This window comes from Ascidiella aspersa, chromosome 4 (assembly GCF_963924565.1).
Source record: "Ascidiella aspersa chromosome 4, kaAscAspe10.2, whole genome shotgun sequence".
NCBI classification, from domain to species: Eukaryota; Metazoa; Chordata; class Ascidiacea; order Phlebobranchia; family Ascidiidae; genus Ascidiella; species Ascidiella aspersa.
Genome location: NC_139450.1, coordinates 2,559,277 through 2,703,455, shown reverse-complemented (window position 1 = coordinate 2,703,455; position 144,179 = coordinate 2,559,277). Strand labels below are relative to the sequence as shown.

General features: G+C 35.7%; 8 protein-coding genes, 1 non-coding gene and 1 pseudogene across 9 annotated transcripts in view; 6 read left to right on the top strand and 4 right to left on the bottom strand.

The window, feature by feature from the left end:
• Nucleotides 1-19,185, top strand: part of LOC146146641 (sodium/myo-inositol cotransporter-like) — a 23,117-nt gene extending 3,932 nt beyond the window's left edge. Inside the window, exons 4-16 of the mRNA XM_083386932.1 lie at nucleotides 130-234; nucleotides 1,161-1,266; nucleotides 1,903-1,983; nucleotides 3,760-3,914; nucleotides 5,423-5,506; nucleotides 8,727-8,862; nucleotides 9,349-9,456; nucleotides 10,168-10,318; nucleotides 12,385-12,553; nucleotides 15,637-15,852; nucleotides 16,656-16,747; nucleotides 17,339-17,418; nucleotides 18,787-19,185. Of these exons, the coding sequence (XP_083243058.1) occupies nucleotides 130-234; nucleotides 1,161-1,266; nucleotides 1,903-1,983; nucleotides 3,760-3,914; nucleotides 5,423-5,506; nucleotides 8,727-8,862; nucleotides 9,349-9,456; nucleotides 10,168-10,318; nucleotides 12,385-12,553; nucleotides 15,637-15,852; nucleotides 16,656-16,747; nucleotides 17,339-17,418; nucleotides 18,787-18,989 (1,686 nt within the window). The 3' untranslated portion in view covers nucleotides 18,990-19,185. The remainder of the gene's footprint in view (nucleotides 1-129; nucleotides 235-1,160; nucleotides 1,267-1,902; nucleotides 1,984-3,759; nucleotides 3,915-5,422; nucleotides 5,507-8,726; nucleotides 8,863-9,348; nucleotides 9,457-10,167; nucleotides 10,319-12,384; nucleotides 12,554-15,636; nucleotides 15,853-16,655; nucleotides 16,748-17,338; nucleotides 17,419-18,786) is intronic.
• Nucleotides 19,186-24,482: 5,297 nt separating this feature from the next.
• On the top strand, nucleotides 24,483-53,465 carry LOC146146640 (forkhead box protein J3-like). The gene is made up of 14 exons (XM_083386890.1): nucleotides 24,483-24,656; nucleotides 25,604-25,720; nucleotides 26,291-26,414; nucleotides 27,042-27,116; nucleotides 28,487-28,564; nucleotides 32,607-32,681; nucleotides 33,339-33,422; nucleotides 34,194-34,311; nucleotides 36,555-36,675; nucleotides 39,250-39,470; nucleotides 39,940-40,041; nucleotides 46,279-46,455; nucleotides 48,913-48,976; nucleotides 50,973-53,465. The coding sequence occupies exons 1-14, from the start codon at nucleotides 24,577-24,579 to the stop codon at nucleotides 51,058-51,060; spliced, it is 1,524 nt and encodes a 507-aa protein (XP_083243016.1). The 5' UTR covers nucleotides 24,483-24,576; the 3' UTR covers nucleotides 51,061-53,465.
• Nucleotides 53,466-81,028: 27,563 nt separating this feature from the next.
• On the top strand, nucleotides 81,029-81,102 carry Trnat-ggu (transfer RNA threonine (anticodon GGU)). The gene has a single exon. It is a non-coding gene; the product is annotated as a tRNA-Thr (tRNA).
• A 2,454-nt stretch (nucleotides 81,103-83,556) lies between these two features.
• LOC146146638 (peptidyl-prolyl cis-trans isomerase E-like) lies at nucleotides 83,557-91,656 on the top strand. Its single transcript, XM_083387771.1, has 10 exons — nucleotides 83,557-83,634; nucleotides 85,144-85,269; nucleotides 85,576-85,619; nucleotides 86,032-86,119; nucleotides 86,890-87,011; nucleotides 88,330-88,414; nucleotides 89,054-89,142; nucleotides 89,502-89,598; nucleotides 89,898-90,040; nucleotides 91,494-91,656. The coding sequence occupies exons 1-10, from the start codon at nucleotides 83,607-83,609 to the stop codon at nucleotides 91,560-91,562; spliced, it is 891 nt and encodes a 296-aa protein (XP_083243897.1). The 5' UTR covers nucleotides 83,557-83,606; the 3' UTR covers nucleotides 91,563-91,656.
• An 807-nt stretch (nucleotides 91,657-92,463) lies between these two features.
• Nucleotides 92,464-100,606, bottom strand: LOC146146637 (NSFL1 cofactor p47-like). Its single transcript, XM_083387770.1, has 8 exons — nucleotides 100,446-100,606; nucleotides 99,809-99,995; nucleotides 99,425-99,515; nucleotides 98,847-99,008; nucleotides 97,642-97,751; nucleotides 96,640-96,777; nucleotides 96,029-96,187; nucleotides 92,464-92,766 (listed from the first exon to the last, which is right to left on the bottom strand). The coding sequence occupies exons 1-8, from the start codon at nucleotides 100,603-100,605 to the stop codon at nucleotides 92,604-92,606; spliced, it is 1,170 nt and encodes a 389-aa protein (XP_083243896.1). The 5' UTR covers nucleotide 100,606; the 3' UTR covers nucleotides 92,464-92,603.
• A 17-nt stretch (nucleotides 100,607-100,623) lies between these two features.
• LOC146146636 (ras-related protein Rab-34-like) lies at nucleotides 100,624-102,362 on the bottom strand. Its single transcript, XM_083387772.1, has one exon. It carries the CDS (start codon nucleotides 102,283-102,285, stop codon nucleotides 101,485-101,487), a length of 801 nt encoding a protein of 266 aa, XP_083243898.1. The 5' UTR covers nucleotides 102,286-102,362; the 3' UTR covers nucleotides 100,624-101,484.
• Nucleotides 102,363-104,159: 1,797 nt separating this feature from the next.
• On the bottom strand, nucleotides 104,160-104,960 carry LOC146146635 (ras-related protein Rab-34 pseudogene; annotated as a pseudogene).
• A 4,022-nt stretch (nucleotides 104,961-108,982) lies between these two features.
• LOC146146634 (serine/threonine-protein kinase haspin-like) lies at nucleotides 108,983-116,941 on the top strand. The gene is made up of 9 exons (XM_083386931.1): nucleotides 108,983-109,099; nucleotides 109,532-109,665; nucleotides 110,124-110,640; nucleotides 110,959-111,159; nucleotides 111,749-111,876; nucleotides 112,387-112,570; nucleotides 113,649-113,865; nucleotides 114,917-115,101; nucleotides 116,710-116,941. Exons 1-9 carry the CDS (start codon nucleotides 108,983-108,985, stop codon nucleotides 116,836-116,838), a joined length of 1,812 nt encoding a protein of 603 aa, XP_083243057.1. The 3' UTR covers nucleotides 116,839-116,941.
• A 3,762-nt stretch (nucleotides 116,942-120,703) lies between these two features.
• LOC146146633 (dymeclin-like) lies at nucleotides 120,704-124,301 on the top strand. Its single transcript, XM_083388680.1, has one exon. The coding sequence runs from the start codon at nucleotides 120,740-120,742 to the stop codon at nucleotides 122,750-122,752; it is 2,013 nt and encodes a 670-aa protein (XP_083244806.1). The 5' UTR covers nucleotides 120,704-120,739; the 3' UTR covers nucleotides 122,753-124,301.
• Nucleotides 124,302-126,416: 2,115 nt separating this feature from the next.
• LOC146146632 (sorting nexin-33-like) lies at nucleotides 126,417-143,826 on the bottom strand. The gene is made up of 18 exons (XM_083387153.1): nucleotides 143,759-143,826; nucleotides 143,318-143,404; nucleotides 143,083-143,157; nucleotides 142,225-142,278; nucleotides 140,089-140,139; nucleotides 139,208-139,306; nucleotides 138,927-139,030; nucleotides 138,055-138,142; nucleotides 137,090-137,215; nucleotides 136,156-136,273; nucleotides 133,061-133,194; nucleotides 131,310-131,413; nucleotides 130,743-130,846; nucleotides 129,856-129,933; nucleotides 129,352-129,518; nucleotides 128,240-128,354; nucleotides 127,524-127,615; nucleotides 126,417-127,019 (listed from the first exon to the last, which is right to left on the bottom strand). The coding sequence occupies exons 1-18, from the start codon at nucleotides 143,765-143,767 to the stop codon at nucleotides 126,963-126,965; spliced, it is 1,662 nt and encodes a 553-aa protein (XP_083243279.1). The 5' UTR covers nucleotides 143,768-143,826; the 3' UTR covers nucleotides 126,417-126,962.
• Nucleotides 143,827-144,179: the final 353 nt, after the last annotated feature.

Genomic DNA, 144,179 nt, shown 5'->3' with positions numbered 1-144,179 from the left:
TTAAAAATGAAAGTTAATTTTTAACACCCACAACATAGTAGGCTTTAATGCTGCACCCAGTGCTAGCTGCATAACTGTTTAAATTCAAGTCTTTTTTATGTTGTTTAACCTTACATTTAATTGGTACAGATATGCACGATGCCGGAATACTTGGGTCGAAGATTTGGCGGCAAGCGTCTTCGAGTTTATCTCGCCACCTTAACCCTTATCGTGTACTGCCTCACAAAAATATCCGTAAGTTTTGTTGCAAGAGCATTTTAGCTTATAATGTTTGTGAGTAGTAAATTTGCTTTAAACGCATGAAAATATTGACATAGTTGATCGGTGCACCAAGCATGACAAACATGCAGCTAAATCATAATAAAGTTGTTATTACCTTAATCACGGGTTTTACTGGTACTTTTGTGAATTGTCTAGTTTTTTCTATATTTTTTTATTAATTTTTGGAAATTGTTTTTTGTGTGCAAATAAAATTCTTTTTTTACCTGATAAATTTATTAGTATTACTCGTATTCCTTTCTAAAATTCAAACTGTTGGCCAAAATATACTTTAAAGTTTTTGTTCACATTTTGGAATTAAATTATGTTTGCAGTACCATGTAGGTTATAATTATGTGTGTCCAAATTAACTGCTTGTTCATTTAGTCATTAACTTTAGTAATTAGTAGTATTTTCCTTGTTGGAGTTACTAATTTCACAAAATATATTTTATTTTGTTCATTTAGAACTGTGGCACCTGTGTTTTGTGTGCAGTACACCCGTGTTGGTGACTACTGACTTTGTGCACAGCTAAGTTTGTAGCCTACCGTGCTGTTTGGAAAAGGTGTGCAGTGACTAAAAACATTATTTTGAGCTAAAAATGCTCAAATATTATTATCTTTTGACATGTCTGTTTGAAATCGTTGTTTAGAAGAAAACTGTAGTAATTAATAAATTATTTATTATAATATTTTAATACAAAGAATAAATCAAAACAAATTAGTTTAATTACTATTTGCCTTTTGTGTCGTAAGGCCAACAAAACGCATCCAAAATCGTCGCTAGAACAAAGGTCATAGAACCACTGGCCGTACACAACAACAGTTTAAAGTCTGCGGCCTTTGGTCTTTTGAACGCTTTGCACCAACAGAGTGTTCTTTCAACTTTCCTTTGTCTCACAGGTTAACCTCTACTCTGGAGCACTTTTTATCAAGGAGGCTATTGGTTGGGACCTTTATCCTTCAGTAACTCTCCTTGTATGTCTAACCGGGATACTCACAGTTACAGGTACTATGTTGTTGTGTACATTTTATAGCGTTCTATGTTAAAACAAAATATTGCTCAATTTAGTTCACTGTATCCTCTGGTATTGGTCTGACAGCTTGACTTAACATGCATGCATTGCTAAGTAAGGCGTAGTTGTTTTATTGAGCGCCACATTCACCGTTTTTTAACGAAAAACTTGGGAATGAATACTGGCGTTTATTAAAAACATTTGAGTGTGTTAAATTGCAACAAAGGTTATTCATAGTGCCACCTCACTAATAACCCTTTTTAGAATTAGACAAATACGGCCATTTAGAAACAATTATTTTATGGCATAAAACCTGTTTCTATTTGCCTCTATATATACTATATATATAACTAATTAACGAATTAAAAACACATCATACAAGGCCGGTGATATGATTTTATTTAGGCATGCAACCAACAAAAAAAAACATTTTATTTTAGTAAATTCTCAAGGCGAAATGTTTTTTTTTTAAATGTTACTCTATTAACAAGAAAATCAGTTTTTTTACCGTTTAATTAAAAGTGTGAACGTGATTGCTCCGCTAAGTCAAGCGCTAATAAAACATGCGACTCTTTGCGCAGTAAAATAAAAACTGACCCTACTTAACCCCTCTGTGCAAATTTACACAGGAGGACTGACTGTTGTGATGTACACCGATTCGCTGCAAGCCGTGCTCATGGTGTGCGGAGCTCTTTATCTTACTATACAAGGTAAAGTCTTTTATTTAATGCTTAAGGTTCTGGCTGGACGTAGAATAAATGTTTAAGTCTGTATCCCAGGGTGGTACAGTCAACACATACTGCTGCTGCTGCTGCAGCATGCTAAAAACACAAACCAAATTTAATTTTTGGCCTTTTATGCATGGATTGTAGTTAGCCGTCAAATAAATATTAAAGCTCTTCAAGGTGCATGGTATTGTCAACAGTCAACACATACTGCTGTTGCTCTGCATTAAAAACACAACAGATTTTAATTTTTGGCCTTTATTTTACACTTGAGGTTGTAGTTGGACCTAGAATAAATAATAAAGCCTGTATCTCACTGTGCATGTTAAAGTCATTACATACTGCTGATCTTACTTCTACTTTCGAAACACAAGCCAATTTTAATTTTTGGCCATAATGGCAGGAGGTTGTAGTTGGACAAAAAATAAATATCAAATCTTGTATCTCAAGGTGAGAGGTAAAATCAATACATACTGCTGGTACCAACTTTAATTTAAAAACACCAAGCGATTTTATTTTTTGGCTGTAATGGCTGATTGATAGCTGTGGTTGGACCTAAAATAAATATAGACCCATACAAGCAGGTAGAAATTGTAAACGTTTTGAAAATTTTATCGTCATCTTGATTTATTTTCTGTGTCTTGGTTTTTATTTTCAACATTATATTTCTAAATTTTTAATTTGCAAACGAATTTTAGAAATTGTGCAATGTTTTTTAAAGTCCATATCAATAACCCAACAAAGCTGCCCTTTCTACAAAATAAATAAAACATCTATATTACTTGAAAAGTATTAAAAAAAAACATTATCGTTTTAAGTGAGTGCCAAAACTCATATAATTATAGTAATTAAAAATATAGCTAATGAATGGAAAATTACTCTCAGTGCATTTGGTTGAGGATTATCCTGTTTTATGTTTACACTTTGGCCCAAATTATGATCAATGCTTCCTCTATCGTTCATTGTGCATATGCCGACCTGGCACGATTGCATGTAATTAGTAATTGGCTTTTAACCAGTATATATACAATGTACATGACTAACATAATTGCCATAGGGGGGTTTAATGGGTCATGTTGTCCCTTAAAAAATAAGCTAAAAGTATAAATAGTTTAAACAACAACATTGCCAGAATAAATAATACTCTTTTGAACAGATATTTTAGTGAAAGAAATTTAATTAAATTTGTTGTTTGTTTTCAACAAAAAAAAAACAATTTAAGTTGAGCCTAGATTAAAAAAAAACGTTTAAACATAGAGTACCTTTATTGTTTAGGTATGTTGTATTTGGTAGGCCTTATACAATCCCTGTTTTACTTACTATTTTTAATCACGAAAGTAATTTATTGTAAATAAAACTATTTTAGACTCATTTCTATATAAAAAATTAAATTATCAGCGTATCTTGTTATTAGGTAGGCTTTATACAATCTCTATGTTCAACGTAAAATTTCAATCATGAAAGTAATTTATTGTAAATAAAAACTATTTTACATAGCATTTATAAGCAACGTATTTTGTTATTTGGCAGCCTTTATCTCTATGTTTAACTTTAAAATATAATTTATTGCAAATACAGCTCCAAAAATCGTTCGCATACATTTCTTCCCTACAATTTATAAGCAAAGTTTTTTTTAATTTGGCAGGCTTTATCTCTATGTTTAGCTTTTCAAATTTATTGTAAATTTAGTTCTAAAAAAAGCTTTCTAAAACATTTCTACCGTTTAATTTATAAGCAACGTTTTTTTTTTTAATTTTGTAGGCTTTATTCGCGTTGGTGGGTATTACGAGATGAAAGAAAAGTACATGGCTTCAGCACCTAACCTCACCTACATAGAGCTCAAGTACAACATCAGCATTAATGCCTCGGATCAGTGCATTCCATCTCCCAGACCAGACTCTTTCAAGATGCTTAAGGTTAGCTAAGCCCATGAGCTTACGCAATTTTACAGCAATGCGTATGACTTAATAGGGGCCAAACCACGAACCTATTTAAACCCCGTAGCTCTCTTGGGCGTCTCATTAATCAGTTGAAAATAGCGATATAATTGTTAATATAGCAGTGAAACCATGGCTTGTGAACCCCCTAAAGTTTAAACACTTGGCACATTATTATATTAAATGTGTTTAAACATTTCTTTTTATGGTAAACGGCGAAATAAAAAAAAAACGTTGATCTACCGGTTATTTACTGCTAACAACCTAGACTTAGGGCGAAATAAGGGAAATTGCTGTTTTCCCTTTGTGTTTGTAAATTAGTAATTTACTACTGTAAAAAATATAGTTAATTAATAGTATGAAATTATTACTCCACCTTTTGTTCGAAGAAAAAAAAAGTCAAGCGGCAACGAAACTCGAATGTTTTTTCTATGCCCCATTTATTTGCGCTCAAGAGATGAGTGAGGCAGTCGCAGCTCAACAACAATAACCGATTTTTAAAAGAGCGCAAAATTAAAAAGTCGGTGATAAAGAGCGGCATTTTTCAAAGACCAATAAAAAAAAAGATTTTGCAGAAAAAGATTGATGGCGTTGATTGCAACAAAGGATATGTTATCCTAATACCAAAAGAAAGACATTTTTTCATCCCGCTTAAGAACTGCAGCCGCAGTCAATACAGTTGGATTAACTGTAACCGATTTTTGGAAGCGCGTGTAACATTCATAGTCGATTTAGCAAAAAAAGCCTTAATTCAAAAACGAGGTTTTGCAAAAAACATTTTTTATTATTGATTGCAACAATCTGTATATAACTGTATTAGAAAAGCAATCATCTCAGGTATTTATCCCCTTTAATTGTTTTTCGTAAAAATTATTACTTTAAGTTTGTTTTATTAGAATATTACAAAAAATTACCAAGCAAGCTCTAACAAAACTCTACTATAGTTTTTAATAATCCCATCTTATTTGCGCTTAAGAGCCAATTAAGGCATTCGCAGTTAATACAATTGTATTCAATGTTAACAAAACGATTTCTGAAAGCGCCAACTTATAGTGTTGATTAAGCGAAAAAGTCGGGAATGATTAACGACGTTTTGTAAACACCAAAAAAAACAGTTTTGCCTATAAAAATAGTGATTACGTTGATTGCAACATGATTTTTTTCTTGTTTAATTAATAGTATGAAAACTATTGCTAACCGTTTTCTTATATGAGGAAAAATAACCACTTAAGCGCTAACGAAATTCAACTAGTTTTTGATAAACTTAACTTATTCTCGCTTTAAGAGCCAATTAAGGCAGTCGCATTTAATACAATTGTATTCAATGTTAACAAAAAACGATTTCTGAAAGCGCCAACATTTGTGTTGATTAAGCGAAAAAGTCGGGAATGATTAACGAGGTTTACATTGCCTCTTCCGCCGCTGCACTTTCCCTTTATCCAACGCATTACACATTGTACATCCACTTGTTGTTTGTGTTTTAACAGGGAATAAGCGATGACGAGATGCCGTGGCTTGGTTTCCTACTGGGACAAACCCCATCCTCTATTTGGTACTGGTGCACAGATCAGGTAAGGGACTACAGAACTTATGCAAGGTATCTACTACCGTTACTTTACGGCGGGGGTAGCCAACACGTCGATCGCGTCGTATATTTGTTACGTCATTATACAGTAGCTGTCGCACACAAGTGGAACATTAAAATGACCGATTGTTTGTCTGGACAAGACTGATAAAGCGTTCTTTGAAGAAACGAATTAACCTCCATCGCTGGCTTGGATGCAATTAACGCTCGAAATGTTCAAGTGTTCTTGTGACTTTTTTTACCGAACCATTCGTTCAGTCGATCGAGCATAAGTTGGCCACACCTGCTTTGCGGTTACCGGTGTGCTAGTATTGTCGCTTCGGACGGTGACTTAAACCAGGAAAAACGAACAAAAAACGATAATATCACTTACGAAACTGGATACGCCACTGATTTCAAGTTTAAGAACCAAAATCTGTGTAATGCGAGGGAGGCTACAGGTGTACTTAATATGGGGCTATAAATAACCTGTAAACCAGGGCTTCCAAAACTAGTGTCTATTGTTGTAAACAAGTTATTTTGTAACTACTCAAACCCAGCCCAAGTATTCAGTTGCCCAAGTCAAGTCATTAGTAAAGAAAGTCATCTTTAAGTCAAATCACTAATAGAAAAATAAAACAGTTTAAAGTGGTTCGGGAAGCTTTTGAAATCCTCATTACGATAACAAGTTCTTACAAGAGTATTTTTTTTGTTTAGTTTAACCTATGTTAACTATTAGTGACGCAATACCTCATTGTGTTTCTTGTAGCGTCAGCTTACAGGCATGATAAATAATTATAAAGCTTTTAAATATCCCGTCAATCACTTGCGCCCAACCTCTAAACCATACACTCTCAGGAATTCCAATTACCCTTTTGAAGGACCGATTATGATGCACAAGGTTGACTAGCTTGTACACCAGGCCTGCACAACTCAAACTGTTGAAACAAGAAATGTTTCGCAGGTCGCATACTGACGTTAATGTAACCATTGTAACGCGCAAGCCCCCTAAATTACTTAATTTGCTATTCAGCCAATTGTAAAAAATACCTAATTTTTATACAGTAAATCGCCATTGTTTATTTACAATATAAAACAATCTCTGCAATCACAAATAGCAATTACTTTTAACACTATAACATTATATTGTAGTGGAGGCTAGCATTCACATAACTATAAAGTTTGGTGTGAAGAAACAAAAAGCAAAAGTCAGCTCACTGACAGACATTTAGATGCAGTAATGCGCACTGCTAACTACACGTTTTATTTTTGTAAAGAATTATATTACTAAACTTTGGCACGGGAAGAAGTTATAGCAGTGGTTCTCAACCTGTGGTACGAAGTCATTTTTGGTGGTACGCAGTATGTTTTAAGTAAAATAACAGTTTTACCAGAAGGGTAAATGTTTTTTCTACTGTAATAAACTATACATTAATCGCAATAATTGTATAGTTAGATATTTTATGCTTCAGTAATGATAGGAATTATTATCTTTCCAGGACATAGCAAAACAACAAAGAATCACAAAACTTGACTATCGGTATCTTGCAAGTTAAAAAACGGAAACTTTTTCAAGATTAGTTGTCCGAATTTGTTTCGAAATTTCCGGACTAACTAATTAGATAATCCGCCCCTGTTAATAATCCTATTTATACATTTTGAGTAAAGCTGAGTTTTTCGATAATTTGTTGGTACGCAAAAAGATCATAAAACCTCGAGGTGGTACGCGGTAAAAAAAAGGTTGAGAACCACTGAGTTATAGGATAAAAAATGGCACGCCGGCATGTTTGAGTTGGACACCCCTGGTCTAGGGTTATCTCACTATTATAGTGATGTCCGATACTTGGCATTTTATTCAGATACCGATACCCGATAATTTGGGCAAATGTAGCGCGACCTGACACCAAATGACGTCATTAAAACCCCTATACTATAAGATATGTTTGTTAAAGAAAAAACGTTGTGATTGTTTCGGGCCGTCTGTTGTGCAACTATATCCTGTTTGTATTAGCTTTACCAAGAACGTGTTATGACTAGACCAGTGGTTCTTAAACTTTTTGAGACATGCCCTCATTTTACAATTTTAACAAAACACGCGCCCCACCCTGCTTAAAAAAAACATAATGTAAAACAGCTATTTATTTCCAGGTAAGTTGCATTAATGAGAAGGATGTAACTGTTTTTTGGATACCAAATGTTTAATATGAGTATTAGTAGCAAGAAAACATCACTTCGTCTTAATGCAGGGGTCGGCAACCTTTTTCTAGTCGCGGGCCAAAACTAAACCCAGAAAGGTCTCTGCGGGCCGCACAAAATGATAACTAAGAACTGTGTTATAGAACAGCTTTGAATTAGGCGGACCTAGGATATTTTTTGCACTTAAAAGCGTGTTTATTTACATTTAAAGAGTCAGTAAAGTGTTGACGCAAAGCGCGAAAAAAAGCCTTTTTTTGGTTTAAAATTCGACCTCACATTTCGTCTTCCATACTATTATGAAACGTGTAATAAAACTCTTTTGAGGAATTGCGATAACACTTAAATTTAATGTAGCTCAGTATTTATTAACCGTTATAAGTGAAGGCGAACCTGGCGAGCGAAGCGAGCGCGATTTTTTTTTGGTATGCTGCTATATTTTGTAAATTTCTTGCAAGTTTTTATCACATTGTCGAAAATAAAAAATGTAAAAAAAATATGTAGCATATTTTTGAATAGGCTTTCCATTTTTTCGCGGCGTGACAGCCTTCCATTGCACATGAAAACGTAAACAAACCGGACGTAGAATGATCATTCGCGCGAGGCGCTAAAATTTTTCGCAAAATCGTGTAGTCAAAAAGTATGTGAAATGGACTCGTGTCTACTTTGTCAAAGGGGCGGCAGGCCGGATGAATTACATCGGCGGGCCGGATCCGTCACGCGGGCCGTAGGTTGCCGACCCCTGTCGTAATGCTTAGTCATAATTCGTACAGAGTTTGCCAATTTCTCGCGCCCACCATTTGAACCTCACACGCCCCCCAGTTTAAGAGCCACTGGGCTAGACTGTCTGTATTGTTTCCCTACTGTTAACTACCTGAGCGAACTGAGCGCGCCTAGATTTTTATGGAGTGATATCTCCTAAAGTTGTTGTCTTACAGAGTTGAAATTTTTACATAGTCCTTGTGTTGAGCAAAAGCTTTTCAGCAAACACACTAGAAGCAAACAATATTAAAAAATCACCCTCCTAACTACAGGTGATTGTACAACGGGCCCTGGCCGCCAAGAGCTTGAGCCACGCACAAGGCGGAACTCTTCTGGCTGGTTTCATTAAAATCCTGCCCATCTACATTATGGTTATGCCCGGCATGATTTCCCGGGTGCTCTATACAGGTTAGTTTTAACTTTTTAAGTTCAAATTTAAGCTGAAATTGTCACAGTGGCATATCGGACAAAATAAATATGTAATGTGGAAAAACATAAGCATTTTAACACTTTTGTGTAACTGTGAGCTAGCTGTAGAAGATATCGTTTTGACGAGATAGTATCTTAGTAAAAGCCCCTGGTCCTGGTCTAATAAGTTTAGTAAAATTGATTTGAAACTATTTGATTTTTTAATACACTGAAAGCCATCGCAGACTCACCGAATCTGTCGATCAATTATGCAAGCAAGATAGGCTAGAAAAATAAGACCTGTAGTGAGGTTTGAACTCACGGTCTTTTTTAGTTTTAATACAAGGGTTTCTACATTTTTCTGCTTAGGTATTGTTGCTTTCTAGGCCTTATTGTGTGTTCCCCCTAAAACAGACTAAATTCATTTACGGTCAATGGCATCTTCATTAAAGCCCCTCTAACCCCTGTTTATATATTTCTTTGCAGATGAGATGATGTGTGTACCTGGCGAGCATTGCATGGCGATGTGTGGAAGCAGTGCTGGTTGCACCAACCTCGCATACCCTAAGCTCGTGCTCGGAATAATGCCTTCAGGTGAACAACTCTTAAAAAATAATCTTCTAAGCAACGATTGCCCATGTACAATTTAAACCAGGGCTGTTGAGTCGGTTAAAAACAACCCAAGTCCGACTCCGGCCAAATATGCGATTTCTTGGGTCGCCACTCCGGCTCTGTGACTCTACAGCCTGTATTTCAACCATTTACGTAACTAAATACGGTGGCTATTTAGAAACCCACTCCAACTATTTCTGTACTTCTGGCACAACATTTTAATGGCAAATGTCAAATCCGGCCCGATTTTGCGACACATTTTAAACCCCAAAGCTAATTTCCTTATATTCAACGTAGCCATGAGTTCTTCCTTTTTCATTGCTTTTTTCTACCACTGACCCGCTAACATTTATTTTAGTTCATTGCGAGATTTTTAAAGATGACGTCATAATGCAAGTAGATTGTTTCCGGTCCGAAGTGTGAATCTGAAATATACGAATATATTTAATATGAAGTCACCAAAGCGTTTTTTTTTTCAATTATACTATTTTTTCTTGTAATAATTCGTTTAATTTTTTTAATTTTGCACCGAGATTCAATTAGGCCTTTACGAAACCCCTAAAATTAGGCTACATGCCCTTAAAGGGGTCCACGAGCGCCGGTTTAAAAACCGCTGAACTACGCAAAAACAGTTCTTTTGACACAAAATGGCGTCCGTATCGTCTGTCCAACGAGTCGTACAATTTGTCGCAGGTGCGCGAGGCTTAATGATGGCGGTAATGATCGCTGCTTTGATGAGTGACCTCGATTCGATTTTCAACAGCGCTTCCACCATCTTCACCCTCGATCTGTGGAAAAGGTTTAGGAAGGCCGCTTCAAATACTGAGCTCATGATAGTCGGCAGGTGGGTGTCAGTGTTGTAAATAGAGATCGACCGATACCCATTTTTTGAACCGATAACCGATTTTTACAATTTTTCAACCGATAACCGATACCGATTTTTATATATACTTGGAAAATGTTCAAAATTAATTGAAAAAAACCCTAAAAATGTTTTAGTTTATACACCTTTCTTAATTATTAAACAATTTTTTGCATATTAACTTGGTGTGATGCCAAATTTTTTTGGATAAAAATATTGCGAAGTTGTTTGTTGTACAGGAAATATTTTAGTACTAAAATATCGGCAAAAGTATCGGCCTACATCTACCGATACCGATATATCGGTAGAAGCCAAATATCGGCCGATATTATCGGTAAACCGATATATCGGTCTATCTCTAGTTGTAAATAGGTCTCATATCAGCCATGTCATTCGTGAAATGACTAAAGTCCAAGTACAGTCTTCCCCAAAAAAAAATAGCAAGTCGATTCCCGGTCAAAGTCATCTCCCCAGTCGATATTCGATTAAAATAGGTAAACTAGTCGGTTTACGAGGAATAACTCGATTACAAAAAAACAAAAACATATTTAACAAGCTAATCGTTCCACGTGCAAAACTTTTGTATAATAGCTCAATTTTACAATGGAATGTTAAATGAAAACACTTATTTTGACCCAAATCATTTGACTCTATGACTTAATTCAGGCCGTCTCAGGCACTGAGCTCCTGATAGTTGGCAGGTGGGTGTTTGTGCTGTCATGTCAACTAGGCTTTACCGTTGCCATAGGCAACCGCAACGCTTCACACGACCACGTACTTTGCAATATTATTGTTTCTTAATACCTGATTGCAGTGGTTCTTAAACTTTTTTACAAGGACCCTTTAAAATCGGTTTTGTGCGCGTTGGCCAGGGCTGTCGTGAAATTTTTAGATGTGACATTGTAAGTTGACGTCATTAAAAAAGTAGACTTAGGAAATCTGCTGTTTTCAGTCCAACAAAACTGAAATTCTAAAGACATACAAGAAAGAGTCTAAATACTTTTTTCTACTAAGTTCGTTTATTTTAAAAGTTTATTCTATTTTTTAAACTGTACACTAAGATTACATTAAGGTCTTCATTGACCCCATTAATCTGGTTTACAAACCCCAAGGAGTCCATGGACCCTAGTTTAAGTAACCCTGCCTTTGTATATTTCTACCACTTGCAAGTTGTGTCGCTATATTTTCAAGTATTTCAAGAATTGGCCTACTTCATTTTTCCTTTTGTGCGTTAACATTTTCAGGTTAAACTTTTCCAAAAAGTTGTATTTTTTGGCTTTTTTTAAGAAAACTTCTGCCCTAATAGAGCGGTTTATAATTTCTAGGAAAATCCCAAAACTATTTCAGCACGATTTGAGTCTTCTATATATTTTAAATTTACCGCCTCCTAGTGAGCGTATTTTAACAACTGCTCTTTTTGCCCAGAAAGTCGTTTTACGAAAAAATATTACTTTTCGCTTTTACATTTAAGCAACATTGCAACATTTCAAGTAAAACTATTGCGCCCAAATTTTTACCTCCACCTAGTGATCGGTAGAATAAACTTTAACCCTCGAAATTGAACGTCACGAAATGACGTAATTTCTTACGTATCTATTAGATTTATGGCCATCCAAACTAATATTCTTTCGCTTTTTTAAAAGCACTTTTCCACTACCTAGTGTTACGAAGGTCTTTAACCCTCGAAATATGACGTAACGAAATTAGGTAATTTGTAAGGTTTTTATATCCATTCAAACTAAAATTAATTTTGCTTTTTTAATAGCAACATTTTTTTTTAATTTTAACATTTTTTAACTTAAAATGTTTTAAGTTAAAATCTTGTCCCTAAAGTTTTACCGCCAAACGACAAGAACAAGTAAAGCATGGAGTGTTGTATAAAGAGCTACTAAGCACAGAGAGCCAGCTTACTGGATTGTCCATTAAATCTGTAGTGGTAAATGTGGAAGGAGAAATGGTAGGGAAAGAAGAAACGAACCCAGTGACGTCGACTTATCGTTGTATGAAGGCAAATAATCTCAAACTATAACCAGTTCTTCTTTTTTCAGAATCTTCATCGTGATCCTGATCGGCATCAGCATCGCCTGGGTCCCGATCATCCTCCAGTTCCAGGGAGGTCAGCTCTTCTTTTACATCCAGGAAGTCACCAACTACATCTCACCTCCCATCGCTGCAATCTTCCTCACAGGAATCCTATGGCCCGGATGCACCGAAAAGGTTAGGGGGGAATATGCCCCTGGGGCCAAACCCCATCGCTTAGATCAGTGGTCGGCAAACTGTTGGCCGCGGTCCAAATGTGGGCCGCTCAGAGCCATTTTTAGTGGGACGCGAGTTACTTTTGAATAGCTTAGTGTTATAATGTAGTTGTGGGCCGCGTGATAGCTGTACATTCATTGCACTTTAGTTTGTTAGTGTGGTCTAGAATTTTAATTGGCTCAGCTTGGAAAGGCCCACGTGCCAAATGTGGTCCTGAGAACCTGTCAAACTATATTTTTGGTCAACTTTAACTATATGTAATTGAATCATTTTTCGCGCTGCGCGCGTATATTCTAAGTTTTATAGCATGCTTTACATTATGGTGTGGCACTGTTTAGGCATTAAAGCGCCGTGTATTATTTCACCTTAAAATCAAATATCCTGAAATCCGTTTCGTAGTGGTTTTACGCAGTGGGCCTTCAATAGCTCTGAAAAGAGTACTTTGGGCCGCGACAAAAAAAGTTTGCCGACCACTGGCCTAGATCCAATATAGCCAAATATAGAACCGACCGGCCCTCTTTTTAGCAGGTTTAAAGGCCAATATTTATCCACACTAAACTTCAAAAAATAAACAAAAAATGTGGGGTGATTTTTTTAGAAAAATATTTAAAAAAATGTTTAAACTTTTTAGCTTGTATTGGAATAGCTTGGGAACCTATGTATTGTTTTCAATTGATTAACATTTTTGCCCATGTCTTTATAAATACTTACTGGCAAGTTAAAGTTGTATTATTCGACGCCTGATATTAAAGTTCATATTTTTGAATGGTACTTGGATTCTCCAAAAAGGTTGAGTAAATCGACATCATCCTAGTAAATCAAGATGCACTTAAAAAGTTTGGAGAGAAATTCCCCTGGGGTCGTATCCCCTCGCTTAGAAATTACAGTTTATATTTTTGTGAAAGGTCTAAACTAGGATTGTCTAAAAGGCATCATCTTGACAAAGACATTTCGATACGCGCTCTTGTATCATCGTCAGATGATGTCATTTTTTACCTGATGATAATAACTGCGTATCGAAAAGTTTTTTTTTATATTATGCCGATTTACTCAATCTATTTGGCTTTGCCATTTGTTTTCAAGGAACATAATATAGGGTATATTTTTGAAAGGTCCTAGGATTTCCCAAATAGGTTGTCGACATCATCTTTATAAATAAAGATGCTTTGAAAAGGTTTGGAGGGGAATCTCCCTGGAGTTAAACCCTCTCGCTTAGATTGTAACGTTCAATTTTTTTGGAAGTTCTAATCTAGGATCATCTAAATTTCTAAAGGTCAAGTAAATCGACATCATCTTAATAAAGACGATTAGATGCGCACTTGTATCATCAACAGAAAATGTGACTGAAATCGATCCAAACCCTCACATATAAATCTATTGGGCATTACAAACACTGCTATATGCATTTTTTAAATCATGCTTCCCATGTATTTAATCTCTTCTTGACCCGGCCCTCCAGGTCATTCATGTTTCTAATGCGCCCCTGTCTTATACAAAGCCCACTAAAACTATAGGCTTGCTTTATCAGTTCGGCAACATTGCTATTTGCAGTTTTTTTTGGAAAAAATAATCCACGAGGTCCCTTTCAGAAAATAATGGCCCACCCCTGCTTTATACGACTCCTACTAAAAAGTGGCGTGCGATACACTGCTTTTAACAGACTTCTTTAAAAAAAAATTACACTTTACTAGTGTTTTTCAAGTCCCATTTTTACCCAGCCTCTAGGACAGTGGTTTTCAACCTGGGGGTCGCGACCCCCGGGTGGGTCGTTTGCCTTTTCTCTGGGGGTCGCGACCCCCGGGTGGGTCGTTTGCCTTTTCTCTGGGGGTCGCGAGGACGACAATAAGATAGCAATCACTATAACGAGAATGCTAGTTATCCTTAGACTCAATAAATACCGAAATTACAAGCTAAATAATTGTTTACTGTATTGCAAAAAGATAAACCCTTGTGACAAAGAACTAATTATTACATTACAAAAACGATTATTAGCGAGAAATATTTTCTATGATGTCACAAATAAAATATGGTATTTTACGAGCTGTGCCGTGTATTGTACCCTCAAAACCCGTGGTTCTTACTTTTTATATAAGCATCTGAACCAAATTTAAACAGTCGATTTTAACCGAGCCGCAAAGAGATCAAGCAGTTTAAAAAAAATAAATATGAATTAATATAACAAACAACATCAAAGAAGGCAATGCGCCTTTTATCTTTCTTTAATGTGGGAATGTTTCTCTCCTATTTACTCAGAAACGCCTTATTTTCTTGCTGAAAAAAGCAAGTTCTTTTTTAAAGTTGTTTTGACAGCAGGGGCGTATCTAGTATTTTTGTTTATCGGGCACGAAAATTTTCAGGGATTGCGACATAAAGCTACGTCATTAAACAATTAAATTTAAAGTACCTGATGTTGTCGAGCGAACTCGTGCGCAAATATGCTTCTGCTAAGCTAAATCATTTTTAATATTTGATTAGTTGATTATTATAGGAGCCGCATGTGGCTCTCCGAGCGGCGGTTGAGAACCACTGCTCCAGACAGTCTGGTCATAAACCTGGTTATTTATTGTGATACCTGATCATAGGCTTATTGTATTGCGGTATCTTGTACACCCCAGTAGACTCCTTTAAAGTGGTGCACCCTTTAAAATCCTGCTACACCCGGTTTAAAAGCACTGGCCTACGATAGCTAGCCTATGCTGAGGAAATTTTAAAAGCGACTGTTAAGAGCAAGGCAACATTTGCTAGACATAAAAATAAAATTTGATTGTTTTATTGCTATTTTACATGAAAGAAGAACATTTTAATATCTTATTTCATACTAAATCATGTCTACCTAGGGTTAACACATAGTATTTTTTGCTCGGTTTTCAACGAAATTTTTGGAGGGAGTCGTTAGCTATCTTGGGTTGTCAAAATGGGTCGCGGTATGAAAAAGGTTGAAAACCACTGCTCTAGGACATTCCCTTCTTCTAATGCCCCCTGCCAAAAATAATGGCCCACCCCTGCTTTATACAACTTCCACTGACCTGCCACACTCATTCTAGGGCGCGTTTTACGGTGGTTTGTTCGGCAGCAGTCTCGGCTTGGCTCGTCTCATCACCATCTTCCTCTACACTCCACCTGTGTGCGGTGAAGTGGACACCAGACCAAAGTTCCTGTCCGACTTCCACTACATGTACTACTCTGCAATGCTATTCTTCGTCACCATTATAGTGGCCGTGATCGTCAGTCTCTTCACAAAGCAAGCCTTCGGTAGCCAGGTTGGTCATTTTTGGGGCTTTTTTGCTGTTTGAAACGGTAGAGATTAGGGAGGTTAGTTTTTTTTGTGTTTGATTCCGAAACCGATGTTTAATATTTTTGTGAAGTTTCATATTTTTGGGCTAAAGAGGTGATCCAATGATTACCTTTACCCATAAATCAATTAAATAATACCCATTTGTACAGATTTTTAATTTTTTTACATATAACCGTACAATTTTATACAGTTTTATTCTGGCAGTCTCGTATTGTTATTTCTATAAATGGATCTGACTTTTGACTTAGCCCACTCTTTGTGCGTTGTTTTGATAAAAACCATAAATAAAATCTGACACTGTCTGCAAACAGTAACCCAACCTCGGAATTGAAAGTGAAGTTTTACTGCAAGGGCTGCGGAGTCGGTTAAAAATAACCCGAGTCCGACTCCAGATAATTGTATTTCCGACCCTACAGCTTGTATTTCACCCGTTTACGTAACTAAAACAAGGTGGATATACCGCAATCCTCTTACAGTCTCATATAACTCATCCACCCACACTACGTTGTTGGAAAATATTCCACCTATGTTATCTCAACGTTGCAATTTACAGTTTGCGGCCTCATTAGTTACGAATGTGGCACTTCATATGCTCACGTCGGACCCGGCACTCTGGTAGTCTTACTTAGTCTTATCTTACTCGAGACCCGAGTGGCGAGTTCGACTCCAGCAAAACAAATCGACTCCTCGATTCCCGTGTCAGACTCTGCTCTAATTTCCGCATGATCATTTAAAATAATTTAGAGCTAATTGACTTGTTTCCTGCAGATTTCTCGCCTTACTTTCTGGACCCGAAACGACGACCCACCAAAACTAATCGGATCCGAACTCTTGGTGATGTCTTCTGAGTCAAAGAAGAGGTGAGAAATTAAAATAAAAATCCGGCAAGGTTTAAGCTGAAGTAAAGGCCGAAGGCTCGTGTTCTGATAATACGGAGCTTTTTTTGAGATTTTAGGACGAATTGTCTTTACATAGTGCCACCTGATTCCCTAATTTTTAATTGTTTCTATTACTGTTAATGACAGTTAAAATGGAAATGGAGTTCATTCAGGAAATCCGAAAAGCTAGTGGCTAAATATTTAACAAATCGAAAGTAATTTGACGTTATAAGAATATCAAAGCCCATGCAGAAGTAGAAAGCATTTTGAACGTTTCGAATAACTCTTACGATAATAGCTGGAGGTTGTAGTTACACGTAGTGAGAATATCAAAGCCCATACAGAAGTAGGAGACATTTTGAACGTATATTGATTTTCAACATAGTGAGAAGTGAATCAGTGCCTTCTCACTATGTTGAAAATAAATAAAGAGTTATTCGAAACGTTCAAAATGCTACCTACTTCTGTATGGGCTTTGATATTCTTATTACGTCTTACTAACACCTCCAACCATTATGCTCCGAAAGTAATTTGAAAATGCTAGTTAAATGATAGTTTTGAATTGCTTTATAGCAGAATCGATGACGAGGAAACACAGACGGACGATTACGATTCCAAGACCAAAATAAAAGGTTCGCCCCAGCACACTGAACGTAAGTGAAGTGATTTGGTTGTTTTCTTTGTAGATATCCGTATTCGTCTAATTGAGTGGTTCCCAACCATTTTAGGCTTGCGGCACCCTACAGAAAATATAAATAGTTTGCCGCACCTATACTAGTATTTTCGAGTGGTTTAATTTAATGTAATGTCGCAATAAACGATTTGAAACAGCACACGACAACTGTAAAAGAAGCTTACTAATATAGACCTAAAGTTTAAATCAAAGATAATTTGTAATACCTTTCGAGATTCTTAAACTGTAAAAAAATATATTTGGCCACTAACGGAAAACTAGGGTATTGTGACGTTGTTACTTATGTTTCATTAACTTAAAGCCACAATTTACCTAGTCCTATGTCCCAGGATTAAGAATTACAATTAGCAGATGAGCTGTTTTGTGATTAATATTATGCCTGGTAGCAACAGTATACCGAAAGCCATCGCAGACTCACCGAATCTGTCGGTCAATGAAGCAAGCAAGGCCAGGCTAGAAAACAACTAGCCTGCGGTGAGGTTCGAACTCACGACCTTGGTCATACATGGGCCGTCGCTCTACCAACTGAGCTACACAGGGTCAGAGAGGAGCGAGTCTAGAAACAAGCATACGCCAATGCTTGCTACATTGTGTTAGTAGTAGTACAAACAGCTTCATATTGAAGAGGAACTCCAGTACCATATCATTATACAATGAAACATGCACACACATATGTGTTTAACCACTGTAATCTAGCACTTCTGGATCTGATTTTTGACCAACAATTACGACTCACGTATGTCAATGCTTGCTACATTTAGTAATTACAAGCAACTTCACATTTAGCTTAAGAAAGGGTAGATCATATTTGTTGAACACATATGTGTGCGTGTGTGTATTTCACTCTACAACTGAGCTACACGGGCTCAAAGAGGTGCGAGTCGAGAAACAAGCATACGCCAATGCTTGCTAGATTCTGTTTCATATTGTAGGGGATCTACAGCACCTTATCATTATTCAATGAAAGATATACACACACATGTCTTTACAACAACTGTGATCAAGCCCTTCTGAAGCTGTTTTTGACTAACAATTACAACTTACGTACGCCAATGCTTGCTACATATAGTTAATACAAGCAACTTTACATTTAGCTTCAGAAGGGCTAGATCACATTTGTTGAACACATGTGTATATGTAGTTTTCATTACATGATATGATATTGTAGATCCCCTTTAATATTAGTTGCTTGTACTAGTAAGTAAACCGTAATCGTTGGTCACAGTTAGCTTCAGAAGGAGTCAATTACAGTTGTTCAACACAAATGTGTTTGTATCTTTCATCGAAGGGTAGCAACAGCTTATATATTATGCATCTTGTGTCCTAGGATCTCGTCCGACCCGCTGGGCTTGCAACGTCTTCCGATTCATCTGCGGGATCAAGAAAGAGGGGGGCGATGATGACGTCACTGACCAGGGGGTGGTCTTCCCCTCTCTCGAGCAAGGAAGAAGAGCGAAGATGTTCCTCAGCGGAGGACTCATCTTCATCTTGGCATCCGGAATCTTCCTCTATATATTCTGGTCTGTTTAGCCGAGCGGTTCAAGTTCCTGTTTAACGACAGCCGCGTGTTGTTTTTTAATCCCGAGCCACACAGCACTTTGCACTACTGCACTGGCCCGGATGAACTGCCCCACGTCGCTGCCCTGTCGACCCGGATTCGTCGAAAGCTAATTATGATTTTATCTTTAAACGCAGGCCGGCATTCGTTTGATGCTTAACATTGCTGATAGTTTCCTAATTGTTTCGTGTTCCCAAAACCGCCCTAATTAATCATGCAAACGTTTTTTTGTTTAATTTCTTTGTAACAAAACAGGTATATGACTAATTCACATAATGCTTTATCAGTAAACTTTTGTGTCGCGTTTCAGGATTTTTTTTGTTGTAATATACACATTTATCTGTGGTCGTATGGTAAGTAAAAATGGACACTTCTAAAAACTTAAGGTATTGTTTTCTACAAGTCACCAGCTCAAGAGTCTTTAAAAAAAACCTTCAGGAATAGTTGTCTGTCTTGCTTGACGACCACATCGGTCTGCGATGTATTTTTTGTGTTCCGATTCTCGTACAACATCGATAGTATGCCTTATAGTTGAACTGTAGTTGAATGAATCGCGTTTCGTACCAATCTATGTTCAATTCGTCCGCGCAGTCAAAATATTTTCACCTTCAGCAGTGTTCTTGTTGCTTTCTGGCCACGCTATAGGCCTTTAACTTAAGGGTTCCCAACCTTTTTTACACCGTCGCCCCCTTGGAAAATTTTGAGAAATAAATGGCCCCCCTATTTTTTTTCAACCTTTTAAAAAAAATTACGAAACGTTTTTTTATTTAAAGAACTGGTTTATACAGTACCCGGTAGTTAGAATATAAAAATAATAAAATACAACACAGATAACTTCATCATACTTCCTTTAGCAGCGGTAGCCATTGCGTAAATTTTAAAATATTAATATTAATAAATCTAAAAGTAAAACATGAAAGTAAATTTAAGATGAATAAGTAGCTTGTTGCTGTACTAGTATCTTTATTAAAATTTAATTTATTTATTTTGTTACAGTGAAGTAGACTTAGAGATGATAAATTAAAAAAATAGTATTTTTAGAATTGTTTCATGGCCCTCTTGAAAAAGGCTCATCGCCCCAGGTTGGGAACCCCTGCTTTTACTGGTCGAAATTTTTGTTTCGGACGTTTTTGGGCGCCCATGTACCCCCTTAATTTGTAACGCCCTATTGCCGAAAAAACGCGATGTGACGTGTTTTGTGTGTAGTTTTGTATCGTTGATGTACGATAATATCGGATCGGTCGTTACCCGATGTTAGGTTGTAACCTGCACTCGTCCGATACTTCGGCATTGGCCCCGAAACTAATTTGTTCACTTCAGCAATGATCCAGCAGATCGATTTTCACCTTTAAAGCAGTGTTCTCGACCTTTTCACGCGGCGACCAAAATTTTAAAGCGTGAGTAAAACAGCGAAACTTTTTTCTGATTTTTTTGATTAAATTTTTTAAGGGGCGGCAAAACTTATAAATTAATGAAAAAAAGTTCGAACTTTAGTATGAGTCATGTCTTCCTTTCGCTTTTTTGTCAACAATTTTGTCAAAATCTCAGAACCAATCTCAACGAATCCAACCATGTAAACTACAGAATACAGCAGTCGGTGGCAACAAAATCAAACGTTGATCCTATTTTGTATCGCGGCCCATAGGTTGAGGAACACTGCCTTAAAGCTACATTTCTTAGATATGTTGTAAATTACGAATCGAAATTGCCGAAGCTTTTGACGCCCAAGTATTTTAATCAAATAACTTAAAAAAAATTATTCGGATCGGACAGGGCATTACTTTTTACTCTTAATATCGGGTATCGGCATCGCAACAAATGCAAAATGTCGGACATACCCTTTGCTTTTAACGCCAAAGTATTTTTAGTCAAATAACTTAAAAAATAATCGAATCGGAAGGCTGTAATTTTTACCCTTAATATGTTTAAATGGCTGCCCATCACCCTTAAGGGTGAAAAAAATTCCTCGAAATTTAAGCTTCATCTTGCCCACAAATGCCGAATCGCAATTTTCACAACAAGACTTAACTCTTCGTGCTTTTTCCCCTTTTCTACGCTACTATACAGTTGATCTGCTCTAAGCACCGAAGCACAACGCGCCTTTTTACCTATCGTTATCTATGTAATCGGACATTTGCGATTTTTAGTAGCTCGCTTTTACTTGTATAGTATATTTGTGTGCGGCGCAGTGGCAAAACTAAGCAGGAACAATACGGAATGCCGTTTTGGTAAATTGCTGCCGGAACGGCGTTTCGTTATACGGATTTAACAGGTCTCAGTATCGTTTCCAGTACATGTTCCTTTTTCACCACCCCGCCATCTTCTTGAATGTGTATAAACCAAGTACATCGAAAGCCATCGCAGACTAACCGGGGCTAGTTTTTAGCCTGCCTTGCTTGCATCTTTGATGGACATATTCAGTTAGTCTGCGGTGACTTTTGGTATACTATTATACGTAAGCCGTAATCGTTGGTCAAAAAGCACCTTTTAAAGGGCTAAATTACAGTTGTTAGTAAACACATTGTGTGCGTATCTTTCATTGTATAAACTAAGATTACGTCTTAAAGTAACTTGTTTTAGACTTCTCGTTATGACTTTACTTTGTGACGTCATGTCTAAAAATTTTCATCCTTTCTGAAATAAATTTATTCCACTCTCCCCCTGTACAAGCGTATACCACCATTACATATGCGAAAACCCGGTCTACTGAACTATTAAAGTTTCTTTTGAAGTTCACCTGCTTTTTTCGTTTTTTTTTTTTTGGCCAAATATCTTCGATCTTCGATTAACAAACTTGTTCCTAAAATTGGAAGTTTGGACCAAAGTCGATTTCCTGTTTTCGGCCAGCGATTGTACGTCTGCTGCATTAATTATACGTCGAAGTGAGTTATTTGTAGTTGTGTGCTGATATTATGCCGCCAAACGCAAATTAAAGTCGTCACCCAACACTACTGGTCGGTTTGTTTTTTTACTTCTGCACTCTCAGTCAATCAGTGTGTTCATTAGTGTTGTTCAAAAAAAACACTTTTTTGTCAAATTTCAGTGGGGACTCCCTGGAATTGTTAGGTTGCGTCTAAAAACCCCACAAAACAAATCTGACCGCGTTTGGTTCAGTATTGACCGTGCTACGTCAATTTGAAAATTCAGATTTAGGCTAAAAATTTTGAAAAAAATAAATCATCCTCCCCCTAAAAAAATTTTTTTTCTACTTTTTTTGCATTGCTTGCAATTGAATAGCTATAAATAAAGCTGTTTTACAGTAAAAAAGTGAGTAATCATGGTACGAATGTCACGTGGCGATATCGAAGCTGATGAGGTTAATCCGAAACTATACCCAATAAAAGACTATTACCCAGGCAATATTTTATCGGTTTTAAGAAATCGTTATCCAAAAATATAGCGAAGTATATAACAATAAATCTACGTTTCATTTACACTACTCTATTCCTTCCCAAGCCATTATTCCTGTAATATTAGGTATAGTGACACAAATGAAACTAAATTCTTCAATAAATCTAGCTTTTTTAACTTCGTCTGTGGCCCACCTAAAAAGTTTCCATGTCCCACCAGTGACTAGTGAGCCATGGCCCACTGGTTGAGGACTGCGGTCTAACCTCAGACAACCTAAGTTTATAGTTTGATGTCGTGCCAAAATATAAACTCAAATCTTAGCTTTAATACATTGAAGTTGATGGCGCTTGGTCAGATCAACAAGCGTGCTTCACCAGCACGTAAAAAAATGTAAAAGAACGTCTGCGTTTGTTGCTTCACTGCACTATAGACAAGTGTTGGTGTTGGCGATTAATAGTTCTCTTTATCGTCATGTCCATCGTAAGTTTATAACATTTTGGGATCACTATCTTGTGATAGCGCCGCATAGTATTGTTGAAAATGCCGCCAGATACGATTTCCCAGTCCAGACCAAGCACTTGCCTAGAAAGCCGCTAATTGAGTGATGGATTGGTTTGAGTTGAGGTGCAATAAGAGTTAGCTGCCTAACTTTCTACGTGGCTGGTAAGCGAGGCGAAACGCTAAAGCAAGAGGGAGGCACGTAATCAACAGGTTTGTGTTTTATATACGAAACTCGAAAGCTCTAGTACCAAAGCCGTTATAAAAGAAATACTTGACTGCCAGCTGTTGATAAAGAAATATGCTGGCCTTGGTAATAGTTTTAAAGTTTTTCTAAATATAAATTATATATTTGTATATACATATATAACTACCATGATATGAACCACTGATCTTCATTAATTTTAATAATTATCTTATATATTTTTTAAATCCATGTGTAACATTCCCCGTTTAAAACAAATAAAATATCTATTGCCATTCGGCCACCAGTGGCGATAAAGAGGGGCGTGTTGACGACAACCCAAGCCGGGGTTAAAGGTTAAATATTTCTTGACGTTGGAAAAATACAAGACGTTCGGCAATTCAAGGAACACAGGGTCACTAAGCGTGGCTAAACTAGGAAACTACGTAATATACCTGTAACTGGCGTATATAGGGCTGCTAATCGAGTTGATAGGATCACTTGTATCGGATTATTTGGTATGAATTGCCTAAATTGACTGTTTTATCGCTAAAGTTGTGTTGCACGTGTTTATTAAAACTTTATAAATCTACGTGTTTTTACTGCACATGCAAACGACGCGATTGCATTTAGATGCCGTTTTCGTTATTTTTTCTGCATTGTATTTGCGTTTAAACTGTAAGAAAAAAAACCGTTTTTAGCATATAGCACAATATGTAAAATATCATCAGTTTGTTAATACTTAGTTAGTGATTGGAAAGCATTGTTTGTAGTTATTTTCTTGAAAATTAAACTTTCTGAGTACTAATTAATTGCGTATTTTTGGGCAAATAATAAATGTAATGTGACAAAAATACTTTCTAGTTAGATCAGTTATTTTTAAAAGCTTCTGGTACCACATTAATTACTGTTAAAAATAAATACTTGCTACCTTATACTATTTAGACTTTTAAATAACTTATGACTTGTTCTGTTATTTGTGTAAATTATTTTCATCAGATTTTTCTTTTACTTTCTTGGTATAGCCTTTTTTTCATTTTGAATCTGGAAATCAGAAGAGACTGTGTACTTAAAAATATTTCATTGTATTGAATGAATCAATTGATAATTCTCCTGCATATCTGTAGTGCTATACATGTAAAAACAATTTTGGCGCTGGTCTAGAAAACTATCACTTTTTTTACAGTAACAAAACGAGTTGCCAAAATGGAAATAAATAGGAGAAAATAAATATCAAATAATAATGCTTGACCCACCTTAACCCAAACTCGTATTCTAACCCAAATAATATAAGCAATATTAACCCCCGGACGAAAATGTGGTAGGCTTGTAGACAAGTGCCGCATTTTGTTTAAAAAAGTGTGTCATTGCAATAGCTCCTCTAATTTCCTTGTGGGTAAATTTATTTTTATTTTTAACAGATACACACAGTTGATAAAACTTGTACGATAGCTATTGTAACCTAACTTTGGTGGCAAGTTGAAACCACATGTGCCCAGTCGTGGAAAGTGCTGCAACCGTCACACATGACTGCTTCGGCTGTGCTTAATATGACAAGCAATGTTCACGATGATCTCGGCAACAGTCTCACCAATCTGGGATGGCTGTGAGTTAAAACCTTGCTTTAAAATACATTGGAATTTCCTTTAAAATACAGTTAAATTTGGCTTAATATTAAATTTCAAAGCCAAAAAGGTTGAGTAAGTTGACATCATCTTGATGAGGAAGTTTTAATATGAGCTTGTGTCATCTTCAGTTATCAAGATGATGTCAATTTACTTGACCTTTTTGGCTTTGAAATTTATCATCAAATTTAACTGTATCGATCTATCTAATTATTAAGCTACTTTACAGATCAGTGCATTGTGTACACAGTTAATTTTACTACTGTGTTAAATGTAATTCTACTTTTTCATTAATAGTACCAAAATCTTTAAAAATGCAACCAAATATAAACACTAGATTGATGAAACAGTAAAGATTATAATGCTTTTTTATTTTAATTAATATATATTTTTATTTGGTTATTTTAACGTGTCTAAACTGCTTTACAAACCCACAGTCCCAACTTTGGAAACTCATTTGGAATTTTTTTCAAGTAGTAATTTAACAATTTTTTTTTATCGCCAATTACTTTTGTTTAAACACGCTAAATGTTACAATCTAAATTAAAAGTAAACCTGACAAATGTTGGTTAGTAGCAATGTCATGTTTTTAAAGTGATGTCATTACTTTTCTGACCATTTGAATAATTTATAAGATAACTGTAACCTACTGTTAGTGAACCTTTTGTGGTGACATAATTATGCCCGATTACTTTCCTTTGAATGAAATGAAATCCTACCTATTAAAATTTATTGCTATTCCACTAAATGATATTGGTGGCCTAACAAACTGTTATTTTTTTTTAAACTGAAAAAAATTATGTTAAAAATTAATTCATATGCCACCTAAAATCAATGCTACAACAAATTAATTTACATTTTTTTTTAACTTTGCATTAAAAAAATAATAATTTTGTTTAGTTAATACTCCGGTTAATTTCTTCTTTAGAACCGGGGTGAATGCAGCAAAGTCTGAAAAGGAAAACAAAGGAGAGGGTAAAAATGGGACTGGCGGGGAAACAGACAATGGGGATGGTCAGGGAAAAGATGGAAAACCACCGTATAGGTAAGTAATTCACCTGACATAATTTCACTCTCGCAGTCGCCTTTCAAATTTTAAATGCCTTTGATTGTCTTGTTGAGTTATTTACGCATTGAAAATTCTTTGAAATGACCCTTTGTTTTTCAGAAAAAAGTTAAATAGTTTTAGAGTTGATTTTAAGTGTAGAAATTTTTTTTTGAACAAATTATCATTGTATTGGCTATGGTCTCTATCATGTTGTGTTTTTAAATTAATTATATATAGTTTTTATTTTAATTTATGCCACAGCAAACCTGTTATAAAAAACATATAACTCTAACGTTTTTAGGATATTACTGTTAACTAGTTGGTTTAATGATTTTACCTAAAGCTCATGGAATTTCAATTTGCCAAGTAAGGTTGATGCCGGAAACATGTTGATTAAGTTTTCTATGGTACAACATTTATTATTGAAAATAGTAAGTAGAATCCCAGAACAACCATCTGTGCTATAAACTTATTTCCTTTTTTTATGGATACAAAATACTATTGCTGTTGTTGGATGGTTTTAGGTAGGTTTTCTTATATGAGTGCAACACATAACTTTTTTTCTAGTTATGCCAATTTGATCACACACGCAATCAACTCATCCGATAAAAAGAAAATGACGCTGAGTGAAATTTACAAGTGGATTTGCGACAACTACCCTTACTACAACGAGGCTGGGACAGGCTGGAAAGTTAGTTTACAGCAATTTAATCAATATTTTTTAAAATTATTGGTATTATTTTAGTCTTGTGTTTGTTACATGTTTAGAAACCTAGTAAAATTGTATTTGTACTCATTAAGTGCACTTAAGTCACTGTTTTCAAATGACTTGACTTAAGTTAAGTCTTTTGACCAAAATGACCTGACTTTTTCGAAGAATAAATTGACTTGAAATTAAGCCTTTTTGCTAAACAACTTTGGTCAAAACTAAGTGTTTTTATTGAATATTTTTTAATAAAATTTATTTTTTACCATAATTTTGGCAGATAAAACAATTTGCTTTCCATATGTTGCGTTTTTATGAAAGTTTTACAAATTTTATAGTTTGACATTTTATTTTTATGTCAATTACTTGAAGTTGACTTGCTCTAATATTAATAACTTGACTGGTACTTGATTTGTTATTTTTGCAAAAGATTTAACATTGACTTGTATGTGTTTCTTATGTGTCAACTTGCATGTTTAGTTCAACCTAGTAAAATGTTCCTTTTTCCTTAAATTTAAAAACACATTTATATTTGTACTGTTAATTGCCTCCTGTTTTTTGAACAAGATTTAAGCCTGAAACTTCTATTCAAATAATGTTTTTCTGTTTTAGAATTCCATTCGACACAATCTCTCCCTGAACAAATGTTTTATGAAAGTTCCCCGTTCAAAAGACGACCCTGGAAAGGTAAGAGACACTAACGCATAAATTTCTACAGTGGAGGTTGTGGCTTGGAAAAGTCAAATGACCTTTATATAAACTGAATAAATTGGAACTGCCTGGTGGATACTTCAACGGGTTAGCCACTCATCAAACCTTAAAAAAAATAATAAATTTTTTACTTAATCATGCTTTGATTTTTTTAAATGACAAAGTTAAAAAAATTATATATAATTTGGGAAAAATTATATATAATTTATATTTAAATATTATGCAATTTTTTGTTTTTATATTCGCATTGTAAATTGTAATGTTGTTGGATTATAATTTTTTTTCTTTGAAAAACTATAGTGTGAAGGAATTTGTTTTATCTTTCTAAGGTTTAACTTTCTGTGAACCCTGGGTATGCCTTACAGCGTTGTCTGGTGTTTGTTGCGCGACTTTGTGACTTTAGGCCCTAAGCCCTTTGTCTGCGGCATTTGTGATGTCACAATACCTTACCACTTCCCTTGTTGTGTTTATGTAGGCGTCGGATTATTTTGTCATAGAGGCACAGAGGTGTCAATAGTGTTGTATAACTCATATAAAATTGTCATATCGCTCTCATATATGTTTTTAACTTTGTTACAATTTTTTACAAACCCTTGTATTTTAACACAAGCTAAAACCTTACTGGTTCCCAATGGAAATTTTACAGCTTACCCTCACCAAATAATCTTTATAAATATATGAGTTCGTTAAATTCTGACACTGGTGGTATTTTTCTCAGCAGATAGTTTTATTTTAACTACCTTAAGTTCATGTACATTTAAATTTTTTTAAATATGCAACCAGAATCGATCGCATAAACCAGTGCTTCTTAAATATTTTTAGTTTTGTTCACCCCTAGCATCTATCTCCAGATTTCATTCACCCTTGTCCATGACATGGTGAAACTATCTCGTCTATATATAACAGCACAAAATGACTTAGGTTGTTTCGCAAACTTTCATCCATTTCTGACGGTTCACCCTTGTTCACCCCTTTGGTTGGTTCACCCCTGCAAAAATTTTATTCACCGTGGCGTGTACCATTTCACATTTTTTTCTTTAATTTTTTGCTGTGTTTTGTTATTTACCCTGCAAAGCTTTGTTCTGGACATTCTGTTGTTAAAATTACGACCTAAGGTACCTAAACGGTATTACATGTCCTAAAAGAGAGCATAAACACTAAAATTTTATGCTTTTTACTAAGGTTCTTGCCCTTTACTTTTAATATTTTCATTTTTTTAAAGTTTTTCATTATTTACCGGTTTGTTCTAGACATTTTTGTTGTTAAAATTGCGACTTAAGGTACCTAAACAGTATTAGAAGCTCGTAAATACACCACAAACACTACAATTTTATGTTGTTCACCAGGGTTCGTACTGGGCTATTGATTCAAGCCCCTCTGACGAACCCCGGGCGAAACGGTCAAGAATACCCGGAACTGTTGAGGTAAGGGGGACAAATATATCTAACAGTTTTATTTTTTATTGTGTATGTTTTGCTGCGAAGAATCTTAGTTTCCACAATGATTTTGCACCTAGAAATCTACAACTCACCTCTTGTAATTCGTTATTGTGATGTAATAAAAAACTTTTATGTGCTTAGATGCTGACAATATTACATTGCTAAACTAACATTTAGCTAAATGAAACCATTTGGTATCAAACATTTCAATGTTTTCCTTTTTAAACAAAATAAAATAGAGCCTTGTAAAAAAAATTTTTTGATTTTGAAAATAGCCAAGTTGGAATGAAACTTGTTGAGCCTGCTGATTTTAAAAATTATTTGGTCTTTTTAATATCTGTCTTTCTGGTTGACTTATTTTGTTCCATTGTGTGTCCTGATTCTATGAAATGACACCTTTTAAGCCTAGACTTGCCGACTAAATATGCCTGGACATGTCATCTGATTGGGGTTTATGCATCAGACACAATATCTTGAAAAATGTGTTGGACATAGTTTGCTTTAATCATTTGATTCTCATCTGTTTGGCCAATATATAATTTTAAAAAGCGTTACATGGGAATTTTGTTCCTTTGCTAAAGCAAATTATGAATTGCAGAAAAGTATCACAAAAGTAAGCCGTTGTGTTTACAAATATGTTAAACACTTAATATGTAAAAAACTACTACATCGTGTGACTTGTTATAGGAAAGTGTTAAACTGCTGAGAGACTGCCACGTATAGAAACCTCCCCTCCCTCGATAACAATAGTCAGCGCAATGAATAGTACCTGTTTGTTTTTGGTCTTATCTCCGCCTTCTTGTGTGAAAGCAAATTGAGTGGACAGTGTTTGTTCCACAAACAGGTTTTTTTATTGCTTCTTGAGAACAGTTTAAAGGTAACTCCTCGATTAAATGCCCATTTTGTTGGTTTTCGTTTCGCATTTACATATATCATTGCCTTTTAAAGTCTGCCACTGTCGTATTTGTGAAATTGCAATTACAAGTGGCTTTACTTTCTCCCAGAATTGATTTAAAGTGGTAAACACGTTGATTGGTTTGTAAACATTTGTAGCTATTTATAAATTTTCTTTCAGATGATTTATATTTTGTTTATATCACAAAATTTGTCATTACTGATTTGTTAAATGTTTGTCCAAATCTTCATAAATTACACATTGAATTCATCTCAATTTTTTTAAAAAGCAATTAAATTAACATTTAAACTCATATAAGACTTTCCTGAAACAAAATCCAGCCTACTTGAAGTAATTAGGCGCTGTTCAAATGAACTCAATTGCTAACTTGAAGTGTTATTTTAGCTGGTCTTGTGTCACAATCTATTGTTTCATAAGCCTGTGGTTTTACAGTTGTATTTTTTTTTAATTTAATAAAATGTTTAATTGTAATAGTCTATGTTTACTAAACTGAACTCCAAATGGGTTTCAAGGTAAAATTTTCTTTTATGTCAAAGTTTTGAGTAAACTTTATTGTTAACAAAAAGTATATCGTTTTATTTTTTTAGTCAGTAAGATATATTTTTTTTGCCTGTAATGATATCACAAACATTAAATATTTAAGTGTGTAGCACAGACGATAATTAGTTACACAAATTCTTGACAAAAACTGTGTAAAACCTTAGTGTCAAACAACATTGTAAGAATAGACCATATATAAGTAAGTAACAACACTTTTATGGGCTTTGATATTCATTTAATCAGTGGTTGACATAATTAATTTTTTTTCAATTTAAAAATTTTCGTTTCACATAACATTTTGCCCCATTGTAAAAAAATGGTCAATGTTCATAAAAAAATATTTCCCACGCTGCAAAATTATGACGTAGTTTGTTAGAAATTTATTTGTTGTGGTAACAATATTCTAAAGCATGTGTACATGGAAGCCTACACTTTGGCGTGAAGGGCTTTATTGTCTGCTTTTTTTTCGAATTGAACCAGTTGATATTGATATTTGTGGAGAAAGGCTTCACCTATAGTGGAACCTATTGTGATGTTTTTTAATTGATTACAAAAAACAGTCTTGCGTTTCTTTTTTGTGAAGGCATGAATCCAGGGTCATTTCTTTCTAGGAATTTAACCGTGGATGTGATTTATAATGTAAGGCAGAGAAAGTACATTGAAACTTTGTCAGATGCACATCCAAACTAAATTTTAAAAAAAAAATTTACGGCAATTTATTAAAGCTACTACTTCAGTTTTTGTTGCATAATTATTATGATTAATTGCATTTTCTTTATTGAACGGTAAAATTAAGTTAATGAAGTTTGACATAAAAACCTATTTTATATTGTGGCCCCCTTTTTTAATCTTCATGAAGGACCCCTATAGATTTTAAATAATTAAATAAAAAAATAATTATGTGGTAAAATTTTTACTATACTGTTCCAAAATTTAAGCACTCATACCAAACTGTCAAATAAGTAATTGTATTATATTTTACCACAAAATGAATTTAATAGATGTAATCATGGAGCCTCAATTTATAAACACTGCTTCAGAGCAGGCAGTAGACTGTTGACATATTTCAAATTCTGTGCGCACCAATCGTTCTGTAAATTGCAATCCAACATGTTCCATGAGCGACGGTTTCATTACAGCATAAAGTGAAAATATCCGCATATTTACATTGAGGAGTGTTACATATGTCCGGCACATGTATGTTGATCTGCTGTGTTTGCTTGGTTTAAAACCAATGGTTGTTGTTGTCCTTACATGGCTTTGCTCAGTCGATGTAGCGGTTTGCTGTTTTCTAACGACATGTTGTCCTTACTCGTGAAAAACATCTGTAGGTAGGCCAGGAATTGCCAAACTCATGTTGGAACTACATTGAAGACCTTGTTTGTTGGTTTTGGTTAGTTCCCGCATACAACTTTTGCCAAACAGACGCAGCAGTTATCATGTCGTCATCTTCATTGATAAACCATTTGAGATAAATTCCAATCGTGGCTGCAGCATTCTTTTCATTCTTACGCTGGAATTTGTTGAATGCATTGCCAGCTTACTACATTGCTAAGCTATTTTAGACTTGCTTGTAATGTTGAACAGTTTATAGTCAAGCATCTTAACCATGCCATACATGATTTCTAAAAATGTAGCACATACAATGAGCTATTTAAAACATTTTTGCTTTTAACCTCTTTGAACCCTACAAGTTTGTTGAACAATGCAAATGTGATTGTTGCATGAAATCATTTATAATGAACTTTGCAAATTTATTGTAATACTTTAGTAAAGTTTTGGTGAAATTTATTGATTGGTAAAAAACACAGGGTTGTCAGAGATTTGAGCTATGTTTTCCAAGTGGTAATAAAAAAAAAAAAATTATTTTGTTGTTGAAATAGAGTTAAATAGATATATTTGCTGCAAAGCCTTTATAATAAAAAAAATCATATGTTTTGTGTGATCATTTAGTAATTTGAATTCATAACGGTTACAAACGAACATGCAAGCTGTTGTTTTAAATAGGCAAACTTTTTGACGTATACGCAATAATGCACTCCAGTCAGTAGCAGCGGTTGGGTTTGTTTGGTTTGCCGCGAACAAACGTGAATAGTTAAGCCAACACAGGAGCACTGTCATCCACTCTTATCAGCAGACTTGGACACCTTTCTCATTGCAGTGATAAGTCTCTTTGAGGTTGTGTTGCAACGATAAAGTAGTTCAACAGTACTTGACATTTTGAAAATCGTGTCCCAATTTTTTGCAACCTTTAGAGAGCCTGGCCTGACAGTATAAACATCACTGAGCAGAGTCATTTGTTTAACAAAAGCAAACATGTGTATATTTTAACTACAAAGTTCATTATCAGAAAAAAATTGTCTTAAAAATATTCATTTATTTCACATGTTTCACAGACAAGAGTTTTTTAGTTTCAAATTAGCACCAATTTACTTAAAGCACCAAACAATAAAATATGATGTTGGTATTTATCAACTCAATTGTACATTGTTAAAATATTTTTTGCTTTGTATTTATCAAAACACAAGACAATGCTGACTACAATTTGCTTTAACCTGATTATTTTCCCAGATGCAACTGCATGGTGGAAGAGGGTCACTTGAAAACATTTCGCATTTAAATGTCTACGACAACGGTGGCTTCATGGTAAGCAAATCACAGATTTAACATGTTAATATCTCTACGATTGCAGCATTTTTTGAAGCAATCTTATTCAGGCCTAATCTCAATGTAAAAAAAACTTCAATGCAAACTAACTATGTGAACTTCAGGGTTGACCAAACGAAATAAACTTTTTAGGTTAGCAAGACAAGATTATGTCTATGATTGCTTTGCAGCAGTTTTTAAAGCAATGTTATTTAGCACCAATCTCAATATAAAAAAAATATTTAATATAAACAATAAAACTAAATATGTGGGCTTTAGGGTCGACCAAATCAAAAAAAACTTTAAGGTTAGCAAGTGATTTTTTTTTAGGAAACCTTGATCTATTTAAGTGCGTATATATTTGGTTTAGAATACACAGTAATAAAATAATTGTGTTTAACACTTAAAGACAAAGCAGTAGTATGTTTTTGTTAATCATGTATTATCTTAAACAGTTCTAGAGTCGAGCTTTGTATTATTAAATAACCATTTAACATTTAAACCGTGAATATGAAAATACTTAACAATAAGCAATGTGTTTTTAACGTTACAAGATTCTGTACTTTGTTCAAGAATAAACTTTACTTTGGTGCTGTATTTTATCTAAAACACTTATCGGGAGAAAAGTTTTTCACGGTTTATATATTTGACCTTCAGGCTTCCCCGCAAGGTCACAGTCCGATGCATCCGTCGGCTCCATGTTACGCTTCAACGCCACTCAACAGGTCTACAATATCGCAGGCATGTGATTCTGGTTTAACGCACGCTTAGCATTGTAAACATCAAAATGACTTGTGTTTGACAGGCAGTCTGTTCATGGTACTTTCAGCTATGTTATTTTTTACTTATGTTTGGGTATAAATTTTGGTGTGCTACTGCATATGTGGCGTACTACACTGTGTACAGTTTAATATTCTACCGTTTTTGGTATAAGTTGTAAAGCTGAACACGCTTAGCATTGTAAACATCAAACTTACGTGTGTTTGACAGGCGGGCTGTGCTTGGTACTTCAGCTTCTATGTTATTTTTTAACTTTCGTGTGGGTTTGAAATTCTGGTTCCCTACTTCACGTGTAGCGTGCAGCACTTCATATGTACTCATTTTTGGTTCAACTTTTAAATCTGAAAATCCCGCTGACCTAACCTCTAATGCAGTGGTTTTTTAACTGTTTTTAATCCGCACTTCTCAAAAATATTTGGTGATGATGACGTCATACAATGACCTCATGAAACCTGTTTCGGCCAACAATTGTGAAAATGAAAAAAATACATTTAGGAAGGCGCCAAAGCGTTTTTTGTTCAATTAAACTTTTTTTTTAATTCGTTTTAGTTTTAAAATTACTTACTAAGATTTCAATAAGCCTTAATGAACCCTCTAAAACTGGTTCTTCTACTCCTAAGGGGTTTACGGACCCTAGTTTAAGAACCCCTGCTCTAATGTGATGTGCGTATTAAAGGTTTGCAACCACAGTTAAAGATCTCCTCAACCTCTAATGTAATGTACATTGTACAGGGTTCTGGAAGTTTCTCTGGCAGCAGCCGTGGACTGGAGAGCATGGAAGACCTTAAAGACCTTAGCTCCTCGTTCCAGAAGATTTATCGGACAGTCTTCCAACCCCACATTAACGAAAGTGAGTTTTGCGCCTTTTGACCCAACATTGAGTTCTAACGTTTCAGAAAAAAAAAACGATAAAGAATCTTAACGAGTGACAATTACTTGCGCCTGGCTTGCTATACTTTTTAACGAAACCTATGTATAGGTAACTTGGATAACTCCAAGTACACAACTAATTTTAATTCTAATCTAATTTCGGTTGGTTTGGCGGAATATTCGCCAGTGTTGTAAACCAGTCATTTTGAAACAAACGTTTTTAACATAACATTATCATATTTTAGCGATATAGTTTTTATTTTTTTTCTTGCTGTGTAAGCAGCTGTCCACTAGTTGTTTGTTTTTGATTAGTAAGCGCCGTAAATCTTAAGAACTTCACTGTTAGTGGAAATCCTGGGCACAACACGTGAATTAGTTACTTGCAACTAATTTTAGGTATGCTTTTTTAGCATAAAGCAGTGTTGTAATGACGTGGAATAAAAGTCATTAGAATTAAAGTCATTGTTTTTAAATGACCTGACCTGACTGTCTTAGGCTATTTTGGCAAATAACTGGACTTGGACTATTTAATTTATGTTTTAAAGCAAAACATTTTTTCGTAAAACTGTATTAATAACATTAATTTATAGACGTTAAAAGTCGATAGTACTTTATTCATTTTTGAGGTTGCTTTGCTTGGAATTGATTAAATTTATAAATTTAAGATAACTAATCGCGTTGACAGGGTCTTTACTTTTTATTTATTGAAAGTGACTTTGCTGGAATTTAAACTATATTGCAAATGTCTTGTTTAGGAGCATAATGGTTGGCGGTTGTAGTAAGACGTAATAAGAATATCAAAGCCCATACAGAAGTAGGTATTATTTTGAACGTTTCAAATAACTCTTTATTCATTTTCAACATCGATGTTGAAAATGAATAAAGAGTTATTCGAAACATCCAAAATGCTACCTACTTCTGTATGGGCTTTGATATTCTTATTACGTCTTGTTTAGGACTTAAGTCATTTCAAAACGACTGGTTTAAACACTGTATAGCCATCCTATAAAAACTTTCTCAATTTTATAGATAAAAGATAAAATTCAATCAAGTAATGTTTCAACTGTAACCTAAGAAAATATTAAATTGAAATCGGCATTAGTTCTTTAATATTTTACCTATTGCTGCATATAAAACCAGGGCTTTGACCCCGAAACGTGAAAATATTTATGTTGTTTGTCCAACTGCTCACACGGAGCCTACTTGAAATGTTTCTTGTCTCAGACAACAGATGGTAGCTTCTTGTTGCTTGTTTGCGCTCGCCTCTAAATAAATATGCCCGAAACATTTTAGATTTATGTTCACACAACGAAGGAAGTGTGCCTCGAATGGAAACGTCCCAAGTGAAATTGCAATTCTTTACTGCTTTATTTTTTATCATAAATTAATCGTTATTTGGATTTTATTTTCAATTAGATCATGATTTGAACATTTCCCAGTTATATAAAAAAAAAGGGTATCGGTCAAAAAAGTGATATCGATCGATCTCGAATCCAAATAGTAAGACTTTGAACTAAAACCACACATTTAGCTTTTCAGAATGTGGGCTTAAGTTAGGGATATTGCTAAAAACAAAAAAATGTGACAAAGCATCGGTGTTTTTTTTTTTGGGGGGGGGTCGGGGGTTAGGAGGGCCTGTGTAGCTCCGTTCCTTGTTCCTTTTTGCCTTTACTTGCCTAAACTCTTTTGCTTTAGTATAATAATTTATTTTCGTTCGGGTAGAATTGTATAAAACAATCTAAGGTTTAAAGCTTATATTCTAAACTTATGTCTCTGTACGATTTCAAATCGATTTTTTTATAGTTTAACTTTCATAATAAAGGTTTTTTTTATGAATGAAATCTAATTCCACCCAATTGTGGTTAATGTTTACCGAAGTATGTTTTGCAAAATCACTTGACTTGAACTTTGGTCATTGTGTTAAATATCTTGGGTTAAAATTAATTCATTATAGCGCAACCTAAGAAGTTGTTAACTCCAGTATTTCGCGTATGGTTGTTTCTTGACTCGCTCCCTTCTGAGCCTGCATAGCTCAGTTGGTAGAGCGACGGTCCCGGCTTGACCGGAAGTCGTGAGTTCGAACCTCACTGCAGGCAAGTTGTTTTTCTAGCCTGCCCTGCTTGCATCATAGATCAACAGATTTGCTGAGTCTGTGATGGCTTTCGGTGTACTCCAGTGTTTGTTGTTGTTTTTTGTTAACTCCACCGCCATTTTGCTTCGCAGGTTTGAACCACACGCCATCCAGTGGCCGAAGCATGATGGAAAACTCTCACGGCTCCTCTTGTGCCTTTTCAACATCATCGGTGGATCCAGCCTGCGTCGAATCCCCACAGAGCTTCTCAAAGTAAGCTTCTTGCTTGTTTTCCAACAAAACTTGAGACAAATAGCTCAGTTTTATACTATTTCGGAGCATAATGGTTGGAGGTTGTAGTAAGACGTAATAAGAATATCAAAGCCCATACAGAAGTAACTGTCATTTGGAACGTTTCGAATAACTTTTTATTCATTTTCAACATCAATAAAAATAATTCATGGATACCCGATACTTGACATTTATCCCGATAGCGATAACCGATATGTTAGACAAAAAGTATCGCGGCCCGATACCAAATTACGTTTATATTATGGCAAAAAGAGCAAAATTAACGAAATCGAAACGTTCCAAGGTAATTTTGTCCAGGTTCTTAGGCCCAATAAACATCTTGGCTACCAACAGAAGGTCACCTATATATTATTTTTTCATAAATTTACCTTAATTTTTTTAAACGCAGCTATGTATCGAAAATCACGGATGAAATTCCCATATTTGTTTATTATCGCATCGGCAACGATACTATACCCTTGTATCAAACGATCACCGATACTACCACTGGACATCGGGTATCGGCTCCGGTCCAATATTATCAGAATGTTCTCATTAAAATCTATTGAGTTCCAATATAAATTAGTTCCAATATCAAAAATTAAAGTCCAGTATCAATTAGGTATCACGCCCAAGACTTAAAAACACACAAACTTATAAACAAAAATGTTGTCGTTTTATCATTCACGCAGCAGGGTTATGTAACTTTGTGTGAATGTTTTGAGTATTTCATTTTCCGACGCTTAAACGCCGCCTTTGCTGTTTGCACATCCCGTGGCCCGTGTGTTGTTCTACTATTCGGTCAACAATGCCTTCTGTATGTCGTCACAAGGCCCACGTTTTCCGGTCATAAATCGTGTTGACTATCCAGCCTTGATTCACTCTCGGGTATTCCCCCGAATTGTATGGTGGTTGTACGGAAGTTTTTAAAGGGTCGCGAATTCGGGGATCGCAAAACAACGACGTTTCCAAAGCAACTTTCCGTGCTACATTAATTTTGACAAATTCCAGTGTTTTAAACAAGTCGTTTTTAAAATAACTCAAGTCCCAGTCAAATCTTTCAAGTCACCATTTAACCAGGTCAATTTCAAGTCAAGTCATTGAGGATAAAAATAAACGCTCAACTATTAAAAATTGGTAAACTTGCCCGATTTAAGCAAGAACCCAAATAACAAATACGCAATACATAGCAAGTAAATTGTTTGATGTGCAAATTGTGATCTATAAATCTATATAACCCAATTTTATAAAAAATAAATTGCTCGATGAAAAAGTTTCTCTATTAACCAAAGTCATTTGTTCAAGGCCTTGAGTCAAGTTATAAAAAAAAAAACAGTGACTTAAGTGTACCGAAGTCCAATCTTTGACTTCGACTTGAAGCATTACAACACATGTTCTAAGCTAAAGGCAAATAACTCACTGAAAATGTAAACCCACCACCGACATATTTTCAATTGTTTTGAAATTCTTGGTCAAATTTTTGTATTACATTTTTTAAGCATCAATAAAACACACAGTGTATGTAGAAGGCCTGATTGCTAGTAGAAAACTCGTTGTGCAAACGAAAGGTGGGCCAAACTTGGTTAAATTCAACGTTCAGTTATTGCTCGCTTATACAAACAAACGGAAAATTTGACAACTTAAGACAGTGCTTCTCAACCTATGCCTATGATGGGTCGTGACCCAAAATTGGGTCGCTGTTTGATTTGGTTGATTTCGCCGACAGCAGTATTTCAGATGTATATCCTAATTGAAATTGATTCAGAGAAAGATTTCTCAATTAAGAAAATTAAGGAAGCAATACAAATAATGTCTTATAATTCATTATTAAAATGGGAAGTTCTTTATGCTGATGCCTATTTTTTGTTCGCTTACAAGAAAACCATTAATATTTGGGTCGCCGCGAATAAAGGTTGAGAAGCACCGGCTTAAGATAACGGCACATTGAAGCAAGGATTTGATCTACATTATCAGATCAGATGATTCTTTAAAGTTTAAACTCTTCATTTGTTTCTATTAGCAAAGCTTAAACGGTAGAAAACGGTTGCAAAACATGTATTTCATTTTTATTTACTGAAATTATTGCCGCCTACTTTTAAATCACTTTTTTTAATTAAGCGCAAAGATTTCAGCGGGTTTATATCTTATTCCGATTTAGTGCTTATTCAGACTGTTAGACATTACTTCTAATTTTTATTTCTAATTAACTTCTAACTTAGTTTTATTCCGACGTTAATGTTATTTTAATTTCGGTCTTATTGATGGCGTCTGTTTTTTTGCAAGTTTTGTATGTAGGGCAGTTAATGTGAAAAAAACCTGGGGTTGGAATTTGGGTTAGGGTTACTCGAAAAGTTCTAAAAAAAGTTAGGGGTGGGGTTGGAGGTAAGATAAACGGTTGTTTAGATCTAATTGCGGCGGATTTGGGACTTATTCCGATTTAGAGCTTATTTCTAATATCAGACAATAGTTCTATTTTGATTTTTATCCGAACTTTTCGTAATTTCGGTCTTGAGTCTCTCACATATCTCCAAACCCCTTTTGTTTTTATTTCCATAGTTCGACGTCGTATAACAGCAACTACAGCTTTACCCACAACTCCCAGCACCCCGGTCACCCCCACCAGACGGGGATTCCCCCCCTGGCCCCACCCAACTACCTCCACTGCTCCGACCACTCTCCATTACGTCACAATAGACCTCCCCGCCCCATGGCGCCGCAAGTGTTGGGCCAGTCGGCCACCCTGAACCAAATCAACAAGGCGTCGGCAAGCGCTTCTGGTAATTTTTTTTTTCCTTAGCAAATTATGTTTTTCATTTGTCTGGTCGCCAGAAAAACTAGTTTAAAAATTACAAGCATAATGACGTCATCATATACGTCGCAGGGCTTTATCAAGTATCTAATTTAATTTAAAAAGTGGAAAAAAAACAGCAAACTAGTTTAAGGTGTGAGAAAACGATGTTTTTTTGGAACGCCAGACAATTTTCCTCCAAAACTATTGTTTAAAGTTTGTCAAATAAGGGGCCAATATATATTTTCAAATATTCGTAGGTAAAAAACTCTTTGTTTAATTAAAATACCTTATAGTTTTAGAATAATCATAATTACTGAGCATTTAAACTACCCGATACTCGTAACTCGTTCTATGTAAAAAAAATAGCGAAACTAAGACAGAGTTGCTGTGACGTAGCTTAATTTCGTTGCGCGACACACAATACTAGTATAATGACGTCACAATCTACGTGGCAGGGTTGAATTTCGACTGGAGCAGCGCCACTGAGTCGGTTCGACATGGATGTCAGATCGCACAAAGCCACAACTGGTCGGAAGTCGACTTCTCGCAGTTTCAAGGTCAGTTGGTGAAATAGTAATACCAATGTTGCTTAGCATTGTGTTAAAATTGACAACACAGCATGCATTTCACCAGTTAAAGGCAAAAAAATTGTATCGTCGGGATTATGTGTTCTGTTGGAGGGCAGGATTCAGTTGTTAAAAAACCTACTAACCTAATATTATTGTGTTGGTTGAGGGTCCATGCTTGTTGCTAAAATGTCAGTTGTTGATGTTCTGTCCATGTCATATAAAACGAGATCCACAAAGGTTAAAGATATAGACAACTTTTTATAAACGTTGTAAAAAATATCAAAGCCCTTATAAAAGTTGTTAGCATTTTGAACGTTTCGAATAATTCTTTAAATTTTATTGATTTTCAACACAATTGGTGAGCGTTACAAGTTTATTTAAACGAAGTAAAAATATCAAAGCCTATATAGAAGTATGCAGTAGGTAACATTTTGAATGTTCTTGATAAATCTTTATTCATTTTCAATACCAAAGATAATATTGAGATTGAAAATATGCGAAAAAAAGTAGCTGTGTTGTTAACTGCAATCGTCTTTTCGTTGAGCTTTTTATTTGAACTTTTTTTAAACGGCGAATGGATTTTTGATAGTTGCCGTAGAAACCTTGTAGAACAGTCGTATAGTAGCGCCCCAACGATTTCCTCGCTTTTAACAATATTTGACCCCTCAAGGTCGTACCAAGCGTGGCTTCCGATCGCAACCGAAACAAGTTGACCTTGGAGCCTCCGTTTGCCCTTGAGCGTGCCTCGTGTTTGCTTTTTGGTGCGAATCACAACACAGTGTCAAAGTCCGGTTTTCGGGTTAAATTTACTCGGAAGCGGGGTGCAAAACCGCTGCCAATTACACGTGAAAAAACGAGGGCGTCTTCACATTTAGTTAGAGCAGTGGTCACCAACCCATGGATCAATGTGAGGTCACATAAACTTTTAAAGGGTCTCCATGACCCACCGATTCCTGCAGTTTTACTTGTTTCTTTGCGTTCGTTTAAACCACGAGTTTACTAAAAAGTAAATAAATAAAAAAATAAAAAATCGTGTTTTATTGGTTAACTTAAAATGCGCGTGTTAACTTCTCATTTTGGTACACATGTGTAGCCACTGTTATTTAGTTCAAGCATTACTTCTTAGAAAACAAAAGTGTCGCATGTAAATGCTAATTTCATTTCATGAAAATTAGGGTGGTTTACTAAAAAGGTTGCGGACCACTGGGTTAGGGCTGTCTTTTTGTACCTATCGATTAGTTTTTCGCGTTCGAATGACTCATCACGTATTTTTGCCCTTTTTATGACCCTCGGTGTTTACAGTTGGTCTTGTGTACCAACTCCTGTTTCTTACTGTAAACGCCTGGCTTAAGAAATGACAATAAAACCATTCCAGAAAGGTAAGTTGGTCAAAAAAAAAAATGTAACCCTGATTTCGTGCCTTGGGTCGGATAGGTCGTCCAAAAACATTCACACATTTTTACGCACTGATTTTATGCCTTTGCTTTAGGGGCTCCTAAACTGGGGTCAATGGACCCCTTTGGGGTACGTGGACTAGTTTTAGGGGGTCCATGAACGCCTAATTAAAATATTAGTGTATATTTAAGAAGTAGCCCAATTAATTTATCAACAGTTTAAATACAGATAAAACAGTTTTGCACTGAATGTATTAAGATTCCATCTCACTTTCACACTTTTTTCACTTTCACACTTTTTTTTTCGACATCAGCAGATCTATAATTTATTTGTATTGTGAGGTAAATTCCTGACGTCATGTTTTATTTTTTTTTTCCTACCGTGGTCCACGCTAGCAACAATATAACTTTAGGGGTCCGCGGTAAAAAAAGTTAAAGAATCCCTGCTTTGGATAGATAAATCGTCCAACAACACTGAGATACATTTTAAACACTTATTTTGTGCCTGTGGCCCTTTTCCCAAAGCCAAAACCAGCGTGCTATTTTGGCTTTCCACAAAAACTAAAAAAGCATACTTCTATCGCGCTAACTTGGTCGCCACCGCAAAAAAAGGCTCGCCGCCAAATAGTTGAAGCTGCGTTAAGCCGCGCGCGTGACGTCATGACACGGTCTGTGGCGTCACAATGCGTGCAGCCGCTATTTGCGGAAGCCCAAAAGTCGAGTCTCCCCCAAGCGCGAAATGCGTGGGCGGTTGCGTTAATACGTCAAAGTATTTTTAGCCCCACGGCTTTGCTGCTTTCTATTGATCACTGAACCTGTTTGCAGAGACTGAATCAAACCTGTTTATAGGCTCAAGGTTACGCTACTAACGAATTATGTGCACGCTTTTAAGTTATAGGTATAGGGCAGAGGCGTAGCTAGGGGGGTGCGGTGGGGTACATATGTCCCCGGGCGCCAAGGTGCACGGGCGCCAAAATGAGGCTTTCAAAAGCCAAAACAAGGCTGATTCTTCTTTAAATACAATGTTGTATTAAAATTTGAATCGTTTTTCGTATAAAGTAAGGAAAATTATGTTATTGTAATAGAAAACGTGATCAAACACGGAGAAGGGGGAGTCAATTTTATAGTTTGCCCCCGGGCGCAAAATACACTGGCTACGCCTCTGGAATAGCGGTGTCTGCTTATATCGGATCAGGGCCGATACCCGATACCAAGTTGCAGTATCGGTACACGTCCGATAGTAGGGTGGTATCGGTGCCAATTTTACGAACAACAAAAAACAGTAGGTTAACAACTGGAGGTAACTGAACCTAACGCTAAAGAAAATTTGTGCCAAATAATGTTAAAACGTGTCTCCCGAGAACAAGTGACACCCGACTATTCTTAGGAACTCTACAGTCTATACGATTAATATTTTATCACAAATACCCATATTTTTGCCAATGCACACTTTAGTATCTTGGGCGTTTGTCTGTTGATAATTTTAAAGAAATCGAAATTTTATTTGAAGTTTATTTGAACTTTTTGTTCTATTTCTTTGCTTGAGCATAGTAATGACGTAATTTGGTATCGGATCGCGATAATTTCTGTCGAAATATCGGGTATCGGAAAATGTCAAGTATCGAACATACCTAGTAGTTATTTAAAATAGGTTCCTCTGGCATATATTTCTTCAACCAACGTTCCGGCTTACTATACGGCAAGCCTTCGTCAGGGACTGACACACAAAGCCAACAGGGCGCAAAATAAAATGACACAAAGAAAAAAAGAGATAAAAATGTGCGAGACACGTTCAAAATACAAAGCGATAAGACGAAGCACAACTCAGTGGTTATCTTTTAGCATGCATAGTAGTTACAGCAATTACCAATCACGCGCTTGTCTACTTTAACTCTCTATAAATATGGTGTTGCTACCAGGCATAGTATATTTAAAATAGGTTCCTCTGGCATATATTTCTTCAACCAACGTTTCGGCTTACTATCCGACAAGCCTTCATCAGGGACTAACAAGAAATATATGCCGGAGGAACCTATTTTAAATTTAACTCTCTAGTCTGATAATGCCTTCTCATTTTTTTCCGATGCCGATACCCGATATTTTTAAGCAAAAAGTCTCGCGATCCGATCAAACACTAAAATGACTTTATTATTATGCTTAAACAAAGAAATCGAACAAATTGAAACGTTATTTTTTTCAAACATTTATTTCCTAAAATTTCTTAACCCCAGTTTTTAACCTACCACTTTTTTTGATTTGAAAAATGTCAGCTATTATTTTGGTTCCAAACCAGCGATTGCTGTATTTTTGCAAAATCGTGACTAAATATTTTAGATTAATTTGTTATCAGATCACCGTTACCAACTAAGTATCGGACGAGGACCGATACCACCACTTGGCATCGGGTATCGTATTATTATCGGACATACCTAGTTGCTATCATGTATTTCAGAAGCGGGCAACGTGCGGCCCACGGCCCTTTTCCATGTTTTGTGCGGCCCTTCACCTTCTTCCAGCTATTTTTCCTTAAATAAGGCTAAAAGTGTTCACCATGTTGGGACTTTTGCTCTATCAGTTTCCTGTTTGAAGTGCAATGTAAACCATGGGCTACACCGCTACACAAATGCATTTGAACTCGAATGGAAAGCATCTATTACAAAAACAATCTCAATCATAAAGTTTTTTACTTGTGTCGCGTTGTTATGATGAAGAATTGTTTTGCAACAATTACACTTGTCTAGTGCGGTCAAGGTGTAACAGACTTTTGCCACGCATATTGACTGAGATGTTATGTAACAGCTGTTTTTGAATTAAAGCTGTTAATGGAATTATACTGAGCTGATCAGTACGATAAAGGCGTCACTGGAATTGTAGGAAAAGTTATTTCCGAATCCACACGTAGACAGCACTGACAAAACTGCCCTAGTTGCAGCCTAGCAGCTCATTAGTTTTTCTAGTAAAAACTGAAAATATGAATTAGTGTTTATGATGTGCGGCCCTCCTGTAAGCATTACATTTCCTAACTGGCCCTTGTGTTAAAAAGGTTGCCCACCCCTGATAAAACTAGAGAAAAGTTTCATTTTCGGGTTGCATACTTTTTCCTGGCTGAAAGTTTAGACGACATTGGAATGTCACATGACGGTGGTGTTTAGCGTCGCTCAAAATAACTCAGTGAGTCGGCAGATTTTGTTTCCACATCCCACGCTTGTTGCACATACGCCAGTTTTAAGTTTAATTTGGTGACCGCTTAGAAAATTTAAAACACCGGAATTATTTTATCTCTTAAAGTGTTAATTCTCAAAATTATTGGGTATTGGCATCGATCGGAACCGGAATAAAACGAAAGTATCAGACAACCCTAATAGGATGTAGAATACGTATTCAAGCTCGAACTCTATTGTGAACATTGTTTAAACGTTCAAAAAGTAAACGCTACTGTCGTTCAAATGGTTTGAGCCTGTAGTAAGATAAGCAATATAAACATTAAAGTCCATACAGAATTTGACGAAATTTAGTGTAATTTTTAACCATGTTAATAAATAACTATTTTAAAATCAGCTAGGAATACACACATAGCGTTTTCACATAATGTCACCGTTTCAATGAGCTTTTACATTTGTACGTCGTCTCACTACAAACAATATAATGTCGACAATGTATGTTGTTTTATTGTGCTGGTCGAACAATGCATTCTACTTCTGCATGTGCTTTGATATTTATTCTGCAACTTACTACAGCTTTTAATTATTGTGACGTCAACAATGCGTATTGTTTTATTGGAACGGCCACATAATGCAACCAACAGTGCAATGGACTTTGGTACTTATACCTTCAGTCCAGAGGTTCTTAAACTTTTTTTTTTACCACGTACCCCTATTTTTTAGCCTCGCTTGGTCAACGGTAGGCAAAAACAATTCAAAACTGACGTCACAATACAAATAGCCTCCACAAATGTGCTGATTTCAGTCCGAAAATGTGAAAGTAAAATGGAGTCTTAATGCATTCAGTGCAAAACCGAAATATACACTAATATTTCAATTGGGCTTTCATGGACCCCTAATACTAGTTCAAGGACCCCAAGTGTTTCATGGACCCTAGTTTAAAAACTCTTGTCCTATAGTCCTACTAAAAACGCACAGCCTTGTACTCTTAAGTGAAATTGTGCTAAAAAATATCGGTCAGAGCTGATGTATGATACTGTGTCGTATTATCGTTGTTGGTTTGATACTGGACCTATCGATACTGATTAGTTGCATATCTAGAAGTCTATCCGCAGAGATTTTGCTGAGAATTTTTAGTCAGATAATCTTAAGTTTACATCTGAACGTAACTTGTTTTATTTTTGATTTTATTTTATTTCCGTGTTACCTGGCTTCTTCATTTTTCATTTGACTTCAAACATTTGTTTTAGTCGAACCTCTATTGTAATAATTGATACTTGAGCCAGTATTTTCCTAAAAAAATGGTATCAGAGTACAACGATTCATATTCGGCCCCATACTTTAACACAAATATCGAAAATCCTGATCAAAAACGTGTACAACTAGTTAAGACTTTTGCCATAACCGGTTTTTAAATTAAAAAAAAAATTAAAAAACTACTTTAAAAACTTTAATTGTTTAGAATACTTTGAATGAATCACACTGTGTTGGATTTCATATTAAACCAACTTTATCTTTCTACTCGAAATATTGTTTGTTTGCAAATTTTTTTTTAAATTTAACTCTTCGTACTGTAGTTTAAAACCTCCAAAGCCAATTTCCAAAATTGGAGTAAAGTTGTCAAAATAAAATCGAAACGGCAGCGAAGTAACGTGGGGTGCTTTTTGCAGAACTGATGGAGAATATGCAGCAGGCCGAACAGCGCAATTGGGAGTTGGACCAGCAGTCGGTGGACAGCCTTTGTTGTAGCCTGAACACCTTCTTTAGGCAAACGGGCGTCATGTCGGCCAGCCAATCACATTCCATGCCGGCTGGCCACGCCCACAATCTCGGAGGAATCACCCAAGGTAAGAGACGCCTTTCGAAAAAAAAATTATACACTAAAATAAAATTATAAGTACATGAAATAAGCTATTGCTTCCAGGCATAAAGTATAACCGAGTGTTGCTCATCCAGCAGTTTTATCATAATCAATCGACGTTTCAACGTCCTATATATATTATAAGTAAATGTTTGGAACACTGGAAAAACTTAGCAAATAAATACATATTTTAAACACTTAAGGGTTTTAGGCATATAAATACATTTTTGGGACAAAAATTAATATAGAAATAAATATTTAAACCTTACAAAAGTTTGGCATATAAATAAATATTTACGACACTAGAAAAAGTCCCGAAAATGAATGAGCACTTAAGTCAATGTTTGAAATACTTTATTTGACTTAAAAAAGTCTTTTGGACAAATGAATCAGTTTAAAATTGTATATTTATCAAACATTTTTCAATAAAATTAGGTTTATTTATCCTAACACTTACACTAAAATCAAATATAATTGCTATATGTTTGTGTTTTTGTTATCTTTTAGTTGAGTTATTGCTCATAATTAGACGAGTTTACTAATTAGAATAGTTTACCTTTTTATTTTTGACAAGGACTTAACTGGGACTTGTTATTTATTTAAAAAGACGTGGCTTAGACTTAAGTTGTTTTACAAACGAGTTGACTTTAAGTCATTTCCAAATAACTTGTTTACAACACTGTCATAGTATCACAGAATCTCTAAAAACATAGTCACTAGCAACTAGCTGGGAGAATCGCACAAACTTTATTACCTTACGTAAGATATTTACTACAAGAGTTAAGAGCCTTAAAATCCGTAATTTTGCAGTGACGTCACTGATAAATTTACCCGGGTTTGCAGAAAACATCTTCATGACGTAAGCGTTCAACCTTTATTGCATCTGCAAACATTGAAATAAAAGCTCGCGTCAATGGCGGTCGTTCGGCCCGCTCAAGTCAAACATCACAATACCCATTGTCTTCTGTGTGCCACGCCGTGTGACGTCATAATGAACAAACAAACGCGCGTGACGCCCCTAGTGGCGACAATTTGTTGGTGCAAACGTACAAGGTAGCGTTTGTTTTGTCGGTGATATAATTTTTAGAGTCCATAATTACGGGATAAACCAGGGATTTTTATACGCTGTTCCTACAAAATTTCTAACCCTGATGATAACGAAGATATGTTGAAAAATAAAATGGTGAATACGACGTATAGATATATATATATGACTTTGGAACATAGTTACAGATGCAATAAATGTTACCAGAAGATATATTTTCTACGGTTTATATAGATATTATCTTTCTGTCTAATTTATTCTATTATTTCTCCTAATTTACTGATATTTCTTCGTGGAGTACATGCAGATATTAAATTTCTCTGACACATGCAACTAAACTCGTAATTTGTTCACCATCCCAATAAACTCGCAAATTATTTAATCGACACAAAACCGATCATGACTTATTAGCGATAAAAATAAAAATATTTGTTTTCAATCTTGATATCAGGTTTCCGGGGAAGCCCCCTATCAAAATTTATGAATGAAACTCCGTCCTCAAAATTACTGACGTCACTGTTTGCCCCGAAAAATGATCCACCGTTAAACTTGTGTTGGTTGGTTGCATCGAGCGTAAAACCCGCCGCGTCCCCCACGCTATAAATCTGATTATGACGTCACAGAGACTCGTTTGTGACGTGCGACGCCTCGCTGTGGTTTGCCAAATTGCAAACAGACAAGACGAGTTTGAACTTGTCTGTTCTGGTTTTGCAAAAAATAAAATTGCTTTCAACAACGCATTTACGTCTGTTATTGTATTCAGCAATGTTGCAAACGAGTCATTTTGGAATGATTTAAGCCCCAGTCAAGTAATTTGAAAAATAACTCAAGTTCAACTCAAGCCATTTTTGAAAAAATCAAGTCAAGCCATTTTTTGAAGAAACAAGCAAATTGTTTTATGTGCAAAATTATGATAAATAACCCAATTTTATAATAATTGCTTAATGAAAACACTTCATTTCAAACCACGTTATTTGTCTAAACGACTTAAGTGAAGTCATTTTGCTCCAAAGACTTAAGTTAAGTCAAGTCATTTAAAAACGGTAACTTAAGTGCACTTAACTCAACATTGAGTTTTACAACAGTTTCAATCACAACACTAGGTATACACAACACAATTCACAACACTAGGTATACACAACACTCAGGCAAACAATAATAACAGTCACTACATTAGTAGCAAGTAATTGAGACATTGTAATTCGGCGACAAAAAAAGACGTTGGCAAAATTCAAATAAAACCTAAAACGTTTTTTTTTAAATTAATTACTGTAATTGTTGTACTAGTCGGTTTCTGCTTTAACTCACTTTATTTAATTTATTTAATAAGAATAGGTCAACCAATGGTATGTTCTATATCTAAGAATTTAAAATCACGTGTTTTTGTGTGTATTGCAGGTGGTCATCCAGGCGTGACGCGGATGGACGCATCGAGGCAGAACAACCTCATGCCACCGCCACGGTAAGTGGACGTCATGAGTTCATAACCTCACAGTTTGACGTATTATCGCGCATTATCGGCTAGATCAGGGGTTCCTAACCTGGGGGGCGTGAAAAAATTTAAATTTAATAAAATTAGTAGTACTACAATGAGCTACTTCTCGTTCTTGAGTTTACTTTCTTTGTTTCACTTTTAGATTTATTAGTTTTTTATATTTTTAAGTCTGCGCAATGGCTACGACTGTAGATGAGTGTTATCTCTGTTGTATTTATATCATTTTTTCATTTTAACTACCGGTTACTGCATAAACCAGTTGGTTAATTAAAATGACTATTCCTAAAAAAAATTAAGGTTGAAAAAAAGGGGGGCTAATGACAAATTTTCGAAGGAGGACACAATGTAAAACAGTTTAGGAAACCCTGGGCTAGATAGACTAAAATATCACATCACATAAACTAATAATTCTGTTAAACTTATAAATGAAACAACTCTAAGTGCTAAAAGAAGGAAATTTAAGCCGCTTGGAGGTCAATTCTTGTTGATTGATAAAGCAGACAAATCCTCTTTAAAGACGAAGTATGGTAGTAGTACACCGAAAGCCTTTGCAGACTTACCAAATCTGTTGACCTATGATGCAAGCAGGGCAGGCTAGAAAAACAACTAGCCTGCAGTGAGGTTCGAACTAACGACCTCTTGTCAAGCCGGGACCGTCGCTTTACCAACTGAGCTATGCAGGCTCAGAGAGAATGCTTGCTCAATACGTTGGTACAAGCATTTCAATTGAAGGGGGTCCACAGTACCATATTATTTATTCAATGAAACGTGCACAAATATAATATGTGTGTTAACAACTGAGATCTATTGTAGTAGTTCAGTGTTTCTTAACCTTTTTTCGCGACAACCCAAAAACTAAACGTAGGTATAACAGCGGAGCTACTCAAACTTTTTATCTTTTTACTGACCTTTGTAAGCGAGAAACATTAGACATGTGTTGCGGATTGCAACATACATTAATGCTGCAATCACTTGAATCAGTGTGGTCCAACTGCAGGCCCGCGGGCCAAAGCTACCGTAGCTGAACAAAGGTGTACATTTCATAAAGTGAGTATATATGCCATAGGCCACCGGTTCTTAACCTGGCGATCTTTTGAAACAAGATAACGACCTCCAACACGCTTTACTATTTTCAAATTGTCTAAGTGATATTTAATTGAAAATTCCGAATTGTTTTTTGTTGGGGGGCGAAAGGCATTGGAAAATTACCAAAGGAGGTGCGGCTGAAAAAAGGTTAAGAACCACTGCCATAAGCTATGTATAATTTGCCAGCAATAAGCCTAAGAATCGCTATTTAAAAACATTGGCCCGCAAGATAAAAAAAAAAGTTTTTGGCCCGCGATGAAAAGAAGTTGGACCACGCTGACTTTAATCATAAATTTGCTATGCGCCTTTCATAATTAAACTTAGGGAATTATATCTCGTAAACCTATAATTAAAATCAGGTTTAACTTCTTTGTTTCTCGTGAGAATTGGTGACAGTGGTTTTGTACAGGTATTTGCGCCGGCATTTTGGCGTTTAACATGATTTTCCTATGTTTTGTGCAATGTTCTTAAGTATTCGAGAAATCTTGCTTACAACCAGTCTCAATAAATTTATTCATGTGAACTTTCTACAGCCAGTTTGCCATATCAAACTGCGACACAATTCTGGGTCGCGGCCCATGGGTGAAGAAACACTTAAAAACTAAAATATAAGCTGGAATTCCATTTAATTATTCACAAATATATTTCCATAAGACTGTAAATAGAAAATACGACCGGGATAATTAAAAAAATATATGACTGTGATAATTTTATTAGATTGAAACTAGAACTAGAGCACACAAGCAATTTAGAAAACAGATTAGCTGCATTTTGCTCTAATTCAATGAATTAGAAAACTAGAATTATTTAGTTGTTCAAGTCTGTATGGTAGCCCTATAGTTTAGCCATTTTTAACGCTATTTTCCCGGGGTTTTAGGTTCGATCCCCACCACGGCCAACATCCGCCGCCGCAGCAGCAGGACGATATAGAAGATGACACTTTCGACTGGGATTCTATTTGCTAGAGGTGCTACGAAATAAAGCCCCGCTCGCCAAGCAATAACCTATCGTCTGATTGATTAGTACTTCAAAGCAGTGGTGATGTACTGCATATACTCCACCAGTCTTGTAAACCGGCGATTTTAAGGTCACTTAAGTCCGAGTCAAGTCGTTTTAAGTAAACAATAGGTCAAGTCCCCAATTCAAGTCATCAGTTGCCAAAATAAGTCAAGTCCAAATCAAGTCCTTGTCATAAAAATAAAACGTTAAACTATTCAAATTAGTAAACTCGTCCGATTATGAGCAATACCTCAAGTAAAAATAACACAAACGCAATACATAGCAAGTAAGTCGATTTATGTGCAAAAGTTAAGCTAAATAACCCGACTTTGTAAAAAAATCCTTTATAAAAACCTCTCTTTTAACCGAAGTAGTTTGTCCAAAAGACTTGAGTTAAGTCAAGTCATTTTAAAATTCGATTTTAAGGCACTAAGTCAAATCATTAACTTAAGTCATGACAACACTGTGCACTAAACTGGATTTATGAATGGTCTGTTGCTTCATTACCGAAGGTCTCTTATTTCTTCTTTTTTGACAGGCTGAAGGGTAGGGTTACTCTAGTTAAGTGGTTCTCAACTTTTGTGACAAAAATATTCCTCCAAAAAAATACTAAATAGCGTGTTTTTGGTCACCGAAAGCCATCGCTCAAAAACCAGCTTCAGAAGGCTAGATCACAGTTGTTGACACACATATGTGTTTGCACCTTTCATTATGATACATAAGCCGCAATCGTTAGTTAAAAAGCAGCTCCGGAAGGGCCAGATCACAGTAGTTAAGTGTATATCTTTCATTGAAGCCTGGCACAAAATTCATAAACACTTTCCAATTTCACAAAACAGTCAGCCATCACCGCTTTGAAGTACTCGCGTAATCAGTCAATCTTAAAATGTTCGTCTTACATTTAATACCGCTTTGCTTTTGTGACGTCACCTTCGAATTCAGCTTTTTTCTGTGACGTCACATTTCCCTACCCCGTTTTCTTTTGTGACGTCAGCATCTTTTGCTTTGCGCATACCTTTTTGATTATTGCTTCGTTTCTGCATTTTAAGTAATTCGTTAACCCTGTTTTGAAACAATGTTGTAATTTCACCGTTGTACACTTTACGGTGAGATATGTTAATACTGACGTATGGCAAAACCTACGTGACCGTATTTCAACCAAAAAAGGTGCTTTTTTCTCGAGTTTACTGCCACTGAGTTTGGATTTGGAGGCTGAATGTATCCAGCCAATGACGCTACATTCCAATATCCGAAACTTTTAATACCAAGCTTAAGCATAAAATTGATAATACGAAGCTCATCTTGAGCCTATATTCCAGTTTACCGCATTTTAAAAGTGGTATTAGTGAAAACACATGATTACTAACCATGGCTAAATTACAGAGATTGCAAACGATATTATCGGTCATTTTACAAGCTAGGTGGTCGCACCCGCACTAAATAGTGGAAGACTTTAAATTGGAAACTTTTCTTTAAATTGGACCATTTTTACTTTCCGTATTTTTGTCGTTACTCCACTTCACGTATAGTGATACGCCATTCCGTGTTCCAAAGATACTTTTTTTGCTCTTTTGTTTCTTATTTCGCCCCTATTTTACACACATCGCTTGTTATTATATATACTATGTTAGTTATATATATATAAATGTATGTTAGTTGTTTTTACAAATCATTGAAAATATATTTTGAAATCACTATTAGCAATTTTTAGGTCTATATAATACGTTTGATAAAGATAATGTCAAAAATCGTTTCTTTTTACTTTTAATACTTTATCTTTGCACTGATCGTACATTTCCCGCTTAAAAAATATTTTATGACATCGGCATCGATTTGATTATTACGTCACACTTGCATCGTTCTTTGTTTTTTATTGCCAATCAATCCCGTAGTCACGTGACTGCCAAGTTTGTTGCAATTTGCCGATTTTACGCTTGATCAGCAGTCAAAAGCGATTGTGACGTCATCAGCTCCTATTGCGTCGCGTTGGTGTATGCTTTGTTACGTCACAGACTGATCGACAATCGTTGTTTCGCCTAATTTAGTTCCCGACCATTTTCTTTGCTTTTTGATGCTTTAGTCGCGAATTTTGCGAAAATCTTTGCCATCTTTTTAAAGCTTACCAGATTTCAATGATATGACGTCATTTTTTCTATAGGATGTGACGTCATTGTTTGATCTGTCGGTAGAATGATGTTACACGTTGACTACACTTTTTAAAGCGTAAAGGTGCTCGTCTGACGTCATAATGACGATGTGCACTTCGATTGTGACGTTTCCATTGTTCCATTGTGACGTTTGCATTGTTCCATTGTTGTTTGTTATTGTGTAAATAAACATGGGCTTCAATGAACTGCGCATTAAACAGATTCTGTCCGAAAAGACAATTTTTTATGTTTTTGTTGAATTGATAGTAAAAGAAACACCAGACCTCGGTAAACTTGCTTTTAAAGTTTTGTGGATAATTTCCACACTTTTTTTTTGTTGCTGTTATTTCGATTGAAGTTTTAAGGCGTTGAGTTGAAAAAAGAATAATTTTTTAACTGAACAGTGACATTTTTTTTTACCGGAGGCATAGAAATTTTTAAAGATGACGTCACAAAATTACGTCTTAAACAAGTAACTCTAAGAAACCTGAGATGATAGTTCGATGTCGGGCACAAATATGCAACGAAAATAGTAGTTGAAATACATTCAAGGGGATGTCTGGTAAAAAAGATACTTAAAAAAATAATTTTTAAATTGCTTCATCAGGTCAAAGTAGAAACGAAAATAACAACTGGTTATAATTTCTCATTAAAATTTTTGTGACTTAACTGATCTCACTTACACATAAACAAACGTGCAATAAGTAGTGAATAACTAACCACACATTATGTATATGTGACTGTGTGTTGCAGTAACTATACTATATAACACAACATCCTCTACTGTAATTTCACCTGGTTCAAGTTGTTTCCGTCATATGAAGGAAAATCGTAATTCCTTTCAAGTTTGAGAAAAATCCATTTGGCAAATAATTTATTCTAAAATCATGAAAAAGAATTTTGTTATATTCATTAAGAGATGCAAGCGAAAAACTCGCGGTTGTGGCCATCACGTCGCTGAACTTCAACTGTAAAATTTCAATACGTTTACCTCTTTTTAATATTGCGTGACAAATCATTAGGTCTAAGCTAGTTAGGCCATCTGGTTAATAAAGCAAGGTATTCCAATAATTAGTTTGTAAACTTGCCACTCCCTAGAATTTCAAAATGCGAGTAATAAATATTGTGGTGAAGTGCAATGTGCATTACTTGAAGGTTAAAATTATTTATACATTAATTATTCATTGATAAATTTATAAGAATGAAAACATAGTATGTACATATTAATATCAGAGTTACTGAAGTTAAATTATTATGTGTATGTATTCATAATGTCCCCCCCAACATGGAAAATTTTATGCAGGTGTCTCTGGGACAGGGGTCGGCAATCACAACCCGCCGGTGAAAATCATCCAGACCGCGACCTGTTATTCAAAGCTAGACACAGGGCCATGTCTCTTAACTATTAACTTGAAGCATGTGGATTGAATTATGAGTTCTCATTAATGTCTTGTCTCGATGAATCACCTACTTCTCCAATGGGAATTGCAGAGCCTGATTACAACTCCACACAGTTTTTGTTGGCTGGTGTTAAGCAAGCCAGCATGAAAGCCAGCAAGCAACAACCGTTCCGTTTATTCACTAGACATTACTGGGCATGACTAGACAAGATTGGTGTATATTCATATAACGCTCTTGCTTATACAAGTTGAGAATTTGCATGAAAAAAAGGCGATACGGAAATATAATATTATACAGCGCGGCCTACTTCTCAAAAGGTGCGGATGTTTGACCTGGCGATTACTCATATCGTTTGTTTACAGCAGTGGTTCTCAACCGGGGGTCCACAGACCCCTTGGGGTCCGCAAAATGTTTTCAGGGGGTCCGCAAAAACTTCTAAATATACCTTTATTGAATTAATTAACGCTGGGAAACATACTTAATCACAATATTGGTAAGTGATAAAATCACATTGTAACATGTTGTAAATCACATTGAGTATGACGTAACACTTCCATTGTGATGTAACACAACATTACAACAGTTCACATGTATTGGATTTTGGTTTATGCTATCCCAAAGATGACTAGCGTCTAGCATTGTCAAAAACACACAGCCATTTTAAGACTTGCTTCGGAGATACAGCAGCAGAAATCACATTAAAAAAACCTGTCATAAATTAATTTGGTGTTGTCTATTACTAAGGTGCACTATAGGCATATATACAGAGTAATTATAAAGAACTAAACGCAGATAATAAAAAAGGTTGAGAACCACTGGTTTACAGTATATGTCAAAAACAGCACATCTATCATGTGAACTGTGTGGTGGCTTGGTTCACAGGTGGAACCGTAATCTTTGGTAAGCGATGTCGCTAAAAGGTTTTTAGAGACATTTTTTTAGAGATTTTTTTTTGACAAGGGCATATCGGACGCCAAAAGGCTTGAAATCGCAACACATTTGAAAATACACAATTGATAAACATTTGAAATGACTTGAAACGTTACAAACTATACAATAGGAAAATTATGCAAAAATTTTTTGCGCTCCGTGCGAATCGTATTGGTTTTTCAGGTTAAATTTGCAGTTTGAGAGAGTCTACTCCAAGCAAAGGCGACTTGCGCATGGAAGCTATAACTAAGTGGAATTTTTCATATGGAACTCAAATAAAACTCCTTCAACTTTTAATCTATGATTTTTTTCGATGATGTGTTCCGTCTTTTGTGATAAACATCAGACATGAGTAAAAGGAAGATATGCATATTTTATTTTATGTGTGCCCAATGTGTGTTTTCTTGTCAATCAAAAGATTTGCCAATTTTAGCGGATATACGCATTTTTTGCGCTTTACGCGTCGCCAGCTATTTAAGTACAATTTGACCCAATTGCAATTGCATGAAACATTTAGGTTCACCTCTTAAGCAGATTAACTAAATTAAAATTCTTTAAAGTCATCGCTTTTCGTATGTACCATCTTGCTCCATATTGTTACCGAGTCTAAACCCGGCTATTCAGATGAAGCAGGCTGGCCGGTGTGACGTCAACCAACGCCTGCCTGTGAGTGTTATACAACTGTCAGCAGATTGCTGGAAGCGTTTGGTCAATTGTCCAAAATTTCCTGTTTCTCATTATTCGTGTTGAAGCATGTTGTTACGATATTTAATTACCGCCAGCTGGAATGCTGTATATAAGTGATTTCATTTTATACCAAAAATAGCAGTCCCACTGTTCACTTAGCTGGAGTCAGATCGCTACGTACCGTACACGGAGGTAATTTATTGTATGTATCGTAAGTACCTGTGTAAGTACTATTTGTCGTCGTTGCTTATTCGCTATAAACATTCTTTCATTGTGCTTAAAACCCACACATAACAACATTGTTACTGGAAATTTATAACGGCCCGTCGAGTAGTTACTGGGTTTGGTTTGGCCCGCGACTAGGAAATGGTTACCGAACCATGCTATAATAGGCTATTTCAAACAGTTTTACACACAGATACTTCAACAACAATTAGCTTAAAGTTTCGCCAAGAACTGATCATTTTTCTCTATTAAATTAATACGATTAATTAAGTAGAAAAATGCAACGCAAATAAAATATTAATAGAACCATTTGTGATACTACTGAACTTTTTCTAGGGATATAGCGCTAATGCGCCATGGTTGCCAGTTTGAATTTTTTAAAGCCAAATTTGAAAATTTAGGCTTTTTTTGAACCTCTTTGGATTTTACTTTTTCAAAAAAAAATCCAAATGAAATTTGGCTTTTTTAGGCTTTTTTCGTTTGATTCCAAAATGTCATGAGTGTTATGTTAAGAAGAGATCAAACTAACACAAAAAGAGAAAAAAATTCCAAAAAATATCACAAAAAGAGAAAAATTGCTAAGAAAAATTTGCGAAAACAAAAAAAAAGCCAAGAAAAAATTCCAAAAAGAGAAAAAAATTAAGGGTCGAATTCATAAACTCGGATCAGGATTGAGCCATGATCCTGGATCAATTGATCCGAGATTTACAATCCTGAGTTGGGTTTATTCCACAAACTCGGATCAACTGATCCTGGATCAATTTCGAGATTCGTGATGCATTTTCGCTACAGCGATGTTTTATAACTTAAATTTCACGGTCGGGTGGTTTCTAAAAGGAGTTGCCGAGGTTATATTGACAGCTAAAAGTCGTCTGTACTCGGCAATACAAAGATAAAGTAATTTAGTAGGCTTTTAAAATGAATTAAAACAAATAATTTTGGAAAAAATTGTTTAATCGGCCTAATTAAGCAAGGTGGGTATGTGAATACCATAGAAAACAAAAAGACAGACGCGGTCTCTAGCGTCCGTCAAAACGTGGCATGGTTTCGGTTTGAATTGTCAAAATTATATAATTGCATAACAACACGGTAAAAGCGAGATGCCAAGCATTTGTGGCAGCTGTGGAAGAACCTGAAGGCAAGTGGAGCCTCAACAATTCAACAAGCAGAAATGTTTCTGGGAAATATTTATTGGAGCTGTGTAATAAAACAACAAAACTACCGTAAATAATATATTTTTAATTCACAACAAAGAGTAATTATTGGTTGACAAAATAAATAACAGAAGACAACAACATAAATGGAAAAAAGAACAGCACGAGTGGGAAAGACAATGACACGAATAAAAAGACAAAGACATGAAATGAAAATATTACTGATTCGCCAATCTTTATCTCAATATTAGTTATAGCATTTTTGTCTTTTCTACTCTTGCTGTTTAAAAAAACGTTTTCTGAAAAAGAGTTTTGCACAATCTGCTGGCGATAGCGATCTCCAGCAATGTGCCCGCCCTCTCCTTCAACAACGACTGTCATTTCTTCCTTAATGGAAGGTGGACCTGGTGGTAATTTCTCTTGCATTTCATCTTTAAGCTTAGCCAGATTGTAAAGAAAGATCGTCGCAATTATAACTGGTAATGAGTTGGCCAGTTATAGACGCAAAATAATTCGAAGGCAACGAAACCTTTCTTTTCATCATATACTGTACTTTTACAATGACTCAGAACAGCGTTCAGTTATGGTATCCGGCTTTATAATATTATATTTTAATTAAAAAAATATTAGCGAAATCGTAATCATGCCCCACAGGATGTAAAGTAGATGTATAACGTGGTATTTATTATAAAATTTATAATTATTATTAGAAAAACTCAACAAAAATGACTTTTCTAAATGACTGAACCACCTATTTTCTCGGATCAAAATCATGGATCAAAATGACGCATTTTGATCTCGGATTAAGTTTGATCCGAGTTTGTGGAATGAAAACTGAAATAATGATCCCGAATCAAGGTAAACTTCCATGATCCGAGTTTATGAATTCCACCCTAAGAAAATTTGCCACAAAAGAGAAATTCAATGTACCAGCATGACCATTTATTGCATTTTTTATTTATTTAAGGAAAAACATAGGCTTGTAGTAGATTTGGCCTTTTTTGGCCTTTTTTTAGAGTAAGTTTGGCTTTTTTTTTATTTTTTCATCTGGCAACCCTGTAATGCGAATCTGAAAACTAAACGCTGTTAGTTTAACATTTCTATGGTGTTCGAGTTTGAAGATGGTGGAGTCGTTTTAACATTAACCGTTCTCGGTAAATTACAGCAACCGCCATTTTGTCGCGAGAAATTGTACATTTTTACCAGGCCAGGCACAATCAAAGTTCATGTCTGGTTCATTTGGCGCACATTATTTGGGTGCGGGTTTGGGACTTGACTTGTTATTTTTGGGATTTAAGATATTGCTTATTTTCATTAGGTTTAACAATTTTAATAGACTAACGTTTAATTCTGTCACAGGAACTTAACATACTCTAATTATGACTTGATTGGGACATAACATGTTATTTATTAAAAACGACTTGGTAGGTTATTTGAGAAATTACTTGACTTAGGCTGGATCACCACCAGACTTCAGACACGAGTCGACGACGCGACGAAATATGTCTGACTGTTGACTTGTAGCGTCGTGCCTGAAAGCGACTCTGTCCAATCCCCACCGACAAAGCGCCGAAACTTGAACTGGTCAAAGCTAGGCGATATAATTCAGTCGTGATCATGGCGGAGGCAAATTAAATCGAAACTTTGGAAGAAATATGGGCGCTGGTCTAGAATCCTACCACAATTATTACATCAACACGCAACATTTGGGTTAGGGTGCGGGTTAGTGTTTGGGTGAGGGTGGGTCAAGTATTATTATATTCATTATTTAATATTAATACTTGGCCAACCCTAACCCAAAACGCTAACACTAACCCAAATATTGTGCGTTGTGGTAGGATTCTAGACCAGCGCCCAAAAGGCTGACTCGCACCCTAACACAAATAATGTGCATTCTTGTAGGATTCTAGACCAGCGCCGAAATATGTATTTGAAAACGGGTAACACTAATTTACGGAATGATGAATGGTCGGAATAGTCGGAACGCTCACTAATTTACGGAATGGTCGGAATTGTCGGAATGGAATGAATAGGGCCAAAACTAATTTGATGAATGGTCGGAACGGAATGAACTGTCGGAATGAAATGAATGACGCTGTAGAAGCAGAATGAACTCTCGGAATGAAATGAACGAAGCTGTAGGAACAGAATGAACTGTCGGAATAGAATGAACTGTCGGAATGAAATGAACGAATCTGTAGGAACAGAATGAACTGTCGGAATAGAATGAACTGTCGGAATGGAATGAATGACTCTGTAGGAGCAGAATGAACTGTCGGAATTAAATGAACGAAGCTGTAGGAACAGAATAAACTGTCGGAATAGAATGAACTGTCGGAATGAAATGAACGAAACTGTAGGAACAGAATGAACTGTCGGAATAGAATGAACTGTCGGAATGAAATGAATGAAAGCTGTAGGAACAGAATGAACTGTCGGAATGAGATGAATGAAGCTGTTAGGGTTAGGGTTGGGGTTAGGGTTAGCTTCGTTCATCTTATTCTGACAGTTCATTCTGTTCATACAGCTTCGGTCATTTCATTCCGAAAGTTCATCCCTAACCCTAACCCTAACAGCTTCGTTAATTTCATTCCGAAAGTTTATTCTGTTCCTACAGCTTCGTTCATTTCATTCCGACAGTTCATTCTGCTCCTACAGCTTCGTTCATTTCATTCCGACAGTTCATTCTATTCTGACAGTTCATTCTGTTCCTATAGCTTCGTTCATTTCATTCCGACAGTTCATTCTGTTCCTACAGCTTCGTTCATTTCATTCCGACAGTTAATTCCGTTCCGACCATTCATCAAATTAGTTTCGGCCCTATTCATTCCATTCCGACCATTCCGTAAATTAGTGAGCGTTCCGACCATTCCGACCATTCATCATTCCGTAAATTAGTATTACCCTTTGAAAACGTATCCAGCAGTATATAAAACAACACAAGTAGTGGGTATACCCTATTTTTGAAAAAGGTATAAAGAGGTTTAAACCTTATAAAATAACATTCCAAATATAAAACCTATAAAAACCTGCAAAAAACTAATAGTTTCTATCAAAAAGCATCTTCAGACATGGTAAAAAGTAGTGCACGCGCTATCTCGCTAAAAACTGGTATACAGTGCTTTGTTGTATGTTTCAAGCTAAGTAAATCAAAACAAACAAAAAAGCAAGTTAAAATGTTGATTTTGTGAGGACTGCTGCGAAGCACAATAAGGGAATAAAATTTTCTCCCATTGGAACAAGATGCCTTCAGGAAAAGAATCATCAAAATCAAAAAAGGCAGACAACGTACAACATGATAGAAGAAAAGAAGGAAAAAAAAGGACATCAGGTTTGGTTTAAGAATGTGTGAGGACTTGTCTATAGCACCTTCTGCATTCCATAACTTTTACCGGCCAAAGAATAGCACTGAAATTTGATTGCAGAATGTCCTATGCCAAGTTGTTCTATATTTAGGCCATTGGTCTATTGCTATGTTTTGACTAGGGATTTGCGATAATATCAGATCTAGGTCAAAATGCGGTGCCAAGTGATTGTATAAGTACTCATCCAAAACTAGAATGGTATCGCCGCCAATCCTATATATACCAAATTAATTTGTGCGTTACTGCCGTGGTTTAGGATCCAATAAGAGTTTTCTAGTATGCTAAAAGGTAAATTTTTAAGAAAATAATTCATTAATAACCAAATAAAAATATAATGTTGAAAATAAATAATGACTAATGAGATATTCAGATTTTGCTTATTGTACTTAAGTAACCTGGTTGGGATTATGTGCAAAATTTAATTCAATATCAATCCTGCAGTAATGACATCATTTGGTAGCATATCAATATACCGGGTATCGGAATGAAACCCCGAGTGTCAGACATCCCTATTTTGGCACAAGTCATTTTATTTTGTTTCTCTACTTGTAAGATTCATGTTTTTTTAACAGGTGGCAAATCTGGTGCACCACCGACAAAAATTATAGTTGGTACGTCAGTTTTATTTCTATCTGGAGGAATCATTGCATTGGTTGTCTATCTTGGTAAGGTTGTACCTCTTTGTCATATTGTTCATGGGACACTTGTTTTAACCAAGGGCATTAACCAATGTGTAATAAATAGGGCAATTTTTTTTTGAAAAAATAATAAAAAAAAAAAAAATTTGAAATTGAAATTTACAAATTTTAAGCGTAAGATTTTTTTATAAATTTGACCTATTAGAAATACATTGATTCAAACAACATATTGTTGTTTGAAGTACTGTATTAGTGTCCTAGCGTGGGGTAACACTAATTTACGGAATGATGAATGGTCGGAATAGTCGGAACGCTCACTAATTTACGGAATGGTCGGAATTGTCGGAATGAATGAATAGGGCCAAAACTAATTTGATGAATGGTCGGAACGGAATGAACTGTCGGAATGGAATGAATGACGCTGTAGAAGCAGAATGAACTCTCGGAATGAAATGAACGAAGCTGTAGGAACAGAATGAACTGTCGGAATAGAATGAACTGTCGGAATGGAATGAATGACGCTGTAGGAGCAGAATGAACTGTCGGAATGAAATGAACGAAGCTGTAGGAACAGAATGAACTGTCGGAATAGAATGAACTGTCGGAATGGAATGAATGACGCTGTAGGAGCAGAATGAACTGTCGGAATGAAATGAATGAAAGCTGTAGGAACAGAATGAACTGTCGGAATGAGATGAACGAAGCTGTTAGGGTTAGGGTTGGGGTTAGGGTTAGGGTTAGCTTCGTTCATCTTATTCCGACAGTTCATTCTGTTCATACAGCTTCGTTCATTTCATTCCGAAAGTTCATTCCTAACCCTCACCCTAACCCTAACACTAACCCCAACCCTAACCCTAACAGCTTCGTTAATTTCATTCCGAAATTTTATTCTGTTCCTACAGCTTCGTTCATTTCATTCCGACAGTTCATTCTGCTCCTACAGCTTCGTTCATTTCATTCCGACAGTTCATTCTATTCCGACAGTTCATTCTGTTCCTATAGCTTCGTTCAATTCCGACAGTTCATTCTGTTCCTATAGCTTCGTTCATTTCATTCCGACAGTTCATTCTGTTCCTACAGCTTCGTTCATTTCATTCCGACAGTTCATTCCGTTCCGACCATTCATCAAATTAGTTTCGGCCCTATTCATTCCATTCCGATAATTCCGACCATTCCGTAAATTAGTGAGCGTTCCGACCATTCATCATTCCGTAAATTAGTATTACCCCTAGCGTGTTCAACCACACTTTTAGATGTTTCAAAACAAAACGACAATTTCGAAAATATGACTATATAGTTTTTTCATTTTGTAAGCGATTTATGTACATTTTTAATTAATTTCGACTTGAAATATTTTGACAGAATTTGACCAAACTTGCCAATTTTGACACATTTTTTTGAGGGGTCAATTTTGCCATCAAAATTCAGTTTTAAATTGCATCAAGCCACATTTTAACTGTTATATATCTTCTTTGGAGCTAATTATGGTATCTGCGATAAGGCAGAGTCAGCCACACAGGCTTGGGGATTTTGGTTCGCCAACTGCAAGACATTAATACAGTACTTCATCCAACCATGCAACCTTTAAATCTTTGTATTCCAAATAAGTCAAATTCCAGCCAAAAAAATATTTGCAGGTTTTTCAAGATTTCTCATTTTTAGCTCCAAAAATATTTGCCTTACAAGTTCCAATTTTTATGTGGTTTGTAAATGCGAATTGAAAAAGCGTTGTTTCAAGTCTGACTAAATAAAGTATTTAAGCTATAATGGCTGTGGGTTTATATCCACGTTTGACCATTCTTACTTTCAAATTTTTATGTTCAGTTAGTTCATCGAACAGTGTCACCCCAGAATGTTTGAGTTACTTGTCAATGGGAAATCAAAGCACGCCTGTCGATTATAATTTGTGTGCTAGTAAGTATAATTTGTCTGTCAATCAATTAGCATTGCGAAAGTAGAGATTGACCGATATCACTTTTTTAGACCGATACCCAATTTTTAACAAAATTTTGTTTATTTTTTCGTACCAAAGTAAAAGGTAGAAGCCAAATATCGGCCGATGTTATCGATAACCGATATATCGGTCTATCTCTTTTAGAAAGTATAAAAGTTTCAGTCAGAACATTTGACCCATGACCCCTGCTGTTCAGTGGATAAATGGATCACAAAACATCCTAGTTAAAAACAATCAAAATAAATACCAAAATGACGGGATTTTTAAGCTTAAGGCGAACAATTAAAAAGTAGCCAAATTAGGTTTATTTATAATATGTGCAAATAAAAACCACCCTCCAAGGAATTAAAACTTAAAATACTAGGATTCTTTATTATTGATGTGTTATTCTGGATTTGAAACTTTATTCTTCTGTAATCTGTAATACATTGAAAATTCTACTTTAAACACCCCTATTCCCAACCATACCACCCAGGTCTCCTGTTTAAGTTGTTTACTTTTTTCTTACAGTTTCTCAATGTGAATTTGATGTTGGCACATGTGATATTGCATGTCCTTTTGGATATCTTGTGCCCAACTCTGAAGCAATTTGCCCAATTAGCTGTGAATGTTCTGTAGAAGGACTCTATCATGGTGACATCAAATTTCGCACAGCCCAGTTACCTTGGTTGGCCGAGGTATGCATGTAGCAGTAGGCTAGGGATTTCCGGTGATATTGACTGAAGGCCAAGTGGTAGCCTTTGTTGGAGAAACATATATATATCTTTTGAGATCTTTTAGTAGTGTCTGGCCTGAATTGCTAGCTTTGCTAGAGTATTCTGCTGTTACTAATTAAAGTTGACATTTATCTTGCAAGGGTCAAGGTGATTTCTGTTATCACATATTCAGTGCAACAGTTTCAGACATGAGCATTTTAAATTTAAGGGTAATTTTTTTTTTAAATTACATATTAACAAATATAGGTAAAAAGTTCATGTCCAATTTTTGCTTAACAAGCCAAAAAAATATATGTTAGCCTATTTCAATTTGGCCAGTTTTGCTGATTTGGCCATGTGTCAGATCCATGGCAATTTTGCCCAAACTATTGGGTAACTGCATTAGATTGAAGTTAATTGGTCATCCTTATGACACGCTGTGACCTTGAAGAACTGAAGCTATCTTAATGATAGGGTACTCTAGATCTCCTTCAATATGAAGTTGCTTGTACTAACAGAATGTAGTACAGCATTGGCATATGGTTGGTTTTGGACTCTCTCTGAGCCTGTGTAGTTCAGTTGTAAAGCGACAATCCCGGTATGACCGGAGGTTGTGAGTTCGAACCTCATTGCAGGCTAGTTGGTTTTGGTAGTGGCTTACGTATCACTAGTACTCTGAAAGCCATTGCAGACTCACTGAATCTGTCAATCAATAATGCAAGCAAGACAGACTAAAAATACCTAGCATGCAGTGAGGTCCGGCCGTACCGGGACCGGCGCTCTACTAACTGAGCTACACAAGCTCAGAGAGGAGCGAGTCGAGAAATAACCATAGCACCGTTGCCTATTGCATCCTGTTCGTATAACTAGCCTGTGGTGGAGTTTGAACTCACGACCTCGGTCATACCCTGACCGTCGCTCTACCTACTAAGCTACACACACTCAGAGGGGAGCAATTCGAGAAACAACTCACTGAAAAGCAGATTTGATTGTCAACCCTTTTGCAGAAGTATGGTTTGGTAGAGGAACAAGCGGCAGATGATGAGGGAATATCACTCTTCTCAAGCACAGTAACAATGTCAAGGCATCACGGAAAATGGAAGATCGGTACAAACAGAAGGGTGACAATACCCTACTTTTTTGGAGACGATCTATGTAAGTTTAAGGAAATTTTTGGTAATTTGTTGCGAGGTTTTTTTTAACTACTGTGTATATGTGTGTCATGTTAAACATTCCCATAAACATCAGATCCAATTACTCCCATCTGAAGTGGTGATATCGTTATCATACGATGTTAGCTAATATCAGTGCCAATCCAAAGAAGCCAAATTGATTTGTACCTAGCAACGTTTTGTCATCCAATGCAGAGTTTGATAAAATAACGAATGTGAAAGCAAAAAAAGTTTAGTAAATTATCATTATCTTGATAAAGACGTATTGAACACCAAATCAATATTGAGTAATAGTAACACTTCACAAATGCTATCAGGAGATTAATTTTGCTTTTTTTTGAGTTATTAATGTTGTCCTTTGGTATGGATCTGTTTGTGCTACTTTCTTTCAGGATATTGGTATATGAGTAAATACCTAGTGTTATTAGACATGTAACAAGACAGTCGGGTAATGTAAGAAAATGTGTCATTTAACAATATGGTCAGGCTATTCTGCAGTTAGTTAAGTCACTTAAAAATGTGTCTTGTAACAGAATGGTCATGTCATTTATAAAAATAAGTCATGTCATGTAATAAGACAGTAATGTCATGTTTTTAACTTAGTTTAGTTATGGGTTACAATGTGTCATGTAACAAGATAGTCAGATCTTAAATTGAAAATAAAAAGCATAAATAATCTATTATATAAACAACTGACTATCTTACTGCATGATAATACAATGTTGTTTGTAGTATCATACTGCATGATAATACAATGTTGTTTGTTTGTAGGGTTGTGATTGATATTTTTGTTGTAGTTCTATATAAGTGGGACAGTTCTGTTGTTTGGACTGATTGCGCTACAAAAGCAAATAATTTTTTTTTTTTTTTCAGCACAAAGCATAAGAGATAAAATTCCGAAAGCTGCAAAGTATTTGTCTGAAAATTCTTGTATTGACTTGATCCCAAAAGGGGTCCACCACAGAACAAGGTGGCTTCGTATTGAAAGCGGAGTAGGCTGTTCGTGAGTAGAACAAGTTTGCCCTTTTGTTTTTTAATATTAACTTTAAGATTTAGGACTTTAACCTACACATGCATCTTAGATGTCCGAAATTTCCAAGCTAATAACGGTTGTAAAGGTGGAATAACAAAGGGTGAAATATTTTCCAGCCATTTAGTGTGGGTTGGCGATTTATAGGATACCCCTATGACGGAATGCTGAATATCCACCTTATTTTAGTTACAAAAATTAGTGAAATATATATAGGCTGTACAATTGGAGCCAGATTTGGACTCAACAAAAGCGTCAATCTACTTGGAGTTGAACTGTTTTTAACGGACTGAAAAGCCCTGCTTTTAACCATTCTGCTTTTGCAGGGCAGCAGCAGGCATTGTCATCACAGGAAGGCCAGCCTTTGACGCCGAGCAGAGAATTAGTCTGAAAAATGTGAACTGTGACAGTATGTCCATTGTTTATCACGAGATCTTTCATATTTTGGGCTTTGATCATGAGCATAATCATCCATTGCGCGACAACTACTTGAAAGTGAAGTTTGAAAATATTTTCGCACGTGAGTAATTAAATAATAGCAGTTATTTCTCAATTTTTTGTTATGTCGGATTTCACTTGTTGTAGAAGTGTAAAACTAATAGTCAGGATCCACTACTATCCACGATCCACTAACCCAAATTTATTTAAAATGGTTTTACTATTAAAACAAGTTTTTATCACTACTAATCTTCATTTTTAAGCTTTATTATATAACCTTAGTTGCTTAACCAATGTCAGTTAAGTTAACTGTTTCCAATGTGTTGAATCGACATATTGCCTAGGGTGGCTAATTCCATTTTTATAAATGTACAACTCAAAATTATCAGCATTTTTTATTTAGATTAAAATTAAAGCTTTTCTGTTTTTTAAATTAGATTGTTGGAATTAGAGTTAACAAATAAAAAAAACTAGAACTGAACCTAATGAGAGCAAACAAGCAATTAACAAATTAGAACACAAAAATCCATGCAGAAAATAGGAAATATCAAAGATAAAAAAGTGGATTAAAGCAAAAATGCATAAGGAAGGTTGGCAATGCAAACTATGTTTGACCAAAAATGAAACAATAAACAACCAATCGTTATGAGAGTAACTAAAAACACAATGCGTAACAAGATAGTCACAAGGTAGTAAAATACGTTTCAGGCATCAGACAGGCGAATCAATTTCATATCTAACATAGACTTGCAAAAAAATGCACAGCACATTTTGGTTAGTCAAGCAACGTTGATTTCCCCTGCACATGAAAAATATGGTATCCAATCAGATCGAATCGCGATACCTTTGCAAAAAATATTCAGCATCGGATTAAAAATCAAATATTGCACATCCCTAGGCAACAGTTCTCCTCTAAAAACTTAACCTGGGCTTTTAAAGCTATAAGGCTTCAGCCTAGTTGTGAGAGTAAGGGTATAAATCAAGCCACACCTCAGTTTTTGTCTAATTTTTTTACTTCCAGGTGCTCACTCACAGTTTTATAAAATAAAAGGAAAGACGGCCAGTTTGGGGACTCACTATGACAGCAATTCATTATTGCACTACCACTCCTTTGCTTGTGTTATTCCAAGTAAAAAAAACAACCCAGATAAGGGTGCAACCATGATAGTATTGAGAACAAGTAAGTTGATTGTTGTGTTAGCCAGTAAACACCGTTGATTACTGATGACTAGGGCGATTATTTTTTGACCTAACAATAGGAAATTAGGACCTGAAAAATTAAAATTTTGACAAAATTTTGACCTGTTAGAAATACATTGATTTAAATAACCTAGGCGTCGTTAATCACGCTTTTTTATGCAGTATATTGCTCTAATAAAAATATAACACGGTTAAAATGACTTTTAACATATATTAAAATTAAATTTTTTTTCTTCTATTTTTTAAGCTATTTATGTGCATTTTTATTCGATTTTGACTTAAAAAAATTTTGACCTAACATGTAAATTTAGACAAAATTTTGACTTTTTTTGACATTTTTTTTTCATTGACTTATTTTGCAAAAGAAATATCACACACGCAAAGTGAATGTTTGAATTGTGCGTCCTGAGTCAATCTTTAAAACTCTTTGAATGTCTTTAAATTTATTTACGCATTGAATATTCTTTCAACACCTGTCTTTAGTATTTAAGTTTATGTCCAGATTCAAGCTTTGATTTTTAAGTTAAAACATTTTCGGCATTTATACAGTTTTGTTTACAAGTTATATTAAACAAACAGTGAGCAATTAATTTTAGTTCTTAAAAACCCGATAATTTTTAACAACCTTTGCCTATTTTGAAAATTTGCCTATTTGAAAATTTTGTTTCAGACACCACCAAGATAATTTTGTATAAAATATTGGGTGTAGGAAAAATTAGTTTAGAATTAGAATTACCAAATTTAAAAAAAACGAATTTCAACCAGCATTACATATAGTCATTTACAATCAATTTAAATTGAATTGCAAACTATTCTAATAAGAATGTTAATGGTGAATGTGTTTGTGCTAAGTTTAAGCCTTTTAGCATAGCATATGCTTTTCAGATTGTAAAAATTAATACAAGTTATTCAAAACAAAGACTATTAATTCAAATTATTGGTTTCCACTAGGAGATTAAAAATACCTGTTTGACAAAGTAGCATTTTTAGTCAAAATTTTTTTGCTCTAATTTATTAAATTAGAAAACTGTTATTATGTTGTACACAAGTTAAGCAGTTCATGCTGTTTTTATTTCAGATCAACCTATACCTATTACAAATAGATTGCCTTCAGTGAACGACTTGAAAAACATAAACGCATATTACTGCCGTGAGTATATTCCTATTTTTAGTTTTCTCAAACTAGATTAGATTAAATCACAATTTCTTCATATAAGAATGTGAAGATTTTATATGTTTTAGCATAGCCTGTGTTGTTTAGATCCAAAAATAACCTAAAAGTAATTCTGACCAAAGAGTACTTAGTCAAAATCTTTATTTCAATTTAGAGATGAAAGTTCTGTTTGGGCAAACTAGCAACTGTAAGCATGTTTTAAGTTTTGGTATGTAGTCTTTACTACTGAAGTTTGCTGGTTTATCATTTTAATGGTTTAACACGTACAATTTGGATGCTACTTCTAGGCAGGGCTGCGGTGATATTTATTTGTACATTGCAGCCATAGTATGCTATCCCGCACCGCTATTCTAGTTTGGAAGGTAAAGTTATCAAAGAATAGTAGGTTTACAAAAAGTGGAGGTAACTAAACTTCCGTTCCGAGCTCCGAAGAAATTTTTGCCTAATAACCTGAAACCAAATTTTAGTTTTAAATTTAATATTTTTAAACAGTTTCAATTTCATATTTTGCTTGTTTAATCTTAGTAGTGAAGTCATTTGATATTGGATCGGAACGGGATAGTTTTTGTCCAAAATATTGGATAATAGTTATTAGAATAAAATGTCACAAAGCCCTAGCTTTGGCAATAACTTTTCATAGCTGTATGCACCGCTGCGGAGTCGGAATCAATACTTCAGTAAGATGACATAAAACTACCTGAGTGCCGAGTTCGACGAGCGAATGCACATTACCAAATTTCAAAACTAATAAGCCAGCAAACTAATTGTAAAAGTGTAATAACAAATGAATATTTTCCAACCATGTATTGTGGGTTGGTGAATTATATGACACCCCTATGAGTGGATTGCTAAAAATCCACATTATTTTAGTTACCTAAATTAGAGGAATGCAGGCTCATGAAATCACACATTTAGCCGGAGTCATACTAGGGGTACTTTAAACCGGCTCAGCAGTCCTGGTTTTATGCATATGATTTTTAGACCGAGTTTATTTAATAATTATTTTATTTACGATACTGGTTTTCGCAGAGGGAAAATACGATTATGCCGGTATTCCTGGCCTTGCTGCAACCGCCCTACCCACACCCCCTGGTTATGACCTATACGGGGGCGTTTGGACCCAATGGTTTCCTTGGTCTGGTTGCGTAAAGACCTGTTTAGAGAGAAATTTTCTTGCAGCCTCATATACAATTCGCGTGCGATTCTGCAAAGGCGGCGTGAGTATGGAAAAATTTCTGTCGTCAGTTTTGCACAATTTACATGGTTAAAAAACTATAAATCATTGCTCATAAAATTCAGAGCTTTGTAAGTTTAACATGTTTTTTCTTTAAATTGTCATATTCAAAGTAAACTCTATTTTTGGCAAAAAAACGGAGTTTTATTTTATGTGTCCAGTTTTGCAGTACATTTTTTTGTATTTTTTGCAGTTGAATGTCTGGAAAGTCCTAAATCATTTTTATTATGGTACAGATTAGGGATGTCCGATAATATCGGATCGGGGTAATTTGAGTTGACTTGCTCTTATTCTGACTTGACTTGGGCAACTGATGACTTCGACTGGGAATTGACATTTATTTATTTCAAAAGCCTTGACTTGGGCTTGAGTTATTTCACAAATGACTTGACTGGGACTTGACTTGGTCAATTGATGATTTACTGGGAATTGACTTTTAGTTTTTCCAAAAGACTTGACTTGGACTTAAGTTATTTTACAAATGACTTGACTTGGTCAATTGATGATTTACTGGGAATTGACTTTTAGTTTTTCCAAAAGACTTGACTTGGGCTTGAGTTATTTCACGAATGACTTGACTTGGTCAATTGATGATTTACTGGGAATTGACTTTTAGTTTTTCCAAAAGACTTGACTTGGACTTAAGTTATTTTACAAATGACTTGACTGGGACTTGACTTGGTCAACTGATGACCGGGACTTGACTTTTATTTATTTCAAAATACTTGAAAGACTTGACCTGGACTTTTAGTTGTTTAATAAATGACTGGATTGGGATTTAGGTTATTTTACGAATGACTTGGCTGGGACAAGTCATTTCAAAATAACTTGTTTACAACACCATGTTCTGCTCGTTAACTTGTGGTAGAATCTATCTCTTTTCTTAGGAGCATAATGACTGGAGGTTGTAGTAAGACGCAGTAAGAATCTCAAAACCCATACAGAAGTAGGTAGCATTTTAACACATCTGATGTTGAAAAAACATGAAGAGTTGTTCGAAAAGTTCAAAACGCTACCTCTTTCTGTATATGCTTTTAAATTCCTACTTTATATATTTTTATATCATTTAATCATATCATTCGTTTACCGTTGATGGAAGAAAACTGGGCATTGTTGGTCACATTCAACCAGGGCAGCGGAGTCAGTTAAAACTAACCCGAGTCCAACTCCGACCAAAAAAACTAACCTGAGTCTAACTCCGGCCAAAAAAATAAACCCGAGACTCCGGTCAAACTTTCGATTTCATCAACTCCCGAGTCCGGCCCTGGCTCTACAGCCTGTATTCCGCCAATTTACATAACTAAAATAACCGAGGCCAATCACTTATAGGGGCGTCGAGTAATTAATTTAATTACAACACAAGATGGCAAATCAGCCCAACGTTACAATTTTCAGTTGGCTGCCAAATCAGTTTTAAAATTTGTCACTGCGCATGCTCCCGTAGGACTTGAGACTCGGGTAGTTTATGTCTTACTAAGTCCTGAGTCCGACTCCAGCAAAACAAACCGACTCCTCGAGCCACACTCCTCAGCCCTGTATTCAACACTTCAAAAGTAGCCCTGACTGACATAGCTGATCGTTTCTCGTTATTAGGCTGGGTGCGTTGGGAAAAAAAGAGTCAAGAAAGATTGTCCGCGTGTACAGCCATGCTCTGGGGGGGCCTGGGCCTCGTGGATTACTGAGTGGACCCAGTGGTCAAAATGCACTGCAACTTGTGGAGGCGAGGCAGTCATGCGGTGAGTATTATTTGTTATATTGGTAATATATGGCAGTGTTTCTTAATCAGGTGAATGGTTCACCCCGGGATGAATGAAATTTTTGCAGGGGTAAACTAACCAAAAGGGGTGAATAAGGGTGAACCGTCAGAAATTGATGATAGCTTGCAAGCAGGGCGGATATTCCGGGTGTTCAACCAGTTTCTAGATTTGCAATGGTAAAACTTAGTTTGATTTGATCTTAACAAAAATCGAAGCAACCTAAGTCATTTTGTGCTTCTACATATAGACGAGATAGGTTTATCATATCATGAAACAAGGGTGAATGAAATCTGGAGATAGTTGCTCGGGGGAAACAAAACTAAACTAGTTTAGGAAGAACTGAATTGTATGGTATTCTATTGTAGCAGTGCAAAATCACTATCTAAGAGATCGCAACAACAAACCTTGTATGCTATTTTATGTTTAATATTGCGCTACTGTGTTTGCATTTGGGGCGATAAATAACAGTGGAACTAATCTCTTATATTTAAGAAAAATCCTCAACCTTTAGGCCGAATAATTTTTGTAGTATTACGCGGAAAAGTCAAAATCTATTGGATATTTGTGAGTTTTCGCAATTTTTTCACAGGCATTTTGTTGTGAAGCAAGTTGGTTAATTATAAGCCTCATTAAAGTCTTTTTTTGCCTCGTGAATTAACTTCACTTGTTCAAGGTAGATACTGCATTCATAGAATTGTTCATCTTCTGCTTTGTATTAAGCCTTAGCTCAGAAAACAACCACTCGACTTTTGCTTCTGGGTTACTGGACGTACTGGGCGAGCCGGCAGCAGCAACCGTTCTGTTTATTGGCTAAGACAAGACTAACTATATTGATATAAGCTTTCGCATATATAAGTTAAAAGTTTGCATAAAAGAGAATAGGCTACACCAAAAAGCGGAAATGATTTATAACCCGGAGCCTGTTTGGCAGCCGGGAACTGTGACAATAACGCGTTCACACAGGTAAAATACTTTAATCTGTTACGGAAATATGTGTCACGATATAACATTTATCATGTGTGAAACAGCTCTGTGCTAATGCTCTATGCTCAGAGTGACAGCGAGTGTTTGGTAAAATCATAACATATTTGATAAATACACGGCTCAAAATACACAATACAATAAATTCCAAATTATCCACTAATTATTACTATGACGCTTCAGTTGCAAAAATAACTTTCCATCAAAAAACGCTCTAAGTACTCTACGGGGTTACTCAAGGTCAACTATAGGGCATTATTTAATGAGGCTACGCCACAGCGTAGTTGCTAAGTAATAATAATGCATTACTGACAAAGTAACTTGTATTCTTTTGCAGCATATTATTTGACTGCCTAATTAACAGATCAAGTCTGTAGTAAAGTAAAAGTAAAACACAACAATGTACTTCAAAAACAGACTGAATTCCACCAAGGTTTTTTTTTGTTGCATTGTACTAATTATATGGACAAAGTATTAAGTTATGGCAAGTCTTCCTATCATGTTTTCTGAAAGAAATACGCTTTTGATCAGATTGCTTGGAAGAAAAATAAATCTACCCCAGGCTTTTGTTTGAGATGATATTACTGAGCCAACTATTAATGTTAGAATCATAATTAATAAGGCTTTAACTAAAGATTAATTTTTATATGTCGACAGCCATCGCAAATGCAGTAAAACGGGCAGCTGTGGTGCGGGAATGGGTATTAAGGCTTGTGGCCCAACGGATTGCTCAGGTTAGTTAAAAATGTCATAAATTTTATAACTTCTATTAATTGGCTTTAAATTTCCTTACCTGTTCTTTACAGGAAGTTCAAGTTCTGGATCGAGCTCAAGTTCTGGATCGAGCTCAAGTTACGGTTCTAGTTCAAGTTCTGGATCTAGTTCAAGTTATAAACCCAGTTCTAGTTACGGATCTAGTTCAAGTTATGGATCTAGTTCAAGTTATAAACCCAGTTCTAGTTACGGATCTAGTTCAAGTTATGGATCTAGTTCAAGTTATAAACCCAGTTCTAGTTACGGATCTAGTTCAAGTTATGGATCTAGTTCAAGTTCTGGATCTAGTTCAAGTTATAAACCCAGTTCTAGTTACGGATCTAGTTCAAGTTACGGTTCTAGTTCAAGTTCTGGATCTAGTTCAAGTTATAAACCCAGTTCTAGTTACGGATCTAGTTCAAGTTATGGATCTAGTTCAAGTTATAAACCCAGTTCTAGTTACGGATCTAGTTCAAGTTATGGATCTAGTTCAAGTTATAAACCCAGTTCTAGTTACGGATCTAGTTCAAGTTATGGATCTAGTTCAAGTTCTGGATCTAGTTCAAGTTATAAACCCAGTTCTAGTTACGGATCTAGCTCAAGTTACGGTTCTAGTTCAAGTTATGGTTCTAGTTCAAGTTATAAACCCAGTTCTAGTTACGGATCTAGTTCAAGTTACGGATCTAGTTCAAGTTCTGGATCTAGTTCAAGTTATGGACTTGGGTCCAAACCATCTTCAAGTATTGGAACAGCTTATAAACCAGCAACCAGTTACGGATCATCATATAAACCAGCAACCAGTTATGGATCAACCAGTTACGGATCATCTTATAAACCAGCAACCAGTTACGGATCATCTTATAAACCGGCAACCAGTTACGGATCATCTTATAAACCAGCAACCAGTTACGGATCATCTTATAAACCAGCAACCAGTTACGGATCAACCAGTTACGGATCATCTTATAAACCAGCAACCAGTTACGGATCGACCAGTTACGGATCATCTTATAAACCAGCAACCAGTTACGGATCAACCAGTTACGGATCATCTTATAAACCAGCAACCAGTTACGGATCAACCAGTTACGGATCAACCAGTTACGGATCATCTTATAAACCAGCAACCAGTTACGGATCAACCAGTTACGGATCATCTTATAAACCAGCAACCAGTTACGGATCGACCAGTTACGGATCATCTTATAAACCAGCAACCAGTTACGGTTCATCTTACAAACCAGCAACTAGTTACGGATCATCTTATAAACCAGCAACCAGTTACGGATCGACCAGTTACGGATCATCTTATAAACCAGCAACCAGTTACGGTTCATCTTACAAACCAGCAACCAGTTATGGATCATCTTATAAACCAGCAACCAGTTACGGATCAACCAGTTACGGTTCATCTTATAAACCAGCAACCAGTTACGGATCATCTTATAAACCAGCAACCAGTTATGGATCAACCAGTTATGGATCATCTCATAGTTCTTCTCGCCCAAGTTGGGGAACTTTTTCCTCTTATTCTTCATGTTCACGGACTTGTGCTCCAAGTTTTAAGACCAAAACCAGAACTTGTTACCTCAATGGACGCCCAGCTCATGGTTGCTCAGGTATGGAAAGTTAGAAAATTTATTTATCTGAATTTAATTTCTGTTTCCGAATGAAAATAATTTTATTTTAAAAGTTGTATGAAAGTTGTATGTTTAGATCCGCGGTTCCCAAAGTTTTCTAAAAATTTTGCCTGGTTAACCCGCTACAACTATTTTAATATTTCGCCGCTCTATAAAAAATCATAGGTCAGTTGACCAATGACCAAGGTACAGTCACGATTCTCTGATAGCAGGTAGTGCTGTCACAAGGGACCTCATAAAACACGCTATATGATCGAATAATAAAGCATAAGTCAAGACAATAATGATGACAGATAATGTTTAAAACATAGACTAATGTTTAAAAACATTCGCTAAAGCCTAGTGTTGAAAACCTTGATTAATCATCTTTGGGGACACTCTGAAACTGCTGTAGGGACCCCAGTTTGAGAACCGCTGGTTTAAACCCTCGTGTGTGTACCTCATTGGCAATGGAATGTATATGTTACTTTACAATTGATCTTAGTATCAATGTGTTTAACTAAATTGGTCTATAGAACGTGTTGTTCACTGTTTAACTTGGATTTGTGTAATCATTTGATGAATTTGTTCCAGTCACATATATTGCCGTTCGCTGTTTAATAAAATAAACTCATACTTTTGTGTAGAAATTATCCCGAATCTTGCAAACTTTATTAGCGCTGCATTCCGTTAAATTTAAAAAATACTCTTTTGAGGTTCATAAAGATTATAACTACTCGAAATTTCTACAAATTATTTGCAGGGCCCGCTTACGAGCTTACGCCCTGTCCATTGCAATTCTGTGGCGGCTTAAGTGACGAGGAAGTACCAATTGATACAAGTAAGATGATATTTGCATCTGCAGTTATCTGATTTGATTTTTTGGAAAAATTTGCAGGGCAGTCAGTCATATGTAACTCAGAGCACGCGGCACACTAAAAAAATCTTAACTGTTTCGCGGCACACTTTTAACAGAGCAACAATAGAGCAATTTTACAATCGCCCTTAACACTCGACAAACTACATGTAAATGTTGCGTGTATGCCTATTGGTTATACAACTGCTCTCTTTTTTGAACTTACAAAAAGTTTTGCGGCACACTTGACAATCTCCCGGTGCACACAGTTTGGGAATCACTGCTTTAGAGGCTAAACATAAGGATTCTAGTTTAGTTTTATTTGATTATTTCACCTAATACGGACCACGGGTTAATTCTGCCGGGCCGCAACCATTTTCCTTTATCCAGTGTTTCTCAAACCTTCGTTTGGCGCGACCTAAATTTTAATCATAAGTATAACAACGAAGCTTGGCGGCCAATTTCTCTTTACGAAACTTTTCTAAGTGAACGAAACGCAAGACAATGACAGAAAGAACTTCGGATTTAATTGATATGAGCAGTGTTTTTTTTAAGCCGAAACGGTCCCCCAAATTTCTCCAGCGGTTTCCCAAAATTTTGACTTGCAACTTTTTGGTATTTAAATGAAACACTTGCGGTCTCTTAAAACTACTTAGCGGTCACCCAAACCAAACCTTAAAAAAAACCCTGGATATGAGCAATGGCTTTCCGTAATTTTCTGAACTGGGGAAATATGCCTCAAAACCAATCTCGATAAATCTAATCATACCAAATTTCTGCAGTAGGTGACTCAACCAAATCAAACAGCGGCCCATAGGTTGAGAAACACTGCCTTAATCTTACTAAAATGCGGTGATTTAGTGACGAAATGATACAAACGCAAAGCAATGCTTTTGTATGAAACTATCAGGGTCGCGCAGTCGGTTGAAAACACACTAAGTGCGACCGTGGGTGACAAAATAAATACTAGTCCAACTCCACCCAATTTGCCGATTTCGTCGTTTCCCGACTTCAAATCTACTGTCTGTTTTCCACCCATTTACGTAACTAAATTGGGGAGATATGTAGCAATCGAAATGCCAAACAATAATTCATCCATGAACAATACGTGGGTACACTATGCACGGATCTGTAATGTATCTTTATAATAAATTGCCAAGCCTAAAGGTAGAATTTTATTGATAATAAATTGCAAAGCCTAAAGGTAGAATTTTATTGATAATAAATTGCAAAGCCAAAAAGGTCGAGTAGATCGACAGCATCTTGATTAAGACGTTTCGATACGAGCTTGTATCATCTTCAGTTGATGTGACTGAGAAGCACATTAAGCATCATTTATAAGAGATGGGACCCAATAGTTATCAGTCTGAGTTTCGAAAATTGGGGCATTATTTAGCACGTCTTAATCAAGATGCTGTCGATCTACTCGACCTTTTTGGCTTTGCAATTTATTATCATGCTACATTATAGATCCGTGCATAGTGTACCCTAGAATTTTATTCCTTTGATAATATTCAAGTTGATAAAATTCGGCATCTTTTATCCAGCCCGACATTGTCAGTAAGTCAGTACACCCAATATACAGATGTCCGACCAAAATAAAAAGTTTCGTGATCCCTTTTCTAACCCAGACCAACTTTCACTGCAGTTTTCAGCACGACAAGTGTCGAACTGCAAGAAGTGTGCGACTCAAACGCCCAAAACTCGTGGATATTTGGCGATTTTAACGGCGACCGGAAGGTGGACGTTCTATGTGGTCCAAAAGACGGCGGAAAGTTGTGAGTTACACAGTCCTAAAACTATGGCTCCCATTAGGTGAGGGGTTATTAAACCTTTTTACCCCGGACCTAAACTTTTTTGTGGGCTTTGCTTGAACCACGGTAGGCAAAAAAAAATAAAAATGACGTCATAAAAAAATAAAAAATGACGTCATAAACGTCACAGTATAATTGACTTCATAAATCTGCTGATTTCGGTCCAAAAATGTAAAAGTTAATAAAGTCTAAATGTATTCAGTGCACACCCGTTTTATTTTTAATAAACTATTTAAAAAAGGTCTTACTTCTTAAATATTTACTAATATTTCAAGTAGGCCTTTAGGGACTACCTAAAACTTGTTCACCCCCAAGGGGTCCATGGACCCCAGTTTAGGAACTCCTTCATTAAGTGCTTCAAATAATAGGCATGATATGGTGGTACCTGGCAGCAGTGTTGTAAACAGTCCTAATCAAGTCATTTGTTAAATAACTTGAGTCCAAGTCAGGTCATTTTTAGGGCAAGTCGTCTCCAGGTCCAGTTACTCATATAAGAAAAAGACGATAAACCTTTTAAATTAATAAACTCGTCCGTTTATGAGCAAAAGAGAACTAAAAAATAACCAAAAATATATGAAGTAAATAATTTCGTTTCACGTGCATTAATTGACGTCATTAACAAGTAGATCCGAAAAACGTACCTTTGTCGGTCAAAGAAATGTGAAACTGAACTAATGTGTATACATCAAGCAAGTATATAGATCAAGCAGAAGGAGATTTAGCCCTTTTTTACTAAAGTCTATTTGAAAAAAGGAGTCTTTTTTCAAATAATGCACTTTCAATTTAAGTAGGCCTTCATGGATCCCCTAAAACTATAGTCCATGGTCCCTAGTTTAAGAACCCCGGCCTTAGAAGTAGCTAAAAAAAGTCGAGTCGTGTAAGAGCCTTGTGCCCCAGTTTAAGAACCCCTGCCCTAGAATTAGTCGGAAAAGCCGAGGGTTTTAATAGTCTTTGGACCTCAAAGGGACCACGGGTCCTGGTTTAGGAAGCCCTGCCCTAGAAGTAGCGGAAGAAGTTTATTGGGTTAATGGTCTTTAGACACCCAAGGGGACCAAGGACTCCAGTTTAAGAACACCTTACCTTGCAGTAGCGAAAAAAGTCGATGGTATAGTCTATTTTTCCTTTTCTTGCCATAACTTTAGCTGCAGAGCGGTGCGTTACATTTAATCGGCATAGATTCTACCAAGAGCAACTACGTTTTGTGAAGGGTCGCTGGTATCACAACAAGTGGAACTGAACTTCTGACGGTTGAAGAGGTGACCAACCTTGCGGATTGCGGCAATGATCAGCGTCTGGCGGGAGACTTCAATGATGACTTGTTGGACGACATTGTGTGTTCTGGCGAAGGGTAAGTACCGCTTTATACTAAATCACATGTAAAGCAACTCGCATTTTCGGAATCAGTGACGATGTTAAGTGACAAAGCGATATTCAAACTGAAACCCGAAGTCAGACTACAAGCAAATAAACCGGCTTCGTCGAGTCCAAAGTCCGTTCCGACATTCAAAAGAGTTCCCAACTTGCAACTGCGCACGCCTGACTCTGCTACTTTTACGTAGTCTTACTCCGGGGAAAAAGTACAGTAGCTTTTGAAATTTTCTGAAAACTTTCAGAGATGACGTCACAAAATGACGTCATGACGGGACCTCTATTACAAATAACCAAAGGAAACCTGAGATTATCGTTTAAAGTAATACAAAAATGTGCAAATGAAATTTTCGTTTAAATAAATTCAAGGAGATAGTGGGATGGGCTGGGTAAAAGGAGCGTGGTTTGGTAAAAAAACTGAAAGAATGTACCGAAAAAATGCTTAATCGGAACGCCGTTTCAGCAGCAATTATTTTGCCGTAACGCTGTTTTGAATTCTTATTTATTTAACCACCGGTCTTTACGGAGTTCCTAGTTTGACAACGCAGCCCTGCTAGCCATCCCTAGTTATCTAAATCATGGTTTATTTTTTCCCACATTTTTTAAGTAACACGATAAGGCGTTTCCTTTCCTATTTGGCGCCAACTTTATACTTCACCTTAATTTATTCACGACCACTTTTGTTGCAGCAAAACCCACGTAAAGGTGTTGAAGGAAGGCGAGTTCACCCTGGGCTTCGACTACACTTCGACGTTTTGCAAAGACGGAAAAATCATGGTTGGTATCGTGCCTCTGGCGTTTCATTTGAAATTGTTTTATAGTTAACAGGACAACAACTGAAACGCACATACTACCTATACACAATGTGTAATCCTTTTTCTAACCCAGGGATTCTTAAACTGGGGTCCATTGACCCCTTGGGGGGTCCGTGAACTAATTTCAGGGGGTCCATGAAAGCTAAATTGAAATAGTAGTGTACAGAGTTTAATTAAAAATAAACTGTTTTACCACTGAATGTTAGACTCCTTTTTATTTAAACCTTCAGCATATTTCTGACAGGCTATTTGATTGTGACGTCAATTTATGAGATCATTTTTAATAATTTCTTGCCTACAGGGGTCCACGTGAAGCAAAATATAATTTTAGAGGTTCGCGGTGAAAAAAGTTTAAGAACCCCTGTTCTAACCCTTCTGAAGTCGTACGTCACCTATAATATAGTACACAAGCCTTTCGGAAAAGCTGCTAAAATTCTGGCTGTTGATAACCTTTCTTTTGAGTTTGTTTGTATGAATATGGTTCAGCAGACAACGGTACCATGCTTGTTTCACAATGTGCTCTCTGAGCCTGCATAGCTCAGTTGGTAGAGCGACGGTCCCGGTATGACCGAGGTCGTGAGTTCGAACCTCACCGCAGGCTAGTTGTTTTTCTAGCCTGGGCAGGTTGACTGATTCCGGCAAGCATTTCCGAGGCATCTTGTGTAGGCTGACAAGAAATACGCCCGATAATATCGGACAAGTTCCGATACCCGATATCAAGTGGTAGTATCGGTAGTATCCCGATATCTGGGTGGTATCGGTTGCGCAAATACCATGTAATTATTTATAATACCATATTATTAAGACCACAGCGTAATAAAACCAAATGCGCGCCAATATTTACAACAGAAAAACAGAATAGGTCCCAACCCACCTGAATAAGATCTAAATGGCCAAAATAACACCTATACATTAGGGGGGTATATGGGACGATTGTTTTCTATGTTTTGACACCGGAATGTTTGCCTTCGTAAGAAATTATGGTTGATGGACGAAAGTAGAATTTGTATTAGGGTTAAAATTAATTTTGGAGTTGGCAATAAGGTTTTAGGTTAGGAATAATGTTGGTTTTTGATCTTATTATGGCCAATTAGTGGTTTATGTATTTTTCAGAACAAACCTAATTCTGACTGTCAGCTATTAGTGCTTTTTTCGTCGTCCCATAGGACCATGATAATCATTTTTGTCTTATTGCTGGAGTCCAACATTTCATTACAGATAGCGGAAACCGATTTCAAAAAGTCATTCTCTGGCGGTTTTTTTACTTCCAGGTCTTGGATAGCGATGGTGACGGGAGTAAAGACCTTTTGTGTTTTCGAACTCGCCAAACATCGAAAATTCTGGAGCTGATGATAAATGAGACATTCTGAGCTTATAGAATAAGTTCTTTGTTTTACTGCGGGTTTGTTAAAGAAGGACGAAGATGTTTTTGCGTTAATTGTGTTTCGAAATAGTGTAGGTGATGTGTATGGCCTTTACCCGTCACGGTAAACATTACATCAGTAACATTTATCTCACCAACTTCTTCATAAGGTGTATTTTGTACATTTAACCTGATTTTTTTGCCAATTTTTTGTCATTGGACTTGCTGCTGTTGAATAACTAACATATCTATAACACTGAAGATTACACAATCACCACATCTTAGCTGCGGTAATGCTTTTTTACTCATTGTTGTGCATACGTTGTTGTTACCTTGTTGCCAATAAATGAAACATTTTGGTTTCTTAACTGGTTTTGTCAACTTGCGTGAAACACTACAGCTTTCTGTCTTTGTAAGTTAGTAACTTTTTCCGGGAAATACTACAAATAATAATGTTGCCTTTCTAAACTTGTCAACCACCATTGCAAAGGAACGCCAAATACTCAAAAAAAATGAATTAGGTGTTTTCAAGTCAAGTTACTTTCAAACATATGGGCAACATGTGTATTGTGCCTAAAATTAAACTGTACGCTTTTATCAAACAATTATCAGGTCGAAGGGCGAGAACCAATAAGAACAAAATAAAAATTCTGTTTAGTAACAACAACTTAATACTTTGCTATGAGTTTTACAATAACTAATCAAAACATTTACCTGGGTTACGGTACGTCGAAAACGACTTGGTTTAAATCGCTTAAAATTTTATAAATTTATGCGAATTTGCCGCCTAAAATGGGAATTCCCCTAAAAGTTCAGAAAAGCCTGCGCACTTCAGTTTTATAATAATAATAAAAAAGTTAAGTCATTAACACTGCAAAAAATATTGCGGCGGTGGTCTAGAATCCTACCATAATTATGAAATATTTGGCTTAGGATGCGAGTTAGCGTTTGTGTGTCGGTAATAGGTCAAGTGTTATTATACAATTATTCACTATTTAATTATAATACTCAGTGTTGTAAACAAGTCATTTTGAAATAACTTAAGTCCCAGTCAAGTCATTCGTAAAATAACTCAAGTCCAAGTCAAGTCTTTTTGAATAAGTAACAAGTCAAGTCCCAGTCAAGTCATAATTAAAGCAAGTCCAGCCCTTGTCAAAAAAATAAAACTTTAAATTATGAAAACCGGCAAACTCCTCCGATTATTATGAGCAACTCAAGTAAAAAATAACACAAGAGCAGAATATTACAAGCAAATTATTTTACGTGCAAAGATTGGGATATATAACGCAATTTTATAAATAATTGCTTAATTAAAACAATTTATTTTAACCCAAGTCGAGTCAAGTCAAGTCATTTTGCCCAAAAGACTTAAGTCAAGTCAAGTCATTTAAAAACAGTGACTTAAGTGGACTTAAGTCAATTGACTTAAATCATGACAACACTGATAATACTTGACCCATCCCAATCCAAATCGCTAACCCGCACCCTAACCCAAATAATGTGGGTTGTGGTAGGATTTTAGACCAGTGCTCAGATCTGATTCGATATATGCGAAAGTTAATGTTAAATTCATTTTTTTGTTACTCCACAGCATATGTTCAACGCCGGTTAATATTGTGTTTATTTGTTGTGTGATACTTTTGTTCTACCAGAGTACGTGTAATAATTTTAATGTATTTTTTTATATTTTTAGCGCTAATTGAGTGCTAAGTGTGGTTGCGTTTTCCCAAACATCTCACAAAATGTCCAACAAGCGGATGATATATGTTGGTAAGGTGTTGTCTAAAATATACTATTAAAGAACAAAGTAAAATATTATCCTGGATAATAAGTATATATTAAAACACGTGGCGCTGGTTTAGAATCCTAACACGTTTATATCCGGAGTATTGTTAACATGATAAGGTGTTTATGTTTGGGTTGGAACACTATATCTGAGAGAAATGATGCGAGAAGAGGGAAAAATCACACATGGCTTGTTAAAGTTTGGTAGAGCAAACTGGGGTTCATGGTAGGTTTCCTCTCGAAGGGAAATTCCCGGAATTTCCTGCGAATTAACTATCCCGAATCACGGGAATTTTATTTATAATCCCGGGTATTCGGCAACATAGCAAAACAAAAAAATGTATTTTTTGACTAATATAAAGAAAAAAATAGTACCAACCCTGTTAACGTCGTTGCCTGAGTTGCTTTATTTTTGCTTACTAGTGGAAAAACTTCATTAAATTTATTCTACCAATAAAAATGCACCCTGCATGCGCTTTATTTTTAATTAAAAACAAATAAGGATCCTGACCTTAATACGAGAAGGTCTTGTAAGATTGCAGAAGCAATGCTACAGAACATAAATAAGCTTAACTAAATGTTTGGAGCTAATATAAAGTAATTTCAAACATCATAATGACTTAATTTTAGGCATAATTTTTTCGTCGGCATTCCCGGGAAGTTTAATTTTTCAAACCCGTTTCCCGGGAGACTTTTTCCCGTACCAAAGTCCCGTAACAGGACCAATTCTTTTTAATCATAAACGTCTAGTAGAAATGCGTATCACTACATCAAAGTTTCTCTCGGTGAGCTGACTTTTGTTTCTTCACACCAAGCTATATAATATTATTTGAATGCTAGCCTCCACACAGTATAATGTTACCATATTAAAAGTAATTGTTGGTTGTCGTGATTGCCGCGATTGTTTTATATTGTGAACAAACAATGGCAATTGGCTGTATAACAAACTTAGAATTTTCTGACAATTGTCTGAAAAACAAATTGAGCTTTTTTGGCAATTAGCTAAATAACGATTTTAGTATATTTTGGGGAGTGCTTGCGGGCCATTTTTTATTAGGTGGCGTGCCACATTTGGCATGCATGCCGCTTGTTGGACACCCCTGGTCTAAAGTATATATATATTACCTATTGTGACAACTTGGGGGGCAAAAACATATACAATATAATATAATGTCTTCACGTCAAGACGTTTTATTTGTGGTGATAAAATAAAATCATTATTTCTATTTAAAAGCGCATGCATGATAGAATATGTTATTTTTTATAAAAAATGACGAAAACTTTGTTAGCTTAACAGTTACCCCAGCCGTCTATTTGGTGTCAACCTTCAATTGGGGGCAACATTTTTTAGATGGATGGCAATTGCTTGACCCATTTGACCTTGAGATTCATTTTCGAGCTACTCTACAGATCTGTACACAGTGTGCCTAAGTTCGATAAACAATCTACTATGTTTCATTTATTTTTTTCGTCTAATCACTTAAATGTTTTAAGGTGGACTCTCAGAAGAAGTTACGGAGAAAATCATACATTCCGCTTTTATTCCGTTCGGAGACATAGTGGACGTAAACCTGCCGCTTGATTATGAGACCGAAAAGCACAGAGGCTTTGCTTTTGTTGGTGAGCATAGAAAAAAGTTTTTTTTATTTAGGTTGTTTCCAGTATTAATTTTGGGTTGCTAACTTCATTTTTTTTAAATTCAATTAAAATTATTAGGTTGTTACACTATTGGAAATGTACTGATAACTGCCATACTTACGAAATCAACCCATAGACGCTTTACCTTCTATTTATGCCATTTTACTACAGAAAACAACACAATAAATGTATGCCATTCATGCTTCCAAAATGATTTTATATATATAACACTATAATTATGTAGTGATAGTGTTTGTAAAACTGGCAATAAAAGATTTTTTGTTGCAGAGTTTGAATTAGTGGAAGATGCCAAAGCTGCAATGGATAATATGGTGAGTTTTCTTCTTTGTCAAGAGGTTCGGCTTTTACTGGTTTTATGTTGCTCTTAAATTCATATTAAATTTGTGTTTTTTTGTGATGTTTAGTGTTAGTTTTGTTTGCCCTAATTTTTTTATTGTCACCAGTTCATCTTATCACTTTTTTATGAAATTAAGTCCAACAATTTTAAGCTTGGACAACATGACGGTTGCATACTCAATATTGTCCCAGTATGTGTTAGAGTAACTGTGTTATATTCATTAAGCTCGAATTTGGTGTATTTGTAGACAAATAACTATCAGTAAAAGTAAAATAAAACCTGTTCAACGACCAACAGTGTTTGTCCTAAAAATAATCTCTATTAAATAGTTGTGTTTATCATCCAAACTGTGGCCTGTTTTAAATAAATCCCTATCTTTTGAACAGAATGAGTCTGAGATATTTGGTCGAACGCTGAAAGTTAACTTGGCCAAACCAATGTTTGCAAAGAAGGAAGGACTTGCCCACAGACCAGGTATGTTTACTTGATTTTTTGGTGATTCTTGTTGACAAGATTTTTCAGTGATATTTACCTTTGTATACTTACGTTAGTTTTATTAATTTTAATGATTGGCAGGGGTGTCCAACATGTGGCACGCGACCTATTAAAAATGGCATGCAAAGCCCCCCAAAAATACAGCCAATTGTCAAAAAAGCTAAATTTGTTGTACAGCCAATTGGCATTGTTTATTCACAATACAAAACAATCCCGGCAATTACGACAACAAACAATTACTTCTGATATTATAACATTATACTGTTTTTATTTTTAGTATAAAAGCACTTTTAATATTAAAAAAAAAAATAGTTGCTAAACTTTGGCACGGAAAGAAGTTATAAGATAAAAATTGGCACATCTGCATGTTTGAGTTGGACACCCCTGTTCTAGGGTCTGGGGTTACAATATAAAGTAGCCTCTAAACTTATACCTATGCATTATCCGCAGTTGATATTATTCTCATAGCCATAGGCGCGAAACTTTTAAAATCCCACTGCATTATTTTGGATAAAATACGTACGAATCAAATTATCAACAAAACATTAAAGCTTTTGACAAAAAAGAATTTGTGATTCCACACATTATATTTGAAACAATGCTTTAGAAAAAGAACTTAAAGATTATAGAGAATTCAAGCTTGTTCCTGCAATGAAACGATGAAGTATAAAATTATAGGGGTATTATACTCTTAGGATACCCTTTGTATGTGCCTAAACTCAAACCATTTACTTTGATATTTTCTTTAGTTTGGGCCGATGAAGATTGGTTGAAGAAATATGCAATGAATGAAGAGGACGGAAGTGAAAACAAAGAGAAAAGTGACTTGGCCAGCGATGCCAACAAAGCACCTGCTGTTAAAAAGCCAAAGGTATTTCAGTCAAACAGATTTTTTCCTACTTAGTGCATTGCAAGTTAAAATTTGAATGGAGCACAAAAAATAGCATTTCTCGACTTTGGTAGCAACCCAAATTTGGAGTTGTTTGATTTGGTTGGGACACTGACTGCATTAGTTCACGTGTTTAGATTTATTGAAATTGTTTGTAAAAATTATTATTGAAGGCTGACTTAAGTCACTGAACAGAAAACATTTTCAATTACTTGACTTGACTTAAATCATTTGGGCAAAAAGACTTGACTTGACTTAAGTCATTTGGACAAATGACTTGGGTTGAAATGAAGTGTTTTCTTGTATTTTTTTTATAAAATTGTGTTATTTATCCTAATCTTTGCACATAAAACAAGTTGCTTGCTATATGTTGCGTTTTTCGTATTTTTTAGTTCAGTTATTGTTTATAATCGTACAATTATAATACTTTATCGTTGAATTTTTATGACAAGGACGTGACTTGAAGTTGACTTGCTCTAATTATGACTTGACTTGTGCCACTGATGACTTGAACTGGAGCTTGACTTGTTATTTGTTCAAAAAGACTTGACTTGAACTTAAGTTATTTTACAAAAACTTGACTTGGACTTAAGTTATTTTAGAATGACTTGTTTACAACACTGCTTATTTATGTCATTTGATTTGTCAGCTTACAAAAGTTCGGTGAAAAAATTGGGACTCCAAAGTTATGCTTTATTATAACATAATTACCATTTGGGTTGTGACAAGATGCTACAACCGCGATAAGATTTTTGGCTTAAATAAGAATTGTATTTTCACTGTTGCCTTCCTGGGCTTCGGAGTTGGAGTCAGACCACGTAAAACTAAGAGAGTTCCGAGTCCGATGTACGTATCCGCAGAACCAAATTTCAAATATGATATTGCCGATAACTGTATTTTTTTTTTTTTGTAAACATTTATTTTATTGCCTAGCAAACCTAATCATTTTCTAATTTTTTTTTTTTTTTAAAGCAAATGAACTGCCAAAAAGACATGAACACATTTAATTGTAATCGAATTTGCTTGTGTCGCTAAATTGTATTTACCTCTATGTACGAAGCATTCAACTGTAAAAAAACACTGACATAAACAAACACAGAAACAGTTCAAATTGTCGTTTTTATTTATTGGCATGTGAATGGACTTTTTTCGTGCAATGTTCATGCATCGCGTTATTTAAATCAGGACCAGCCAATAAGTTATCTGGCCAACTCTTCTCCATGTTCCAAGATTTCCCATGGATCACAGTTTAAAAACCATTCATTTTAAGGTAATTTTGGAATTTATTTCTTTATTGCAGGTTTTCTTTGACATACGAACTGGCAGCCAATACACAGGACGCATATTGATCGAATTGCGTGCTGATGTGGTTCCTCTGACAGCAGGTGTGTTCATGATGCCTAACATTGCTGTTTATATACTCCTGAGTCCTGATATTGCCGTTTCCGTATGTACTGCTTGACCGTGCTATAAAGTCCAAATTTGGTCTTTCGCAAATAATAGCAAGATAAGACAACAAAAAGCCATTACCTTATGATTTAATACAAACGTTCCAAATGCTACTTACTTATCCATAGGCTTTGATATCCCCACTACATCGAACTAAAACCTGCATCCATTATGCTCCAAAGCCTTTTTGGTTAAAAATGTTATTTGCAACATATTATTGAGAAGTTCAGTAGAAAAATAGTGGCCCAAATAAATGATAAAAGATTCATTCTTTTATTTGCTTACGTTTCGGCAAGTGCTTACTTTTTTAAAGCGTTCTAAAACGTCCGAGCGTCTGTATAACGATTCGCGTTTTTCTCAACGTCATTTTACCGCACTGAAGATGGCATAAGTCTTGCCGAAACGTATGCAAATAAAAGAATGAGTCCTTTATCAATCATTTGAGCCACTGTTTTTACTGAAGATTATGAACAGATCCGTGTTTAGTGTTCCTTATTGAGGAGTGATATTTCAACACCCTATTGACTCAATAGAAATGCAATTTTGTGATTTATCTTGAATTCTTGTTTTTTCAGAAAACTTTCGGTGCCTTTGCACCCACGAGAAGGGGTATGGGTTTAGGGGAAGCACCTTTCACCGTATCATCCCACAATTTATGTGCCAGGTTGGTTTGTGACGTCATAGAACACAAGGAGTAGTGCTAAATGTTTAACGTGAAATTAAACTGTCAGTATGAGTTGACCCAAAACAGAATTATTGCGGTAAAAAGAAAAATAGAAAAAAAGAAACATAAAAAGCCTAAAATTAAACGTATTTTTTTAATTTTCGTTGTGTATTTAATAATTTTACTATTACGTGTGCCGTTATCGTTAGTCAGTACGACCTCTGAAGGGTCAGATCGGAGTTGTACACAATTGTGTATGAATGTTTCTGTATATTAAGTACAGTGTGCATTGACCCGTTTATAACATTTTTGAGCCCTCAACAACACATTGTTTTCAAACATTGAGAATTTTTTTCCAGGGGGGAGATTTCACAAATCACAATGGAACTGGCGGCAAGTCGATTTATGGACGAAAGTTTGATGACGAGAATTTCACCTTGAAGCATACTGGACCAGGTAATTACAGTGACCAAGTAAAGTTAGTATCATTAAAAAAATACATTTTCCTTTAATCAATATGGCCGGAGGTCGTGAGTTCGAACCTCACTGCATTGACTGCAAGTTAGTTGTTTTCTAGCCTGCCCTGCTCGCATCATTGATCGACAGATTCGGTTAGTCTGCGATGGCTTTTGATGAATTAATAATACGTATGCCGGTATCGTTGGTCAAAAGCGACTCCAGAAGGCTAGGTTACAGTTGTTGAACACATATGTGTATCTGTATAACTGTGATCCTTGTCGCCTATCTCCGTGTAGGCGTATTGTCGATGGCCAACTCCGGTCCCAACACCAACGGTTCGCAATTCTTTCTTTGCACCGAGAAAACTGATTGGCTGGACAACAAGCACGTGGTCTTTGGACGCGTCACCGAAGGATTTGAAGTTTTGAAGAAAATCGAGGTGAATTGAAACTGCCCGGAGAATATGATAACCAATAATTTGCAAGTGTATATTTAGGTTTACACTCCTTGGCGTTTTTTTGATTAGTTTTATTTCTTGGTATTAGAATAATACGATACTTTTTACTCATGAAATGCTGGGCAAATGGATCATCTTTTTATATTTTTTGGTTTTCTCTTTTTTACTTATTCGGGGGTATCCAGGTGATTATTTTTAAATAAAATAAGTTAACTTTTGTGTGTTTCAAGTAAATTACACTTGGTAATTGAAATTGAAAATAATATTTTTTTACTTAGGAAAATGACTTATCGTAACTGCATTTAGGTGACTGTTGTTAAATGTAAAGTCATTTAGGTAAAGGCCTTGACTTTACACAAACCCGTTTCCCTGCTTTGCTCAGTTTGTGCTGTTTATACTGGAATGGGTCGAGTAACTATTTTTTGATTTAATTGGTAAACGACCTAAATTAACCCAAATTCATTTCCGATTGAATCTTCACAATACTATGATGCTTTTAATTAAATCGCCACCCAAACCAGTGGCAAAAGTAATCTGCAACAGGCTTTCGTTAGAAATATGGCTGCGGTTCCGGTCATGGCTGCGCAGACGGTTAAAAATAACCCGAGTCCGACTACGGCCAAAAAATAAACCCGAGTCCGACTCCGGTCAAATGTGCGATTTTGTCGAGTCCCGAGTACGGCCCTGACTCTACAGCCTGTATTCCGCCAATTTATACGCAACTAAAATAACGTGGATATTCAGCAATCCACTTATAGTGGTGTCGTATAATTCATTCACTCAACATACATGGTTGGAAAATATTCCACCATATGCTATTTCGCCTTTCCAATTTCCATGTGGCGGCATTTTGGACTCGGGACTCTGGTAGTTTTGCAACGTCTTGAGTCCCGAGTCCGACTCCGCAGCCCTGGTTCTGGTGAAATATTTTTTGCAGTACGACGCTGTGGTAAAAAAGTGATTTTTACCAGGGACATCCCGCCATCACCTTAAATGTATTTAAACTAATATTTCAGTTGCATATTTGTGCCCGACATCGAAAATAACCACAGGTTTCTCAATTTTATTTGAATATAACATACTGACAATGCCTTTTTTGGTAAAAGATATATATTTTAAGGTACTTTAGTAGTGTCTGACCTGAATTTTTGAGCTTTGCTAGATTATTCTGCTGTTACTGATCAGGAATTAAGGTCGACATTTATCTTGCAAGGGTCAAGGTCATTTCCATTACCACATATTCAGTGCAACAGGTTTCCCAAGGTCACTTGTTTAAATCGTCCCGTAATGACGTAACATCATGACGTCATTTATCGTGTGTTTCGCTAGGAAAATTTTTCATCGTTCCGGGAAGAAAACGATTTGTCCTTCACCTCTCTGACTCAAACGTAAATTCTCGATAATAATTACAAAAATGTCACATTTCTATTTTCAGGCCATCGGTTCAAAAGACGGAAAGCCGAGACAAAAGGTTGTTATTTCCGATTGCGGCGAGTTGACGTGAAATCAGTTGTGAAGACGCTGCTTGAGATGATTGACGGGCTTAAGTAAAGGGAACCAGAATGAAGGACACGTTCAAATATGTACTGTGCCCAATATCGAAAAACACAGAAATACATTCTTTTTATTTAAAAAAAACGACTTGTAACGCAGAGCATTTTAGGCAGAATAAAGGATTCTGGTTTATACACAATTAAAAATGTAGTGTGCTCGAAATAGAATCACGGAATTACTTACCTATCTTAAAAAAATTTAATGAACGATGGGTTATTGTCAGGCAGAATTAAGGTAGGATCGGATGACCGATGCCAATTGGTAGCATCGCTACTCGTCCAACACAGCCATCTAATTTGCGCTCCAGCGATAAAGTTTGTTTTATAAAACAAAAAGTTTGTTGACAATTGGAGGGAAGCAAACTTTTTAACGCTAAGGCAAATAGGGGAAAAATACATTTAAACGTTTGAATTTCGTGTTTTTTCCTATTTAAGTACAACAATTAAGGTCACATTAAGATGTCAATTATATCGGACATTCCTGGTTTGTATCGGAATATATGTTTCTCTAAATAAAACCATTATTCGTTAAATAACGCAGATTTATTTTTGAGCAGAATAGGGGATTTAAATTATGAATATGTTGATCGTCACAACAAATACATACTTTTTTAAAACTTTAATTTAATAAATAAAGCAGGTTATTTTAGGCAGAAGAGAACTCTGGATAATCAACATGTTAACGCTGCTATATGTCAAAAACACTAAAATGCACTTCTCTTAGAAAACGAAATTTATGAAATACTGCAGAACATATTTAAACCGAATAAATGACGTCTGATTGATGGAAGCTTTATGTTAACTTAAACCTAAAAACAAACCTATCTAAAAAAAACAAACAATTTATTAAATGACGCTGATGACGTTGATGTCTTTTAATGGCGGCAGGAAAACAACGTATACAAAATTGAACTTTGCATGAAAGTTACCACCTTTAAAATAAGGTCAATCAAGTGAAAGCAATAGCAACTGCAGTGTTTTAAAGTGGCAAATTATTTGAACTTTTGCACGATTGAAGCGTTCAACAACTTGGCTTCGCTTAATGTAAGGGCTTCATCTGTCAGTTCCTTGTTGGGAAAGGTTGTCATGAGGGCAAATGCTCGCTCTGATAGCTGAGGAAACTTGCCGAGCAGGAACGACCGGACGTCGGATATTCTGCACAACAAGCAGGGCTGGATTAACCGGAAACACCCAAGACCCAAATCAGAAAAATCTATAAAACTATAGTCCTAAGACCAACGAAAAAATAAGTAAAATAAAGCCAAAAACGCAGTAATATATTCACGACAGAATAAGACATACCTGTCGAAAAATAAGTCCTAAATTTATCAAAAAAAGCCTAAATGGCAATATAACGCTTCAAATCATATGGAGAACAGGGATATGGGGCGACCAGGGGGGGGGGGCATATGTCTGGCATTGGCCGTTTGGTGTCGATGTGTGTACGCCCTTGATTGACGGTGCCGTAAAGGGATACCCTGTTTTTTTAGTTTTATTCCGACGTTGATGTTGCTGTTATTGTTCGGTCTTATGGCTGGAGTCCGGATTATTCATTAAGCAAAACAAGCACGTGCTTAGGGCACCAAGGGAAGGGGGAACCACTTACATTTTCATAGCCGAAATTCCAATGGTACCATTGTGGTTAAATAATTCTAGTTGGTCAGGGGACTCCGGCCTCACAATCAGGGCCGCTGAGTCGGGCTCGGAACTCGAGTAAGATCACGTAAACTACCAGAGTCTGACGTGCGCATGTGCAGTAACAAATTTAAAACTGACATGGGTGCCAATTGTAAATCGTGAAAGTGTAATAGCAAATGGTTGAATATTTTCCAACCATGTATTGTGAGTAAATGAATTATATGACACCCTTATGCGTGGATTGCTGAAAATCCACCTAAATTGAGTTACATAAATTGGTAAAATATGTAAGAGTCGGAGCCTGATTAGGGGGATGGACGAAATCGCACATTTAGCCGAGTCGGAATCAGAAGTCGGACTCGGGTTATTTTTAACCGACTCCGCAGCCCTGCTCACTACTGGGCCAATTGAAATAAATTCTTGCTTATTTTTTAATTATCATTTTAAATATTTTGTATAACAGATTGCAGGGCAAGGGCACCAAAGTCTTAAGTGCTTAGGGCCTTTAAAAGGCAAGATCAGGCTATGCAAGTAAGCAATAATTAATTAGGTTTGCAGGTTACCCGTAGATTGGCGCTTGACAGGTTTCAGCTCTGTGAATAATTTATAGCATAACCCATAATGAAGTGGTGAGCAAATAAATGCATGGCAGGGGCGTTGCTTAGAAACCGTTGTTAGGCAACGCTTCAAACAAACAATGCATCTTTATTCTGGATGCGTCACTCTGTTTAACAGAGGACAAACATCATGAAATAATATAAACTCTCGTTTAGGCCGGTACTACATAATAGAATGATATTAGGGGTTTAAGAGTGGCGTCTACCCCAGGGGTTCTTAAACTTTTTTTACCGCGGACCCCTAAAATTAAAAAAATTAAAAAATGACGTCACAATACAAATAAACTTCAAAAATCTGCTGATTTCGGTCCAAAAATGTGAAAGTGAAATGGAGTCTAAATACATACAGTGCAAATCCGTTTTGTTATTAATTAAACTGTTTCCTTTGAGAAAATGGTAAGTTTTAAAATACACATTAATATTTCACTTTGGCCTTCACGGACCGCCTAAAACTACTTCACGGACCCCCCAAGGGGTCCATGGATCCCAGTTTAAGAACCCCTGGTCTATACTATTCAGGGGTGGACGATACTTGATATTTTATTTCGATCACGATATTTTGGAAAAAAACCATCCGATGCCGATACCAAATAACGTCAAAACAATGCACAAACAAGCCAAAAAATGTGTTAATTTGTAACGTTTAAGGCTTTTTAGCAAGCTTATTAGGTTAAAGTTTGCTTCTAGTATTTGGAAGTTCAGTTTTTAGTCAAAATATTTTTTGTTAAATTTACCTTTTAATATTGGATAGCAAGTCATGGATGACATTTCTATGTTAATATATAAACTGTTGCTACCAGGCATGGTAATATAAATTAAAAACAGCTCCTCTGGTAAGTGTAACTGTTAATCAACGTTTTGGCAACCTATACAAGCCGCCTTCGTCAGGGTGATTGACACTGAACGCTCGTACAATAAATGGAAAGCAAAAAAAGAAAAAAGCAGAAATAAACGCCAGCAACGAACCGACAAGAAAATAATTAGCGACTGCCTCTAGTCCTTCAGCAGGTGCTTGTAGCATGACGTGATGCTCTCTGCATGCTACAGCACCCTGTTGAAGGCTGTTTTTGATTTATATTTCTATGTTAAGTTAGTAAAGGGTCGTCTCAGATACCACCCCAGTATCGGACAAGTACCGACACTACCACCTGGTATTATTAGGTATCGGCTACAAATTATTATCTATTAATTATGTTACTGGACATTCATAATCGAAATATATAACCCAGTGTTTCGCAACCTTCTTGGCTTGCGGTACTCTACAGAAATTATAACTAGTTCGCGGAACCCTTGCTCGTTTTTTCGCTGAGTGGGTAACTGTGAGGTTACAATAAACGAGATTAAAACAGCACATCAACTGTGTAACGAGGTTGTTCAAACCTTTTTAATTTAAAAAAAAAATTGTATCAAGAAGCTTACCAATAGAGCAAAAATTGGGGTCTTAAGAATTTGAAATATCTCTGGGCACCCCTGAGAGTTAAAAATGACACCCAAGAGTGCCTCGGTCCCCCAGTTGAGAATCACTGATATAATTAGTCAGACAATACAATACCTCAGTGTTTCTCAAATCTCATCCTTTTATGACTTGCGGCAACCTCTACAAGATTTTTCTGTAGGTAATTCACTAGAATGTCACAATAAACGGAACTGGAACAACACACGTCAACTTTACACAACGTAGGAAGCTTACAAAAAGTTGTAAGAGTTAAGTAAAAATCAGATTCCTAAAGATTCTCAAATGTCTCTCGGCACCCCTGGGCATTAGAATGGTACCCCGTTTAAGAACCACTGATAATTAGACGGTTATGAATATTTGAAAGAATATTAATAAGTTATCCCTGAATAATTGGCGGTCGAGTCATATCTCAATTTGAAGAGTAGAATCGTAGCTATCACCCTATGTAAGTCACTTAGGGCACATTTTAATTTTAGGGCCGAATATGACTGAATATTAGTATTCATAAATATGAATATTAATATTTTAATGTCTTTTTTTTTTTTTTTTTTTAAAGTCTGATTGCTGGCTAACTTAGGTTGCTTTGAGTAAGGTGTAAAAATTTTTGATCGATATTTTGTTTACTTCCGGAAATATTAAGCAAAGAATTTCGAGCTGCGTACTTCCCTTTGGTTATACTATAGTTACTGTAGCATCTTATTGTTACCTGTGATCGTGATTAAACTGTTGGACGACCCGGTTCCCATCCGCCATTCGAATTTGCAGCCGCGTCGTGGGTTGAGAGGGGTCGCACACTACTGGGGGGTCAACAGACGATGACCTTGAAGAAGACGAACTGGGGTCGAAGTTCACGGTCGGTGATGGGCTGAGAGAAAAAAATAACGTTTAAAAGTTGCTCTGGGTTTAAGTGTACGGCATGTCTAATACTTGAATTGATTTGTATGTTTTTTTTTTCATAATTATATAAACGAAATCCGACCGCTTGTCCCATTTTTTTACAAAAAAAAAACAGACATATTTTAAACAATCAACTTTTATATTATTAATGGATGTCATCCATCATAATTTCAGACCAAAAGATAAAAAATAAAGTTTGAATATATAGTTAGTCCTATTATATTTTAATAAATATGCCATCACGCCCCTGATGATAAATAAACTGCCATTTAAAACTAAATATTTCGTGTCTAATATAGGCAGAGCCTTTGTTTAACCATTTATACATTTTATACAGAGGGAAAACTTAAACTGAAAATATTTATTCGCAGATAAATTTACGCTAGATTTTTTCGGGAGTAACTTTAGGGGTTAACTGACCTTCCCAACATGTGACCTTGACCCGTGAAAGCCTTGATAACTTTCTTTGGGGCTTTGTATTCGTCGTTTCTGTGATCTTCCATGTCAACATGAACTTCACCGCGTCGCGCCCCTTTCAGCAATTCCTGTGGAATCTCCCTTGAATAAAATTTCAACAATAAATTTGCCGACTATAAACTGTTACACAAAACAACCTCTGAAAGAACAATGTTACTCACAAACCAGGTTTGAATTAAACCGAGTGTTGTAATGACTCAAGATAATCACTTGACTTCAGTGTACCGAAATTACTGTTTTAAAATGACTTGTCTTTGGACTAAGTGTTTGGGGCGAAATGGCTTGACTTGAAATCAAAATTTCATCGAAAATCAAAATTTAATAAACAATTTTAAAAAAATCGGTTTATTTGTCTGAATATTTGCACGTCAAAAAATTTTCTCGCCAGAAGCTACTTTTGACAAAAGTCAAAACAAAAAGTTTTTGTTATATTTTAGTAGAGTTTTTACTCATATAATTGGACAATTTTCCAAATCCAAATAGTTTTATGCGAGTTTTACGTTTTCTTTTTATACCAATGAATGGGTTTGGAATTGACTTGGGCCACTGATCACTTGGACTGGGACTTGACTTGTTATTTTTTGAATAGATTTGACTTGGACTTTAGTTATTTCACGAATGACTTTACTGGGACTTGAGAGATTTCAAAATGACCTGTTTACAACACTGCCTCTACACGCACCAACAATACAGGAACAAAAATGCAAAACTTTTAACAATCTTTACTGCTTTTTACAAACTCTTTAAATGTAGGACTTAAAATTAACAACAGTAACCACTAAAAAAAAAGAACAAAAAAACGCTTTCAAATATCCATTAAAAAATGTAAACAATCAGAAGAATCAAAATTGCTCCAACTAGACTACTGAGCCAATCATTATTCATAAATTCGCTTTTAATTGCACAATATGTCATCTAAACACGAATCAAACTCTTTTTCCTTACCCTTTCTTGATCGAGTTAAGAAATTCTTCGTTTGCAGAGTCTGTAAATTCTCGAAGCGGTCCGTCATCGACCGTGAAGCCATTGGACCACAGTTTTAGAACTATGTTTACCTGAATAAAAGTGTCTTGGTTTAATATAAAAGCATATGCTTTTTCAAAACATCATTTGTAGCAAATAAATGTATTTTTATGTGAACGCAAAAATACCTTCTGGTTTGAAAAGCATTTAAGTAGATGAGTCAACTGTTTATTAGGCTAAGTTAATGATTTTAAAGTCAGAAATAACCAAGGAAATATTGTTTATTTGTCATACAACCCCTTTTGGAGGTTTGCTGTTAGGAGAATTTCTGGCATGCAATTTAGAACAGTGGTAAATAACTTTCACTTCTGTTTAATGGCGGAATTTAAACCTCTTTTATTTATTGAACTTTGTACAAGACAATACACTAGAGATGTTCAATGTTCATTGCTCAATAATATCAAACGAGAAGCAAAAGCAATATCCACTGCCAAGTTGTTGTACTGTTATTGTATGATACTATGGTGGTATCTGTGCCGATTCAATACTAGATTAATATAAATAGAAAATTCAGCTATAAATCACTTTCAATGCAAATCTACCTTCAAATGTAAATTATAAAAAAATAATAGTTTTAACAACTGAATGTAAGTAACATTTTTCATCCTGAAACAAAACGCCTGATAACCTGTAAAAAATTACCAATGAAAGCTTCATTTTCATCTAATTTGCATGTTTGAGCACTGTAATGACTAGAGTTCGACCGATATAACTTTTTTTTTTTTTTTTTTTTTTTTTTTTTTGATGCCGCTACCGATTTTTTTATATACCTGGGCAATGTTAAAAAGTTGAATTAATTAAAAATAAAATTCAAATAACGTTAAGTTTATATACCTTCATTAAATTATTAAACTATTATTTTGCATATTAACTTGGTGTGATGCTAGAATCCTTTTTTTTATTAAAAATGGGCAAGTTGTTTGTTGTACAGGAAAAATTATATAATATTTTCGTACTAAAATATCGGCAAAAGTATAGGCCATATACCGATACATCGGTAGAAGCCAGTCTATCTCTAGTAATGACATCATTTAGTGTCAAGTGTTGGAAGTTGGTCAATTTTAAATTATCTTTAACCGGTATATCATTTGAAGCTCTTTTTCCAAAAAGAAATAACATAGACAAACCGGTTGCGCTTCTTGTTGCTGATTCTCCCCCGGCACAAATTCCGACGCCCCCTCTGACTCACCCAGTTTGTACCCCCCTCCACTGAAGTAACTCTTCGCAGCCTTACTCTTTGGTCCCTCCTGGTGGCCAGGATCAACTTGTTTTGCTCCATGCTTTTTGGCCTGCAGAGTGTGAATGGTAGACGTATTACCTTTAGTTTTTCAACTTTAAAGCATTGATTTTTTTTTACTAAATCATGGAAATATTGGTCGATGTTTAAGTTGATAGTGTTTTTGAAATCACTACTTAAATATACCTCTAGAAATATATATCTAGTTACCCAACAGATGAGTGGTTCCCGAAATTAAAAACATATTATTTTGGTGCACACTTCTTTTTTAATTATCACGGACCTACAAGTAACTAAAGTAATAAAAAAAGCTCTTTCGGCAATTATTTATTTTATTCAACGTTTTGACTATTTTTACCTATGGAGGATGCCTTTATCATGGAAACAAACAACACCACGCTCAAATCTATGCACAGTAAAACGACAAAAAAGGGAAACTTTTCTTCCCTTATTTTTTTAATCAGTTACCTCTTCAAACAAGTCCTTTGTGATATCCTTGTTTTTTCTTGGAGGCCCAACAATTAATTCTCCGCTGTGCTCAGAACCGCCAGCATAATATCTTTAAAATAAACATAAATTCGCTCAACTGCTATGTCATCCAAAATTAACAAAAAATAAATGGATGATACAACAAGATGGGTCAAACAAAAATATAATCTTAGGAAAATGTTTTGAAAAATATAAATAGATATACATGACGATTCATAGCATTTAAACTTTACACCAATTGCGATGTTTCAACGCCATAATCATAGTTATTTTGGCGGGTAAGCAACATAGCTTTGTGGCTTCATAAAAAGCCTTAAAGACTGAACACATGTTTGTGATATTATCGGCCAAGAAATTGCTGACCTTTGACCTTCCTCCTCGTCATCGTCGCTCTTTTGTTCCGCTTCCTTGAAATCTTTGATCGACCCAAACTTCGACGAAGGCTTCCCCCTAGTGGTGACTTTCTGGGTCGATGAACTTGAGCGTATCTCTGGCTCCTCTTGTGGTGGAGGCTGGTAATCGGTGTCCATCGCTTCCAAGATATCTGGAACTAAAGTAAATCAAATTTTTGGTGGCAATTTGCTCAATTTTTTAACTATGCAAAGTTATATTTAACTCAAGATATTACTCTTAAAACTGTTTTTTTTTGCAATTGTTTTTTGGTTTAGCCTAATTCTTGGCAAATACTAGCCCTGTTCTGTTACTATTCTGGTGTCAAGAATTTTAACCAAAAAAAGTTCTAAAAAATAAAATCGCGCTTAATGTCTGCAGTACTATATTAAAAAAAATCAAACATGCTTTATCTATTTAAATAAATATTTTGTAATATTTTGGACACCCCAGTGTTAATAAGGTCTGTACAAAACTACATAAAAAATATTTTAGCATTAATTGATAGTTCATAGTTGACTTTTGAGCTAAAAAATGTAAAAAACACTGGCTGAACAGGACACTTTGAAGTGAACAATTGAGACAAGTAAAAATCTCATTAAACTCTCACCCTCAGCCTGTTCTGGTGCGGCTCCAGCTCCGGTGTCATAGAAACTGCCAAGGGCCATGGGAAGCTGCCAAGCGGCGCTCTCCAGAAAAAATCGCGCCCTTTCCTCCGTTGTCCCAGCAACAGCACAAAAATCAGCAACCATTTGGTCCTGATCCGACATTTTACGTTCCTGTGTCAGCTAACGAAGCAAATTCACAATGACGTTAAGGGCGCAATTGTCCAGTCTGCATGCCAAGAAAACAGCCACAAAAAAACGTTCTTACACCAAAGCCAAGAACAATGCGAACTAGGGATGCCTGAGTATTATTTTGGAACAAAAAGCGATGCCAAGTGGTAGAATCAGTACTCGTTTATTACTAAGGTGGTATCATTACTGATCCTTTACCAAGTTAATCTAAGCATTTCAGTTATGATATGCTTTTTAAATGACTTAAGAAGTTTTTTTTTAATAGCATTACAAAATCAAAGGTATATAAAGCAGTGAAAATATTACTTGTGCAGGTTTAAATTGTTAATTTTTGTCACTTTGACCATATTAATTGTTTCACTTGTTATTAGTATTAGAATAAAATATGATCAGCGATCCTATTGCTAACAAATACACAAGTTTACACAAATTGCTAATGGAATTGTTTAGGAATGTTATTGGCAACAATTGGGCAAGTAGTGTGATATGCAGACTGGAATTAGAGCAGCATATTATTACCTATGTAATTCTATTTATAGAGCAATTAAACGGATAAAAAAGCACTTTAAAAGGAACAAACTGTAAAACAAATGTGTAACAAGGCATAGAAATACATGTAACATGATTTTAGTACCATTGGGTAAGCAAAGAAAATAAGGAAAATATAGCTATATATATTGAATGGCAAAAGCACATATATGAATAACATAAAGTTAAAACACTTGAAAAAAAAAATTTCAAATTAGTACAGTACAAAAAATCCACACGACATATCAGTAAAATATAAATTGAAAAATGGATAATAATATTGAATGATGTTGAAATGGTGCCCTCAAAATTAGTTAAGGGTATTTACGATTTGCAGCAGTTCTTACTCTGCTTGTATTCGCTCTGACTACTCCGGTCATTGATGTTAAACGAACTTGACGTTTCCATTTTCTGACTGACTGGCTGACGTTTGGTTAGGTCGTGCATGGCCGCACTCTCAAAGGACAAAGCTGCGATTCTGGCAAACAAGTCCTTGACATTTTCGCCAGTTTTGGCCGACACCCCCCAGAACTCTGCATTCATCGATTTTGCGACCTTGATGGCTTCGCGCTCGACGTCTTTAAAAGCGAGTGGAGACAAAAGATCCATTTTGGTTCCGACAAGAAAAGTCATCAGTGAACTGCCGCGATTTTCTTTCTGCGCAGCCTCCAGCCATTTCTTGGCGTTGGCAAGACTCTGGATCTCCGAGACGTCGAACACGACAGCTACGACTTGCGCCCCTCGGTAGTACGCGGCGGCGATGCATTGGAATCGTTCCTGTCCAGCAGTGTCCCACATCTGAAGCGTAAAAGGCTGATTGAGGATCTCAAACCTTTCCACCTCGAAATCGACGCCGATTGTTGCTTTGTAATCACGGTCGAATGATTTTCGGCAGAAACGGTGAACCAGGCAGGTTTTTCCGACCGCCATATCGCCTATAATGATCATTTTGCATATTTTTAGGCTCACCGCAGTAGCGCGGTCGGCCAGACATGATTGACGGACCCTCGGGTCAAAATTAAACTTTTCGTCGATTCGCGCAGCCTTCGTGTAACATTGCGGGAAATTTGTGATGATTCGGTCTTGGTGCACTTGAATAACCCTTGCTTTTATACTGGAGTCCATTTTATGGAACAAAAACGCTTCCCTACTTCGAAACTAACTAGACATGCACAAAACCTCTTCAAACAAACTGTGTTGTTTTATTTCAACGTTATATTATTCCTGAAAAGAGTTTACTTTCAGTTCCTTTTTACAGTGAGTTGAATTTCCCAAAATATTTATAAATGGCGTTGCTTCGCTTGATAGCGCTACTGAGATTATTTATTTATTAACCTATATAGTAGTGTTTTATTTTTAAGGTTTATTTGTTTCTGCTTTTCTAAAAGTGCTAAACAATACCGTAATAAATAGTTAGATAAGTTTGTACTTAGATTTGCGAATTGTAAATCCGGTATTAAAGAAATCTATTCGAGGAAAAATCTATTCTTTTTTAAGTAAAGTCTTTTAAAAGTAATTCAAATACATGTAATTAGCAATATTGGGCCTATTACCTATTACTTGCTAGATGTTAATTCGATTAAAGTAGGACAATTTAACAGTCTCAAAAGCCCCTAGATTTTTTAGAATTATAACATACAATCCATATTTTATTAGCGGGAATTCAAATGGGAAATTTAGCATTTTACAACTAGGCTTACGTTAAATAATTCCGTAGAAAAAATTATAGCCTTAAATATGTAACTAATGTTATAACAAAAAAGTGGCTATTTGCCCAGCAACCGCGTATCGAGTTTGCATTACAGTGAACAAAAACTGTAGCCTATTTAACTTTAGTGTTGGACCAGGTTAGAATGTAAGGCGCAGTTTTGCGCTCAAAAGCGCAAAACTTCCGTTGCGCTAACGGTTTTCAGTATAGTGCTTTATTTTCAGCTGTGCATATTTTTAAAATAACATTTTTACAGCCGCGCAAATTTTGGCAGAAATGTTATCAGCCCCACAATTTTAAACTGCAAAATCGTCTCCTCTGCGCAAAATGTGTATGTATCTTTATTGGTATGAACCAATGTTGCAAACAATTGTTTAACAAGGGATTACACTGCTATATAAGTAGACTCAAAACAGAATTATAGCGGGAAAAATCACAAAAATAATTGTGACCTCATAAAAGGCTTCAAACTCGGACACATGACTCGAGTAAAACTACCAGAGTCCCGAGTCTGTGTGTGCCACAATAGAATAATATTTATTGCAAATGAACAAACAGCAATCAGTAACCTACTTATACAGGTAGGCTACTATACGTTCAATAAGTAACCTCGTAGCGTACGCGATCAGAACTCCACGAGTGAACAGTTTATGAGACTGCATCACTTAAATACCTTGTACCAGATGGCTGTAATTAAAATTCATGACAAAACGCTTAATCACGATACAAAAATACAGGAAACTCTGAACAATTGACTAAGCGATTCCAGCATCTTGCTAACATTTTGATAAAAACGTAGAGGCTGGCGTGACGACGTCACAACCCGTCAGACTGTTTCAATTTAATGACCGGGGTTTGAACCCGGTCATATGGAGCAATTCCACTTCGTCCAACGTGCGCATGCAAAGTAGCATATTTCTAAACTAATATGGCTACAAACTGTAAACTGTGAAGGTGGAATAGCATATAATGGAAAATTTTATAAACATGTATCGTGGCCAGGGCTGCGGAGTCGGTTAAAAATAATCCGAGTCTAACTCCCGAGTCCGACTCCGGCCAAAATACATGTAACTTGATTTTAGTACCATTGGGTCCGTACAAAAGTAAGGAAAATGTATCTACATATATTGAATGGCAAAAAAAAACATAGTTATATGAAAAACATACAGCTACACTTGAAAAATCAAATTTTAAATTAGTAGGGTACAAAAAATCCACACGATATATCAGTAAAACATGAATTGAAAAATATAGAATAATACTGTGTGATAATGAAGCGGCTTCCTTAAAATTAATTGAGGGTACATTTGCAGCATTTATTTTTCTCCTTGTATTCCTCCTGACTGGGTTGGGAGTTGATGCTAACCGAACTTGACGATTCTATTATCTGACTGACAGGTTGACGTTGCGTGATGACCGCACTCTCGAACGACAAAGCTGCAACCCTGGTGATAAATTCCTCTACGTTTTCGCCAGTTTTGGCCGACACCCCCCAGAACTCTGCGTTCATCGAATTTGCGATTTTAATGGCTTCGAGCTCAATCTCTTTAAAAGCAAGCGGAACCAAAAGATCCATTTTGGTTCCGACAAGGAACGTTATCATCGAGCTGTCGGGGTTTTCTTTCTCCACGGCCTCCAACCATTTCTTGGCGTTGGCAAGACTTTGTATCTCCGAGACGTCGAACACGACAGCTACAACTTTCGCACTTCGGAGGTACGTGGTGACGAGGCATTGGAATCGTTCGTGTCCAGCCGTGTCCCATATCTCAAGCGTAAATGGCTGATTCAGAATCACGAATCTTTCAATCTCGAAATCGACGCCGATAGTCGCTTTGCAACTTTTGTTGAACAATCTTTGACCGTAACGGCAAAGAAGACTGGTTTTTCCGACCGCCATATCGCCGACAAGGACCATTTTGCATATTTCCAGGTTCTCCGCAGTAGCTCGGTCCTCCAGACAACATTCAAGGACCCTGGAGTCGAACTTATTCTTTTCGTCGATTCGCGCAGCCTTCGTATAACATTGGGGAAATTTATTAATGATTCGGCTTCGGTGCACTTGAATATCTCCTGCCTTTATACCGGAGAACATTGTAAAAAAAATCAAACGTTTCCCTAATTTTGAATTAAATTTGACATGTACAAAACCTGTTTAAACAAAAATTGTTATTCAAGTCCTATTCTTTTTGCGACATTATTACCTAATCTGTTTTTATATGTTTTTGACTTTTTTGATAATTATATTTTAATTTGCTATGTATACGTATTTTGCTTCACCTATAGGAACTGACGATGCCGGTATAGGCGAAATATATATTACTGAAAATATGTCTGATTTTGTTTTTACTCAGGAGTTAAACTTTAGGTTTTCTTGAAAATACGCGTCAGCGAAACAGTGATCGACAAACAGAAACATTATTTTGGATTCCGTAAAGATACGCTGTAGCGGCATACTAAAAATAAGTTATTCTTGAATATATTTGTTTACCCAAGGTTTCGACTAACTATTCAGAAAGTCTTCATTAGGGAATGACCCACATGGCCAACAAGACGCAAAGTAAAATGACACAAATAGAAAGAAAAAAGCAGATAAAATGAGCGAAACAACGTCAAAAAATGCAAAGCGATAAGACAACGCACAACTCAGTCCTAAAAAGAAGTTCGTTCATCTTTGGATTAGGCCAATCATTAGAACATTGCAAGTTAACTACTTTGCCGCAACGTTCATTCCAAGAAAAATGACAGCGAGTTGGCATAAGACAGTCGAAGATCACGAACTTTCCTCCATTTGTTATCGAAGAACATTGTGCAACAAGGGCACTTGGTCAGTTGTTCGCAATAAACAAGTAAAACAAGCGCTGCTAATCATTTGAAGACAAGGCAATGGAACAATGCAAATCGCAATTCGTTGTTGGATCTGTTTTAGAGTATTGTTTTAACCTTTAAATTGCTAAGGTAAATGTCGATCTATCTTACAATTTTTTTCGTTTTAACACCGATCAAGAGATCTGTTAATTAATGTTTTTAAACATGATTGCAAAACGTATAGGTATAACTGCTAAAAATGCGCATAGAGTTTTAAATTGGATTACAGCGCTAAAACTTGTAAATATTGATTTATTTTGTTGTGCACGAAATTATTTTGTTTTAACTTTTCCAAATTATTTTAAACATTTTGGTAAAGTCTGAATCCTAACTCGCACAACGCGTATAGTTAGGCAAAGTAGGACAAAACACGAGACGTAACGGTACCTCGTAAAAAGCGTAATGATTTATCCACGCGCGAAACATATGCTTTAATTCGTGCAAGTCCAAACACGAATTTAGCTGGGCACAAGCCTATTAACTGCCTTTGTTTAAAGCAAAAGTGAAAAGGCAGTACAATTTAGAAACGTGTTTTCATTTACCGGTACTGCGTTTGTTTGGAAGTAACTCAAACGAAATGTGATATTTAAAATAAAATTAAACAAATAACTGCCTTTCTTTTGTTTCGTTTTTCAAAAGTTTCCATTGAATTGTACGGTTTTGTACGACTGAACTTGACGAACAACAGAGCGAGATGTACAGCAGTTCCTGTTGAACTTCGAAATTCGCACAGATTTTTCTACTTGATGTAACATGTGCCAACTTAAACTCGTGATTTCGTTGTGTTATGTCCACGTGGTTCATTTTAAATCACAAATCATTTTTGGCTGCCATAAATAATATGTAGTGACTAGTGTCATATTCGTGTTTGTTAGCCTACTATTTTTCGAAACTAGGTTTTTATAACCAACTTTATAACGCGACTCAAGGCAGTCCTCGTCGTCACCATAAAATATTAATAGTAACACGGAAGATGTTATTTACCTCCCGTTAACATCTAAACGACATGGCCAAGCGATGTGTACAAAAGGGTCGACAAAACAAGCGAATGTAACTGAACTGGACAAATGGCTCAACTCACTCAACTAACATAATGTAAAAAATACGCTAGTTCTGTAAGTTAATTGCCGTTCTGTTGTTATTCAATAACCTATACCTGGTGTGGCTGAGCTATTGAAACACGCAACCTTAACAACTAGAGTCGGATCAATGAAAGTGAAACAAGTTTCAGCCCCTATAAAACCAGTTAAGCCCCACAACCCCCTTTTATAGTTTAATTCCATTTCCTTATTGCTGTGAGTTGAGTTTCCAAAAAAAATTATTAATGGCGTTGCTTCGCTAGATAGGATTAATTATTTATTTATTAACCTAAAATGAGTTTGGTTGTTGTGCTTCTATTTTTAAAGTTTGTTTGTTTCTGTTTTTATAGAAATGCTAAACAATACCGTAGTAAAGGTATAACTAAGTTTGCACAACGTATATTTGTAAATTGGGCGCTGGTCTAGAATCCAACCGCATTTTCGTCCGGGGGTTTATACTGCCAACATTGTTTGGGTTAGGCAAAGAGATTTAACCCAGATTTTGTTGAAATCTCTGTGGGTTAGGGTACGAGTTAGCGTTTGTGTTCGGGTGGATCAAGTATTATTATTATTACATTTGTTAACCCATATTTATTTGTTCTTTGCAATTTCTAAAACCCACAAACACTTATTTTTCCACTGCAAAAAACAGTGGTAGAATTTTAGACCAGCGCCGTAAATTCTAATAGCGGTTTTAAAGTCTTTCAAAAGTAATCCAAAATCATGTAATTAGTAATATTCGACCTATTGCCAGGAAAAATTTCACGAAATGTTAATTCGACCAAAGTTAGCAAATTTAACATTTGTCGAAAGCCCCTAGAATTTTTAAAATTATAACATGGAAGCGATATTTTATTTAGCGGGAATTCAAATGGGGAATTTACCAAATGTTCAAATTTCGTTTTTGTTGTTGATAAATTCTAATTTTGTGCAGAGCAAAGTAGAACAACTATGTAAAATTTTTCCGGAGCTTATAACTTAAAATATGTAACTAATGTTATAACAAAGAAGTGTCTATTTGGGCGCTGGTCTAGAATCCTACCACAACGTTGAAATAAATATTAAGCAATGCATAATATGTGGGTTGGGTGTCGGTTAGTGTTTGGGTGTGGGTAGGTCAAGTAATATTGTTTAACACTATTACTGGACTCACCCAAACCCAAACGCTAACCGGCACCCTAACCCAAATAATGTTCGTTGTGGTAGGATTCTAGACGAGCGCCTCTATTTGCCCAGCAACCGTGTTTCGAGTTTTGTATTACAGTTTACAGTGAATAAAAATTGTATTTAACTTTAGTGCTATGAAGTAAGGCGCAGTTGCCCGCTCAAACGCGCAAAACTTCGGTCGCGCTTTTTCATATACTTTTTTCATTATAGTGCTTCATTTTTAGCCGTACAAATTTTGGCAGAAATTTTGGAATAAGTATAATAATAATACTTGACCCACCCAAACGCTAACTCTCACCCTAACCCAAATATGGTTAGCAAAATAAACCCCCGGACAAAAGTGTTGTGGAATTATAGACCAGGGCCGAAATTTTATTACAGCCGTGTAATTTTCAGCTGCAAAATCGTCACCCCAATGCAAAATGCAAAGTTTGCAATCTGGCTGTTGGATTCTGAATCTGTTACACAGCTGTTGAAATAAATTTTATAGTATTTTTAAATTAAAATAGACGAAGTAGTACTGAGTCTAATAGCCACTTAGTTTTTTGTCTTTGCGTTATAAAAGTAAAAACATACTGTAAATTTTATATTATTGTATCACATTGTAAACCCTAAAGCCAAAACCAATAATAGGATATTCTTGTGTTATACCAATAATACTTTGGTTTAGCATTAAAGTAGTATAAAAAATGATGAAATCCTATGCCAAACTTAAGCGGTATGTCGCCAGAAAGGCCTTTTTTAGTATAACACTGTGAAATTTGATGCCAAATAATGTAACTTGCATAGTAATAGGAAGCATTCAACCACAAAGATCTTGGGAAAAAGCAGTGCAATGCAATCGGCCCTGGGTTGAGTAATAAAACACTGCAAATTCCACATTAGTACACAAAGTGCCATGAAATGAAAACTTGCATTAATCCAGTATGTTTTTCAGGTTGCATAGCATAGATATAAAAAAACAAAACTGTCCATGAACACTTAATATACATTTCTTTGGAAAATGAAGAAGGCAAAAAAGCCAAAGGTAAAACCTTTGAGCAAAGTTGGTAAACGTTCAGTTGGACTAAACAAATCAGTTTCGACTTATGGAAAGAGCACAATACGTATTCTTAACCAGGTAATCTTTATATTAAGTGTACAATTGGTATTGATTAATTTTCTGTCTAAGTTTTCTATACTGATTTCTTGCAATGTCAAAATTTCTTAGTGCAGTTTTTTTTTTTTCAAAAATCCTAGGTGTGCAACAGAAAGTTTAAAACTGTGCAATGAAGATTTGTTCAAAAAATGTAAAACAACAAGCACAAACATGATTTATAAGTCTTAAGCATTCATAGTCTTGTAAACAAGTGAGGCTTACCATGCACAACTATGTTAAACTGAAAAAGAAAGCCAGATTAAATTATTGGTAAAACATTAGGTAGGAAGAAATATACACAGACATCATGCTGACATTTTGGCGAGTTACGATTGGAAGACACTCACCCGACTGGCTAAGTGGAACTTTAATTCAGTATTAACCCTAAACTTAGATATTTTTGTTTTTCTACAGGCAAATAAAGATTGGCTGGAAATTCAACCAAAAGAAAATCTTTTGAAAAAGGGAATTTTCTCCGACTCTGATGACAGTTTTGCCAGCTTTCAAAATGTAGAACTTGTAAAGAAGAAAACTGTGCACTTAAAAAAGTGGGTTTGTCATTGGTGCAAATTTTTATTGTTTATGTATTTTTGTTGGCCTGAACCAGTGTTGTAAACAAGTCATTGTGTCAGTCCAAATGTAGTCTATTAAAATTTAAAAAACTAATGTCATTTTCCATACCAAAGCATTAGTTGTTCAAGTCAACTCCAAGCCAAGTCATTGATATAAAAATAAATGTTAAACTTTTTCAAAAACTTGTCTGATTTTTAACAATAACTCTGTTTAACGAAAACACTTCATTAAAGTTATTTGACCAAACAAACTTTAATCCAGGTCAATCAATTTGTCCAAAAGACTTAAGTCAAGCCAATTAATTTAAGAACACTTACTTAAGTGCACTTTGGTCATGTCAAGTTATTGACTGAAGTCATAACAACACTGAGTCTGAACCATTCCCTATTTTTTAGTCTAAATTTTCTTTAATTTATATTTTGGTGTTTTAAAGAGATGTAAGGAAATCACCAGTGGTAAAGAAGGTTTTTCCGATAAAATCTCCAACCAAAGAAAATGAGGATCCTAAGCTTGAAAGCTTTAGTTCGTCGGGAGAAAGCAACATTATCAAGACGTCCATCATTGAACCGTGGATTGCAGTTAATCAGTCGAAAGCCAAAAACATAACTCGTGGCCGCAGACGACGTCCCGACTACAAAGTTACAAACGGATTGTCAACATTTTCGTTCAGCGAGCATCAGCAACTAAACGCTGAAATTTCATTTGGGAGTTCAATTCTTAATTGTCACAACGAGATATTGAACGACTCTTTGCACCTGACCAACACTGATAAGGCAAATGACCTTGTCCAATCGACACCTATGAATTGCAAGCGGCGATCTTTTATCTTCACCCCCGCCTCGCTAAACAAACATATCTTGTTAAAAAGCTGGGGAACCCCGATTTTTGGCATGACTACAAGGCAACAGGCAGGAAATTTGGAGATGAAGCAATTTCACCTGAGCTTTGAGGTAACTTGAATATGATTAATCCATTAAAAACATGACAACAATGGGCTGTGTGATGTCATAGTCAAATAATAAAATGGTATATTTTGATACTTGGTTAACTTGTAGTTTATTTAGTTCTGAGCAAAATGTGGACTTGTAGAAAGAGACTGTTTAATGGTAGATTTGCACGTGGTGATTTGGTCAGTCCTCAATAAAGTTATTTCTGGAAATTGGGACTTATAATAATTTTTAGTCATAAAAAAATTAATTTTTTTTTTTTTTATACAACTTTATTTGAAATTATTCTTTTGTTTTAGCAATGTGAAATTACTATTTTAGAAAGCCCTCTCGCCTAAAAAACTTTCTACTGATGTGGGTTTAAGTTGGAAGGAGCGAGTTTTGGTGCAGTGCAACCAAACGGAGCCTTGTCAGTTTGAAGATGTGTTTCTATCCAGAAAAGCATTGGTAAAAATTGGGGAAGGCGTTTACGGAGAAGTGTACAGAAGTAGGTCGAAAAAAGGAGATCCTCTTGCCATCAAGGTTAGCTATTTTGTTATTTAATTTCTACTGACTGACATGTTGGCAATTTAACTATTGTGCAAAAACATAGCTTCTTCAAAAGGACAAAACATTTTTTTTGTAGGTAACGTATTTAAAGGGGGTTTATATTTGCAATATCTGTCTATTTAAGAAGCCTTGAAAAAAGGTAAAACAAATCTTGCCTTTTCTAGCTGTTGGACCAGTTTTCAGCTTCTGGTGTAAAATATGCACGTTTAACTTTTTTTAAACTTTTGTTTTTAATAGATAGAAATCGCTCTTCTGGTGTAAACGAAGTATAAACCGACGTTTCGGAAGCAGAAGCAGAAAACGAGAGTGCGTTAGGTTTATATTTCGTTTACACCAGAAGAGCGATTTCTATCTATTGATATGTTGCCTGGTGGAGCTAACTCTATTTTGTTTTTAATGTTTGTGATTAACTTGCTCTCTAGAGTAATTAGTAATTATTACATTATGTTAACTTGTTCTGTCAAACTTATACAGGAAACAACCCATAAGAGAATACTTTATAGTTATTTTCTTATTTTAACAATATGTTTATGTTAATTGTTTTATTCTCATTGTCAACAAGGTTATACCGATTGAGGGAGAAACCGTGTTGAACGGAGAAAAACAGAAAAGTTTTCAAGAAATTCTTCCGGAAATTGTCAACTCCATTGAACTTTCAAACCTTGAGAAAGGCTTCATTAAATTGCACAGGTAATCATTGTTTTTTTACTGAAATATCAGGTTTAACTTTATAGACAAAATATCTTCTTTTTTTTCACATAATTGTGTCAAAGATTGATTGGCATTTAATTAAAATTTCCACTCGCCAGTCGAGCGAGTGTCAACCAATTAGAATTCGCCTGGAAAATTATCACATTCTAAAAAATGCTGGCGACCAAAATATTTTTTTACATTTTATGTGCTATCTGGAAACAATTTAAGAATTTTAAAATTTAGTAAACATAAAACAAATAATTCAATTAGGTGTAATTATTATTTAAGTGCTGTTTTTTTTTTTTGCGGGGTGATGACTCACTAACTCACTATATATTTCCCAGTGCTCTGCAACCTTTTGTCACTTGTGGCACAAGGCTTCTAAATGGCATTAGGAAAAAAAACTTACTTGAACTCTCTCTCTCTCTATATATATATTTATTATTTCGAAATGTGAGAAAAAAATTTAAAACTTTAATTAGACCTATATTCATTTTTTCACATTAGTGTGCGCCTGGTTCAAGGGAAATACCCGGACTTCCTGCTGGCCGCCTGGGACGAGTTCGACCTGGCCAAGGGGTCTGAGAACGACCGGCCCGAATTGTGCCAAGAAGACCAGCTTTATGTTGTGCTTCTGTTCGCTGATGGTGGTTCTGATGTTGAACACTACACCTTTACACACGCTGGACAGGTAACTGCTTGTGTTAGTAGCAGGGAGTCATACCGTTTGACTTTTCCGGTTCAGGTTCAAAAATTTTTTTAGAATTCGATTCAGTTCCGGTTCGACCATCGTTATTTCAAAACTGGTTCGTAAAGTTCCGGTTCGGATACACTAAAAGTTGCGTTAAATCCAAAAATGTGGGTCAATAAATGTATAGAGAATAATCTTTGAATTCTAAGTCATTTAAGCTAAGTTACATGACGTATTAAAAAAACAGCAACTCGAACATGGCGTAACTTATCTCTGTAAAATACAAGTTGTGATGTCATGCTGAAGTAAACCGCTTTTGTTTACGGGTTCAGGTTCAGTTAAGGTTCATGTTCTTTTAAATTATTCAGTTCAGTTCCGGTTCGGGTCCTTAAAATCTTGCAAAAAACGGTTCAGGTTCAATTACGGTTCGAAAAAAATGACCCTAAACCAGTTCATGAAATTCCGGTTTGGTTCCGGCTCGACTCCCTGGTTAGTAGTGGTTCTTCCACTTAAATAGTCACGGTCCTAGGTAATTTTTGGGCCTAGGGTAGGCTAGCGATTACGGATGTCCAATAATATCGGATCGGACCCGATACCAAGTGGTGGTATCGGTGCTGATCCGACACCAAATTTGAGTAAAGGAGTTCTATTCATGATTTGCTACCCAATGCAGTGATTTTTACCTTGAAAGGCAAAATTATCAAAAAAAAAATTATATTAACTGAAAGATAACTAAGCTAACGCTGAACAAATTTATGACATATCAACCGGTAACAAAATACCTTTAAATGTTTCAATTTTACCTATTTCGCTAGTTTGACCATAGTGATGACGTCTTGCGGTCTAATCCACATACAAATAAGTACATCATTAGTGGCTCTATACGTGGGTATCCAACCTGTAATGAATATGTCCGGGCATTTGCCTTTTCCAAAATTGTAGCCCTAGACGAGAGATACCTGTATTAAATTTTGTCCTCAAGCAGATGTAGCTAGCGACCTTTTCGTTTGCAAAAAAAGCTTTCAATACAAAACCGCCTTTTTAAGTGAACCTGTCATTTAGTCGTGTTTACTTTCAGGCCTTATCGGTTGTCCAGCAAACCGTTTGCGCGCTGGCCCAGGCCGAAGAATCGTTGCAGTTTGAGCACAGGGACCTTCACTGGGGAAACATTCTGGTGAAGAAAGACCCGGCGCTGAAAAGCGAGAGCTTCTCCCTCGACGGAACGTCACACAGCGTCAATTTGAGGGGACTCGGCGTCAACATTATCGACTTTACGCTTTCCAGGATGACAAAAGGTGCTGGATTTTGGAATCAGATTTAAAAAATCTGTAAAATACTACGTTTAGGGCGGTGGTTCTCACCTCTTATGGTTTGTACCTCCTTTTACAGGCTCCTAACAGATAGTGAGTCGGTAACATTTTAAACGTTTCGTGTAAATATCTTTATTTTAACACCAGATGTCAGATGGTGAAAATTCCATTTTTTTAACATCTCACGAATGAAGAATTATTCGAAACGTTCAAAATGCTACCTACTTCTGTAATGGCTTTGATATTCTTACTACGTCCAACTAAAACCTCCACCATTATGCTCCCAAGGTTTAAAAAAACTACGATAGACCTTGTTTATGGCAGTGGTTCTCACCTCTTATCGTTTCTGCCCCCTTCACGGGCTCCTAACAAATTGTCCGCCCTGCCGATGTTTCCCAAAATGCATTACAACCCAGCGATTGTTATTACTAAATATTCTTCCAATCGGTCTTATTTGTCGGTATCCATATACTCCCAGTGTTATTATCTGTTTCTTTGCCTTAATTGGCAAAAGCGGATGTGACCCGAAGTTGCGTGTCATTAGTTGGGCATCTTGCGGTTTAAAAGATAGGTATTTCCTTGTACGTTAAATATATCATTGAAATTACCTAAAGTTTTGAACGTTTTGACCCTGGGGACAAAATTTTGTTATTCAACTTGTATAAATGAATCCACCATCCATAAATATATCAGGTTTTTATTTCATTTTTTTCAACTCTACAAAAACCAAAATCGAAAAAAAAACAATGCTTTTGCTCCCCTAAAAAACATCCCTGTGTTCGGGTCACAAAAAAACACTTTAGTATTGGTCTCTAACAATTGTAAAAAATTTATCTTCTAACTCCGTTTTCTTTCCTGTCAAAAATGTGCCACAAAAAATTGATTGGAAAAAAAAATAATAATTCTGCCAAAAACAAAATAGGTCCAAATTGTGTTTCTTGCTACATAATAAAGACTCAGTGTCTTAGACTGTTTTTCTTATTTTCCTTGTCTTAATTTAGATGTTCCAACTTAGCTAACAGTTAATTTCCTGCAGATGAACTCACACTATACCAGGATTTATCGGAAGACGAGTCTCTATTTGTCGGAGATGCAGAAGTTGATTATCAGTTCGAAGTTTACCGTTTGATGCGATCTGAAACCAACGATAATTGGTCGCTCTTCCGACCAAAAACCAACGTCTTTTGGGTCCATTACTTGCTCGATAAGTTTTTAAATGAGGTGAGATATAAAACTTAAGTTTCTTTTGGTTTAATAAAGCACTAACTCCAGTCCATATAAATGCCAATCTCGTTTTTGTTGGATGTATTTTTTTATATGCAACCCTATATTGAAACAATAGCATAAAACAGTGTGTTCAAAAGGGTGAAAGTAGAATAATTTAATTACCAGAACGATGAAAATGAAAATTTTATTTGACGTGACGTTACAAAGTTACGTCATAACGTGCTGTCATTAAGTAATAACCTTAAAAGACACACAGTTAGTTTATTTTGTTAATGTTTAAGGTTGCAGAGGAGTTATACTTTCAATACAAAAGCATCAACGAGGTTATTGATTCGCGTGAAGCGAAAATATATCATTTAAGTTGTCAAAACTGACATTTTGAAGGTTGTGCTTAGACCCACGGCGCTTTCGGGAACTATTCTACAAATAGGCTTAGACATTCTACAAACAAATAACGAAGTTTCGCACGAAATGAAATAAATTTTTGTTTAAATTACTTGTGTACAACACAATGAAAGATACACGCACCTATGTGTGCTAACTCAGTAGGTAGAGCGACGGTCCCGGTATGACCGAAGGTCGTGAGTTCGAACCTCACTGCAGGCTAGTTGTTTTTCTAGCCTGCCTTGGTTTCATCATTAATTGACAAATTTGGTGACTCTGCGATGGCTTTCGGTGTACTATTGTTTACAACACATGGTACTCTCTATCGTTGGTTGATATAGGGCAGGGATGGCGAACCACTGTCCCCACGACACATTTTTAGTGACCCACTTGTCTTTAAAATACCGAAATGTTATCAAGGATTTTCAGTAAAGGATAAATCTAAAAAAACATATATTGGTTAAATAGCACTATGCTGTTTAAATCAGGGCTGCCTAATATGTGCAAAAGTGTCTTAGGGGTGATGAGTAGGCCTATATTAACTGCACTTCAACAAATGCGTGCAGAAAAGCAGACAACTAAAAACATTTTCGCTGTAAAACGTAAAGGGTGGCGAGCCCTGGCAATAACACTTAAAACGACGCAGCAGCAAAGCTTCGCGTAAAATTAGCATATAGTTAAATATATGAACCACTTGTGCATTTTGTAAGGATTAAAGTCGGATTTGTGACCCGCGATATCAAAAGGTTCGCCATCCCTGCTATAGGGCTAGGTTACAGTATATAACCATGTGTATTCAATAGCTAAGTTAAACTGTAGTTTTTAGCCGGGAGTATATAAGGGGCCATATTTGTTTCTATGACAAATAGGTTAGTTGTTGCCTCGTGCATTAGTATTGAGATACTGTTATACATAATTTATACCAGCCATTTCAATAGGTGGCGGCTATTTAGCGTAAATTAAATCGTACAGTTTCGAAACATAAATATTTATCGTGTTTAGATCTACAAATGTTTAGTGAATGCGAAGCCAGTTCACTTTGCCTCATTGTTGAGGGACGCCGTGTACATAAAGTGACTATATACCTTTAGTTAGCTTACGTAGTTAAATTAGGCAAACAAAATTCGGTTTAGAGGGAGGAACGTATCCACGTGCCTCCCTAAATTCCCCCGTGTTTGATGGTTGTGCTTGACATTTGATACCAATGTTTAAACACAGGTTAAATACAAGCAGAGGAGTGCCAAGCTTCATAAATCGTCGATCGTGAAATTACGAAAGTTCCACCAAAGCGTGCTCACATTTCAGTCATGTCGGGAAATTTTTAATAAAAGTTCTTTTTTCAGCTGACCAAAAACTGCAGGCAGCTTGCAAACCAACTAAATCCGAATTTTAAACTACCTCGTTAATAGTTAAAAATAAGTCTAGGCCAGTGGTTTCCAAACTTTTTGTTCTCGCGACCTCTTTTAAGTTTTTGATAAGTTGCGTGACCCCAATTGTATGTTACATAGACCAGAGTTAATAAAAAACACATTTCGAAATTGGCAAAATTCGAATTGTGTAAAAATCTAGACGGTTTTATCAAAATTGGCTAAAATGTTCGGATTTAAATATGCACAAAAGGTAAAGTTAAGGTTTGAGGGTCCTTTCATTTTTATTCGACATTGTTTGACTGAAGCTGCGCCTGATTCAATAATTGTGTAATGGGACTTATTTATTATAAAAAAAAATTTGACATAAACTATTGGGACCTTTAAGTTGGAACCACTGATTCAGGCGTATTAGTTTTTATGTTGAAAATCAATGTGTCTGCCGATTTTCGTATTTGTTTTATACTTTTGCACGCAATTTTTTGATATTCTTCACCGTATTTTGCATTATAGATATATTGAATACAAAAATGTCGTTCTTATTTAGTGAAATTGATACTAGACAATATTTTGTTTTGTATTTTTTGTTAAATTTGTAAATTGAGTTTCCAATTTTTTCAGTTTGTTTTCAGCATTTGCAATAAATTCTTTCTTGCCAAGATTAGTTATTCTGGTGAACCAGATCAGTCCAATTTACACGATGTTAATTAAGTTACTAAAACAATTGTTATGTGCACCATTTTACATGTAAAATATTAACTATTTTAAACAAATTCTTCCTTTCAAAAGATTGGGTGTAATGGTTGCTGATGTATATCAATTTTCGGAAAACCTCGGTTTTGCGTTTTTGCAAACCGTCTCTACAAGACAAAAAAGTTTTTGTCTTTTCGTAAGTACAACAGGCAATTGTCAAAAACTGGAATAACCTATCAGACCCTTGTAACGGACAACCTAGGAACATTGCATCATTTTGTATTTTGCTTTTTATTGAGTAGCCAAGGGTTATCAAGCTTTTTTCGAGGCCTGAAAATCGCGGGCCGGCTATAATTTTGTTTGGTCGAACTTTATTATCTATTATGATTAAACGAGGTTTACATAAGTAACTGTGCACTGCAGTAAGTCTTAAATGAATAGTCGTTCAGTTCAAACTTTAATTGCGCCCGACAAAATTTCAACTGTGCTTCTCCATCATTAAGGAATATGCCACGGTTCGGTAAAAGTAACTCCGCGGACTTGATCTGTCCCGCGGGCTCTAGTTTGGTTGCCTACGTTCTAGGCCAGTGTTTCCTTACCTTTTTAGCGCTCGTACCCTCGTACCCCCTGTCTACAATGGCAGATGAAAGTACGGTAAATAAAATTATAATAATAGGCATTAGACTCAGTGTATTTATAACTTACGTGTTGAATGAATGCATTAAAAACAGTCTTGTAAGTTCAACAATATTCACAACGCACAAACAATACTAATGGCTTTTTTGTTGTTTATTTTCGAAAATGATACTCATTCTTCACAAATATGCCTATAGAGTGCATAACTTCACACTGCATGTCGTACCCCCTGCTTTGGTGCTTCGTACCACTGGTTAAGAACGCTTGTTCTAGGCCAATACAGGTTTACAGCTTCCTTTAGCCTAGGCTAGACCAGATCTCTTGAGTACGTTTGAAAGAACTCGAGTCCGACTCCGGAGAAAGTATAGTCAAGTTCAATTTGTGGTTGTGGTTAATAAGGTCAGACGGTTACGGTATGGCGTGACGTCATAAAACGATTAAACTTGAAAACACCTGTTGTTTTCTCGCAAACTTGTCCCAATGCGGCAAAAGTTTTATTTAAACGAAATTGAAATTGGGCTACAAAGGAATCGCATCGTGTTAAAAAACGGCCAAATTAACATAAATTGGATATATAGAGCTTATTAGTCACGTCACGCCACATTCAACAACATGCACAGCGCCTTTGATATTAACGGATTTTCTAAAAAAAAACATAGGACATACAGATACAAGTAAAAGTTATGATTTATGGGGTGCTTGGATTGGAGCCGACCCTGTTTACAATGGTCTTAACCAATCTGATGACCAGCAATACTGATGTCTGCCTGGCCTATAACATTAAAAACCCTGCCTAATTAAACAAGTTTCAAAAGTCAAATTTCCGCATAAAGTGGACAAAAAGTTTGCATCAACATACCGCAGCCAACACTTGTGTTTTCCTAAACACGTGCATAGCTGAAAAAGTTATAATAATATACGGTTGCGGAACTTGTGGGTTGTGCACCGCCTAACTTCACTAAATCATAACTTAACACAGTGACTTTTGGAACCTTTCAATATGGCGTTAGAGCTTTCTAATTGGCTTCAAAAACCCCTCACGCGTGCCGCTAGTTGCGCTATCCAGGTTTCATAGAGATCAGTGGTCGTACGTGTTTGTGTGATTTCTATGGCGGTTGTACAAATTGTTTTGCTACTATACGTGACTTTTTCTAAACTTATGCGCCACGTAATAAGATGCTAAATGCAATATTTTCTTATTTTGTTATATATATTTTCGTTACGTATGTTTGCTCGGTTGTACAGCAAGTAAGTTGGCATCTTTAGAAAACAATTTATTTGCAAAACTAAAAGGTTGCGAAAACAACGTAAAAGCCTTATAAAGCTAATGTGGTAAATGTGCAAAACTAAAAAGCTTGTAAATTTAACAAAATATAAGTTTTACATAAGACGTACATGCTAAAACTTAGTGTCGTAAAGAAGCACTTAACAACATAAAAATTATAGCTTTTAGTCCAGGAAGAAATTAAGTTGTAATGCAGTTTGTCTGTTTGTGTGAATGTGATGTTGGCAAAAAATGACTTTATGAAATGCCAGGAACAGACAAACAATATCTTGAATGCACATTTTCTGGAAGCCAAAGGTTTACGCCAAAATAGGACTATATATATGCAAAAAATGATCGCTTGCTGGGTTTGCATATTGAACACATGTCAGTGAATATCCTTAGATTTGAGTTAGGGTTGGGATTAGTGTTGGGTCAGGGTGGTTTTATTAAATAAATTTTCGAAGTTTTACCTTATTTTATTTAAGGCCCGTTTACACTACAGCTGCACTGAGCTGAGCAAAGCGTAATTTGCATTTAAATTCTATTGTGGCGAGCGTTTCAAGCTTTGCTAAACTCAAGCCCCGTGCAGCAGCTGCAGCTAGCTTAAAGTTACGCTTTGGAGCGATTTTCACGCTTTTCTAAACTCAAGCCCGCAGTGCAGCTATTGAAACACGTTACGTTTTGGGGCGATTTTTACGCCCAGCGCAGCTCACTGCAGCTGTAGTGAAAATAATTTCACGCCCAGTGCAGCTGTAGTGTAAACGGTTTATTGATCCTAATTTATATGAATTACTTTGTTAACTAGGTAAAAAGCTTCAGGAAGTGCCTCATGGCTATTATACTTGTATCGCTTTGGTGTACAAATACATTCATATGTGATTATATATGAATGTTAACTACTTATTATCGGGTAAATGGCCTCCTAATTAAATTTCAAAGTTTAATTTTTCTCAAGGCTGGTCTAGAATTCTACCACAATTATTAAATCAACGCACAATATTTGGGTTAAGGTGCGAGTTAGCGTTTGGGTGTGAGTATTAATATATTCATTATTCAATAATAATACTTGACCCCTAACCCAAAACTAACCCTAACCCAAAACTAACCCGCACCTTAACCCAAATAATGTGCGTTGTGGTAGGATTCTAGACCAGCGCTTTATTCTCTGGTTGATTGTGCTATGCTAATGTTCCATATATCCAATCATTGCTTTGAATTGATTATTACTATTGTTTCTTCATTAGGATGCTGCAAAAAAGTATTTAAGACAATTTATCTTGCCAGGATGGGCATAGGGTGCAGTGCTTTTCCACAGCTTCGAGAAAACGAGTATATTTCTCGCTTGGCTGGGAAAGAAGCTATATCGGAAAATGAACCGTTTTGGAATCAGCTGTTCTCCTTTAATCTGAACTCACCGAAAAGTCGTTCCGACCAAATTCTGTTGGAAGAAGTGACGGAAACCTTTTGCAAATCGCTCGTCAACCACAACCAGCACACCGGCAACTTCACGTCTTTGATAAAAGTCTTTCTTGCCCGAGCTTCCGAGCTCAAATCGTCGGCAGAATGCGACGACAAGATTTTCATCTGGCAAACGTGCAACTCTCTTTTCATCATTAGGCACTTGTGCAAGTTTCTGGCGGAAAACATGACGGAAGAAAAAATTCTGGAGCAGTTCGAAGCAAGGTCTTTGGCCGACAGGAAAATGGATCTGGCATCAGGCTCAGTTTTTGACACCAAATCCGCCGTCAACTACATGGATCACTTTATATCTTCGCTCATGGATGTTCTTATCCATGTTCCAATACTGGATTTTACCTATGCTTTACACATGGAGTCGTTAAACATCCTCCTGGTACTTTTGTCCGTTCAAATGTTTGTGACATCCGCTGCAGAGAGCGGTGAACTCCGGTCAGTGTTCGTCAGCGAAATTTGCATGAGCAGAGTCAATTCCTTTGTGAGAGCGCTCATTCAAAATTTCATCGAACAACGCCCAAACCCAAACGTTACTCCGACCAACGACGGAGGTGGCAGCATTGTACTTGGTTTGGCTTCGACTGTGATGTCTATGTTGATGAAACCTCGCTCTGAGAACACCACAATTGAGTCGGAACCGTCGCTTGGTCACCAGAGCATCCTTCTCATTCTGGTGTTGGCCAATCACCAGTTTAAAGATGTAAGCAACCCTTACAGAGTATCCTTGTGTTGGTTCAGACACATCCAGGGTAGGCAGAGCTCAGCCCATGACGCCGACCCTCCTTCATTTCACATTAACTTTTCAAGGCTCTACACGACCCTGTGTTTAACGCAGGTAACAGAGGCTGGTACGCTTCTGCTTTATGCTTTATTACATGGCAACCAGGACGTTCGAGTGTACGTTCTGTCAAAAACCGACATCGACACGCTAGTCATACCCATTCTACAGATATTGTACTCTGCTCCTTCGCAGAACTCACACCACATTTACATGGCGCTTATCGTGCTCCTCATTTTGACGGAGGACGACACATTTAATAAAGGTGTTCACGACCTTAAAATTGCAACTGTGCCTTGGTACACTGAAAGGCTTCTCACAAACGTAAGTTTGGGCGACCTGATTATCCTGGTGGTTATACGGACCATTCAATTCAACATGTGTCAGATGCGCGACCGTTATCTTCACACCAACTGCCTCGCAGCTCTTGCCAATATGTCTGCGCACTTCAAAACGATCAACGTATATGCTGCCCAGCGTATGTTCAGTCTGATAACGCTTTTATCCAAGAAGCACCGCAAGGCGTTACAAAACTTTGCGAAAATTTCAAACGTAAATGGCCACGATCAAGTGGACACAGTTGTGAACATGGAAAGCGATTCCACAGCGGACATAAGCATTCTCGAAGAGGTTATTCGAATGTTGCTGGAAATAGTGAACTCGTGTTTGTCAAGCGGACAGCTTCGGCACAACGCAAACCTAGTTTACGCTTTACTGCACAAGCGTGACGCCTTCGAGCAGTTGCGCACGCACACATGCTTTCAAGACGTGCTCCAAAACATCGACACCATTATCAACTTCTTCACGGACCGCCTGAACCAATTGGAAAACTCTTCAATGACGATAGAAGAGGTCCATGAAGTGATCAAGGACGCAACGGTGCAACTTCCAAGCCATCGCCTGCATAAGTTTCCAGAGCTGAAGTTTAGGTACGTTGAAGAGGAAAGACCCGAAGAGTTCTTTGTTCCCTACATCTGGTCAATCATCTTCAACAAAAGCGGCCTCTTTTGGAATCCGGGCTGCGTTCAATTGTTCGCTCTTGATTGAGCTGCACTTTTGCAGGGTTAAGGTTGGTTCACACTAGACGCATTTTGCTTCAAGCATGAGCGTCTGGCGCAAAACACTAACGTTGTCCAGTTCATACAAAACGCATTGCCAGCGTTAAAACATTTTTCCTGCTTCTAACCGTAAGCGTCAAAGTTGAAATATTTCAACTTTCCACAATGCCAGACCCGCCTAGTGTAAACCAACCTTTATGCTGTTAGCCACTGAGCTATCTTGCGCCCGTTTTATCTGCCTGTCATTGTAACACTAAGATTTTTAGGCAAAAGGGTTTTCTGTCCTTGCCCACTTGCCCTTTTCTGTGCAGACATGTGCACTTAATTATTTGCCTTAAACCAGAGGTTCTTAAACTCGGCTACATGTACCCCTTTGGGGTATGTGAACTAGTTTTGGGAGTCTATGGAGGCCAAATTAAAATAATACTGTATTATTAGAAAAGTGATGAATTTTTTGAAGAAAAAGATTTTATGTATTGTGATTGCATTTCAGTTTCACATGTTTTGAAACTAAAACAGTAAGTTTTCCATGTCTGCTTGTTTTTTAACATCAATTTATGACAACAGGATTTATTTGAACTCTGCTCCACGCGAACCCAAACACTTTTCTTAGTGTTAGCAAGAACCCTGTCTTAAACATATTGCAGCTCCAGAGATATCCATATATTTTACAGCGCTTCACTCAGTTGTTCTCAAAGTGTCCGCAATAATGTTTAAAGGGGTATGCATAGCACCTTCTACCTTCATATACTAATTAATTTTATCCTTCTCATTGAGTTTTAATTATAATAAATATTTTGACAGCTTGTATACAGTAGGTAGGTCATACCAATTAAGAGTTGTTAAACCCCAATTTCTTAAACTAACTTTGTTTTGAAAATCAATCGGGTCCCCCTAATAACTCAAAACACCAATAGACCAATGTTGGGTGAAAATTGCTTTCTTTTAATATTGTTTAGAAAATGGGTTCTGGCATTGCAACAGTCGGCATTTTTTTCTGTGCTTTTGAAAACACACATCAACAAACACTATAAAAGTAGTAAAATTGGGGCAATTTGGTTTAAAAGATCGATGGATAAGACAACTTTCTAAAAGTGGCTGATTGCTGCAATGTGTTTTTCCATTGCTTTTTTATTATGTGTACTGTGTATTTTTATATCTGTATGGAGAATTATATGGAGCTAAATTTTCTTCACCAATGGCAGACTATAATTTACATCAAATGATTTTTTTGGCAACTATTGATCGATTTGTGTTATTTTAGAACACTGGATGTTTCTTTTCCAAGACATTTACATTACATGATTAGCAATATTTTATTTATTCTTTGAAGCAAGTGTATCGCTGGTCTATTTACAGCTTTGTATTCAATATTTATGTATTTTTGGGAGTGCTACTTTACATAAACCTATCTTTTTTATGTAAATATGCTTATTTTATTCATAGATTTATAAATTATTTGGCAACTTCGTGGCTAAATAGAGTTTAGCAAATTGTATATCGTATATAATTTGTGTTTTTATTAAAATTTCAAGAGAAATAGAGTATGAGTACATGTATTTTCAATAAAGGTTTTACACTACCTTTTCTGAAAATGTAAAACTAGCATTTTTGTTTGCTTGTCACGCAGACTTTTCAAAAAATATTTTGTTTTTCTTAGAAGAAGCAGATTTCTCAAAAAAGTGCTAAGTTAGGATATCTATTTTCACTGTTAAATCAGATTTTATTAACTAGGCCAATCATATGGAGGACCTTTCTTTTTTGCAAAATCAATTCTTATAATATAATCAAACACTCTTGATGTATACCGTCAAAATATCACTGTTTTACTGGTTCAACTGGCCAAAATCCCAAATTTGCAGTTTTATAGGCGGATAATGAACAAAAGTTGTGATCAAGGCAGTTGTATAGGTAAACTTTGTCAGCCATGAAATAAGATGTTTGTTGTCGGAGAGCGTCTTTCGAAAAGTTAAAGCACCCTATCTAAGCAAGGTACAGCTAAAATATATAATTAATTAACTCTTAAATTAAGGTTTGAACTCTTGACTTAAAAGGACCACTACAAAATGAACTATGCAGACTCTGTGATGTACCAAGTCGAGAAACAGCTATAACAACCTTGTCTGCAGATTCCTGTTCGTAAAACGAGCCTTTAGGGAGATTGGAACTCGCAACCTCCGCCAAACCAAGGCCGTCGCTTGACAAACTGAGCTACAAAGACTCGGTGGTGAATAGAGATGGTGAGAATATAAAATTTGTGTTCGCTGCCCGCACCGCACTTTATTAAGTTGTTCGCAAGCTGCGCTGCACCGCAAATTATCTTCGAAATCTTAAGCAATATATTCCAAAACTTATAAAAAACACTACAAACACCTAGAAAGCTAGTTTAAATCAAACATTAAAGTTCGGACAACAGCTTATTTTTTTGGGTTGAAACATCCATGTGTAAACTCTTGCTATTTCACTTGAATTAATTAAAAAAAAAACTTTGACATGCCGCACGCGGTATGCGGCAATATTTTTAGATTTACTTGAGCACCGCTGTGCGGTTACTTGGCGAGACCGCGCAAGCGGCCGCAAACGTGGGGGTTGACATCTTTAGTGGTGAAGCAATGCAATGAACAACCCAGTAGCACTTCCTGTTACAAGTTACATTCATTTTATACCGGGGGTTGAACTCTGAAAGCAGAACATCCTTTTTACGTCGAATATATAGCTTTATTATTACATCTTTGCACGTTGAAGGAGCGAAATGCAAAATCGGCACAGTATACCACATCTCAGTGTACAAATATTGCACGGACGGAAATCTAACTGCAAGATTAACACTTTTAAATCACGTAAATCTGATTGGTCGTACACTGCACAAAAAATTAATAGGTATTATCGTAAATATTTTTTATGTACAAACTGTGGTAATAATAGGTTTGGCCTGGTCTATAAATAGGAACTTTCATGAAGCAAATGCAAATTTTAAAAAGTTAAATTTTTCCAAACAGCAAGAAATTGAATATTTTATAACCAAACCATTATTACCACTGGTGGGATTTTAGTGATAAAACACAAACAGAAAACTATTTTACGTTTTAAGGTAGAGACAATATTGGGATTTTTTTAGGCTTTTGCAATAGATTATTACGAAAATGTTTTCTAAAATCATAAATACAAAACTACAGGCAAATTAAGGAAGTTTTACTTTAAGAGGCAATAGGCTGACCTGAAATTTAATCTCCTTATTTGTCTAATTTGAAATCAAGTTAGTGTTCAATATAACAATGGTAGCGCAAAGATATCAAAAAATCACATACACGACAAACTACATTAGATTACAGAAGTTATTATTGCTTTAAGCACATACTTCTACATAAAGATATTTTAAATCGAGTGAAACTGAACGTTCCACTCATGTTAGGTCGTACTGACAAAAAATGGCGGTCAAACAACAATCGTGTGACAATACCTGATAAAAATGATTGAAGGGTAACACTGAAACTTTCTAATTAAAATTTTGAAAAACAATTATCGAACACTTAAAAACGCATGAAAAATAAACTTTGGTTGACATATTTTCTATACGATATAATGAAGTATGGCGACGTAAAGTAATGCGAAAATTAGTGCGTGCCCCTAAAAAAGACTCTATTCGTGAAAAAAAAGGGTACCCACGTAAAAACTGTAGTAAACGTATCACCAAGTCGGCCATACTATGGTAAATTGGGAAGGTAATCCATCCAGAACTAAAACCAGCTAAAATTACAAAACGTTTTTGTTCGAGTACCTAATGATTAAACCGTTGAAGAACGTAGTTACACATTAAATACGAATGACTTTGAAGAATAACAAATAAATTGTTGAAAAACGTAGTTAAGCGCAGTTACACATTGTTTAAAAGGTAAATCTGCTAAGGGTGTCGCGTTTTTGAAGAACTTGATTGGGCGACTTAGCGCAAACTTTTCACTTTAATTTTTGAAATGCGATATGCTAAATAGTCGGGTTTGAAATGTCGAACTTTTGGGCAGCACTTTATTTTTATGGCTTGTTAGGATGAAAAAAACGCATACTTGCATCATATATAGGACTTACTCAAAATAGGAAGAACAATTTTACAAATCCGTTTCATTGCAATTTAATTGCAGTTTCTTTATCTCATAAAACAAAATAATTCAGATGAATGTTCGTCATGGTACCACTAGGGGGCACTATTCGGCCACCATGGCGCTATATTGCTCGGCTGTGGCTTGCAGAGTCTGCACAATCTGAAAAACAAACGGCGTCGTCAGTTGAGTGTACGATTCTTCACAGTTTATCAAGATCCCCCTGGTATTTTATACAAAGAGTGCTACGATGACTTAAGTCCTTTGGACAAATGATTTAGACTTGACTGTAATCTAACTTGAGTTACAATTAAGTGTTTTTATTCAATTGTTTTGTATAAAATAATGGTATTTATCTCAAAAAACAATTAACTGGCTATAAGCCATATTGCGTATTTGTTATTTTTTAGTTGATGTATTGCTCATAACATAGCCGGACGAGTTTACCATGTTTAATAGTTTAACGTTTTATTTTTATTCCAATGACTTGACCTAAAGTTGACTTGTTCTCATAATGACTTGACTTGAACTTATGGTATCTTGAAATGACTGCGTCTCAAGTCATTTCAAATTGACTAGTGTTCAAAATGACTTGTTTCCAACACTGCGTTCAGTCCCTCCAGAGAACGTAACTTGCAAAAACAAAACACAAAAAGTTCCACTCACGTTTTGGTGGAAGGCGATCTGCGCGTTGAGAAAGTCCTTCATGTAGTTGGCAAAGTCGCCGACCCTGTAGTACTGGAAGTGGTTCACCTCGGCTGTGACGTAACAAAGGTTTTATATTAGTATTGTGTTTAAACGAAAACAAATGTTGGCAAACGTTTTTATTGGAATTTGTGCAAAAACAAGAATGCATTCAGCGTTAAAAAAATAACCGTCGTAAGTTCGGAAAAACAATTCCCAAGGAAGTTGGGTAAAACATAATTTAACCTAAAAAAATACAAGCATTATAAAAACTCTAATAAACAAAACATCATAGGAAAATAACTAAAACATAAAATCAAAACGGCTGATAAAAAGAATAAAATAACCAAAAAGCAAAGCCAAACTTTAGAGCATAATGGTTGGAGGTTGTAGTAAGACGTAATAAGAATATCAAAGCCCATACAGAAGTAGGTGGCATTTTGAACGTTTCGAATACCTCTTTAAAATTCATTTTCAACATCATGTTTATATCATGTTGAAAATGAAATAAGCATGATGTTGAAAATGAATAAAGAGTTATTCGAAACGTTCAAAGTGATACTCACTTCTGTATGGGCTTTGATATTCTTATTACGTCAAAGCCAAACTATTGCTTAAAAATATCAATAAACAACAATGCGAATCCCCTAAAAGTGGCTCTAGCTTATGACTTCCCGCTTAGCGACTTAAAATCTCACCTTGAACAGAGTAAATGACCTTCTCGGTCCTAAGTGTGACGTCATCCATTTCTTCGGCGGTCACTTTGTTCTCGAGTTGTAGCCGCCTTACTTCCTTCTGTTTGTCTAACACGCTCTGGGTAAGAAAATAAACGATTTAGCTTTTGCTTGGCTTGACGGCAATCCCAAGACCCGGGTTCGAACCCCGGTAAAGGCATAACTGACAAATTAACAGTTCTGGTTAGCTCTTTAGAAAAATAAATATTAAGTGCTTTTACACGATTTTAGTTGTAAGAAACGGGTTTGATTCTAAACAGGAGTAAAGGTAAATTTTTTTTACCCGAACGCTGGAAAATTTTCTCATCGGAATAAATAGAATTTTTTAGGATGGCGTGACAAAGCTACGTCATAACGAAACGTCTAAAACAAGTAATCTTAGGAAATCTGAGGTAATCGTCCGATGTAGCGCGCAAATATACAACTGATAGTTTTAATATACCCAAGGAAATGACAGGATGGCCTGGGGCACGGTGTACCTACAAAAATTATTCTAGTGCAGATTCGACGAATTGTTATCAATTCAGGGTTCGGTATTTGGCAAGACACAGGATATCTGGAATACATCGCATATTTAAGAAGAAGCCACTAATCCTGACTCCTAGGTTCGATTCCCTGCTAAAGCAGAATGAAGAATTACGTTTAAAGTATAACTGCAAGATATAAGCCACAGATTATGAGTTTGGGGCGTAGGTCATGAACATAAAATAAAACCACAGTCAATTTTGCGATGTTTTAAAGTTTGACTCCTTACAAAGCCTAGCCAATTGTGGCCTAAAACAAACATATGTTTGTCTAAATTTCACACAAGAAAATCTCTGCAAATTCCAGAAATATATTTAACTACAGTGCGAATAATTTGCTTCCAGCAAAATAATCGAAAAACCACCAACAGAAATTTAAGCAACACCAGAAAACGGCTACAATTGCACAATTGCATTCCGGATATCGTAATTCCATCAGTAGTTAAGGAAAAAGCCTGGGATTTTCTGTAAGTGTAACATTGTAGTAACGGCGCGTACGTGGCAACCAGGTGATAAAATACCCAACAAAAAACAACAAAAACAGTGTTTTACCTTCTCGTTGGTGAAAATGTTGGGGAAAGTGGCGAGCACGCCCTTGTACTCGTTTATACCCTCCAGGAATGGATACCAGTCGTGCTTGACTTGCTGTTGGTAGAGTTTACCTATAGTCTCAAACGCTTCTCCCGTGTGCTTCAGAGCTTCCGTTAACGGCTGAGAGACTGAAATAAGTGATCTTTGTAAATAGCCGTATTTGTCTAATTCGAAATAGGCTAATCAGGTGGCACTATGTGAAAACAAATTGTTTTGTATTGTGGACAAGGTTTCGCACCACAGTGCATCAGATCAAAGTAGAACTTTCTACTAAAAAATCTATTTGGAGATGGAGTGGATATGAGTCGGTTTTATTGTAAATAATATCGCTGAAAACTTATAATAATTTTAGTCGGATCGGCACCGATACTACCCTAGAATCGGACGAGTAGCGATACCAGCACTTGGCATCGGGTATCGGCTCCGATCCGATATTATCGAATATCGATTTTTTTCCCAACCTACCTGGTCTTTCGTCGAGTTCAAACGACTGGCTGAGCGCGTTTAAAGCAAGTCCAAACCGCTGGTGATCTTGCTTGAAAGCTGCGCAAATAGAAAGGGTTGAAGGGTCAACAACGAACGTCATAACGGACTTTAGACAAAAAACAAAATTTTAGAACAACATCAACGTCGGAATAAGAAACAGCTAGGAATAAGAAGAAAACAGGACTAATACATAATAGTCGGAATTACGCCTATATCGAAATAAGTTCTAAACTTGTCGAAATAAGACCTAAATTGCCCGAATAAAGCCTATTCAACCTTTTACCTAAACCCCTTACTCCATTACCAACTCCCCTAATAATGTTAGCCCTAAGCCAAGTTCAAACCCTGCCTATTACACTAACCCCCAACGGTGGCAAACAATCAGCGGTGCCCTAACGGCGGCGTTCAAACTAGGCAGCCTAAACATCGACACCAAAACGGCCGATGCCAGACCGATGGCCCCCGGTCGTTCCGCACCCTCTTTCTACAGTTTTAGGCGGTGTCTTGGCCATTTAGGCCTAATTCCGATGAATTCGGGACTTACGTCGACTAGTTAATGCCTTATTTAGACGTTTATTTATCATTCTCTTGTGGATATTACTATGTATTTGACTTTATTAGATTGTAGGTCTTAATGCTATGCCATTATAGCCTATTTTTCAAAAGATATTGTTGCTTTGTATTGTTAATTTATTTCGTTTGGTAATAAAGTTCTACACAAAATTCTATATCCGGCCTCGGTCGTAAATTCCTACGATTATGAGGCCCGCGGTGGTTGGGCCTTTGTCCGGCCCATTATGAAACAATCCTGCTCTAGAGCAGAGGCGCGAAATATTTTGTAAACTTTTCTTAACCCCTTAACTCACTGGTCTGGTGCATCTTAATCTGATCTTGCCCAATGATCATGATGTTCTTGCAAGCTTCGTCCATGCTCCGAGCAAACTTGGCGTGTGTTTCCAGTGTCTGTTCTCTACAATGCAAATCGTATATGAGTGGATATGGTTGGGGGCGGGTCGTAGACTCTGTGGCTACCAATCATAGTAGGTCGCCGAAACGTTGGCTAACAATTATAATTACAAGGAAAAACATTTTTTAATAAAAGTAGACTGTCTGGTTATGCCTAAAATGGAAAACATTTTAAATTTTATTTTTTTGCGCATTTTTTGTGATAATAAGTTTCAAGCGGCTTGCAACTACAAACTTATATGCTTTTGAATGAATGTGGTTCTTTAAACAGTTGGACCGATCTCAAAAAATTGAACAAAAAGTTTTAACTTGGTAATAAAACAATCACTAAAAATAGGATCAAAATCGAACAGATTTGCATTTAGTGTTCAAAAATTGTAGTTTTATTCATTCGAAGGTTATCAGGCTTTTCGGTACCCGTGCCCCTAGCAACAAAAATACCCCTCGGAAAAGATGACGTCACTTACGCGATGGTCAGGTCCAGTGAGTTTGAGGGGACTTCGATGGTGTGCAGAACAGCGCCACCTATCGCATCGTCGCGTTCCGACTTGCGCTTTCCCGCCTTCCAAGCCTAGGGTGGGAAATAGGGGTTAAAAGGTTTTTTTTATTTGCCAAAATCTAAACTACAAATTTAGTTTCAAATTTATGCAAGAGTGAATTGCTATGTTCTAATATGCTTTACTAAGTACACCGAAAGCCATCGCAGACTCACCGAATCTGTTGATCTATGATGCAAGCAGGGCAGATAGAAAAACAACTAGCCTGCAGTGAGGTTCGAACTCACGACCTCCGGTCAAGCCGGGACCGTCGCTCTACCAACTAAGCTATGCAGGCTCAGAAGGGAACGAGTCGAGAAACAACCATGCGCCAATGCTTGCTCAATCTGTTAGTACAAGCAACCTCATAGAAGGGGGTCCACAGTACCATATCATTTATTCAATGAAACATTCACACATATGTGTGTTAGTAACTGAGATTTAGCCCTTCGAAGCTGCTTTTTGACCAACGACTACGGCTTACGTATAATTAGAACACCGAAAGCCATCGCAGACTCACCGAATCTGTTGATCTATGATGCAAGCAGAGCAGGCTAGAAAAACAACTAGCCTGCAGTGAGGTTCGAACTCACGACCTCCGGTCAAGCCGGGCCCGTCACTCTACCAACTGAGCTATGCAGTTTTATACGTAAATTATACGTAAGCCGTAGTCGTTGGTCAAAAAGCAGCTTCGAAGGGCTAGATCTCAGTTATTAACACACATATGTGTGAATGTTTCATTGAATGCTTTACTAAATATGGGTATATAAAAAAATAAAATCATTTTTTTTAATCTCCAACGCTTTCCCGCCTTCCAAGCCTGCGGTGAGAAATAGGGGTTAAAGGGGTAGTCGAGAAATAACTCGACACCGCTTGCTGCGTTATCATGTGAATTTCGCAGGAACCAACTCTAAATCAAAACGTAATATATTCATTTGTATTTGTAATCACCAACTTTGGCACAAACATTAATAAATCCATAACTTTTTGCCAATTAGTGTGGGGTAAAAATAGGGGTTAAAAGGGTTCTTTGGGGCGGTGTGGGTGTGCGCGCTAGGGTAAGAAAAACAATATTCTGCCAAAATCTTATCTACATATTTCATTGAAGATCATGTAAGAGCAACTTGGTATGTGCGATTTTCTGCCTCCCTAACCTGGGGTGAAAATCGAGGTTAAAGGGGTTCATATGGGTGGGATTGGTTTGCGTGCTAGGGTAAGGAGAACCTAAATCAATTTTTTGATATAATCTGAACAACAAATTCCGTTTGAAGGTTATGTAAAAGCGACTTTGGGATGTTAAATAAAACAGGGCCGAAAAACTGTAAATCGAAAGATGGAAAAGAATATGGTGGAATACTTTCCGACCACGTTTTGTGAGTGGCTATGGTTGTATGGCAATCTATACAAGTGGTTTGGTAAATATCCACCCTTTAGGTAGGTGGGTGGGGTACTAAAGTAGGAGCCGGACTACGGACTCGGCGGAGTCGTCAAACTGGTCGAGTCAGCTACAGGAGTCGGACTCGGGTTGCTTTTAATGGACTTAGCGGCTCTAATTGTCCTACCTTTGCCATTTGCCTACTTATACAAGGGCGGTCCACACCAATTTGTAAAACGAGAAAAAATGTGGGTTTTCAAACGTCAACACTATGCGTTTCGGGACGGCCCATAGAAATCTTACTCACCCTCTCATCATCCTTTGACGTAATAAAGTGGTTAAACACGTCCGACCTTGAAACGACCGGGTGAAGGGCAATGCGACAGATCCAGGATTGCAGCTGGGCTCGTCGCGCTTCGATGAACTCGTCCTCGTAACGACCTACGTCACAATGACCATATTGTTGTAACGTTTTATTGTTGATGTTTAAATTGCAAAACCTGTTTTGAGATCTTACGATCATGTTAAAGAGTTTAATTTAAACAAAAACGGAGCCATAGACGGCCTTTTTTAAAAACAAAGAAGATTGGTGCAAATGTTCCTAAATTAACGCGAAATCAATTTTTTTTAATTTTAGTGTTTTAATACTGCCACTTAATTTACGATAAAATTCTCAAAAAAACAACGAATAACTATAGGGTGAAAGTATAACATACGAAAAGTATACCAAGACCTGCTACACTGGAATGCCTCATTATTATCAAAATATTTTTTTTTCAGTAAGAAATAAATCAAACAGTATTTGCCGGTGGAAAAATTATTAAGAGAAACCAACATAATATAAAAATATAACATCCAATTTGTATCGCTATGTCAAAGTTATACCTGTTACACTGGAATGCTATATTATATATTACCAAACAATATTTTTTTCAGTAAGTCAATTCAAACACGATTTTGTGGTAAAAAAAAACAAAAAAACAACATATTACAACATCTAAATTTTGAAACTATGCCAACACTTTAGTTCATGCCCAATTACACTTACAAATCTAAATATTATTTTTTTCAAACAGGATTCAACCAATTTTACCGTAGAACACATAGAATTAACAGGATGTTAACAGACGTTGTAAAAGGATACATAAAGTTGCACTTGGCAATAAATAACCCTCCGTCAAAATCTGTGTCAAATCGATTAGGTAATTAGCTGCAAAGCCAGAAACTAATCAAGTATCGAATTCGAAAGAAGCTTAATAATAAGATCGATAACACTGCTAATGCTTTTCACAAGGGTGTTGGTGATGTGATCACATGGGAAGAGCATGAGATAGATCACGTGAACAAAACGCAAAATTAATCATGTGAGCAAATTACGGAAAACTAAATAGTAATTAAAGTTGCAGTTTAATCATTTGGTATATTCCCTATGTAGAATGGAGCACCTGTTTTAAAAGCTGGCGTATTTTTTATCAACAATATATTCAGCTCCGCACCAATACCAGCCTAGTATCGCCCTAGTCCCAATACCACCACTTGGCATCAGGTATCGGATCCGATCCGATATTATCGGACATTTCTAGCCCAACCTACAGTTTTTCTACTTTAAAGACAATTTCCAAGAAAATTTTACTTTTAAAATATAAAAAAAGGCTTCCAAACACAAAAGCAAATTTCGGCCTATTATCCTGAAAATCGTTACCTTTGCACTTTGCACTTTGGTCAATTTTTACTTATTTGAACATAGTAATGAGCACTCTAAAGGCGTCGTTTACCTGAAAATAATGACTCGAAAAAAAAAGTTTTAACAGTACTTAAATGGTATACTCGGCTGTTAATTGCACATAAACCGTTTATTGCAGCTTTAACATGTAAACGCCCCCCAAAAAACCTAAAAAACTCAACGTCAAATAAAATAGTCAAATAACCCAGTAAATACAACAAGCCAGATGCTGACCTAAAATCGATCTTTTGTTGTGTGTCAAAGCGCGTTTATTACCTTTCCCATGGGCCTATTACGTCACAATTCAAACGATTTGAAACATGCTATCTTTGAACTGCAGACCGAAAACCTAAAAGTTAAAGAAAGCATGTGGTTTTAACCTTTTACAACCATTTTTGTAAACTGGTCCCAACTACTCCATGAATAAAGTTTTGTAATCCACCTTTCTTGATAAAAACTAACAGTACGTTTCAAAGATAAAAGCTTAGGTTGTGATTAGGTTTAAAAATGTAGGTTTGGGTTAAGTAAATTCAAACGAATCTCTCATATTGATGTAGTACTAAAATATTGGAAAGTAATATGTTTAGCTATGTTTTAAAAAAGTGTTAAATATCCAAGCCTGTCCAAAGTAAACAGAAATAAACTTTAACTGCAATACAACGCACATTTTATCAATAAACCATTAAAGCAAGAGTTATACCAGCAGATTGGTTAAAAACGCCACACATTTTAAACTGCATGATGTCTTCAAATTAAATCTGTTGTTGCGAAATGTAAGCAAAATAAAACTTACAACTCCAGTTGTTTTATTTCTAGGCGAAAATACGCTAATTAGTCGTTAAGGTTTAGCCAAGGGATGGAAGGGTATGGTAACAAGTGGTTGGCACATTTCCTGGAAAAGTAGCAAAGGGCACACAAGGCTGTAATGACAACATTCATCTATAGTGGCATGTCTTAGGTCACATCCTGAATTGCATTGAGCAAACAAGTGATTAACACTTTACCAACCACGACAAAAATTAGTTCTAGTAAGTAGTAAACATGTACTCTCCCTCTCTCTCTTAAATGGCTATTTAAATGTTTGAAAACGTTTCTTAAAAATTGTCTAATTTATTAGTTTTGCTGATTTATAATGTTCTTTGTTGAGTTTTTAAAATCCCCAGAAAATATTAAATTCTTGATAACTTTATAATTGACCCCAAATCTACAGGTTTTTGAAGCACATACGCTTGATATTACGCACATAAGGCCAGTTTGACTTACATAAACAAATTTTAGTTATATTATACAATATACATGAGTAACAGTGATAAAACAAGTTTTATTAACTGTTATCTCATGTTTTTTTAAATATGATTTGGTTGTCTGGTTAGCAGTTATTTAAGTATAGCTATAACTTCAAATTTAGATAGGTGATGTCAAATTTTATAAAATTAGAATCTATACCAAGTGGTGGTTATCGGAAGTAGGAATGTAAAATACTTGACATTTTATTCCGATAACATGCCCAATATTTTGGACAAAAAGTCTTGCGATGCGATAACAAATGACGTCATTACTATGCGCAAGCTAGATAAAACAGTGTATTTGGCAATAGTGTAAATATAGTCTTAATCTGAAAAGTGAAACATTGACAATCAAATGTATGTACCACATGAGCCAACTTTGTTGCAACAAACCTGTAATCTGCTTGTCTGGCAGAACAGGAATAGAGATTACCACACTGTATTTCCTGTTAAGTTGCTCATGCAGCCAGTCAAAGTGTTTGAAACGACGCTGAACGGCTACTTGGGTGTGCTGAAAACATTGAAAAAAAATGATAGGTATAATTAGAAATATGAAATATCTATGGCTTTTTTCTGAAAAAAGGTGCAATACAAACGAAAACGGTTTTAATTCACAACAACAAATTACCTAAATTAAGGTAATACAAAAATCTGCATTTATGAAAAAAAATGATTTTTTAAGGAGAATGTGGTTATGGCACCACAAAAGCTGTTTAAAACATGTATTACACATCAGCTTAAAAACTCTGCTTAACAGAAAAAATAGTTGGTAATAAACTCTGATTTCAATAAGAAATAAAAGTGTTTTTTTTGGCCTAAAAACTTGTTTTATTACGCCATTTGGAATCTCATTGATCAAGAAGTTTCATTGTGACTGTACTATAAAAATAAACTAAACGAATTCATTGTAGCTGTTGTGAAAAGCACTATAAAAAAATTTAATACAACTTAAATATTTTTAAGAAAAAAATATATTAAAGTGTGAACAAAATAAGAAATATGCCAATTAATCTTCTTCCACATAAAGAACAGCCAAAGCTCGACATTTTATTTTCTCTTTTGTTAGAAAGCTGTTTTCAATGCTTTAAAAATACAAGGAAGCTGTTGCTAAAGGTTCTTAATCATTTTCACTACTTAAATGAAATGAGTAGCATGCTATGTCACACATATTGTTTTGATCCTTTTAGACACACCACAGGCAATACTTACTCAAATTTAAAAGTATAACTAAGAACACACAAGCATTAAATTAATTGCCTTGTGTGTTGGTCAGAGTTATGCTGTTTTTATTTTGACAAAAACTGCAATAGCACAGCAGAATACTTACAGACGGTGTTATGTTGTAGGCAATAAAGCTCTTAAAGCCAGAAAACTTGCTTTCTTTTACCGGGTCAGACACAGAACAGCTGAATGGTTCGGGGCTGTTTTGCCACATTGGACCGACCTCGCCCAACTAAAGTGTAAAAACAAAAGCAAATTAGATAATTCATTAAATAACAACATTTTTGCTCAACAAGAATAAAATATTGCCAGTGTTGTAATGACTTAAGTCAATGACTTGACTTAAGTGCATTTAAGTCACTGTTTTTAAATGACTTGACTTGACTTAAGTCTTTTGGGCAAATGTCTTGGGTTAAAATAAATTGTTTTAATTAAGCAATTATTTATAAAATTGCGCTATTTATCCCAATCTTTGCACATAAAAGAATTTGCTTGTTATATGCTGCTTTTATGTTATTTTTTACTTGAGTTGCTCATAATAATCGGATGCCGGTTTTCATAATTTAAAGTTTTATTTTTTGGACCGAATCGCTGAGCATTCAGCAGTTGGTGCGGAACTTTATCAGCATTCATCAAAAACTAATTTTGCGCGTCGACTGAGACTTAAGTTATTTTACGAATGACTTGACTGGGACTTAAGTTATTTCAAAATGACTTGTTTACAATACTGAATATTGCATTGTGTCTCCCTGGTACGTTGTTTTAATTTTCAAGGGTATTACATAATGATCCCGTATCGTTTCTACAACTGGTGAGATATCTAAATGTTAAACAACGCATCATTTTTATCCAAAGAATGTACTATAAAAGCATAAAAAAACTACATAAAACTTGTTTTAATTTGTGATTTAAGGAAAAGTGTGAAACTTGGATGCTAAAAGTTTATAAAATTATTAATCATATAACAGTCCCAAAAATCCTTCCCATTAAGCCAAGATCATCTGAATGTGAAGTGACATTTTTTAACAAAAACATAATTTAGGAGAGTCTGACTTTAGACTTTAAACTTACGATTATGTTGTATGTTTCTGGTATGTTTTCTGCCCTTGCTTCTCCAAGAACAAAAGATTCGGCTGGCGTCTTTGTGAATGTAGCAAAGCTAAGAGAAAAGAATTAGGTATCTTATACCAGGAAAAGGCCAAAGCCGGTTAAAACACAACTAATGCAATATGGTTGTAATATGGAAATAACAAAAGGTAAAGAAATAAAAACAAAAATAATACAGACATTTTTCTGCATCCACAATAACAAATAAAATGTTTACTTAAAAATACACCGTAGGACCAATACAAAAATTTATTTTCATCATTGTTATAAGGACTTTTTCGAAGTGGCTTAAAAAACATTGTCAACAGTATTAAAAAGTGTCTTTCTGAGAATTGGTATTTTTAAACATCTATCCGATTTAGTTATGAACATATGGTAACCTAATGGCTTAAAATTACAAAGCTGAGCCTGTATTCTGTCTTTAACTGTGCCAATCAATAGATCAATGACTTTATAATCAATACTTTGGTGAGTCTTATTTTGTAACATCTCAATACTTTCTAAAAGAGCTTGCAGTCAAATGCTCCACAAATTGTTACAAACTGTATGTAATTTAAACAAACAAACTCAGCTAATTAAACTTTTATTATAAAACAGTGAAATGAGTGTAAGTGATAAATAAAAGCAATGGAAAGAAAAAAATTGGCTCATAAACAAGGTAGAATAATAGATAAACAAAATGGAAATACAGATGGTCAGACTCAGACATAATACAAAAACAACTACACATCTTCAACAACCAAAGATCATTAAAATTTTGTTTTCAAGCCGATTTTATATTGATTGGATTTAACTAAAAAGCAGTAAGTTTGTATTCACTTTAACCAAAAACTTACAGGTTCATCCCAACTTTGATTTGAGTCTTTTTGTCGGCTCGCTTTGTCGGAGAACCTTCCGAGATTCCCATCGATTGGTGGGATTTTGTAGGAGAAGGGGGAACCTGAAATTATAGAATTATATTTTTATTTTGGGAAAATAAACAGTTTTTTTTCCCTGAGAAAACAACAGAATCATTAAAGTAGCATAAAAACAGTTTGAATTTATTCTTCTAATTGTGCTTTAGATTATTACTAAGTCTACAAAAAATGAGAAAACAATAATAGTAGAGTCAGCCTACTTGAGCTGGGGCCGCATATTCGGTATTGTCCCAGTCGTCGACCCAACCCGCTGAAGGTTCTGGGGCTTCTTCTTGCTCTTCAGGGGGATTCCCCCATGGCTAAGCAATGAAAATCACGAAATCCAGTTTTAAGGAAAGTTTTGCACATCAGGTCAAATACAGAGCACTGTAGGATTTACAAGATTATTTTACTGTCAGGATATAAGATCCATTTTTTTAAGAAAACCATTTTAAGTGTCGTTTATGTAAAAAGAGAAGTAAAATTTTAACAAAATTTCATTTTCTTTCTTTGAAGTTGCATGAATTCATTCCAATTAACAAGAAAAAACACACAAAATCTAAGTTTCCAAACAAGCTGGATAAGCCTTTTACTCACATTAGAGCTAAAGTTAAGATTAGCGCCAAGTAGCTGATTTGAGTCCTGGCATAAAAGCATGTGGGAAGCATAAAATTCAATTAAAGTGGGTGAAAATGTTAGCAAACATGCAAGAAAGTGGGTGAGGCCTTTAAAATGCAATTTTCCTTTTTTAAATCATGTTTTGTGAAAACAGAAAACTGAATAAACTACAGTTAAAATCAACATTATCCAGTACTATAGACAAGCTTCTTGAATTTAAATAAAGTACATTAGGGTTAGTGAATGAAAAAGACTACATACTACATGAAAACAGGACTTATTTTTAGTAATGCCTGTAATTTACTATGAAAATGATTACAAGCATAAAATATTGATTTACAACATTTTAAATGAAAGCATTGCTATCATATGTGTTCTATAGGAAAACTAAGGTGTTACTTCAGAAAGACAAACAAAAACAATATGAAGGGTTAGGAAAGTAGTGCGTGTTAAAAAGCACAATGACAATAATGCATAAAATTACCTTCTCAGCACCAATAGGCACCAAGCTTTCTTCTGAGTTTTGCGTTTTTTGCTTGGATTACAAAACAACAAACAATTACCGAGAGAAACAATTAAAACTAACTTAAAGGCACATATACATTTATATTGGAACAAAATTACATGTATATATGGCCATATTTAATTGTTCAATCCTGTAGAATTAAACCTGTTTATTAATATGTGTTTTTTGGGCAGTATTGTAATACAGGTAGAAAAAAACTAATCCAACTCAAACGGTTATCTTTTTGTAATCATTTAAATTGTAACAAGCCACTGCTAATTCCTTCATATAATTACAAGCTGAAATGTGCATTCGGCACCACCACCACCACTATTTCAAACAATCTTTTACCATAAGCATCAATTATTGACGCACCAATACAACAGGGAGACTAGCAAATTACAAATGACATCGAGGATTAAGAAGTAAATGTTCCAGCAAACAAGACAACTACCTGCTGTTGTTGCTGCTGGGGCATGGGACTTATCCCAAGTCCGAAAATATCATCCAATGAAGGCTTGTGGGAAAATTATTTAGTTATAGGTAAAACTTAATCTTTTTCACTTTTAGAATTTAAAAAATTTAAGCTTGTAAATTTGGTGAATTAAAAATCGAATGCCTTAAACTTAAAAATTTCTAATAGCAATAATATTGTAGTTTAGTTTGTATTTTTAGATAGATATGTACAATGGTTAAAAATAAACTAAATAACATCTTCCAATATTGAGTGAATTAAAATTTATCTTGATACATTTCATAAATATAAAAACTATGCTGGTTGTCTGACTATAAAGACCCTAGGAAGGAAATAATTCTATCCAATCAATTCTATCCTTTTTACTTATTAAATATGCACATGTTTGCCACAACCAAAAAAATATTAAATACCGCCTATAGACATACAAGCAGTTAGGCACAAACAAACATATGAATTATTTTGTTTAATTCATATGAATTATTTTGTTTATACAATTGTCTAAAGCAGTGGTTCTTAACCAGGGTTCGATCGAACATTGGGATTCGACAAAGCTGTTTCAAGGGTTCGGCATGAATGTCCTCTGAAACTTAAATGCTGTTATTTCAAATCTATTTTATGCGCCAAGGTGTCATGTAACGTTATAAATTCAAAGTTTGGCTAATTCAACCTATATAAATGCAAGTTTTATAATTGCATTATGCCCAGTTTCAGCTGCTAGGAGCAAGAAATGAATACTGAGCGAAAATTTGGGGTGCGACAAAAGCTTGCAGAATAACATAGGGGTCCGACAGGTTGCCAAAAGTTAAGAACCACTGGTCTAAAGGTTAACAAACAGTAAATATGTTCAATTAAATGAACGTATTTTTTTGACATGATTTAAGTTTTTAAACAAAAATTAAGGTCCATTGGACAACATCAACCAATATACCTCTTGCTCATTATTCCCGATACCAAAAGCATCCATATTTGGCAGCTTTAAGAAAATGTTTAAATTGTTTTTATAAAGGTGTTATCAGCATGATACTCAATGTACTTTACAATGATATTAACAATTTCTAATTAGGTGGGATCCATTTGGATCCAATGTGGTTTACAGTGACATCTCTATTTTATTGCATATGATTGTAAAACCTGTGATTTACCAATATTACCATAGTACAAGGGTGGGCAAACTGCGGCTCCCCGGCATGTTTTCTGTGGCTCTTCTAGCCGAATCGTAAAATTCCCAAAAAATTGTAAAGGCTACCAAAAGTACCGCTTTTTCTTTATTTAGGCCAGCATTTCGTTTATGACGTAACACTAGACATCATTTTTGTATTGAAATACTTGTGTGGCTCTCTGATACTTGTACTTTCTGCAAATGGCTCTTCGATTGAATACATTTGCCCACCCCTGCCATAATACCTTGCGAATTTTAATACCTAGAAATGAGCTTAGATTTATATGAAATTCTACTAAACAGCTGAATTGATATTTTCAGTTGTAGCCAACTAATTTGTACTTTTTGTCAAGTATTGCTTCCAAGGTAATATGTATACAAGAAAGCAGTCAAGGAAATGCTTTGAATGTGGATGTCTAATGTTGTGACTAGGAGCTGTGATAAATACTTGATAAAAAAAACAATATCAACCACTTACTTCTGTAGGTGGGGGTGGGAGGTTGAGAACTGGCTCCCCCGTTGGTTGGGCTTCCTGGAAAACAAAAACATATATTGACTGTTTTTTAATCAATGTGGTGTGCGAATTGCATGTGACAACATAGTTTGATATTACGTAGTAAGAATGTCTAAGCCCATAGAGAAATAGGTGGCATTTTGAACGATTCAAATAAATCTACATTTATTTTAAATTTAGGTTTGGTATAATGAATATAAATGCCCGATACGTGGCATTATATTTGGATAACAACACCCAATATTTAGGACAAGAAGTACCACCTTTCGATCAGAAACTAAATGTTGTCACAAAAAAAATTAAAGCGGAAAATTTAAATATATGAATGTAATTTTTTTCCAGATTATTAGGTAAAAATTTACTTTAACTTAAGGAACTGTAGTTCCTTTGATTAAAAAGTTCCAAGATAAGAATTTGATAAGAGTTTATCTATATAACAAAAAAATTGGAACTTAAATCTTTTAAAGTAAAAAACGTTGGATTGGATCAAAAACTATGGCTATAATGTATTTTTCAGTTGTCTTTTTTTCGATCACTATGAATATTAACCTTTTATTGTTGAAGTACCAATACTGGGTGATAACAGTAATTATTCATGGGAAAGAGTAACATGATAAAAATGACACTTTATAAATATTTCATATGATTAAAAATGTGTTAAAAAAATTAATTAAAAAAAAAACACTTTTAAATATGTTCCGTTTAGATAATAGCAGTTATGACTGAAGTTAATGACTGGGACTCAAGTTTGTTCACAATGAATTGCTAACAACACTAGATAATAGAAACTTTAGCTAACAAAAATGAAAATTAAAGCAGTACCTCCACATATGTTTCTGGAAATAATCCTGTTGTTCCGTCAGACTTCTGTCCTTCCCACCAACCTTCACCAACATCCTAAAATGTAAGGCATTTTAAGAGAAAATTGTAAATTTTTTAAGAGGAAATTGTACTGTTTGTACTGCCATTCAATACCAATATGATTGCAACCTTACTAAGATACTACACATATATGAGGTCACTTTAGATATAATATTTTAAATGATGTTATCCATACCTTGCTGGTAACTGTAATAACTTCTCCACATCCAAATGAAAGCTCTCCGTTGTCTTGATCACCCTCAAAATCATAGAGTGTTGTAACCTAAGAAGAAAAACAAAAACATTCAACAAAGTTTATATAGTTTACTACTCAATATAATTATGAAAAAAACAATTTTTTGGTAACTGTTGCAAGCTAATTTGACACTTTTATTTTAAATGCCTTTCTGAAATCTTATTATGAGGTAATTAAAGTGCAACAAAAAACAAAAAAAAACAGTTTTGCATGTAACATCATAAATCACACATTTAAAAAGTTTAATTTCTGCTTGCCAATAGTATTATAATAAAGTACATTGCAAAACAATTCAGTAGTTTTATTTAATTCTACTATCTTCAAAGGTATATGTAAAATACAAAATTAAAAGTAGGAAAAATTTAACAACATTGTACTAACCTGTGTCATTCTGAATCCTTTTTCAAAAAAACGAATCTGTATTTTATATACAGAACGCACTACTGTCCTAACTTTATATGAAAAATAAATAAAAAAAGCATAATAATAATGTACCTTGCAAATATCAACTCATTCAAAAGAGTTGATTATAATTTGATTTTTATTTCAATTTAAACATGATCTTTTAAATAAATTGATTCTACATAAATGCAGATAATTATAAGCTGCAATAAAATTAACCATTTCTAAAATCTTGAACTGGATACAAAGTTTAGGTGTTGCTTTACCAATTTAAATCTAACTTCGAATAATCTTTAGTTTCTGCAAACGCATTTATGAACGCTTAAGGCAAGAATCTGCAAAATGTAAACAAACTTTTTTTTCCTGCAAACAAAATTCTCTTTCCTTTCGTTGGAACGTC

What these genes read in the sequence shown, in the direction of transcription:
- LOC146146636 (XM_083387772.1), bottom strand. Translation starts at nt 102,285, where the DNA reads ATGGACTCCAGTATAAAAGCAAGGGTTATTCAAGTGCACCAAGACCGA.
- LOC146146634 (XM_083386931.1), top strand. Translation starts at nt 108,983, where the DNA reads ATGAAGAAGGCAAAAAAGCCAAAGGTAAAACCTTTGAGCAAAGTTGGT. An exon ending in GCTTTCCAGGATGACAAAAG is followed by an intron (nt 113,866 to 114,916) that starts GTGCTGGATTTT and finishes AATTTCCTGCAG; the next exon opens with ATGAACTCACACTATACCAG. An exon ending in TCGATAAGTTTTTAAATGAG is followed by an intron (nt 115,102 to 116,709) that starts GTGAGATATAAA and finishes GTTTAAACACAG; the next exon opens with GTTAAATACAAGCAGAGGAG.
- LOC146146633 (XM_083388680.1), top strand. Translation starts at nt 120,740, where the DNA reads ATGGGCATAGGGTGCAGTGCTTTTCCACAGCTTCGAGAAAACGAGTAT.
- LOC146146640 (XM_083386890.1), top strand. Translation starts at nt 24,577, where the DNA reads ATGACTGCTTCGGCTGTGCTTAATATGACAAGCAATGTTCACGATGAT. An exon ending in CAAAAGACGACCCTGGAAAG is followed by an intron (nt 27,117 to 28,486) that starts GTAAGAGACACT and finishes GTTGTTCACCAG; the next exon opens with GGTTCGTACTGGGCTATTGA. An exon ending in GGCGTCGGCAAGCGCTTCTG is followed by an intron (nt 39,471 to 39,939) that starts GTAATTTTTTTT and finishes TCTACGTGGCAG; the next exon opens with GGTTGAATTTCGACTGGAGC.
- LOC146146632 (XM_083387153.1), bottom strand. An exon ending in TTCCAGAAACATATGTGGAG is followed by an intron (nt 142,279 to 143,082) that starts GTACTGCTTTAA and finishes TTTGTTTTCCAG; the next exon opens with GAAGCCCAACCAACGGGGGA. An exon ending in TGAACTCGACGAAAGACCAG is followed by an intron (nt 129,519 to 129,855) that starts GTAGGTTGGGAA and finishes CACTTATTTCAG; the next exon opens with TCTCTCAGCCGTTAACGGAA.
- LOC146146637 (XM_083387770.1), bottom strand. Translation starts at nt 100,605, where the DNA reads ATGTCGGATCAGGACCAAATGGTTGCTGATTTTTGTGCTGTTGCTGGG. An exon ending in GACGAGGAGGAAGGTCAAAG is followed by an intron (nt 99,516 to 99,808) that starts GTCAGCAATTTC and finishes TTTATTTTAAAG; the next exon opens with ATATTATGCTGGCGGTTCTG. An exon ending in AGCAACAAGAAGCGCAACCG is followed by an intron (nt 97,752 to 98,846) that starts GTTTGTCTATGT and finishes ACTTTTATTCAG; the next exon opens with GTAAACATAGTTCTAAAACT.
- LOC146146638 (XM_083387771.1), top strand. Translation starts at nt 83,607, where the DNA reads ATGTCCAACAAGCGGATGATATATGTTG. An exon ending in CAAGCGGATGATATATGTTG is followed by an intron (nt 83,635 to 85,143) that starts GTAAGGTGTTGT and finishes AAATGTTTTAAG; the next exon opens with GTGGACTCTCAGAAGAAGTT. An exon ending in CTTGAAGCATACTGGACCAG is followed by an intron (nt 89,599 to 89,897) that starts GTAATTACAGTG and finishes ATCTCCGTGTAG; the next exon opens with GCGTATTGTCGATGGCCAAC.